This window comes from Dunckerocampus dactyliophorus, chromosome 1 (assembly GCF_027744805.1).
Source record: "Dunckerocampus dactyliophorus isolate RoL2022-P2 chromosome 1, RoL_Ddac_1.1, whole genome shotgun sequence".
Taxonomy (NCBI): Eukaryota; Metazoa; Chordata; class Actinopteri; order Syngnathiformes; family Syngnathidae; genus Dunckerocampus; species Dunckerocampus dactyliophorus.
In genome coordinates, this window is record NC_072819.1 from 22,365,468 (window position 1) to 22,507,063 (window position 141,596).

At 43.1% G+C, this 141,596-nt stretch overlaps 9 protein-coding genes and 1 non-coding gene across 27 annotated transcripts in view; 7 read left to right on the forward strand and 3 right to left on the reverse strand.

Annotated features, from left to right (window-relative positions):
• The first annotated feature begins 11,305 nt into the window (after nt 1–11,305).
• trnaw-cca (transfer RNA tryptophan (anticodon CCA)) lies at nt 11,306–11,377 on the forward strand. The gene has a single exon. It is a non-coding gene; the product is annotated as a tRNA-Trp (tRNA).
• Nucleotides 11,378–12,216: 839 nt separating this feature from the next.
• LOC129185551 (solute carrier family 46 member 3-like) lies at nt 12,217–20,213 on the reverse strand. Its single transcript, XM_054782772.1, has 6 exons — nt 20,122–20,213; nt 19,531–19,749; nt 16,291–17,173; nt 15,407–15,490; nt 15,135–15,291; nt 12,217–13,488 (listed from the first exon to the last, which is right to left on the reverse strand). The coding sequence occupies exons 2-6, from the start codon at nt 19,729–19,731 to the stop codon at nt 13,374–13,376; spliced, it is 1,440 nt and encodes a 479-aa protein (XP_054638747.1). The 5' UTR covers nt 19,732–19,749; nt 20,122–20,213; the 3' UTR covers nt 12,217–13,373.
• A 281-nt stretch (nt 20,214–20,494) lies between these two features.
• On the forward strand, nt 20,495–40,781 carry LOC129183889 (synaptojanin-1-like). Of its 7 annotated transcripts, XM_054780586.1 has the most exons (32): nt 20,517–20,661; nt 21,606–21,762; nt 21,915–22,001; nt 22,249–22,516; nt 23,237–23,462; nt 24,413–24,496; nt 28,172–28,233; nt 28,880–28,976; nt 29,895–30,070; nt 30,138–30,219; nt 30,306–30,458; nt 31,050–31,215; nt 31,458–31,481; nt 31,829–32,020; nt 32,116–32,200; nt 33,130–33,270; nt 33,347–33,539; nt 33,610–33,768; nt 33,834–33,990; nt 34,062–34,188; nt 34,266–34,478; nt 34,556–34,634; nt 34,723–34,888; nt 34,963–35,145; nt 36,581–36,709; nt 36,821–36,859; nt 37,222–37,263; nt 38,403–38,455; nt 38,527–38,716; nt 38,796–39,055; nt 39,230–39,253; nt 39,973–40,118. In XM_054780586.1, the coding sequence occupies exons 2-31, from the start codon at nt 21,639–21,641 to the stop codon at nt 39,248–39,250; spliced, it is 3,978 nt and encodes a 1,325-aa protein (XP_054636561.1). In that variant the 5' UTR covers nt 20,517–20,661; nt 21,606–21,638; the 3' UTR covers nt 39,251–39,253; nt 39,973–40,118. The 7 variants fall into 7 exon arrangements, with proteins under 7 accessions (XP_054636555.1, XP_054636561.1, XP_054636554.1 ...); XM_054780580.1 differs by lacking the exon at nt 39,230–39,253 and having other exon boundaries at nt 20,495–20,537; nt 39,973–40,781; XM_054780579.1 differs by lacking the exon at nt 39,230–39,253 and having other exon boundaries at nt 39,973–40,781.
• A 1,554-nt stretch (nt 40,782–42,335) lies between these two features.
• Nucleotides 42,336–48,780, forward strand: LOC129184027 (cilia- and flagella-associated protein 298-like). Of its 3 annotated transcripts, XM_054780594.1 has the most exons (8): nt 42,384–42,507; nt 43,257–43,402; nt 44,445–44,612; nt 44,679–44,746; nt 44,819–44,977; nt 45,058–45,189; nt 45,255–45,350; nt 45,421–48,773. In XM_054780594.1, exons 2-8 carry the CDS (start codon nt 43,264–43,266, stop codon nt 45,529–45,531), a joined length of 873 nt encoding a protein of 290 aa, XP_054636569.1. In that variant the 5' UTR covers nt 42,384–42,507; nt 43,257–43,263; the 3' UTR covers nt 45,532–48,773. The 3 variants fall into 3 exon arrangements, with proteins under 3 accessions (XP_054636568.1, XP_054636569.1, XP_054636567.1); XM_054780593.1 differs by having other exon boundaries at nt 42,336–42,438; nt 44,445–44,746; nt 45,421–48,780; XM_054780592.1 differs by having other exon boundaries at nt 44,445–44,746; nt 45,421–48,778.
• Nucleotides 45,135–56,761, reverse strand: LOC129183965 (HAUS augmin-like complex subunit 1). 6 transcript variants are annotated; one of them, XM_054780588.1, is made up of 17 exons: nt 56,323–56,761; nt 56,078–56,252; nt 55,797–55,932; nt 55,599–55,733; nt 55,401–55,524; nt 55,149–55,214; nt 55,008–55,079; nt 53,682–53,729; nt 53,560–53,600; nt 52,383–52,468; nt 51,948–52,150; nt 51,737–51,860; nt 50,705–50,857; nt 50,037–50,180; nt 49,763–49,840; nt 46,766–46,861; nt 45,137–46,699 (listed from the first exon to the last, which is right to left on the reverse strand). In XM_054780588.1, the coding sequence occupies exons 1-17, from the start codon at nt 56,341–56,343 to the stop codon at nt 46,365–46,367; spliced, it is 2,037 nt and encodes a 678-aa protein (XP_054636563.1). In that variant the 5' UTR covers nt 56,344–56,761; the 3' UTR covers nt 45,137–46,364. The 6 variants fall into 6 exon arrangements, 5 of the variants coding, with proteins under 5 accessions (XP_054636562.1, XP_054636563.1, XP_054636564.1 ...); XM_054780587.1 differs by having other exon boundaries at nt 45,135–46,861; XR_008571396.1 differs by lacking the exon at nt 45,137–46,699 and having other exon boundaries at nt 46,797–46,861; nt 49,927–50,180.
• A 500-nt stretch (nt 56,762–57,261) lies between these two features.
• LOC129188092 (protein Mis18-alpha-like) lies at nt 57,262–63,593 on the forward strand. The gene is made up of 5 exons (XM_054788129.1): nt 57,262–57,586; nt 57,734–57,800; nt 58,247–58,369; nt 59,907–60,009; nt 63,238–63,593. Exons 1-5 carry the CDS (start codon nt 57,361–57,363, stop codon nt 63,316–63,318), a joined length of 600 nt encoding a protein of 199 aa, XP_054644104.1. The 5' UTR covers nt 57,262–57,360; the 3' UTR covers nt 63,319–63,593.
• Nucleotides 63,594–76,664: 13,071 nt separating this feature from the next.
• LOC129193468 (hormonally up-regulated neu tumor-associated kinase homolog A-like) lies at nt 76,665–86,820 on the reverse strand. Its single transcript, XM_054797806.1, has 9 exons — nt 86,241–86,820; nt 82,592–82,884; nt 81,582–81,637; nt 81,107–81,242; nt 80,864–80,991; nt 80,349–80,475; nt 80,103–80,271; nt 79,839–80,001; nt 76,665–79,457 (listed from the first exon to the last, which is right to left on the reverse strand). Exons 1-9 carry the CDS (start codon nt 86,505–86,507, stop codon nt 78,709–78,711), a joined length of 2,088 nt encoding a protein of 695 aa, XP_054653781.1. The 5' UTR covers nt 86,508–86,820; the 3' UTR covers nt 76,665–78,708.
• A 909-nt stretch (nt 86,821–87,729) lies between these two features.
• On the forward strand, nt 87,730–99,991 carry LOC129191203 (SR-related and CTD-associated factor 4-like). The gene is made up of 19 exons (XM_054794323.1): nt 87,730–87,895; nt 91,433–91,516; nt 91,597–91,641; nt 91,724–91,885; nt 93,017–93,143; nt 93,220–93,356; nt 93,542–93,703; nt 93,776–93,855; nt 93,969–94,032; nt 94,293–94,463; nt 94,801–94,871; nt 94,962–95,152; nt 95,712–95,812; nt 95,893–96,006; nt 96,200–96,356; nt 96,419–96,534; nt 96,600–96,753; nt 96,818–96,967; nt 97,874–99,991. Exons 1-19 carry the CDS (start codon nt 87,866–87,868, stop codon nt 98,920–98,922), a joined length of 3,165 nt encoding a protein of 1,054 aa, XP_054650298.1. The 5' UTR covers nt 87,730–87,865; the 3' UTR covers nt 98,923–99,991.
• A 758-nt stretch (nt 99,992–100,749) lies between these two features.
• LOC129178535 (superoxide dismutase [Cu-Zn]-like) lies at nt 100,750–103,915 on the forward strand. Its single transcript, XM_054770856.1, has 5 exons — nt 100,750–100,905; nt 102,591–102,687; nt 102,764–102,833; nt 103,370–103,487; nt 103,575–103,915. The coding sequence occupies exons 1-5, from the start codon at nt 100,834–100,836 to the stop codon at nt 103,680–103,682; spliced, it is 465 nt and encodes a 154-aa protein (XP_054626831.1). The 5' UTR covers nt 100,750–100,833; the 3' UTR covers nt 103,683–103,915.
• Nucleotides 103,916–104,546: 631 nt separating this feature from the next.
• The window catches only part of LOC129178511 (rho guanine nucleotide exchange factor TIAM1-like), an 80,388-nt gene continuing 43,338 nt past the window's right edge, over nt 104,547–141,596 (forward strand). For 2 of the 5 annotated variants that reach the window (XM_054770811.1, XM_054770837.1), the window contains exon 1: nt 126,437–126,589. The gene's annotated coding sequence lies outside the window, so the exon portion shown is untranslated. Of the gene's footprint in view, nt 105,638–106,331; nt 106,416–108,999; nt 109,135–126,436; nt 126,590–141,596 lie in introns of those variants that run through there. The other 3 variants (XM_054770845.1, XM_054770820.1, XM_054770829.1) reach the window with 3 other exon arrangements.

Sequence of the window (141,596 nt, forward strand, 5' to 3'; positions counted from 1 at the left end):
GAATAAGAAGACGGAGCAGGAGGGATCAGTGTTGCCAACTTAGAGACTTTGTGGCTATGTTTTGCAAGTGATCAGACCCCTCTAGATACTATTTTTGAAAAACGCAACTCATAATAAATGTAGTGAAGAGACTTTTGGCGAGTCTGACATGAAAGCACGTATTTCTCTTCTCCAAGAGCAGCGAGTGCTGCTGTGGGCCCCTCTTCCAAGCACTAACAGGAGGCTCTGTCTTCTTTGGGACAAAAAGAAGTGGCAGAAAAACGTTGATTTATTCTTCTACACATTTGCTTTGGTTGTTTTTTGCTCAGTTTTGCAAATGTGTCATGGCTAATGATGCAAATTTGAGAATGACGTCATCCCCTTCATTGAAGACATGAGTCTTGACGTAACACTCAGTGCCAGTGAGATCAACACCTTGCTCTTCAACACCACCTTTCTGTTTCTTACCCCAATAACACAAAAACGGAGCCAAAGAAAGTTGGAAGTGCCAGCATTTCGATAAAAAAGGTGAGAAACTGAATGTAAGAAATAAGAAAATGACAACATGGTGTCCATGTTGATCTCACTGCCATGTTGTGTCTTTGGGAACACTCACGTCTTCAATGACGGTAAAAGTAACCTTAAATGTTCATTTATACCTTTAATTTGTCATTTATACACCTTTAGAATTGTTTAGAAACTATAAACACATGTTTTGTGTTAACTTTTTTGAGCGTCAACCGCTGATGACATCGTAGGTATGCGACATAGCTGACTTCCGGTTCTGGTTGCCATTTTGTTAGCAAGCTAACAAGGACGTTTTGTGATAAAAAATACATTAAGAGCAAAGTTGGACTCACTCAGCGTATTAATAACACGACAACATGCGTGCCATATTGTACGCTAACTGTATAATGTAAGCAATGAAAACATGCTAACGGGGGTGCTAAGGGAGGTTCCACTGTATTCCAAAAAAGGAAGCATACACATTTGAGTCTATATCTATCCATCCACGCTTCGGAACAGCTTCGGGTTGAGCTTTCTTGGTGCCCTCAGTCTCCTTTTGGATAAAACTGGTGTCCTTGCCAAGAAATGAATACAGGAGACTCCCACTGGCCTCAGTTGTTTATGTTTGTTAAGAGTGTTGCTCCAAATAAAGCAGTTACAGCGCTACTATTTTGAAGTGGAAAACCATGTACCCCACAAGAGGCGAGTAGAGCTGTGCCCTGTCGGCATAATTTAGTGGGTTCGCTTGTCTCTTTTATTCAAAGACTCAGGAAGCCACCGCGCTCTCACAGAGTGGCCATGTTTGGCCTCAGCTGTGTTTCCCATCATTCCCCGTGCACACTCACACAGCCCCGAATGGAAAAGCAAGGTGGCGTGCGTGTAAACCGCCACCAGAAAATCTGCTGGGCCGCTTCAGACGGCCGCCGTCTGTCCCCATCACAGCGACCACAACTCTGTAATCAGCGCGCACGAGACTATTTCTGTGCTATGCAACGACGGATTCGACAGCAAACCAGCGAGCATCTCCATGGAGAGGCGGGAAGTTTTTTGTAAAGAATAATAAACATGGATGCCGCGAGAGTGGTGCTCGACTTTGCTGCATGCTAACACCGTCTAGCGCACGACTTCCCTTAATTACAAGCGCGTGCAGCCATAATTGTTTCTCCTCCATCAAGCGCACACATACTTGATGTGCGGGGGAGCCACTAAATGCCCCTGAAGTTTTCCAAGAGTGGAATTCATTGCAGATTTGAGGTCGCATCTCTCACAAACAGCCGAAAATGATCAATTAGTGGCTAAAGCAGGCAAAAAAATGTGGAAATTCACTGCGAATGACTTCCTATATTTAAAGTCCCGTCTTATTCAGCGACCGTGAGCCACAGCAACCACGCTCCAAAAGTATTGGGTCACAGCTCTTCATCAATGAATGGGCAATTACACTCATTTGTCCTGAACATTTTGGACAATTGTATGTTTCCAACTGTGTGGGAACACTCTGGGATGAGCTAGAACAGAGCCAGGACAGTAACCGTTACACTCTGGGGGGGGGGCATGATCTTCATCACATTTCTTATAGCCTCTAATCACCTCCTTACTCGCTCACCTGCACGCCACCCACACGCCTCATTTCCTGCACCTCGGAGATTTGTGGGGTGACTCCAACAACAAGAAGACACTATGGAACGCTTTGATTGTCGACAGCTTTGTTGTGTGTGTGTTGATGAATATATGGGTAAGCAGGTAAGGTGTGGGAGGAAGACTTGCAGGCCACTTTAGATCCACCTGGCTCTCTGGGCCCTTAAAAGACCTTTTAGGTGCCACAATAGTGTATCGGATAGTGTTATGTTGGGAATGAGTGTGTGTGTGTGTGTAGCTTTAATGCTAATGAGTGTAATGAGCGTCTCCAAAAAGGCCTGTTGTGTCTTGACTTACTTTTGACATATAAAGTAATTCCTCGTGTAGCGCGACTAATTGGTACCGGGCCCGACCGTGATAAGTGAATTTCCACAAAGTAGGATTCCTTATTTATAAATTGAATATTTTCGTAGTTAGAGCGTAGAAACCTGTTTACAGCCTTCTCAATGTTTTTTTTTACCATCATTAGAGGCCTTCAGACATTAAATAACACCCCTACAGTCACCTTTACACTCCTATTACCCAATATAGTAGCTATAATAATACAAAATAAGACATCACACTTGGCATTCACAACGTGCTTCCTGCAGTGGCTCATCAATGTAACGACACTAAGTGACCAGTGTAGAATACTACTATAATGGCGCTGTTTGTGGTTAAGTAGAGACTCATGATGCGCTTCAATCACTTTATTAACAAGCAGAGAACACATATGCAGTGAACATTCACACAGGAGCTGCTGTCGGCCGCAGCTCGCGCCAGTCACTCGCACTCTCCACACTGCTAACCATGCTAACACACAAGCTATGTCCCATTTCGGGGTCTGCATTCTTCAAGTGCTTCAAGTGTTGCTGTATGGACTCCAACAACAAAGACCATGATGACTTCTGTCTGTCTGGGACATCATCTGAGGCCTGTTGGACCAAACTAGGATAATCTTGGTTATCCTTGCTCAATTTATCCATTATCTGGTTGCAGAAAAGTAGGATAGTGGAAAGTGGGATATGTTGTGGCATAGGTTACCATGGAGATATATTCTGTGGTGTTAGATTGTGCCAGACCAGGCTAAGGTCCAGGATCTATTGAATATCATCCCTTATCTCAATCACCAGTCACGGAAACCAACAATTATTCCACTGCCCACTTCACATCGTGTTCACATTCAACTACACCCACTGTCATTATTTGTCATCATTCATTTCAATCGTTGTAGATAAATGATTGTAGATGATTTTGCAATCATTAGATCATTTATCAGATAATTTGCAGTCTCCCACATACTATATACACCAAGTCCCCAACTAACAAACACAATTGGTTCCAGACGACCGTTCTTAAGTCGAATCGTTCTTAAATCGAAACAAAATGAATATTACCAATGATATAGGTACTACATGTACGTGTATACATATATACATATATGTGTATGTATGTAAATATGAGTTTGGATGCAGTAGTAATATTAAATGAGGATAATTCATGAAAAAAACAATAATAATGATATAATAATACGTAATGATAAATGTTATTTACCTGTGAAGAGGAGTGGTCGAGCATACGTCGTTGGTTGTGGTGGAGGAGGAGGAGATATTGAAAAAAAGGACAAACTCTTGTTAGCAGACTCTTCTAAAAGAGGTAGTGTTCTGTGGGTGGTGTAGAATTAAGCAGGCCTATTAACTCTTCATAAACTTTAATCACACGCTCTGTCCGGGTTGTATCATCCAGCTAAAACCGAGCTTTCCTAGCTTTACCGGACGCTTTCTCTGCCCAGTCTGTTGGTCTCATTAGCTCTAAGGTTGCCTCTTGGTCCCATTAGCAGTGTCACAGTGCCCTCTACTGGTCAAGCATGTACAGTAGCAGTATACATACTGATTCCTAAGCACTACAAGGCAAAATTAAATAAAATATAAAGAGTCGGCTTGTGTTCGTATCGGCGAGTGTTCGCTAGTTGGGTGTTCGTAAGTTGGGGACCTAGTGTACCGTATAAAATATACCACCCATCAAAATACACAAATACACATCTACAAGTTAAAAGAGTTATACGGTCTGATGGAGTCATATTTACACAATTTCACTCACATCTGCAGTCAATTTCACCTACAATTTAAACGGATTCATAATTACAATGCGAATACATTTTCGGAGATGTGTTGGTTAATGTGGAGGCGTGCTACATTACCCAGAAGGCTTAGCTAATAAAGAGTTCACAGCTATTACCGTACGCCGCTGTCCCTGATGTGTTGAACAAGCAACAAACATAACATTAATTAACTATTTGGATTTTAAATACGATGATTTCAGCGGAGCAGTGAGTGTGTATTTGTGCACTCCTCACGCAGAAAGTCTTGCAGACCGCCTCTGCAATTGTGCACCCCTAATTTTCACCTTTGGTTTTTATGGTCTACTTGCTAGTGGTGCAGTGTCCAAGCAGATGCAGCAGATGGTGCTGCACTCACAGGAGGACTGGCTATGACCCTGACTGACTCTCCTGTACAGCAGTTAGTTGGTATTTAACTGGTGATGATGCTAATCGCTAAAGGTGATGTTGCAGCGTGATGGAAGAAACATCTTGCGTTCGCTTAGCGTTCGTCAACAAGTGTGTGTTGATTTGGGCTGACGTTTGGTGTCTGCTGTGTGTTTGGAGGCGACTCAGCAGAGGAAGGCCATGAAGAGACTGCGGTGACTTCTTGTCAACATGGATCAACCACTCTCTTCACTCATTTCACTCTTTTGTGCACGTGGCTTTTATTGCTGCCACAGCCCACCCAAGCCCCCCCCCTTGTCCTCATTTAGCCTCTCTTCGTTCACTGTACATTTACGGCTAGCATTAGTGTTTCTTGGAGGTCCAAACTGATGGAAACTTCTGGATGCTAAAGGTCCCAGCTAGCTGGGCTCTTTCAACTATGTGACCGTTAAAAGTGTGCAGTATGAGAAATCAGGTTTATTTATGGGGCTGTGGCCCTAATATCAGGAAAAAGTTTACGCCAGTGTTGCTGCGGCTGCTTGCAGTTTTGACGAGTCAGCATTTTGATGCAATTAACATAAGAAATAATTACAGAAGAGGTTATTAATAGTGACAGCGCTTCACAAGTTCTTATCCCAACACAAACAAATCTTATAGCATGTCTGCTTTCGAGTCAGTCTTCTTTCCATTACATTTTTTTTTTTTTTTTTTTGGAACTCACCGGCACTTCACTCGGTACATCTGGGGTGTCCAGACTTTTTCCACCAAACGCCACATACCGAAAAACAAAAGAATGCGGGGTTCGAGTGTGATATCTTGCCACTTTCAATTTGTCTACTTTTTCGAGTAACTTTACAACTCCGTCATTCGAAATTCCAGGAATTTGAATTTAATTTGAATTGAGGTTGCAAACAGGAAGTTTAATTGCAATTCAAATTCAAATTGAAGGAAGCAAAATTGAAATACCATGAAATTCCAATGCTAATTTTGGTACGTTGCAGAATCATGCTTTACAATATATTCCATATATGACTGTTTTACATATTTGGGAAATATTATTACTATGAACTTCATGTACACGTCATTGCAATACAACTATACAAATGTTAGTTCAATGTAATAAGGGACAATAAAAAAAATATCTTCGTGAAGGCCATTTTTTAAAAATATGTCATCTCTTTGGATTGTGCATGGGCACCTAACGTGCGTGTGTGTGTGTGTGTGTGTGTGCGCGCCCCATGCTGTGCACATACTACGGTTGCATTGTGGAGCCATGCAGGCTGTAATGTGCTTGCAGCTGCTCGGTGGCTCTCAGCAGACGTTTCTTCTTAAAATACAGACGGCAGACCTCATCAAAGCTGGACTGTAGCGTCTTAAAATTACTCCCGAAGGTCACAGAGAAAGGGGGGAAAACACGCACATGAATGAAGGTCCACACTTTATCATGGCTGACATGTTTACTAAGAAATAAGACTCGATGAGTCCACTGCACAATGTCCGCCTGAGCCAAAGTCCATAAGCAGAAAGACAAATGTTACAGCATGGTGACATGAAACAAGACATAAAGACCATGAATGCTCATTATGGCAAACCATAATTATTATGCAGCCATTGAAGAAAAGTCTTAACGTAAATTATGTTTTTCATTGCGGCATTATCAGTCTCTAATATATTTTGTTACATCGGCATGATAGAAAAAGGCAAAAAAAAGAAAGTGTCAAAGAAAATAACAAAAAACAAGCCATATATTATTATATTTTAATATATTAGTTTTAGTTATTAGTATATTTATTATTATGCATAGCCTACAGTATTATATTACATTTATATAAATATAATACAATAATGAATTAAAAATTCTTGCAGATGTATGTTATATGCGACAGGGGTGTCCAAAGTGCAGCCTGAGGACCATTTTTGGCTCATGACTTATTTTTATTGACATATTGTAAAAATAAAATAAATGGATTGTTAATTAGATACTGTATATTATTAATAGCGCTATCAAGAGATTCAAAATATTGTGGCCGGGCAGTGTACTTTTAAACTTGCGCACTCCTCCTCCACCTTGCTCTTGCAACCTGGCTGCATGCAAGGTTTTCCTGAAAATAATTTGCATCCAAATTTTTTTCCTAAAGGCTTTGCGGGCTGTCTGCGGGTTTGAAAATGCTTAAGCTTGAGCTAAGCAAACTCGTTCTTACAAAGAAGGCGTATCACTCTACTCAGAGTGCTTTTGAAATGTAAAAACTGTCACATCTTCCTCCTCCATTTTCACATCTCCTCTTGATACTCACTGCTACTCACCTTGCCCTCCCAACTACAATGGGAGCCTATCAGCAGATGCTAAAAAAGCCCAAACACAAGGACAGCCAATCACTATCCGTTTCAGGGTGTGACTGACCATTGTTTTCCACCCTAAACAACTCAAGCACAAGAAGTCCAACGCATAAAAACAGATTTTATAAAAAGGCAACTTGCATACAGAATCTGTAAAGGTAGAGATTGAAAATTAGATTAATGCGATTAAAAAATTGATGACAATTTATGCACTAATTTGACAGCCCTACTTTTGGTATCTTTAATGTACGAAATGTATTAAAGTGCCCCCCATTCTTCAGTTTAATACAAATATCTATGATATAAATGTTGATAACACTGCAAAGGATGGCATGGTATCACGATAGTAATATGTAAGGCAATTAGCTGCTGATATGAAATAGAATAAAGCAGGTTATTATATAATTGGAAGCACCTGTGCATGTTGACCAACTTTTCTTTTCCAAAACATGACACCATGCCGTCATCCTGCACTTCCTCGCCCCTCCCGCTCCTTTCCTCTTTGAGTTCACGGTGACGCAAAGCAGCCACCGCCGTGTGATTACGTGCTAATCAATGACGTCTAAAGAGAGGCAGCGCGGCTGCGTAGCATCACCCTCATGGCTCGCGCTGCACAACAGCTGCAACATCTGCGCTCGGCAGCAGCAGCACCACGTCCTCCGCCAGATCCCAGAGGTCACCAGGGGTCTTGTCTTGGGGCCACAGTATTTCACCGTAACTGGAGGAAGAACTTCCTTGCAAAAATAGACTGTACACTTCGGATTGATCATTTGGATGATTTAGGTGTTCTAGCGAGGTTGTGCACCCCGCCTCCTGGTGAGAGCTGAACTCCAGGAAGCATCCTGGCACACAGAGCACATTTCCAGGTGCGGGGAAGTCAAAGGCGCCAAATGGCTACTTCTTTCCTGTCTGTTGGCGCAGGAGAAGAAAATGGATGTGTTTTTAGGACGAGTAAAGACACAAAGTGGACCTGAGACGGACTAAAGGTCCGTGTAAACACCACTGGAGGGTGCTATTGTTATGTCAGTAAGGGTAGCATTTCTGGACTTCCAGGACTGTGGCCCATTGCTCGGTAATGACTGACATATCAGTGTTTGGGGGCCCCCCCAATGGCTAGTGGGGCCCTAAGCAGCCTCTGGTTACCGGAATCCTCTTCCACCCCTCTATGATGACATCATTGGTGGATGTTAGACACCTTGTGCTCCTCCACCTTCCTGACTTCGGCTTGAGGATTCCCCACAGGTGCTCACTTGGGTTCAGGTGTGGAGGAGACATACTTGACCATTCCATCACCTTCACCTTCATCGTCAAGCAAGACACTTGACCATCTTGTAGGTGTGTTTGGACTCCTTGTCATGTTGGAAGACTGTCATCGGCTTCACGGTGTCACAGTACATGTTGGAAGTCATCTTTACCCTCAATGAACCGCAGCTTCCCCAATGCCGGCAGCAGTCATGCTACCACCACCATACTTGGCTGTGGGCAAGACACAATTATCTTGCTACTCACTTGTGTGCCAGCTGTTTAGACAATAACGGCTGTGTGTTGACTCATTTTTAGTGGCCTGCAGCACTCATGCAGCCTCACACCTTGATGCTACCACCGCCATGCTTGACAGTAAACAAGACGCAATTATCTTGCTACTGTGTTGCCAGCTATTTATGGAATAATGTGCTGTGTGTCGACTCTCAGTCTGTACTGCTACACCAGATTTACTTGAAATGCAGAAAAGCGAGGGAAGCACTCACGTTTGTCATATACTTTAGTTTGGTTGACCGAAAAGTCAAGTTTTTCATGTATTATTTCATGGTTTCCTTTCATTTACAGTATGTCGGTGAGACATTATCATTAATCATGTCATTGATCGGTTATCAATGCAATGTCATTGGAAGATGACAATTGTGCACAGCGGCGGTTTTAGAGAGATGCCACGTGAATTTAACCAGCACGAGTGCTCCCCCATCTTTGTGCGATGCAGAAAAGGTCATTGATTGGAGAAAATCAATAGGGTGCCTTGGCAGTTCTGCTCCAGTGGGTCGCACTAATCAACCTGCAGTCAACCTGCTGATCACGCTGCTGCTAGAGCATGTAGATTACACTCTCGGTGCTGTGCAAGCACGGTCACTCTTTACATCATCTGAGAATGTTTGAGTCTTATGAGCTGGTGTCCCTAATGAGGTGTACAGTGAGTGTGTCACTGCTCAAAGCAGACGGCAGTGGAGGCCATAAAGCTTCCTGAGAGCCACGCTGGCGAGCATGAAGCCAGCACACTCGTGCAGCACATTCACATCTGCACATTCACATCTTTTTTTTTTTTTTTTTTTTTTTACAACCTGCAGCCTTTGCAGCGTTTTATGAACATGAAAGTATATTTCAGTGTGCGTGGCCCGCACCAGCGCTGAGCTTCTGCTTGTGGAAACTGTCTGCAGAAATGATCAACATCCACATTGAAGTACAATGCTCTGCATGCTATACAATTGCAAACGTTTTTGTAGAAAATACTCTGTAGACGCAGATTACGCGCTCTGCGTAGGCCGCATTTTGCACAAGGGGGCGCATTCTCTGCAATTGCGCAAAAGTATGAGGCATAGCTCACCAAGTCAGCCCAAAAATGGAAAAAATAGACAAGTAATCTGACACAGGGCTCGTTGCCACAATGCTGATTGACAGCAAGCAGCAGAGCAAGAGAATAGAATGGAATGATTCACCTACTCACCTGTCAATCCCTGGTGGTGTAATGGTACAGCTGCTGCCTTGTAAGGCAGAGGGCACAGATTCATTCAGAATTTCTTTATTCTGTTAGTTTGTTATTTTGTACAAATAAATTTGTGCTTAAGGCCAGGAAAAACATGTTTGATGGCCGCCATGTCGGATGACATGATGTGAAGCCAAACATGAAGTATAGTGCAATAGTCAATGTTTGGGTTTGAAAAAGGATATTACGGTTAATTTATTGTTCCTCCCTATCGGCTTCCTTCCTGAAGGGAAACCACTCAGCCACAGTCAAGTGTCCTTGAGCTTTTGTTCTGACATCTTGGACATTTTCTATGTGAAGCCTTCAAGGAGACACTTCCTGGTGCGTCTGGGCACACACGCTCGCATCCCGTCTGTGGATGCTTTATCTCCAGATGTTTGCATCTGGTGGAAGGCTACAAACACCTGGCCCGAGACTTCCAGTGTCCATGGAAGACTTTGTACATTAAAGACTCTAAAGCAACCCAATGTAGGTCAGTATGTGCTAAGGCTATCTTTGTGTTATAGCTGGCAAAGCTAAATATCCAATTATATAAACAATAGACAGGAATCCTAATTCCGTGTTTCTCACTGATGTAACAAAAAAGGAAAACACTGATATTGGCAATAACTGTAAAGCAAAAACATCAACTGATTGTAATGGAATTGAAATGGAAACAATAAAAAGGGTTATCAAGGACATCGTAGGACCTTTGGCATACATTAGTAACTTATCATTTCGGACTGGAAAATGTACTAACACAATGAATGTAGCTAAAGTAGCGAAAGAACAACACTAAAAACCCACAGAAATTTCAGCATGTGGAACAAAATTATGGAACGGCTTGAGTAAGGAACTCAAACAAAGCACCAAGATGAGCAATTTCAAGACACAATGCAAACAGTTGATGTTTGCAAAATACAAGGAAAAAGAGTCTTGAACTTGTTTTGTTATGTTTGTCTCTGTTCATTATTATTTATTTATTATTACACTGATTATTGTATATGATTTCTATTTATTATGCCAAAATCTTAATAATTACATCATCATATTGTAACATGACCCTATCATTCTTCTATGTATTAAAAAATCACATATGGAATACAGGAAGTGAATAAATGTACTGCAGTAGATGTGCAACGGATGGGGGGTACAATTCAATGAGCTTCTTGCTACCCCTTTTGGACATGTGGAACTGTGAATTGAATTATGTGATGTTTTCCATTGTGACTTGTATGCATGTTCAAATAAAATTACACCATTACCATTACACATTATTACTGAATTTATTATTTTTACTATATGCGAAGGGGCAATTAAAAACAAGCTTTGGGTTGAAAATGGCCTCAGGGCGCACTTTGGACACCCGCCTTATATGCTTGATTTATATGCATTGTGGTTGTAGAAGTAGTTGGACAGATACAGAATGTAAAGAAAACGTGGACTCTTCTGGTAAGATTGTGCTGTGTGTCTGCGGGACTTTTTTGTCCGTTTGTTAGGTCAGAGGTCCGATGTTCCACCTGAGAGAGGGCAACTTGGCCAGGCGATGTGCATTGTTGGCAGGCATGGGCTCTGCGCATGTACTGCCACAGAACTGAAACGACCCAGTCAAAGACATCCAAAATGGTGACTTATGAGCCTTAAAAAAGGACCTCGTGGCACAATGGCAGCGCGTCTGACTCCAGATCAGAAGGTTACGTGTTCAAATCACGTCGAGGTCAACGTTGGTTATTTTAGGAAGCAGTCAGTTTCTTCCCCGCCAAAATCCTCCAAGTGGGGCTTTATGAAGCTTGCTTTCTACAATGGGGACAGAGAAGAGTTTTCATAGTTGTCGAAAGTGCTTTGTTAAGATGAACAATTAAGATTCAGGGACAAAAAATAACCTCGCGGTTTTTTGATTGTCACACGTCATAAATGATTGTTCATCAAGACCTTTGTTCATATAGCTAATCGTGTCTGAGGCAGATCCCTGGTAGCATTGAAATGAACAAAATGTCATAAAAGAGAGCTATTTTAGCTTTATAATCTGTTACATAGTATGAGCTGTCTTTCTGAAACATTGCTTAATGCGCGGCAGAGGTTGTGTGTTGAAGAAAGGGCTGAGAGGGACCCCTAGTGGTTGGATGGGCCAATTTGGAATTTGGTTCTCAATTTTTTTTTTGTCATGCCCTCACTGGGGAACAGGAAGGTTTCTCCCCCCACCCGATTTGAAATATTATTGAGAAACTGATAATATCTATTTATGTTTACTATGTTTATTTTATGTTTATATTTACTGTACAGACTGAAACCAGCGAAATGCAACAAAATGGTGAGCAGTCAAGCATGCATGCGTCTTCAAGAGTCAAATTGCATGCTGAATACAACAAATTGATAATTTTGAAAGTCCTCCCTGCCTCTCTTCTTTCTTGTGTTTTCCTTCTTTTCTTGGGAGAATGAACAGAATAAGATTTTCATTGCATGGTATAACTGCTGTTTTACTATGCACATGACAATAAAACTCTCTTGAATCTCTTGAATCTCTCAACCCCCCCTGACAGTTCACAGCGTCCCCCCAGGAGGCCTCCCCACTATTTGAGAGGCACTGTAATGTAAACTAATCCATGTAGATATATACGTTTTATATACAGTATTTAAAGAAAAAAACAACCTGCAGCCTGCTTTGTAATATCGGTGAAAAAAGCATATTAAAGTATTAATATTAACTTTTTCTTCTTATTTGTTGCTCATTTTTTCCAGTTATCCTGTTTTTTGTTTCCCAAATATTTTAACTTTTACATTTTTTTGTTTTATAATGTTCATAAACCATATTTTGACTTTGTTTTAATAATATTTTAACTTTTCCGCAACCTAATTTTTCCAAATTTGCAACTTTTTTTGTTTTGTGTGTCACCTAATATTACAACTTTAAAACAATGTTTTTTTTCTTCTTTAATATTTAAACTTTATGTTGAAACAACTTTACGTATCTTTTTTCTCTTAATATTATGACTTTTTCCCAAACTAATTTTCCCAAAACTGCAACTTTATTCTTTGTTTTGTTTCTCATATAAGAGCATTAAAAAAAGTATTTTTTTCTTTAATATATGAAGTTTATGTATTTTAGTCTTATGACTTTCTTTTTGCAAAATGTATGACTTTTATTTTTTTAACAAATATTTCCCAACCTTGCAAATTCATTCTTTCTTTTGTTTTGTTTCTCTTTTTTAATCTGCAAAGACATCGGTTTGTTTGAAGACAAATGAGTGTATTTTTAAAAGAAACAATGCTTGAGTGTCTCTACAGGAAAGATCACATGTTTTTTTCCCCACACAAACATACAGACAGACAACTGTAACACGCTGCATGGAACTTTACACACATTGGCATTAAAATAGTAAGTTAAAATACTTTGATTACATTTTCATTAAAAAACAAACTCATTTTGTTCTTATGAAATGATTATTCCTATTGCGGGGGCACCCTAATTTCCCTGAGGGAGCACCCACTGCATAAATAACACAAATAACACATTTGTCTCCCTTTTTGCATTTCATGTTGAATGCCACATGACCGTGAAGCCGCAGCTGGGCCACCCGGAAGTATCTGAATGTAGTAATAGATATTAATAATAGCCTGAGGATGCAGAACCTGTCTGCCTACAGTCACTTGTTCTCCAAAGCACAGTGCAGACAGGTGCAGCCTTTGACATTAGCCAGGGAGTGGGGGTGGGGGTCGTCAGGTTAGCAGCGGACTGAGGTCGTTCTGGTCTTCAGATGTCTGCTTGTCTCCTTGGGAAGTCTCTGGTCCCAGGTCCTCATTGGCCACGTCCACTCCGATCACACACACCACCCTGAAAATATACGTTACAAGTTACTCTCATTTCCAACAGGACTCCAAGCTTGCTGACAAGACGGCACTCGACAGGTCCTTGTTTTACCACATTCCGTGTTCCGTCAATGATTAATACTATAGAAAATGATAGAAAGTCATTGGGTTAAGTACCAGTTCCGTTCCGATACTGTGATGTAAGTGGAGTTTTGGTGTACGGTGAGGCTGATCTTACACCTAAATGATGGCTAAATTAACTCCTAAGTTGCTCACACTGTGCATGGAACACATGACGGACATTAAATAAAACATTAAACAGAAGAATTAAATAAAACAGTAATAGTAAATAAAATGCACAGCACTCGCAATCTTTCCACATCAATTTTAAGACCACTACACTGCTTTGTTATTGCTGCCTCTTTCAGAGGATCAGTAACCTGGCAGTTACGTGTAGTGTTAAAGAGTGACACTGTGTGTGTTTGTGTGTGTGTGTGTGTGTGTGTGGCTGCATGCAGAGAGCACATTTGACTTTGCTGATGTTGTTTTTGCTCGATTGGGCCGACTGTAGCCTGTTTTGTTCGTCCAAATAAATGTTAAAATGCCATCTTAAATGCCATCTTAAAATACAGCCCAGTATGAAGAGCCGCACTGTAACTAGTTCTTGGGCGAGTCTCTTAAATTACTGACTTAAATTAAGTTTTTCATTAATTTATGAGCGTGCGTACGCAACCACGAAACAATGGAACTTGGAATACTGTAAAACGAGGACCACCTGTTCTAACGTGGTCATGGTGGAGTAATATGTAGTCGTGTGTAAGAGGAAGGGCGATGTCACTTTTGTTAGTTAGCTCCTTAACTTTAACCTCTGTTATGTTTCCCAAACATGAGGCAGACTCTTCTGATGGCAAAGGCAAGTGAAAAGTGAAGTGAAATTAGACATGTTCAGAAAGTGGAGAAATGCCAAACGACATTGGCTGCATGAAGGATAAAGATGGTCCTTGAACATGTGAAAGCATCTGCTCCTATGAGACGTACACTGATAACTAAGCCGTGTAGTGGGCTCATTATTGAGACTTCCTCCTCCCAATAAGGCTGTCTCTCCGTCTCTTGTAACGCCCCTTGCAAGACAGCCACAGGGATAAAAGTAAGGAGTTGTTTTCTTTTTTTAATTGTATTTAATGTTTTTATGACTCTATTTTATATGGCTTTCATGTCTTTTGTGTATAGTGTGAGTGACTTACGAGATTTATTTTCTGATTTAAACTAAAATCTCGACTTAAACGCTGTGGTTGGAACTAATATCTTGGGACACAGCTCTTAATAAGTCAATCCCAATACTTTTGTCCATACAGTGTATTTCCGTGTCGACGTGTGTGTTATTTGTCTATAAATGATCCGCAGGCTTCCAGGGTGAGATGAACAGAGCACAGACTTTGTAACAATCATGCATGTTAGTCCACTAGAGATGTTTCATCTTGCACACTCAGCAGCACTACAGTGTGCGACACAGCACACACAAGAACAGTTTAGTGGGCATTTCTTTCCACGCTGCGGCTCAGTGGAGCTACAAAAGCTACAAACAAGTTTCCACCAAGCAGAACACTTCCTGAATGATAAAATGGGTACGTATTTTGACTTAGAACGTGGAAAGATATTCTTTGAACTCACCCGAGCAGCAACATGGGGATTAAGCAGAGTCCCGCGGACAGCAAGAAGCTGAAACCAGGATACCACGCCACCGTGGCCGCGTACAAGCTGTTGAAGACAGCCCCCGACACGTTGGCCGTGAGCACCTCCACAAAGGACAGGCAGGCGAACAGGGCGCCTGCACAAGCATGAGAAACACTTAGTCTCGAGTAGTTTCGAGTAGAACAAGAGGACTCTGGTAGAGTCTACAAACGTGGCGGTTCAGGGGATGCTCAAGCAGTGCAGCCGCTCACCCTGCTCCGATTTGGGGATGATCTTTGACATCATGGACCGCAGCACAGCGTACGGCATGATGGACAGGAGCATTGACACCCTCGCTGTGGTGAGAGCAAAATTTATTAAAAAAAATGTTTTTTAAAAAAAACAACCCATACACAGATGCCATGTAAATGCTCAAAAACATTGAATGAGATCCATTACAATGTCACAGTATGTTCATTGTAATTCATTCCACTCAATGAACCGCAGCTCCCCCAGTGCCGGCAGCACTCATGCAACCAACACCATGCCTGACTAGTAAAGACACAATTACCTTGCTACTCACTTTTGTTGCCAGCTTTTTCAGCTATAATAGCTGTGCTTGAATAAGTCCAATGGGACCTCAGATTTTGTCATTAATTCGTTCCAAAAGGTGGGAAAAAAAGTGAAACGTACAAAAACTGAGACCACTTTTTCCCATTAGAGATAATGTAAATCCAATTAATCTGTTCCATACATAAAACAATATTAACAAAAAATACATTTTATAGAAAATAATGATGGTTTCACATGCAGAAAACAATAAAAATAATAAAATGATTATAAATTAATAGATTTATATTATTTATTGTTGATGCAGACTTCCCATACATCCTGGTGCGCGTGAGTGAGAGTGCTTCTCACCTTCTTTGTCAAATTGCTGGAACTTGCAACTGTCTTTGGTCTCATGGAGAATTATTTTTAGCAATCACACGCAATAAAAAAATGCACTTGCAATGACAGTGAGTCAGCAATGTGTCGTGTGCTTTGTGTGCTTTGTATCATGGAATGATACAAGACTAGTTTGTTACGTGCAATACTGAGACAGTTTTTCAATATGCGAGGCACAGAACTTTAATGGCTGTAGGTTTCTCCTCACCTAGAAATACCATTAGCGTTGTTTTGGAGAACGCCATCATGACCATGCCCGTGACCACAGACAGGATGCCCATCAGCAACATCAGCAGCTGAGGCGTGCCGCAGTACGTGAAGGCCACCACGCCCATAAAGCTGGACAGGAAGACGCAGGTGGACAAAGCTGTGCCATAGCCAATCAGGATCTCGGTCCAGCACAGCGGCTCGTTGAGCACATAGAGCACAAAAAGGGAGCTCCCGCCAATGTAGGTGAAGCAGAAGCTGTTGAAGATCAACATCAGGATGATCAGTAACGCCCTGCGTTTGGGGCTGGCCCCCGCAAACATCTGGTAGACCCCGTAGAACATCTGCTGCATGGCCGAGCGCTGCTGGGACCTGTCCGGATTGGCGGCGTCGGGGGGAGGCTGCTTGACTGTCTCCTCCAGGATGAAGATGGCATACAGCAGGATGAGCACTTGACACAAAGCGGAGGTCAGGAAGGGCCAGTTGAAGCCCGCCGCCTTCAGGAAGTAGCCCGTCGACAGGGCGGCCACGCCCGACAACAGGCCAATCATCGAGTCCAGCCCGGCAATACGCAACGTCTTCTGCTGGCCATCCTCGCTCAGGTCAGCGATGTAGGCAAAGCAGCCCCCCAAGAAGGTGCCCAGGCCCCCGCATAGAGCAGAGATAAGCGTACAGCCCACCAGGATGTAGACGTTGAGCTCGAAGTAGGAGACGGACAGGAGGGCCAGGGTGTACGCCAGCGTGCCGACCAGGGGCAGGATGATGGCCAACTTCCGCCCACCCCGGTCGCTGTAGGCCACCACCATGAGTGTGACCACCAGGGAGGGGATGGCGGACAGGACCTCCGAGTAGAGAGAGAAGAGGGAGGCTTGCTGCTGCACCTCCTGGAAACACAAGAGTAACACCACCTCTTAGATCAGGGGTCTCAAACCTGCAGCCCATGGGACCATATTTTGTGGCTCCCTACTTGACATCAAAGTCAACACCCCTGACAGTCCAGGGCGTCCTAAATATTGTGGTGACCTTAAGTCCCTGAAGAGATGGTAAGAGGCACTTCAGCTTTCTTAAAAGAAGAGGCTCTTTAATTGGCCAAACATTAGCCAACACTGAGCTTGTCACAGGGAATGAAGTGCGTGTGTGTGCATACACGAGAGTTATTAGCAACATTTTGCATTCATCGCCATAAATACCAGAAGGATCCATTTTTGACAGTTGATGCACACCCTCGGGAGGCCGAGTTTGACGCCACAGTCATGTTGTTTTTGCCAGAAGTCTGAGCCCACCATCAGGGTGAGTCAGCACAATCAGAGACTCAGACCGGAATAGTCTTCTATTGTCCAACTTCAGTGTACCCGTGTGAACTGTGGCAGGTGGACACGACCAATTAGTTTGGATTTCCAAACAATCCTGCCATGGGAAATAATGTAAATACAGTAGATTTAATCTGTTCCAGAGTCAAACCGCCGCCACCATGAAACCAGGTGATGTTTTAAGTATTTTAACATTCTAGAAAGTAGACCTCTGTTAATATTACAATGTAAAAAAAAAAAAAAAAAGACTGTAATGCAACCGTCTGATTTTTTAACATTCTAATACCTCACACAAGTTCCATCCATCCATCCATTTTCTATGGAAATGGAATTTAACCACTGTTAATATTAAAACAAAGAAACATTGATGAGAAGTGACAACACCTACAGTATGGTGACGCTGGTGCCACAAAAATCCAAATGTGTTCACTGAACTGAAATCTCGCACATGCAAACATCCCGTGTGACTTCATAGCTGCCGTTTTCCCAAATATTTTGCTCAAGTGTCAAATTCCAGATTTTGATCTTTCACCATTTTCCCCTTTTCTGAATTTGCATTTGCAAGTAAGCGACACGACCATTGGATATTTCACAGAAAGGAGACACGTTGGCCTGCAAGAAAAGCATCCGTTGGTACATGATCTGATCAAAGCAGAAGTGAAATTTGGTAGAGAGGAAAATGAACACCTGATGCATTGCATTTATGCCCAAACTTAAAAAAAAAAAAAAACAGCAATTGAAGCAGCTGAATGTGTTTACAGACAACTCCTATACATGTCCTCTTCTAGACGGTTGAGTGTTGCTAAAGAACGTCTTATGAAGGAATGTGAACACATTGACAGATGCTTGACTTATTGACTTATTGGTATTTATGTTGGATGATTAACTGACCTTTTGCTCCTGGGGGGGGGGAGACTCCCATAAAAAAGCCATCTGATAACAATTATTGATCATATAACCTCATAAGAACAACAAGGAGAGTTTCTTAAATGCTTTTCAGATGCTAGAGTTGGCGTCTAATACAATACTCTCACCATATTTGCGCAGGATATAATATATGCAGTATTAATATCTGTTTCATAGCCAGTATGTTATCTACGTATATTATCGTCAGTGAACACATCATTATGACCACACGCGCAAGAGCTGTACAAAAGCAGTGTTTCCCACAAGACTGTTGGGGATAGAAGGCGTCATTGTCTAATTTGCATAATTGCCCATGACGCATAAGTGGTACAGACAAAAGCAAGCAACAAATATGTTTAGAAATACAAATGAACTTTCTTCAAGAAAGAACTCTTGAAAAACTATTTGAGAAGAGCGGTATATGCTTTTATATTAGAGTGTTCAACAAGACCAGAAACAGTTGCTAGATTTGTTGCTAGAGAATCGAGAGGGGTCTGAATACTCACTAAATATAGCGACAAAGTCGGTAAGTTGGCAACACTGATCCCTCCTGCTACGTTTTCTCATTTTCCTGCAGGCCAGGTGCTTATATGTATACAATACAAAGACAGACAGTCTTGTATTGTGTATTGTGACAGTCTTGTGCTAAATCATTCTAAGAGCTGTTTCTAATGTTTTCATGACCACATTTAGCTAAATAAGAGTGTCAAAATATTAGAAACAGCTCTCAAGCGTGGCGCAATGTTGTTGTGAAACACAAAAGCGATAATAAATATGTTGTTACATGAATTAAAAACGTGAAAAATCAAAACAGTGCATGATAGTCTTTGGCACAGCTCGTGTATTGGACCTTGTTAAGACTGCATGTTTACCCAAGGCTGTGTAAATACACAATACCCAACATGTCATATGTGTGCAACTTTCACTTCAATAGTTAGTGAGAAAATTTGACGTTTTACTATCTTCATCATCCTGTGTATTTGTTTCTGCTGCAGCACCAAGACAAGGTTACATTTTTGACTTGCCTCAAAGTAGATGGACTGGTTGTTGTCAGTGCTGCTCTTGTTTGCTGCACAGGTGGATGTGTTGTCCGAGATGGGATAGGTGCCGTTGGTCAAGTCATGCCAGAGGCGCCTGTACACATACTGCTGCATCAGAGGGTAGGTGAGGTACGTGGAGAAGGCGTACAGAGCCACTACCGGCTCCACCAGGTAAAGACCCTTCATCCTCAGTTAGCTGTGATGCTGCAACAGAGGAAGATGTGAGTGTCGAGTTTCCCCCAAAAAACACTGAAGGTCAAAGTGTCAACAGGAATGAGGGACAAGTTGTCCACAAGACATTTGGTTTGACGTTCACATCCTCTTCAATTTCCAGGGCAGGGTTATGTTTGGATTACACCTAATTTTTGTCTTGTGACTGTTCACTAATTTTCACGGGTGCACTGAAGGACATGATCACAAACAAAGCAAGCTGTCATTTCCTCCGTATACTGTATGTGCAGCCATGAGCACGGATGCTGCATGCATAAAGAGGTACACACACAGAGAACAAAACAAAACAACAAAATCATCTTAATTTGGCTCAGTCTGTCTCGGTGCATGTAGTAAAACACCTACCTTCTTATGCAGATGTTGTGGTCATATCTGAATCAGTCTATGAAACCCGTCGCGGCGCTTATCGGTGTGTTGTGAAACAATCAAGTCCCGCCTATCGCTAAACCCAATTGGTCAGCTGCCTCCCAAAACCGCTTCTATTGGACAGTGAAATCTGTCATTTAGAAAAAACACATTGTGGACGACACCATTGTTAAAAACTCCCCTCTTTATTCTGTTGTAATGTATGTATATTTGTCGTTTATCCAGCTATATCGAACGTTTATTACAGTGGTTTGAGTTTGGCGTAGCCGCCGTCCCACTAGCGCTAATTAGCGTAGCTAAAAAAAAAAAGTTAGCTTAGCTTCGCGTTGGACTGTACCATTGTGATACCGCAGCGGGGAGGGTTTCTGTTGTGACAGCGGAGTCTCAGCCCGGCGGTGAGCTTCTTCCTCCTTACCGATGTTTGTTTTACAACGACACTCGTCCCAGTGGAGCTGACTCTACATTTGCCGGAGGCTTTTTTTTATGTTCAACCCGCGACCAGAGGGGTTGTTTGTCTAGGTAAATCGCAGTTGAACAGGTGGATTTTGCGGGCAGTGCAGCCGTCAACATACCGTGAGCTAGCGGCGTTTCAACGATTAGGCTAGCAGGCTAAAGCTAATTGCGCTAACCTAAAGCTATCCATCTGATTGATGACGGTTAGTTGTTGCCGCCCTCGTGTTATTATAAAACAAATAAATCAACCTTACACTAAACAGTCTTGACGGGGTCACATTCGCGTTAGCTGTGCTTGTGGCGGTTGAAGTCGTGACTGACCATGTCAGCCAACCGGCCTCTTGTACCCCAGTGGCTCTTAATCTGCACACAGCAGCAATGCTCTTGATCAATTTAACATCATCTTCAAAGTGGTATTTGATTTTGCAGTCTGTTTTAATTTATGTGCATCTTTACGAATGTAATACAGTTCAGTTGCGGTTTTCATGCTGAACCCTCGGGTCGTGTTATCCGCAGTGGGGTAAATGGTTGATTAACATTACAAAGATAGCATCATTCCCAATAAATAGGAAAGCTAAATAAAAGAGCAGAATCTCCGTTGGGCATCTCTGTGTGGAGTTTGCATGTTCTCCCCGTGCGAGCGAGGGTTTACTCAGGTTTCCTCAGGTTTCCTCCCACATTCCAAAAACATGCAAGTTAGGTTAATTGGCGACTAAATTGTCTATAGGTATGAATGTGAGTGTGAATGGTTGTTTGTCTATATGTGCCCTGCGATTGGCTGGCGACCAGTTCAGGGTGCACCCCGCCTCTCGCTCGAAGTCAGCTGGGATAGGCTCCGGCATACCCTCGCAACCTTAGTGAGGCATAGAAAAAAATGAATTAAAAATCTTATTATACGTGTGACCAGTTATATTGTGATGTTACTTAATCCTGATGTTTGTTTTGTCCATTGTAGTCATATCTCGAATAACAGTTGTGCAGTGTTTCAATTCTGTGATGTCTTTTCTTAGTCCCATTATAGGTCCTTCCTTTTGGGATCAATAATGGCCTTCAGCAAAGGTTACCGCATTTACCACAAGCTGGACCCGCCTCCCTACAGTGTCATCGTGGAGACACGAGGCCGGGAGGAATGCCTCATGTTTGAATCTGGGGCCGTTGCTGTCCTGTGTAAGGAATCCTCTTCGAAATGACAAGTTTCCCAGTGGAGAAGTTATAATGATTGTATGCTATGATGGAGGCCACGGATCGTATTTCAATGAATATTTCACGTACAACATTACATGCAGTCTTCTCATATTTTCTCTCCCTTTGTTTTCTAGCGGCAGCTGAGAAGGAGGCCATTAAAAACACATATTCCAAGATTGTTGATGCCTATGGAATCTTGGGCGTGCTCCGCCTCAACCTGGGTGAGCTGCAGATGTTAGTTTTAGGAATTTTTGCATCCTCTACATTCATCTTGTGTGTGTGTGTGTAACTCTTGGCGCTCACTCTTAAGCTGCATTCTCCTGTCCTCTACATGACCTTGAAGGCTGTCATCACAACAAGGACGAAACAGAGTGATGGGATTAAAGCTCAGTCTGTAGAGATGGCTGCTGAGATTGACCTGTGTGCAGTAATAACTCCTAAAAATGAGATGTCTCTCATGTCCGGCAGGTGACTCCATGCTCCACAGTCTGGTCGTGGTGACCGGCTGCAGCTCCGTGGGCAAGGTGCAGGAGTCAGAGGTGTTCCGGGTGACACAGACAGACTTCATATCGCTGAAGAATGATCCCGGGGACGAGGAGCGCATCGCCGAGGTGCGCAAGGTGCTGAACTCAGGTCACTTCTACTTCGCCTGGTCTTCCACCGGTGTCAGCATGGACCTGAGCCTCAACGCCCGACGGAGGATCCTTGAGGACACCACGGACAACCGCTTCTTCTGGTAAGAGCATGGCGGGATGAACGTGGTGTTTGGTTACTTTGAGATGACGAAACAGACAAATGTGGAGTTGTTAGTTTTGTGGAGTGACCACTATGCAGTTCACCAAGTAACATGGACTGCTTCAGTCAGGGGGCTACATAAAAAAAAGAAAATCCACGGTTGCGAGGGCCATTTCTATTAATGCTCTAGGTATTGATTATTTTAATGGAGTAATCTATCGATTTTGCTCGATTAATCAAGTCATTGTAATTTGTATGCCTTGCTGCTGCCCCCTGCAGAGCAGAGGAAGTACTGCATGACCGAGCACTTCTCTGGTTCGACTGAATGGTTTACATTGTCATAACGGGTACTTGAATAAAAATGAAAAATAATTAGTCCCTAACACTCATTACGAGCACACCTGAATGCGTCACAGCACAGAGCGTATAGCAGAAAGAAGGAAGGAGAAACACCATGAAGCCCTTGCGCTGTGTGAGTTGTATATTGATAAACAGATTATAATGCACGACCAAGTCAGCTGTGGTTGCTTTTTCAGGTGTCTGATTGGTCAAAATGCACATGACAACCGGTGAATGTGTTTTTATGTGGACAGAGGTTTTTGTAAACCTCCACTCATGTGGATGAAGATTTTTTTTTCACATTGGGGTGGACAATATATGACCAAAATATGCATTTTTGTGACCTAAGTGCTTAAGCCAACATGTGTGTGTGGCCTGTCAGGAACCAGTCCCTGCACCTGCACCTGAAGCACTACGGCGTCAACTGCGACGACTGGCTCCTGCGGCTGATGTGCGGCGGCGTGGAGATCAGGACCATCTACGCCGGACACAAACAAGCCAAGGCCTGCATCTTCTCACGCCTCAGCTCGGAGCGGGCTGGCACGCGCTTCAACGTGCGCGGAACCAACGACGACGGGCAGGTGGCCAACTTTGTGGAAACGGAACAGGTGAGTGACAGACGGCCGCATGTGTGATGAAGTGGTTTGATGCAGTTGCCCGTGGGGTTGGGCATCGAGCATCGATGGGAACCGCGACTAACATTCCGATTGTCCCAAAATTGTTCATTTTTTTAAATTTTGGATGAAATTCTGCAAAAAAAATGTAATGGTTGGCGCAATGCAACATTTGCAACGCCATGATATCATGCAAAGGAGGGTGCACCACTAACGTGATTAAACACCTTCGAATTCAAGGTGTAGAGAGTGCCCTGTTTTTGACGCGCTCCACCGCATTTCTTCCATCCAGTCAGGTAAGTAAAACAATAAATTATGTCGATTTTATGCCAACATTGAAGCAGCAAACAAATTATACTTTATACTGCAAATACGGTGGCCAACTCAAATATCCAGCTAACGTAAGGCTTTGTACTTTTTCCTCTTTTTTTCTTTCTTTCTTTTTCTTTTCTTTTTTTTTTTTTAAGTTAGCTGTACTTTTTCATAAACAAACGACCTGAAGTTAACGCTAGCTTTCGCCAGGAAGTTGAACAGACCCCACATCAAGTGTTATTCCATTCACCGTACTTGTTTGCTATTCTGCACGCAGGTTAGTAGGAACTCAGTAACATAATTAAGTTACACTTTGTCTATTCTGCATCATAAGACACTATCCAACACATAAACAACAGGATACATGTAATTGTTTTTTTCATTAGGTTTTTAAAAATCATTTGTGAACGCGTACTCCTGTGTTTTTGCGCGTACACGTTCACTTTTGAATGAATTTGAGGTGATGTTCCTCTTTTATTAATGGCTTCCTCTTTAACCTTTCCTGTTATTTTGCTTCTTTAGTTTGTTTGATGTCACAAGTAAATGTATTGTTGTAGCTTCAACATTGTCAATGAGAGTGTATTTGAATTCAGAGTTTCCATGACTACTTTGTGTCCTTGTGTGTCAAACAGGCTATTTTCCTGGATGACAGCGTGTCGTCCTTCATACAGATTCGCGGATCCATTCCACTGTTTTGGGAGCAGCCGGGAATCCAGGTATTGGAAAGGACGTTCACTTGCACACAGCCACATGTGGAATTGTGTTTGTGACGGTTTCTTCGTCTTCAAGCTAAACGACTGAGCATGTTGCGAAGTGAGGCTGTGAAAATGTTCCAGTTTCCATCTTTCACTTTGTGTTTGTGCCAACAGGCTGTGAAGGCAGTAAAGCGTTTTTTTTTTTTTTTCTTTTTGTCCATTTAACACATTTTGTCCATGCTGTGTTCAGAAAAAGTCTATTAAGGGTGTTTTCTTGCACCTGAATGGGAATCGGCAACCTAATCGACTGGATGAGAACCCTCACCTGGTATAAGCCTTTTTTGTTGGGTTTTGGGACGAGGGAGGGCAGTGGAGGGGGCTGAAGGGGGCTTCTCCTGGTTCACACTCATTGTTTGGCATTAGGGATTCTCTGTGCAGTGCCACACGTTAGGCAGAAACCAAAGTGTCGACTCAGAGATGAGATTTTTTTCAACTTGGTGACGGTGCACAGACTGCTGTTAGATGCTCAGATTTGGGGAGGCTCACTGGTAGATGCAGTGGTTGGTAAAGGGAATTTTTCTGTTTTCCTCAGCTCCAAGACATCTTTGGTCAGGTGAGAGCCTGGTCTGAAAACATCCCCCAAGCACTTTTTAGTCTGCTGATCGTCCCCTTAGACCTGCACTGGTGGTCTTAGACTACATGCAGCTACTGTAACTGGAGAGCAAACACAGGTTTCAAACACACTGCAGAGAGCAGGGGCTTGTTTTCAGACACTTTCAGAATGTTGGCACTTCCTTCTGCTTCTACGGTTCTGCTGTAGCGCTCAGTTCCCTCCATCCAATGTCACGCTCTCCTTTCCAGACTCTTCCCTCTGCACAAGACTCATTGACCAGAGTACTCGTAGCATTCTTATCATATTTAGGGACACACCAATCCACATTTATTCACTTCCAGCTCGATCCCAATGTCTAGATTTGGATATCTGCCGATACAGATTCAATTCTTATACCAGAGCTCTGTTTGCGTTAATATACAACCACGCCAAAAGTATATCAGTAAATGTAGCTGAAGAATATCAGCAAACGTAGCTGTCGCCACACATGCAGTGCCACGCGCACACACACACACAAGCGGTCAGCCTCAAGCATTGGCAGATTCACAGTCGGACAACACAGAACTCCTAGCATCACACATAACATCAGGGTCGAATTTATTGCAAGTTTTGTGTAGTGTTAAGAGTTTGTGATGTCCAACTGTTTGGTGTGGCCCTGAATGGATCAGGCGTGCGTGCGTGCGTGCGTGCGTGCGTGCGTGCGTGCGTGCGTGTGTGTGTGTGCGCGCTCAGCGCGAGTGAGGACGACTGCAGTGCATGTGTGGAGACAGCTACATTCGCTAATATTCTTCTAGCTACTGTTGCTGACAACACTAAAGAACATCTGGGTTCTTGGATGGGAAATCTCAGCAGGTGGCTTCGGGAAATATTTCACTTACGCTGGTATCACAACCCAATAACAATACTGGATCGGCTCAGTCCAATCCCTAATTTTTGTTGTTGCCCCTCTACTAGATAAAGCACTTTGATGATACAGTAAATAAAAATAACGTCCTGGTAGAAGACATGAATGCCCTCTTTCTCCACACTACTTTTAATGTACAGTCATTGAAAAAATGATTCTTCAGTTTATTGATCCATTTTAATGCCTGGTACAACTGAAGGTACATTTGTTTGGACAAATATAATGATAACAAATATAGCTCATAAGAGTTGAATTTAAGAGCTGATATCTAGCAACTTCCATGGTTTTCTTGATAATAACCAAAATCAAGTTCTTACATGGATAGCTATAGCATAGTGCCAAAAAATGTAATTCTTTTGAGCTATTTTTGTTGTCATTGTTATATTTGTCCAAACAAAGGTACCTTTAGTTGTATCAGGCATTAAAATGAACAAGAAACTGAAGAAACAAGGATGGTCTAATCATTTTTTCCATGACTGTAGATGTGGGCAATACTAAAAATTTTTGTAAAAATGAATACAGAGCCACTATCGACAATACCGCCAATGATACTTTACTTGGACATTTTTCAAGATCACTGAATGATTTTGTGATTTTGCCTTTAATTTGTTGATCATGATTATAATCAGAATAAAACACACAACAAAGATTGTAGGCAAACAAAAACATTAATTTGTATCAACACACTTTTTTTGTGAACAACTGAACAATATTTATGTCCCTTTTACCACATACATTATAGCAAAATAAAGTAAATAATGCGAATAAATAAATAAAAGGGGGCGGCATGGCTAGGTGGTAGAGTGGTCGTCTCCCAACCTGAAGGTTGCAAGTTCCATCCTCCCTCCTCCCATGGTCATGTCGAAGTATCCTTGGGCAAAATACTGAACCCCCAGTTGCTCCTGATGCTGTGTCATCAGTACTAAATGTGCTAATACTGTAGTATCAAAGCCTTGAGTGCCTTGGTGGTGGAACAGCTCTATACAAGTGAAAAAAAGCAAAAACTACTATTGGCTGTCGTGCAAAACTTTGATGTTTTTGCCCTCTTGTGTCCTACAACTTATTCCCTGATACAATGTGTGCGTGCGTGTGTGTGTGTGTATATATATGAACACAACATAAAACGCCATTTGTGAAAATAAACATAGAAGAGAACTGAAAAACATGGATCTCATCTCACTTTATTATTGAACCGTTACCATATCAATAATATCAATATTTGGATCGTTCCGCCGACCTCTGTTGACCATGAGTTAAATGTGTCAGTCAAGTCAGACTGCAGGTGGATGAAATGAAAGATGCTTTTTGGTCAGATGTAAGGGATGCTTCTCCGATGGCAGGAAGCGATTAAGTATACGGAGCCGCACGCTGGCACCAACAGGAAGCAGTGGCAACTTTGGGACGCACGCAGGTTTATTACAAAAATACATAGTATGTGTGCTCCTCCTTTTACTGCCTTCGGTAGTGGAGCAGCTTGTTTAGAGAGGAGTGGAATGTGTGAATAGAGAGCTGTTAGATTCTTGTCTTTGTGCCACCGGGGCCTGCTGAGTCCTGTCAAGGCGTGGTGACTGTGCGCTTTACTTTTGTTTTGCAGCTGAGGGTTTTCAGTGAGTCACACCAGGAAATAGAGGAAATGAATTCAAGGAAATGCACGGGTGAATTCATAGTTAAGTTGTTGTATGACAACAAAAGTTACTTTAAGGCCTGTTTCATAAAGACAGCAACACATGAGCAAGCACCTTGGCCACAGACGGCAAAGAAAAAACGTCCCTCTAAGCAGAGGAGTCACTCAGTAGAGCATAGACCTCCACCAAGGCCCAACACTCCTAATTTGGATCAGCACTTTGATAGATACACACCTTGTACATATATGCATTTTGTAATTAACATTCTTGATTATTATTCATGTATCACAGATAAATGAAGTTACAAACAGAACAAAAATTGTAGTTGGTGGAGGTAATTAAAGTGGACGTTAGCTGCTGCTTAAGTGCCCCTGCATCCTTGTGTCCTATGCCCTTTGCCAGTCCCAGAGTCTTGTTGTCGCCGTGTAAACGCTGCCTTCTGTCTTCATTATCAGGTACTCTGCCTACCTGCGACGTGTGTATGTGTTTTTTGTGTGTGCTGACGTGTGTGTGCTGTTATTCAAGGCACGTGCATTGTGTTTGCTGCTTTACAGGTCGGCTCTCACCGCGTCAAACTCTCCCGGGGATTTGAGGCAAACGCGCCAGCCTTTGAGAGGTACTTGAAGTCTTCACACAGGATTGTATGCATGACGACAAAGACGTTTGTCCTCTGTGTTAGATTTATTGTCACGAGCAGGAAGGACACATGAGGGCCGGGAGATGAGTTGTCAAAGCTAATGGCCTATAAGTCTTATTTATCGGCCTTGACCTCTCACAGAAAAAAATGATCACAGTGTTATTTGTTAGTCTGTAGCAGGAACAGACAAAGATAATCTCTGTGCCACACCTTGATGCTAGCGTGCACGCTAAAGACCTTATCAACTTTTTGACTGCTCTATCAGTGTCAGGCTGGAGAACACATTGCAGGGTGAAGAGTAATCGGTACTACTGTCACTCGCCGTGTTGTGTAGAGCTCATTTTCTACCAGTCCTCATTGGAGCCTAGGGGTGTTTTAGTTTGAAAAATACTATAATCCCATCCCAGGCATCACTCCTGCTTGTGCCTCTTTCCCCACACGTCTCTGTCGAAGTTTTGATGCCCCATCCTGCATTAAGGTGACAATGATTGGATTAGGGAATTCACTTTAAAGTCCAATATTTAAGTCAAGATCTCCTTTTTAGTGATGCTGCCGTCTTTCATTCAACAGTATGCCACAGTTTGAAGCGTAGTTTTTCTTCAATATTTTATTTTATTTTTTTCAGACACTTCACCGCCCTGCGGAGGTTGTATGGGAAACAGGTGATCATCAACCTGCTTGGCAGTAAGGAAGGAGAGCACATGCTCAGCAAAGCCTTTCAGGTAAGGAGGATTTGGATCATCTCTCAACATTCATGTGAAATTAGGAATCTGTTAGTGTTTCCCACAGGACTGCAATCTATTTGTGGTGGTGGTTCGGAGGAGAGGCTGTTGACAATGATGTCATTGTCTGATTTGCATAATTGTCCATGATGCATTTGCATGTTTTAGGGGAGCGGAATATTGTTGTAGGAGACAACAACTGAGTAAAAAACATGAAGAGCACAAGATATATAGTATGTCTAGAACTACAAATGAGCTTTTTTCTGTCACCAACAAGCCACTTGTGAGTGATAGGGGAGTCGCCCACATCAGTACCCGCTGCTCATTGAGAAGAACGATAGGTGCTTTCATATCATAGTCTCTGTTAGAAAGCCCACCATTTTACATGTTTGTCTTTATTTCATTGATCATGTTTTACATGTATTAATATTTCAGTATTAAGATTTTGCACTTTGTTCGGCCTTCCTTGAACGCACCACAGTTAAGTTCTATGAGATGCAAAAACGGACACGTTCACATAACTTTCTTCGACACTGCCACAGCTTAATAATTCCACCAAATAGAAGACAAACTGCCATGTTCTTTAATTTAAACACACACATCTGTATCTTCATTTTAATCTCCAAAAGTATTTTTCCTTTTTTTGAAAAAGAGTATCTCGAGGGGTCTGTACATGTTTACTCACCAAGTACAGCAACAGTGTTGCAAAGTTGGCAAGACTGATCCCTCCTGTTACATCATCTTATTCTCTGGCAGACCAGTTGTGTGTGAGGTGTGTTAACAAGCGGCGTTACACATACAGTCCCATCATAATAAGTTTATGAGCAAGGGTGAACAGATGGCGCCAAATCTATGAACATAACTGCGTTAATTGAGACAATTCCCAGTTTGAGCTTGCATCTTCTCTGCCTCTGCTAGAGTCACTTGAAGGCATCGGAGCACGGTGCGTTCGTGAAGATGGTCAACTTCGATTATCATCAAAATGTGAGGGGCGGCAAGGCGGACAAGCTGCACAGCGTGCTCAAACCTCAGCTCAGCAAATTTGTTGACGATTGTGGCTTCTTCTACTACTCAGGGGACATGGGCATCACCAGGTAACACGCACATTTCACTTTTACTTTGTCTGAAAGCCGTCCTTACCGCTTATGTGTGTCTCTTTAGGAGCCAGGGTGGCACCATCAGGACCAACTGCCTGGACTGTTTGGACAGGACCAACAGTGTCCAAGCCTTCTTTGCTCTGGAGGTACAGGACTTCTACAAGCGTCCTCCATCAAGCAAACAATCCAGGAGGTTTCTGTTTGTCTTAACCATCACACTGCCTTCGCTCAGATGTTGCCCAGGCAGCTGGAAGAAATGGGTCTGACTGAGAAGCCGCAGCTGGTGGCCCGCTTTCAGGAGGTGTTCAGAACCATGTGGTCTGTCAACGGAGACTCGGTCAGCAAGATCTACGCTGGCACTGGCGCCCTGGATGGCAAGGCCAAGGTGCACCAGACTGACTCATATATACAACACTTTCTCCTCTAAAATATGAAGGAACATGATACTTTTAGCCTTGAGCTCTTATGGAGGTCAATGCTGTGTGAACAAATGTGTGCTGCGCTCGCTTACCTTTTGTGTGCTGTCTCTTTCTGCCGCCCTCTGGAATGCTCTGCATGCGTGGTAAGTTCCTATTTCAGCTGTCCGTCTTTCCTGATTCCCTCATTTCAGTTTCTTTGGCTTAAACTCTTCTGAATCAAAGTGAGGTCTTCATTTGATTTGAAGAATCAGAGCGAGGCCCACACTTTTCCTGTGTAGAGAAATCTGGTGATGTCTTCTGATTCCCAAAGGCCTTTATTGTTATTTGCAGGTCTTGTTGAGGTTCATTGTCAGATAAAATAAGAGCAATTCAAACTAAAATATCTACACATGTTAGCAAATCATCACAAATCCATCACATACCTTCTACCAACATCATCATGTTCTTCTCTGAAGAGTCGGTTTGGCTTCCTTTGGGTGGCGTTGGAATTACATTTGGTTTTCTTCCCCCCTCACTGGCGTGCAGCAAATAATGAGGGTCATGTCGTCCACCTCCAGGCGGGAAAGCTCAAAGATGGCGCTCGCTCTGTGACGAGGACGATCCAGAACAACTTCTTTGACACCTCCAAACAGGAGGCAATCGACATCCTGAGGCTGGGCTCCACACTGAACAGCGACCTGGCTGACAAAGCTCGGGCCTTGCTCACCACTTCCAGTCTTTACGGTAGTTCATCAACATTACACTAGTGTTTTTAGCCTTTAGAAACTCTGGTCCTTACCCTGGATTGTTTATTGCCTGCATAAGAATGACATTAAATAAAGTCTGATTATCCTGAACTGGCCTCTGCTTTGTGAGCTATTATGCAGAAGCTAACGTGTGGACTACAGGTGTCTTGTTAGTGTTGCGTATTAACTAATGTGCCCTTCTCTTCCTTCTCTCCACGCTGCGCTCACTTGCAATGTTAGTCACTGAGCCCGTCTTGCAATCAGGTACAGTAACTCAACACCTAGTGGACGGACGCTTTCATCCCGTCACCCCATTTGTGTTCATTGTGCTGTTAAGACGCCATTGGTTGCTTCAAGCTTCAACAGTATGTTGACGTATTGGAAGTTAATTCATCCCTTGCACACAGAAGTGAACCACTGCCAGTGTTCATTATTTGAATCTGATTTTGTTTATCCCGCGCCCCCTATGTTTTACTTTAGACCAGTGTTTGTTCCGAGTGGATGTGGTGTGTTAGTGTTTTTTCTTCGCCACTTCATTAGAGATGAGATCCACAACAAGAGCTTTACAAAGTCGATTTAATCAAGGCACTAATCCTGAATCCCCTCTGCAGCCTCCCCCAGGGTACTGCTGGGAATGTGTCAGAACTTCCACAAGTACACGCGGCCCAAACAGATCCGGGTGTGCGTCGGCACCTGGAACGTGAACGGCGGCAAACAGTTCCGCAGCATCGCCTTCCGCAACCAGACTCTCAACGATTGGCTGCTGGACGCGCCAAAGATCGCAGGACACCCAGAATTTCAAGGTGCGCTGATGTGCTTTATGTCTGTGATCTGTGATCCATAGGAGGTGACCATGTGTTGGCTGTTAAGCTATGCGTGGTTTCTCTCCTTCTTCCAGATAGTAAAGCTAACCCAGTTGACATCTTTGCCATCGGCTTTGAAGAAATGGTTGAGCTGAACGCTGGAAATATTGTCAGTGCCAGGTACAGTCTGAGGACCCTGTAAGACATGAAAGGGACTGTATGCAACGGGTTCCCCGGGTGCCTAGAGGGCAGAAACATTCAAATGTACTGCAAGCATTATGTCCCGCACTGTGCCTGTTTGACAACGTTGTCTTCATGCTTGTGGTATGTAAAGTACGCCCCGCGTAACACACGCACGCACATTATTTATTTTTGTTGTCAGCTAATGATAGTAATTTGGCAACGTGCGTGCGTGTGTGTACGTGTTGTGACATACAGTACAGTATACGTGGATGCCAGACAGTGGTGAGTGACGGCCTTGGAGGCCAGTTATTTAATTTGGGCCGAGTGAAACCTTGACAATTTGTGTGGAGTCTCGTAAATGTGGGAAAAAAAAATTTTGGTCTTATTATCTCACTAGGGCCGCACGGTGGCCTAGTGGTTAGCATGTTGGCCAAACAGTCAGGAGATCGGGAAGATCTGGGCTCGAATCTCCATTGGTCATCTCTGTGTGGAGTTTGCATGTTCTCCCCGTGCGTGCGTGGGTTTTTTTCGGGTACTCCGGTTTCCTCCCACATTCCAAAAACATGCATGTTAGGTTAACTGGCGACTCTAAATTGTCCATAGGTATGAATGTGAGTGTGAATGGTTGTTTATGTGCCCTGCAATTGACTGGCGACCAGGCCAGGGTGTACCCCGCCTCTCGCCCGAAGTCAGTTGGGATAGGCTCCAGCATACCTGTGACCCTAGTGAGGATAAGCGGCATAGAAGATGGATAAACCACAATTAGTAAGATATGTTGGCAGGTAGTGGTGATTTTATATTTTCTGGTTGGAAAAAATGTCATTTTGAGCCAGTTGCATGCAGTCTCTTTAAAATCCACCATATGGACACAAGTCAGATGTCACCTAATGTCCTTTTCAACGTGAATGTGGTTGATGCTCTCACAGCACCACCAACCAGAAGCTGTGGGCTGCTGAGCTACAGAAAAACATCTCACGGGATCACAAGTACGTGCTGCTGGCCTCCGAGCAGCTGGTGGGCGTGTGCTTGTTTGTTTTCATCCGTCCGCAGCACGCGCCCTTCATCAGGTACTCTTCGCGCTCTCAAGGAGATGACCCTCCATCAGTCTGTTTTTCTAGAGGTGACATTTTTGCTGTCGTCCAGGGACGTCGCAGTGGATACGGTGAAAACGGGAATGGGTGGGGCCACGGGCAACAAAGGGGGCGTGGCCATCCGGCTGCTTTTCCACACCACCAGCATCTGCTTCGTGTGCTCCCACTTCGCAGCGGGGCAGTCGCAGGTAAAGGAGAGGAATGACGACTACAACGAGATCACGCGCAGACTCAGCTTCCCCATGGTATGATACTCATTTTTCTAAATGATAACTTGAAATCAGAGCGTGACAATGCATGCATCCTCCCCACCAGGGTCGTTTGCTCTACTCGCATGACTACGTCTTCTGGTGCGGAGACTTCAACTATCGCATCAACCTGCCCAACGAGGAAGTGAAAGAGCTGATCAAACAACAGAACTGGGACACTCTAACTGCTGGTGACCAGCTCTTTGACCAGAAGAACGCTGGTTTGGTATGGCAACATGTCACCGCTCTTTAGTTTAACACAGCTAGTGCTCATGGAAAGCTTCTTATCAGGTGTTTCGAGGATTCATTGAGGGCAAATTGGACTTTGCCCCGACATACAAGTACGACCTCTTCTCAGAGGACTACGACACCAGCGAGAAGTGCCGCACGCCAGCCTGGACTGACCGCATCCTCTGGAAGAGGAGAAAGTGGAACTTTGACAAAACAGGTTTCCGCTGACACAACAACCATCTTCCTTTGTCTTAATGTCGTTTTAACATCACTTGCTTACATCTGCAGCAGAGGAAATGAATGTGGTCGGAGCAACGTCAACATCAGCAGAGAGCGAGGATGACCCAGAGCATCCCTGGAGCCCTGGGAACCTGAAGTACTATGGCAGGGCGGAGCTGAAGACCTCAGACCACAGGTAAGCCAAATACACTCAGTGGCCACAACATGAGATGTACAAGATCCAACACACTGTATCCACTTCTGTGTTCCCAGGCCCGTGGTCGCCATAATGGATGTGGATATTCTGGAGGTGGATCCGGAGGCTCGGCACCAGGTCTACAAAGATGTCATCGCCCTGCAGGGTCCTCCAGACGGCACCATCCTGGTGTCCCTGTGCTCCTCCGGCCCCGATGACTACTTTGACGACCCGCTCATTGACGAGCTGCTGGACAAGTTTGCTAATTTTGGAGAAGTGATCCTCATCAGGTGAGCGTGACATTCTGACACGGACATGTACTACTCACATGCTCATGATATTTGAAGCAAATATTCTTTTGCTGCAGGTTTCTTGAGGAGAAGATGTGGGTGACATTCCTGGAGGGTTACTCTGCTCTTGCTGCTCTGTCGCTGAGCGCTTCAACTGTAAGTCTTTAATAATATGAAGCACTTTGCAGCTTTAAGAACATTCTTAATGGAAAAATAATGTCCTTTTCTGGTGACATCACTGCAGGTTCTTGGCAAGGTGATTGACATCCGCCTGAAGAGTCCCGGCTGGATCAAGAGTCTGGAGGAGGAGATGAGCGTGGAGAGGATCTGCGGGAGCATCCCGACGTCAGCCAGCTCCACCCTCCTGGCTGAGGACGCCGACATGGGTGACGATGACTACGACATGGAGGGTGAGGAAGGTCACATGCACGCTGGAAGGCTGCGTTCAAGGTGCATTCTGACCCGCTTGTCTTCTCTTTATCAGGTGATGTGGATGAGGAGGTGGAGGCCATCCTTCCTCAGCACCTCCAGCCATCAATGGGCTCTGGACCTGGATCTTCTCCTCTCCCCTCCCCTCGCAGCAGTCCTTGTGCCTCGCCCACCCACGGGGAGCCCACAGTACCCATCAGGCCTGGACGCGCCGCTCAACCAGTCAGACCATCACACGGTAGGTCCATGTTGTTGGACTGCAGTTTAGCTAGTTATGGTAGTTCATAGGGGTGTCACCATGCATGATACTGGGCTCATGAGAACGAGACAAAACAATATTTGAACCTTACTTTTAAGTTAAAAACAATGATACTTCTTTTTTAGACTTTTTTTTTTTTAATTTAACTCAGTCACAAAACAATACAAGTATATTTTAAATATTTTATAATTTTGCATGACCTAAGCATAATGCTTTTAACTGTTAAACTTCTTTTCACAAATTGAAACAATAACAAAAAACGAACTAACAAACTTATAAAAAAATAAAATAATTATGGCAAATGTAGCTGTTACTACTAATCATTTATGTTGACGTGTAAATCAGATTGCAGTGTAGATTAGTTTTATGTTTACGCTGAAAGAACTACAGTTCCCATACTGCGTACAGTGTAGAACCAGGAAATAGTACATTAGTACAGTAGACACTAGTATCACACGTGTTGATCCGTGGTGGCTGCTCTTCTTTGAAACAGGGGAAACTCAAATTTAAAGGGAAAGTTTTCTTTGTCGTCAATGAGCAATGGCCACTGGCTGCAGAGGCATCAGCTGCTTATGTTGCCTGTTGCTGTGTCGAGGGCCACTCCATCCACTTAGCCTGCTGTGGCATTTGGGTCGATTTTTACTTTTATACACAGCAATATTTTGTCAACGAACATTTTTTCATCAAGCTCACCCCAACACTATGCTCTAAACCACTGCTTGCACAGGTGCGTGCACTCAGTGCCAGTGGCAATTGGTCATTGACTACAAGGGAAGTTGAACTTCCCCTTTAAATTTGAGCTTCCTTTGTTTCAAAGACCAGCACCCGCCTCTGGTTTTGTTAGAAGTCGTATGCAGCAATCGTGCTTTGATCTAATAAATCTTAAGTAAGTTTGATCCAGTGAAGAATTACTACAGTTTTTGCTGAACATTAACACCGTGGTAGCTGTTGAACTGATGAAAAAAAGCAGCCACATGTCGCAAGCAAACGAGTGATACGGAGAACACAGCACCTTGGATTACAAGGTTTGTAGTGTGCGTAAATCACTTAATGTGCAGTTCCAATCCTGACTGCCACTTCCATACTATGTATGTCATCATTATCATTCACAGTTCACAGTCTGACAGACTTCTGGCTGCCCTGTTCTGTCCTGAGACAGCTTTTCTCGTAAACCAGAAATATCTTCATGTATTAATCTGGCAAGATCTTGTGACACCTACCACCACTAGTTAGTATCATCCACAAACCAGGCTGCTAACAAAAGCCAGACAGATAAACAGATACGGCACTGCATGGTTTTAGAGATCAACACCGTTTTCGTGGCAACACAGGATACATTTGATGTAGATTCAAGATAAATATGTGAAAATTCATTTTAACATACAGTATTAACCCGTTTTCCTTGTTTTCACAGGACCTCCCGTGGACTTCCAGCCTGGTGCTCCGACACCACAAAACCTGGAGCCCAAACGCCCACCACCTCCTCGGCCCAATGCCCCCCCAGCAAGACCTGCGCCTCCCCAACGCCCACCACCACCTTCAGGTAGAGTAATATTGTCACACTGTTTTGTTAAGTTCAGCCACCTGAATGAAGCAGAGCGCTGTTAACACTTTCACTTTTACTTCACGGTGTCTCATCCCTCCCCTTCTGAAGGAGGCATGAGCCCTGTACCTGTTAGAAAGGACTCTGGAGGTAACATGGCTGCTGTGTTCCTAATGCGCTTTAAGATCTTCCTTCCATCACACTTACATGATTAGATGCTTGTTGTAAACCATAACTACTGCAAGATGTTTCACAAAAGCTGTGGTCGTTATTACAACGATAGAAATAACAATGCACTATTTAAAATCATTTGTACTAGACAGGAAGGCTTATAGTTTGAAATAGATGCTTCTAGTGCATCCTCCATAAGCAGCCCATACATGCATGCGACCCGATCCCTTGTAGTCTTAACGGCCTATGCCGGATGGCGCTTCCTGGACAGTTTTGCTGACTGAATCGGTGTTTCACTCTGTGTATAACAATTGTATTTTGGGTCCTGTTGTGCTGCAAAGGATCAAAAAGCCCGGCGCTCCCTCGGCCCAGTGCCGCTGCAGGTGAGTGCCGTAAAGCATTACGTGCATCACTGGCAGGGGTAGTCCTGTTCACTGGATGTCTGCGTCTAAGTGGCGTGGGAACATGTTCTTTCACACATAAGCGTGGTGCTGAGAGACAATAGTGAAATAAACTGTTTAGTCAGCAGTCTGGCCTGCCTCCTGGCCTCCAGACCTCCTGCAGCGAGTCGATGAGTCATTCTTAATGACCAAGTCGGCCGTGGAGAGGATAATGGAGCATTTACACAACAACAGAATACTGCAGAGGCTTCGTTATGCTCCAGCGGCTGGCTTCTCCCCTGGCAAACCCTCTGGTGGAGCTTGACACGAACCTCCAAATTCTGAAGTCATGTCAACGCCGACGCAGACTGCAGAGTTGTGATTGGTCAGCCAAAAGAAAAGAAAGAATGGGGCAATTTGAGGACGTATCAGCGACGTAATATGCAATACGCAAATATGAGCAGTAGGGGTGTCACGAGACACTCCGTTCACGAGACGAGACGAGACGCGAGCTTGGGCCTACGAGACAAGACAAGATTTTCATGTTACTTTTTAAGAAAAGTACAATGAAAAAATGTAATGAATATATGACAATATATTGCAATCTACTAATATGAATCCTCTTCCTGCCTGTTTGGAGGCGGGAGACGAGGAAAACGGACACATATGCACATGGCAATATAATGAGGCCGGTAAAATTATCAAGTTCATTTTCATTTATTGTGTGATTAATTACTTAATGTTATCGTCCCAGGCCTAGTGGCCATGAGACATTTTTTTTCCGAATGAGAAATCTTGTCATGTTTTAATCTCACGAGATCTTGACATATGATTTATATATGTTTGTCATGTGATATAAACATGAACGGTTTGAGGGAATCGTGCTATAAAAGTGACTGATGATCCTCTTGGATTAGTTCCAGCTGTAACAACAATCTGGATGTCGCTTAAGTCCCCTTTGTTCACTACTACTACGACACAGGAAGCTAAATAGCTAGTCAATGAGAGCTGTGGTTGCTCATGCTCAGGAAAACATTGCACCACAGAGCATATCAGGCACAAGTACTATGCTGAAGTACTACACTGTAGCATAATGAAGCCAACGTTTGCCTAAGTTGTTTTGTCCTTCTGAACCCTTTCAGGTCGAGGCCAGGTCGTCTCAGGACCTCCTGGACTAGCAGGCGCTGCGAGGCCGGTGAGTTTTTACCCGAACTCCTCAGTGATGGTGACGCTGGTGATACTGATGATGATGTTTACTCGCTCTAGAATCTTCCTCCTCGAGCCGGCGTGATCAGCATGCCCCCACAATCTCGTCCTCCTCCTCCGTCCCACCCAGGCGCTCCCCGCCCCATCCCAGAGGTGCACCCAGGAGCCCCAAGACCCATCACTGACACCCACCCAGGAGCCCCGCGACCAGGGCCGGGTGGCCCCGCCATCACACCTGATCTTCCTTCAGGTGAGGCCGTGTGTTTATTGGCCACAATATGTCCTTTCTACTTATCTTAAGATTGAACTCACTACTTTGGTTGCATCAGGACCTGCTCCTACAGCGCCCCCTGCTGTGAGACCATCTGCACCGGCACCAACACAACCACAGCCTGCTGCCCTGGTTCCGTCTCACCTGCCTCCCCCGATGCAGCCCACGCCAGCTGTGGCTCCTCCCCCTACTGCTGGCGCCACCGCCGCCACCCCCTCTGGCCCTGCTCAGACTCTGGCCTCCCCAAAACCGCCACCACGTTCCCGCTCCCATCACGCTCTGCCACCCGACGCCACCAAGGCCGACTCAGCCGCCCAGGTTGGTGTCGCCTTTGATTCGTCTCTTTGTGGATTCTTGTGATTCTCTTGTTGCATTTGGGAGGTAGAAAGTTGACAAAAAAAGATGGAAGGAGCTTCTCTCGCTTTTCTTCTCAAGCTTAATGTCTTCTTGCTTCTTTGTCTCCCTTGACTCCTTTTGTCTTTCTCTCACAAGCCGGAGAAGCCGTCAGGCTGACAGGTACTTCACATCTATCCTCCATAGCACGTTGCACCTCCTCTGTTGTCCACCTTTGACATTTCCTTCTTAGTTTGCCCAACTTTTTTTGTACGTCTCTGGCCAAAGTCACTAGTTAATGTGCAAACATTGCCTAGTTTTGGTTTCGGTTTTGATCATGTCGACGACCGCTTATGTTGACGCCAGTCTAAGGGGCGTTGACACAAACATTTTCCACTGTATTTGCCTTTCTGTTGTTATTGAACAGAAGAAAGAGTCCATTTATTGTGATGTTTCCTTTCATATGTATGTATGTATGTATGTTTTAGGATTGTGCACATTATGTCACAAGCTTATTCTATGTATGATTTCATTCATCTCTACTAGTTTCTTTCTAGTTTCCCCCCAAACAGTACTGTTAGGTGCCCCCTTTTTGTCACCCTGCCAAATGCAGTGGTAGGGTACCTAAAGGGGGCAGAGCTAGACACAGTGAGTATGTTGATTGGGACACAGAGAACGGTCCCTTCCAGAATGGGAAGAAGACAAAGAAAGAAAGACGTCCTCCATTGTTTGTTGCATTATGGCGTTACGCTGTGTGTCCATGCTGTGATGTCACTGGGACATTACGTAGCAGATCCCAGCATTTACCCTTCCTTAGCGGTCTCACCATTGCATCCTAACAAAGTTAGTGTGCTGCCGCTCGAGATGGCGACTGATGTTTTCTCTGTGTGCTTCATTATCAGACAAACGGACTCAATGGTGCCCAGTGGAAGCCCAACCCCTTTGACGCTTTTACATCCGACTTCCTCCCCTCGTCATCTTCTCCCTGGCAGACCACCCAATCCCTGACCCGAGGCTCCTCGCTGAGGACTCCCCCCTCAGTTCCCACCTCCTTGACCCTGCCCCATTCCTCCTCGTCCTCACTGGCCGCCACCCTGCTCCCGCCTCCTCCCTCTATGCCTCGCAGTCGCTCCCAGGAGGCGCTACGGGCCTCACCGAACCCGTTTACAGCTGACCCGCTCCCAGCCCGACCTAGCAGCACCAACCCGTTCACCGGCTCGCTGACGCAGCAGCAGCAACAGCTTCAAGCTCACCAATCGCTGGACTTCATCACCCAGACGCCGCACCACCAGTGGTCGGCTCTTTCTGAGCCTCTCATTCCCACCCCCGCAGCGGCCCCCAAGCCTCTCTCTAGAACCATGTCCCTGTTTGGACCCTCACAAGCCCCTGCCCTGCCTCCGGCCCCTCCGTCGTCCCTCCCACCCATGCTCCCGCCCCGCCGGCAGCCACCTCTCCAGAGGGGCAAACCAGCGCAGCAGTGGGTAACCTTCAACGATGACTTCGACTTCCCTCTCCCCGCTAAAACCCCGCAAGCTTTGGTGAGCCAAACTCTGCCCCACAGCTCCACCCCTCTCACCGAGCTGGACTGGTTAACCCCGACCCCGGCCTCGACATTCCCGACGCTCCCTCCTCCCATCCCATCACGGAAGCTCCCAGACGGGTCCAGTCAGAGCTGCCTCTTCCCCAGCGAGCTGACAGAAAGATGACCTGAAAAGCCAACATCCAGATATGTATAGATTTATTATAGACGTACAGAAACAGTTTATGTGTGTGTGTGAGAGTATTTAAGACTGATTCCCGTCTGAACCCCAGGGATGGAATTACAGTATGTGTCAGTATCACAAGAGCCCAAACGTGCGCTCTCATCTTCCAGTTTACTCCCTTAACGTTTTAAATGTTTATTTTTTAAATGAAACTATATCTACGTGCACATTATCTACAAGCGCCTGTGCAATATCAAACACGTGTACTGTTTTGTTTGTCGCGCTCCTTCCATCTTGTCTCGGCATCCATCACTGCGTTGTAGACGCCGCTCTTCTCATGAATGTATTCCACGTTGCACTGAGTCTAGTCACTGTCGCGCACTGCACCGCTCAGCTGCTCTGCAACCAGTCTATACATAGTGTTTATGTAGGAACCCTACATGGATGTTTATGTGTTCGCACAGTGTTATTGATATGAACTGAGGCTGCACATCCAACACACCAGAGGGATTTGTTTTGTTTACCCCGGTCAAAAGCAACAACACGTTTGGGTGTGTGTGTGTGTGTCAGTGCTGACTTGATGGTGTGTGTGTGTGTGTATGTGTGCGCGTGTGCATGTCATCCAGCACATAAAAGGGCACATTTTTCATGTCCTATTTAGAGCAATCGCTCTAACTGAATATGTGGTGAAAACTGTGGTGAGATGTGACGTGTTGTGTTCAAGGTGCATTTTGTCTGTCGTAGTTCAGTGTCGTGTGAGTGTTGGTGCACAGTCGGCAGTGAACCCCCCTGCAAGGTGTCTACTTCTCTTTTCCAGACAGTCTAGTCACTTTGTTCGCTCTTAGCCTACAGAAAGTGACTTTTTTTTTCTCCCCGCACTGCTTCTGTAAACATTCGACGTCTGATTGATGGACGTGTTGACTGTCAGCAGGGCTGTAAATGCAACAGTGTTAGTGAGCCGTTCATGAGGTGTGAGTGCACAACAGTCACCACAAATATGACCAGTATTGACAAACCATGGCAGACATCCAATAACTAACTTTATCACCCTCTGTGTGTGGTTTCAAAATAATCTCCATTCACTGCTCTTAAAGCATCAATTGTTTGTGACGTAGAAAATATATCCAAATATATCTGTATCATAGTTCGCAATAGGCGACAAGCCAGCGCTTTCTGTCACATTCAAGATTTTATAGCAAGCAAAATGCTCCCTTGTGAGGTCCGTGTCCCCTTTTTATTGATTATAATCCATAGTGAATAATAATGATGAATTGTGTTGGTGAACATAATCTATGTGTATTAAAGAGCAAACATGAAGCTGCTGTTCATGTTGATATCCAGAAATATTCCATATTTAAAGTGTACAACCGGTTGCACATTTATGTATAAAGCAGTTTGTTGTATGTATGCAAAAATAAAAAAAAATGAACTCATCTGTTTCTGTCTCTCAGATAAACATGCAGCTTTAAAAAAAATACACTTAAATTATGACAAATGTTTCTTTTCTATAAACTTAATACAGCTCTATTTTGATTTCCTATTTAGCAGTCCCACTTTTGGCCGCTAGATGGCAGCAATATCATGTCGACTGTTTTGTCCTGCCGTTTTAAGATGAGGAGAAGAAGATAGGCTGCACTTGCCCACAGAAGCGATTACTGTACACGTGTGAGTTGCTAAGTCACCACTTGTAAACAAATGTGAAAGACTGAGGGTCTGGCATTTGGACAGCATAAGGTACGTCTTATGTTTTTGTTTGTAGAGTGAGCATTTCCGGAATGTGTCACAGTGAGCTAGCAAGCCGGCTAAAATGACTGCTGATGCTGTCAACGATTATAAAGCACCAAAATGTTGCTCCATTCAAGTGAATCGCCTTACAAGTGAAAAATAAACCATCCAAGTAGTCAATTCCCAACTTAAATGCACACTTAGGGGTTTTTAACTAATATAAAAATCCCATTGATAGAGATGAAAGTAAACTAGCTCGTTAGGTGGCATTTCCCGTAACGCTTGATGAAGCAACGCAGCTCAATTTCCACGACCTCACCTGTGCATCAAACCGACAGTTTTTACGTCAGAAAAATATCTCTCCAGCAACGATGACAGATACTGGAAATAGCAGGTGTCGGATCTAATACTCGTTTCATCTGTTAGGGCGCGCTATGCTATCAAGCATTACGATAGTAGTATCTCATGCAGGGTACATTTTGTATACACGATTTAAATGTGGTGTTATGTTAAAATAATTAATTGAGCCATCGCCGCGAGAACATAAATTTATGTTACTTTTGTTTTTTAAGGTGGTAGACGGTTAGCCGACGTGAGCTAGCATGCTTGCCTCTCCGTACATTCTAGAATGCAGAAGCCGGGCTGTTGCTATGGTTACATTGTTTTGTGTAGCCGTGATAGTAGTAGGACCACCACACACGCACAGATCGTGCACGTTTATTTAGCAACTTTTCTTTATTTTTGGTGTTTGTGTTTAGGAACAATATGGTGATTCTGCATGTGAAACGCGGAGATGAGAGTCAGTTCCTCTTGGCCACCAGCGTGGACGCCTCTGTGGACATTCTGCTGCAGGAAATCACGGCCATTTATAACGGAAGACTCAAAGTGGGCCGCGTATGTTCAGGTAAGGCATCCCTTTTCTCATTTGAGCATTTCCCTCATGCAGTTGTTTTTGCGCGTTTGTGATTGTAGCATGTTTAATTTGTAGCGTGACACATTTTTATTTTGGCACATACATAATGTACAGCAAGATTTGTCTCTGCATTTAAAAGGATAGTTCAGATTTTTTGACATGAAGTTGTATGACATCACCATCAGCATTGTAGTCCAATAACAACGACTTACCCCCCACTTGGTCTCCTAAGTCCAGTTCTGGTCAGATTTCTGTGATGAAGAACATAGTTCCACTTAGATGCTGGGGACAATTAAGTAAAGAGTTTGGCTTCTCAAAAAATATGCGATCAAAAGATTGAAACATTTGCATCACAAAAATGCCTTCTCAAAAAATTCAAACCTCACAAAACGCTCTGCGTTATGTCTGTCTCCCGCTGTATCCCTGCGCACTGTCGCCTGTGAATGTGACAAAGACACTCGCAGAAAGTCCAGCCATCAGTCCGTGACCTCAAGCTGAAATTAACTTGGGTTCAGCAGCAGGACAATGATCCAAAACACACCAGCAAGTCCACCTCTGAACGGCTGAAGAAAAACTAAATGAAGACTCTGGAGTGGCCTAATCCAAGTCCTGACCTGAATCCTATTGAGATGCTGTGGTATGACCTTAAAAAGGCGCTTCATGCTGGAAAACCCTCCAATGTGGCTGAATTACAACAATTCTGCAAAGATGAGTGGACCAAAATTCCTCCACAGCGCTGTAAGAGAGTCATTGCAAGCTATCACAAACGCTTGATTGCAGTTGTTGCTGCTAAGGGTGGCCCGACCACTTATTAGCTTTAGGGGGCAATCACTTTTTCACACAGGGACATGTAGGTTTGGATTTACTGCCTTCTGTGTTCAGTTGTGTTGTCATTGACTAATATTTAAATTAGTTTGGTGATCTGAAACATGTAAGTGTGACAAACATGAAAAAAAAAGAAATCAGGAAGGAGTCAAACACTTTCTCACACCACTGTTGGTGCCTTTGATGATATGGTGTCCCCTTTCTTTAGAGATGGCCGAACTGGCCGAGCATGGCATCACACTGCCTCCAAACATGCAAGGCCTGACGGATGAGCAGATCGTGGAGCTGAAGCTGAAAGACGAGTGGGAGGAGAAGTGCGTGCCCAGCGGAGGTGCCGTCTTTAAGAAGGACGACGTCGGCAGGCGGAACGGACAAGGTTGGACACATTTGATCTGTAAAGCTGTCATGTTAATGTCATATCTGTTTTTGTGCTTTGTGTCAGCTCCAAATGACAAAATGAAAGAAGTCTTACTTAAAACGGTGGATGAGGTAAAAGCGCTTGTCTCCAAAGTGAGTATAGCTTCATTGTAAAAGTGGACGTGTCTAGTTCAAATGTTCATTTTACTCTTTTTCTCCTCGAAGAAACAAGCAGAAGCTAATGTTTGCGTAACCATGGCGATGGTGAAAGAAGGCCTGGACCAGCTCAGGGGGGCCACCATGATCGTGTACCCCATGGGCTTGCCCCCTCACGACCCCATACGCATGGAGTTTGAAGACTGCGAGGATCTCTCAGGGACGCAGGTCAGTTCCACCTTCCTCACTCCGCCCCGCTTGGATCCAGAATCAGCTGAACTTCCTTTGCCCCCTCTTGCCAACCCCAGGCGTCACTCCAGGTGCTGGCGGAGGATGAGTGCCAGCTGTGGTGGGCCGCCAAAGAGATGCAAAGAGGCAAGAAGCTGCAGGACTACATCGGCAAGAATGACAAGACCAAGCTTGTGGTCAAAATCCAAAAGGTGAGACTAGGTTATTCTCATAAATAAAGATGAGTTTAAGCTTGACATGCTGCAATTCCCTGCAGAAAGGACAGGGGGCGCCAGCTAGAGAGCCTCTGGTGAGCGATGAGCAGCATAAGCAGATGATGCTGCATTACTACAGGAGGCAGGAGGAGCTCAAGGTGAGGAAAAACACCCGCAAACTGTCGCAGATCACTCGTATTTTTAACGCCGTTCTATCCCTTTTGATAGAAATTAGAAGAGGCCGACGACGACACCTACCTGGACTCAGAGTGGTCCGACAGACAGGCCCTCAAAAGACAGTTTCAAGGCCTCACCAACATTAAATGGGGGCCCAGATAATATCTTTTTTCCCCTCACGTAATCCCTGAAGAATGAAGTAAGAGATGATCTTATTTCCTCCTTTTTAAAGAACATTTCCTGCTGCACTCAGAAAGATTTCAACCATTGGAAAATACAAACACTTTTGAACTGAAGTGTGATGTCACACTCTGGCCTCATTTAATAAACCGGGTTTTATTGCAAACATCTGGTCCCTGCATTGAAAATAAAAACCAAAAAACATTGTCAAAAAAAAAAGCTGCCACTGAGTGCAGCAGCAAGGATGCTACACCTTTCCTCTCTTTGTCTCACATCTCCGAGTGTGGGCACAGGAAGTTCCCACTCGGAAACCTGATGCGCTCACTGGAGAGAGCGACACAATGAAAGCCTCTCGGCTGGTCGACATTTACGGTAAATTCCTATTCTTGGCCAATGGAGGTTTTATCAGTGTTAACGGAACCAGAGAATTTTGGTGCAGATCAAGATAAAGGTACGGCTCTGCAACATGGTGAAGCATTTTTTCCAACATTCTTCTTAATTTCTGAGTGAATAATGCATTCCTCTTTGCAATAAATCTCCCTGTTTAAGGGACAGTAATCATTTTTTGCAGCTGTAATTACAATAGCTGCCACGAGAGGGCGAACAGCAAAATACTCATGTTCAGTTTTTGCAGCCTTAAACGACTGTTCCACCTTATCTTGTAGCTTCATCTGGCAATATATGTAAATAAATAAAACAGGTGTGTATACAAAATGCATAAAAACGGTTACATTCAAAGAGTGAAGAGAGTAAGCCTTCCATAGGCGGCTAAAATCTTTGATGGTGACGCTTCTTGAGCATGCAAGATGGCGGCTTCATAAACAGGAGCCTCCGTTTAAGTAAGCGTTCATCCAAATTTCCTGCACGATCATCTCTCTGCGTTCAATCCTCTCCGCCCTCTCCGCCGCCTCACTCACATACGTCACGTCCTCCCAGTCGTAGTAGACGGCCTTCCTCTCCACTAAAGAGCTTCCCTCTGTATTATCATCATCATCATCTTCCTCCTCTTCTCCATCTTCATCCTCCTGGAGCCTGCGGCCCATGTGGCGGCGCCCCCCGCAGGTCACTCGGACTGACACGGCGAGCAGCGTGACCACGAGGCCCACGCAGACGCTGGAAGTGAAGAGCAGCGCCGCCATGTCGCGATGCTCTGGATTGGCGAGTAAATAAAAAGATGCCGGTCTGTTGACGCAATGGCAATATTCTTTGAACAGACCTTTAATGAAGGTGAAGGTGACGAGGGAGGTGCTCATCATCGCTCCTGGGTTGTCCTTGCCTCTGGAATGCGGTATGTCCACATCGACAGGAAAACCTGTGAAAAAAGGAAGCGTGAGTACGGTAATCCCTCGTTTATCGCGGTTAATCGGTTCCAAGTTGCCAAGTTGGATTCCTCTTTTATAAATGGAATATTTTTGCAGTTAGAGCATAGAAAACCTGTTTATGACCTTCTAAACATGGTTTTTAACATTATTGGAGCTCTCGAGACATGAAATAACACCCCAACAGTCACCTTTACGCTCCTATTACCCAATATATTACACATAATAAGACTCGTGCTTGTGTGTTACTATAAATGTGTTCCTTAGAGCAGGGGTTCTCAAATGGTCTCAACCTGGGACCCACATCTGCCAATAGTCATTAAGTCGCGACCCAAATTTCAATTTTTATGTTTTACACTTTTATTGAAGTCATTTCAATTTTTATTTTTAGTGTTTTTTGCACTTTTATTGAAGTCATTATGTATTCCTTCATTTCTTCAATTATACTTATAGGATTATGAAATATTGCTCCGTTTTACTTGAAAATAAGTGAGACATGAGTTTATGTTACGCAAATATTACATATTCGACATTTTTGACTTGCTGTCTGCGACCCACTTTTGGGTCCCGACCCATCAGTTGAGAACCGCTGCTCAAGAGGACCTGAAAGAGAGGCGGACAGGAAGTGATGTCGGGGGTTTACAGATGAGTTTAACGGCTGCAAAAGTAGCTTGTGTTTTTATTAGAGATTTTTATGAGGCATTCTTGTGCCTATTGCAAGGTAATTCAAACCTAAATAAAAGCCTGTTGTTCCTTGTGTGTCTCACCAAACATTACAGTAACATTACTGACACCTATTGACCAGTGTAGAATACTACATATCATCGCCATCTTTGAATGCGTCTTTTTCATGCCTTATATTTACTTCATTTAGTCATTTTTATGGTTGAAAATGCTTAATTTTGGCAATGAAATATGTAACACTTGCTTAAATATGCATATATTTCTTTACTAATAGGCCACATGTGTTTTTGTAAAACCGTGATCGAGTGAAAACGTGAAATTCATGGTGAGGGACGACTGTATGCTGTATTAACACTCCACGCCACCAGAGGGCAGGAAATGTGTGGAACTGCAATGACACATGACTCAATATTAACTCTTTCAATACCAAAGGCGTATTTATACGTTTTTATAATCCCGAACGCCCGATCCCAACAACGTATTTATACATCTTTTACGTTTTTTGAAGCGAGAGGCAAAAAGCGTTGATGATGCAACTCTCCATTAATGCGTGAACATTTCAGAGCACTTTTAAGCCATAAAAACGTCCCCAAGGTGTCAGAAGTGCAGTCGATAAGAGCCCAGCAGGGATCATTTCACACATGACAGGAAGGAGGAAGCGAGAGAGCGTGGAGCGTGCAGAAGGTTACGCATTGTAGGGAAATTTTAACGCATGCACACACACGAGTGCACACACATATTTCAGTAGTACAGTCCCAAATGTGAAAATTGTAAATAGTTGATGGTGTTATATTTGTAAATAAAAATGGCTATTTTGGGGTAAAACAACCCCTTTTTGTTTTGTTTAAGTTGGTATTGTTTAGATATTTCAGTTGTCACAAAAGCAAAAAATATTTGCGTCAAAGTGAAAGTTATGCTGGAAATGTATCTTTTCACAAAAACCTGGTTTTCTCCCTTTAGTAGTCGGGAACTGATATTTTCCTGAAACTTACCTATGTTCTACCGCTGATTACGAAAAAACGGAAAAAGAGAAACAAACCTTGGTAACACTTTACTATAAAGGTACACAAAATTACAGTAGTTAATGAGGAACGAACCTACCTCACCCTAACAACTACGCATTTGTTACTCATTAGTTCTTCATTAGTTCCTCAGTAACCAGTCAAAATTTATGTGCCTTAGTCATTAGTTCTTCATTAGTTCCTCAGTAACTAGTCTAAATTTATGTGCCTTAGTCATTAGTTCCTCATTAGTTCCTCAATAACTAGGTCTAAATTTATGTGTCTTAGTCATTAGTTCCTCAGTAACTAGTCTAAATTTTTTAATGTGCCTTAGTCATTAGTTCCTCAGTAACTAGTCTAAATGTATGTGCCTTAGTCATTAGTTCCTCATAAGTTCCTCAGTAACTAATGTAAATTTATGTGTCTTAGTCATTAGTTCTTCATTAGTTCCTCAGTAAGTAGTCTAAATGTATGTGCCTTTAGTCATTAGTTCTTCATTTGTTCCTCAGTAACTAGTCTAAATGTATGTGCCTTAGTCATTAGTTCTTCATTAGTTCCTGAGTAACGAGTAAATGTATGCGCCTTAGTCGTTAGTTCCTCATTAGTTCCTCAGTAACTAGTCTAAATTTATGTGCCTTAGTCGTTAATTCCTCATTAGTTCTTCATTAGTTCCTCAGTAACTAGTCTAAATGTATGTGCCTTAGTCGTTAGTTCATCAGAAACTACTGTGTATTTTTGTGTATTGTAAAGTGTGACCCAAACCTTTTTTTTCTGATGAAAGACAGGAGTCTAATCTTTCTTTTGGTAGGTTCCATGTGTATATAGCCACAGAACACAATATTCGGTGTGCCTTGAAAGAGCAGTCAAAATCATCTAAAATGGCCGGTACTGAAGTTGTTGTCTTTTGAAAAATGTCTGGTATTGAATGAATTGAACTACAACTACAAACAATAAAAAAGTTCAAGACGCTTATTTTTGATGGGCAATTTAATAATTACTTTTAACTACTAATTTTACTAATGTTTCGGTTATTTACACGTATGTACAAGCGCAATAATAAACATTGCTCTGTCAATGTCATCTAAAGTAAGCAATGGCTTCCTTGTAAAAGCAGAATTATTGCATGGGTGCTGTTAGATTATCTTCTGAATTAAATGAATGGGGGGGTATGAAACCACAACACATGATCAATAAAAGCAGACAGCTAACCTTTTTCTGTGCTTGCTGTTGGTGACGAAGTGGTGATGAGAATATTGGGGTCCACCTCCCTCAGTAAAGTCCAGGGCACTGGTAAGAAGTCAGTCACATTAAAAAACCGTGAAACCCATCAGCCTACCTAGACAGAATGTGTGGATGACAATGTTGGCCTCAACTCCCGAAATCTCTCTTTTGTTCATTGGTAGTCCACAAAGTCTACTCTAGTCCACCGTCTGATTCATTGATCGATTGAGTTGACAGCCTTGTATCAATACTTGGGTCCTACCGCAAGAAAAGAGCACACTGAGGTACTTCCTGGTTCCTGGGGAGCAGGGGTCCTTAAAGGTCTTGTTGCTAACAGTGACAGCACACCTTTGTTTGCTGTAGCAGCGCTTGTTCAGCACCTGTACGGCGTCATAGCTCAGGCAGTCTGTAGGGGGCAGTAAAGAGACACAATGTTACACACTACATTAGTACTTTGTGGCATCACTACAATAATTGAGTCATGAAAACATAGCTTTGTTGTCTGCTGTAAGTCATTCCAGGTGTAAGGTGTAATTGCACTACCGTTCTCTACCTTAAGGGGCAATGGTGAATACCAGTCAAAAGTTTGGAGACACTTTTGCATCCTTTGGAATGAAAACGTGTCGACAAACTTTTGACTGGTGCGGTATGAGCGAGTGTTGCACAAAGAACACTATAACGTTCCATACTGACAATGCTAAGGGAGTTAGCATTGTCTCCTTTTGTCACAATTGCTTCAAACAGATGACATGGTGATCATTGAAGATCATAGTGCTCTTATTGTAAGCATCCAATCAGATTGTTTTGGATGTCCCTATACTACTCACAGCCACTAGGGTTGTATGATATGCTGTGATGTACCAGTGTTGTAGTCTATTTATTTGCCAGCTAAGTGGGTATAACAAGTGGATGACGTTAGGAGTGACTCACCAAATGGGGGGTCTGGGCTCAGGATTGAGGGGCAGGTGTCAGCCTGGTGTAGACCTCTCCCATAGACAGCTGCATAAATGTTCAGCACCCGGGGGGGCTTACAGCGTAGCACCATGGCCTCGCCCTCACACGCCACTCGCCTTTTGTGCTCAGCTAAAGCAGAGATAAAGCATGTTCAGATATATAGACTGAATTCCAAGATAAGGCGCTAGTCAAGGCCTCTAATATAAGCTATTATTGTATATACAGTATATATTTTTATATTATATCATAGCCACGGTGTTTATTTACCTAAACAACAGAAGGTGGGATGCTCATTTAAAGCAAGTGATAATTGGAGATAGGCTGTTACTTCCTAAATCTGAAAAAAAGTTTAAGTTTTCAAGTTTTAGGTTTTTTTTTGTTTGTTTTTTAAAAACTGTAAATGATATGGAGTGCGTGAGAAAGTGGAATGTGAAACACCCTATTTTGTAGGTTTTTTTCAACAGTAAATAATAATTTGGAGCGCATGACAAAATGTGAAAAAACAAATTTTTATCTATTTTTCTTCTGTAACTAATGATCGGGAGTGCACGAGAAAGTGGAACGTGAAAAGCTTCTATTATTTTTATGTATTTATTGTTTTACTGTAAAAAATGATCTGGACTGCATGAGAAAGTGGAAAGGAGCGCAAAGCTCTCTTTGACGTCATGGTCATTTATGAACAAGTATATACAGCAGCACCAGAACCAATGTTGTATTAGTGGTCAGGAGCAAACTGCTGAGTCAGCATTAATAGCGCTGAGGAGTTAATTGTGGACAAAAAAAAGTACAAGTGTAACACGCATGACCAACAGCTGAGGAGCAACATTTTAAAGCGCATGCACCACTCATGATACTTAAAATGCAGCTACTGCAGACTTGAGTTAATAACAAAATACTACATTGGGAGGTTGCCTACAGCCACAACCTGTGTTTTTGGACCTGGTGACTGGAGGAGACTTGGCGGTTAGGCGTTGGTTGGAGCATTTACCGTGGTTAGACCGGACTTACTTGGTTTACACATGTAGTCCACATGGAGGTACTTTCTGGTACCGGGACAGGGGTCCGGTCCAAAGAGCAGGTGGTTGACATACAGCTGACAGTCTCTGTGGTTCTGACACTCTGACAGCAACTTCTGCATGCAGCAAACATTGAAAACAACAAATGCGGCGTCTCAAGAAGATAATCAAAGTGTAGGTCTAGCCTAGGTCACAGGAGGCACCTGCAGGACCGTCAAAGACGAGCAGCTGCGGTCCCGGGCCACCACGACAGGGGGATGTTCTGCTGGGCACCCCCGGGCCAGCAGGCCGCTCCCGTAGAAGGCGTTGTGGATGGAGATGGTGGAGTGACGAGGACAGTGAAGTCTGAGAGGATGACCATCGCAGGCATAGACAGAATGACTACTCAGGATCCTGGACAGGTAGTCTGGAATGGATCGGTAGACACGGAAACTAACACCAGCCTTCTCATCGGTCCTTCAAGTGTAAAAATACTGCCTTTGCACTTTTTTAAGAACTGTACTGCATCACGCTGGGGGGGACACACACCAGCATGAACACATTAACATATTTTATAAGCCATCACACCTGTTTAGTCACCTATTAGTGATGATGATGATGATGTTAGCATTGTGAAATCATCCTCATCATCCTCTTACTTGAGAAGTCAGCCAGTCCATTCCCTCGTCTCGTCCACAGCAGTAAAGTCAGGTAAAACAGATCCGGTCCGTGGCCCATGGCTCGCCTGTGAGATCATATTAATGAATCAACTGGACCTGTCTGGACCCTGCACATGATACCGCGAGGAGAACCGGAACACTGCCAGTAAAGTGCGTGGCGAGTGCTATGGGCGCGGAGGAAAAACTAGTGCGCAACAAGTTGCGCTGCGGTGGTTCTCCCGGTACCACACTGATAGACGGGGGTGGGGTGTCATGTGGAGACAACAGCTGAGTTTTGGGTGGGGGCGTGGTCCAGCGGCCAAGTGGCGAATGACGCACTTGATTTGGTTTGTTTACTTCCGGTTTTTAACTTTTATTTCCCTCCACTTTAAGTCACACGTCCCGATTAAAATTTCACTTGAACCCGGTTTTTGGCTCTTGCTCAAGCGCACTTCAGCAGAGAACAGCAAAGGAAAGGAAGCCTAAGACGTCTTCATGCGCACGGTGGCTCTAAACTACTGCCCCCTACCGGCTCATCCCCTCCTTACAAATAACAGTAACGAGTTAAGGATACTTAAAAGCTCATAGTTCTATTTGTGTTAATATAATGATAGTTACACACAATACTTCAAAATTACGACATTACCAACCAAAATGTCTTTCAATAGCATGAGAATGCTATTGAATGTTTGACTGGCACTGCATCCAGACAAGTATAATAAACATGTGGCATTATTCGTACCTGTTATGCTAGCAAAGTAATATTTTCATGTGATTTTAATTGTTTTTGTAAGACAAGCTCACAAATATTTTCAATTGTAGTAACCAGGTGGTGATCCATAAAAATGTTTGGTTTCTTATATCCGTGCATGTTTTTTTAGGTCTATTGTGGTGTTTTACTGTGACATGTTTCCACTGTTGCCTGCAACCTACTTCAATGTGTATGTGTGTGTGTGTGTGTATGTGTGTGTATATATAAAAAACTAAACATATTAAATAAGAAGACAAAATGAACCTATTGGAAGTATGAAAAGGTGATCCGTAAATCCTGTGTGGACTTGGGTCTCATATGAAGGTGTTTGATTTAGTAGAATGAGGTTTTAATGAAGGAAAACCCGCATATGATTTGATACATTTAGTTCAACAAACATTCATAATCCACTTAGTGTCACTTCACTTGAAAGTCATGTTCATCTCCAGTTTGGAGTCGAGTGCCGCCTGAAAAAAAAAAAAAAAAAAAAACATTAAAAAGCTGACATCCAAAGCCCAGTAGTGTAAATGCGAACAATCAATACTCACCAGTTCTCTTTTTGCTTCTTCTATTTTAACTTGAGCAAGAGATGGGTTCTGTGGAAGATGAGTTCATCGTCAGAAAGACACATGAAGCCAGTCTTTCCCATAGATTCAATTATTTGTGGCGGCCCACCAACTGTACATATGGATCGCCACAAATACATTTGACGGAAACTGCTTGACCTTGTGCATAAACACATTATAATGTGACTGAATGTAGCTTGCCATTCCAGCTCCATGCAGTAGATGGCATCATAACTCTGCTTCTTAACACGCCTCATACACACTTGGTCTGTCACAGAATAAGAAGACATACAGGGTTTCCCCAAGGATTTTCTGAAGCTATTCATATACTGTAGCTATTCATATTCTTTGGTGAACTACTCAACATCAGCTGGTGAGCTACTGCTAGCATACGAGCTACATGTTGGAGACCCCTGTGATATCATCACTATCTTAAAGCTGGACACTTTACATGTTTATGTTGAACAACTTAAACACACATCTAGTGTTTTAAAGCCATAAGTATTGTAATGATAACAAGATTGTTAAGTGACACTTAAAAAAATTAAGTTAGCATGAATGTGATAGCCGCCTGAGAAGCAGCGCAAAACGTGTAAACAAAGTCGAATGAGATTGAAACGTGAGCAATCACACACACTGGCATAGGTAAACTTAGCCTGTGACAAGCTGTCGTCAATTGAGTACACATTCTACGAACTACAAAGTGAACAACACGAGACCGGTCGCGTACTTTTATCTGGTCACACGTGCAAATGCCAACAGGGTAGACCGGCGATTCCGGTGCAAGTTTATCAAAATAAAGCGCAGTGTAACATTTTTATAATATTTTAAACTGTATTCAAACTCACTGTGGTCAACGCATGAGTAAATAAGCTATACATGTACAGTATCTATATAGCATATATAACCATTCATACAATATATTACTTAAGATTGTCTTCAAGTTTAAAAAATAAAAATCCAAATTTTTATAGGTGTAGCTGCTTTTATTTTGTCGTGGCGGTGCACCACAATCAATTACATGTAGCGGAAAGCCTGAGATAGCAGGAGGGATCAGTGTTGCCAACTTACCTGCTACATTTAGCGAGCATTCCAACCACTCTAGATTCTATTTTTCAATAAAAGCAACTAGTGACAAATCTAGCGACTTTTTCTGGTCTTATTGGACACTTTTGGGGGGTAACATGAAAGCATATAACGCCCCTCTAGACAAGCAGCCTAAAAAGCACTCACAGGGCTCTTCAATGAAGACTTAACAAAAACATTGAACCCACAGCTGTCTAGTGTTAATATTATGAAACAACAAACCGGGCTGAGGTCCATGTAAGGCTCCAGCTTCTTTTTCAAGGGCATCATTTCTTGTTTCAGTGTGGTCACTTCCTGTTGAAAAGAAGCAATACGAGAGAATGTCAGGCTTGTGTCTTATATTTCAAGGTGACTTGAGCTCACCTCTGAGAGTTCGACCAAAGCTTCGTGAGTCAGCGACTTGTCCATGTTCCTGGAGGCAAGCTGAGCCTGGATCAACATGGAGGGAGCACAGTTTAAACACAAGATCTGATACAAATCAACAAGAGCAGACCTCCTCCAAGGCCAGACTATGCTAGCTGGAATCAGCACTAATCAATACACCTTCTCTATATGTCTGAATTTTTATTGGATCTCGTTAGATTGTGTACCTAACGGCCTGCATGTGTTTAATACCTCTTGCCTCTCCCGTCTGGTGCGGAGCTCTTTAGCCTTTGCCTTCACAAAGTCCATGCTGAGTAGTCTCTCCTCAGCTTTGGCGCTTTCCACCGCTTGACTCTCAGCAATTTTGTTGAGATCCCTTTGGATGGAAGTGAAAACATTCAAAGGGCGCACTCAGACGTCGGCATCGACAATAGTGTTCAGTGTTCTCACTCCTGCAATTTGCTGCGCAGCACCAGAGTGGCGCTTAGCCTCTGTCGCATGGCCACAACCTTCCGGTCCACTTTCCTCTTAGACTTCTCCGCATCCAGAAGCTCATCAGTGAGTCGATTCAGTGCGGGCATGAAGCTGCACAACACAGAAGCACGATCAAGCATGCAAATGAAGTAGAATAAACAACAGCAAGTTTACCTGCACAGCGACGTGTCTCTGACCCCCAGCACCATGGCGCTGTCCACTAGAGCAGACAAGTAGACCTCACAGGACTTGGGCAAGCTCGCGTAGGACAGGCCGACGCCTTGTAGAAGAACATCCTGGAGATGAGCACCTGCATGGACGAACCGTGGCTCACTTCAGTGCATGCCAGAAGCTTCATTTTCACATAATTCAAAATGAACATAAAGACATACAATACACATTTGTATTGTTGTGGCAGTAAAGAGTAGTGAAGTGGATTTTTGAGTGTGTCTCACCCTCAGCCTGGTACTCTGCTGCTTTCTGGTTGAGGTCTTCTATCAGCAGCTTTGTGTCACTGCAGCGGGTCTCGCTTGCCTGGGCCAGCTGGTACAGAATGTCCACTGTTCTTGAGTTGACCTCATACTGGGGCACTGCCTGGTCCCCGAACGCAGCGCATAGCCAGCTGTTGACCTGAGAACATGCAAGACAACAACACAAATAACTTTAATTATAAAGTCACTCACTAGACACGGATAAGTACCTTATTGATGTTTTCACACATGGCCGAAAAAGAACACGATAGGCTTGTCAAAGACGTGTAATCAGACAAGCTTCACAAGTCAACACTGGAAAAAGCAGCTCCTTCATTCCATTTTCGCGCCGCCGCCGTTTTCCTTCCAACTTCCGGGTTGTTACCCAATGAGAAGACAGTGGTATACTTCCGCCGTTATACTTAAGCTTTTAGTTGCGTAAACGTAGTCTAACGAAACTAAAATTGCTCGCCAATCGCTTAAATAAGAAAAAAATTATGTTTGGTCAATAAACGACAGATAAATACGTAAAGTTGTCTGTTTACGTCTTAAAAGAGTTAACAATTATTCAATTCCAGATGATTCGCCTCTGCTAGAAACGATAAGAGGAAACTCAGTTCCCGAGAAGATTTCAGAAAATGAAAATCAAAAAACAAAAGTAGGCCTAATCTATTGTTTATAAATGGCGTGTGAACGACATTGAAAATGACATAAACTAAAAAAAATGTTTTTCAGTAGTTTAGCATTTGGCGACCATTAAGTACAAAAGCGGAAATGTACAAGATGGAACTATCTTGGTTAGTCCTCTCGTTGAGCATGAGACAGAAAAATGTGACGCTCTAGCTGTAATGTTCCTGAGACAGCATGTTCTTATAAATTGCCAGTTGTCAATAGAGAAAGAAACAATATAAAGAAGACAACATGGGAGAGACAGTCTGAATAAAAGATCTAAATTAAATCATCAGAACATAAAGTCATAAAATATCCATTAGTCTTTAAAAGCCACCGAACGTAGTAAAACGGTATTTAAAAAAAAGTGTTTCATTCTAATTTCTTTCTTCCCCAAATTTCCAAATGTATTCTGTGTTCATACAGTCTGTAAGCCATGGCGATCATTCACATCCGAAGGGTGGCGGTATTTCACTAGTATAGTTTGTATCCGCAGTTTAACGACAAGGGTAAAAGTAGAAGAAGTGCTCTAGCTGCTGTGTGGCTGTGTGCCCTGCTCTGCAGTGTCCAATCCGCGGCGCGAACATTCGAATGTAAAAATGGCGACCAGTGGGAAGTTGTCTTTTAAGGTCCTCAAAAGTGCAAACAGCACATTTGAAACGCAAGCGACGGACTCCACCATCGTCGAAGAAAAGTTATTCGGCCAAAGGGAAGAAGACGACGATGAGCCGGTGGTGTTCATCTGCGGGAAATGCAGGCTCCCGGTCGGGGATTCCATGTCTTGGGATGGAAGTGAAGACGGACAAAATCAGATACGGTTGAAACGTGAGTTGTTTTATTATCTACGGAACTGGAAGTGAAGCACGTTAAACGGTAACTGTTCTACTATTGTTGAATTCAAGCTCAGACGACACAACAATGATCCACTCGGAAAAAAAGACCCACTGTCCTGACATGATGTTTTGATCTCAGGAGTCACTGACAATGTTTTGGTTGGAAAGGACGCTCGTCTGCATGAAGCCAGCAAAGGTTCTCTTTGGTAAGAAACGTCCATCCGTCCATTTTATATACGGCCTGTCCTCATTGAGGTCGCGGGTGGGCTGGTGTCTATCCCGGCTGACTTTGGTATACACCCTGGATACATCACCGGACACATAGACCAACAGGCATTCACACAACTTAGAGTCTACATTTTATCAAACATGCATGTTTTGGGGATCTGGGAGAAAGCTGGAGTACCTGGAGAAAACCCACGCAAGCACGGGGGAGAACGTGCAAAACTCCATACAGAGATGATCTCCTGACTGTGAGGGTGACATGCAAACCACTGCCTTAAGAAACTTGAAAGCACTATTACTGAGATCCTTCACTCAATACAAGTAGAATTTGCATTCACTACAACGGCAAACTGATGTGTAGAAATGTAACAATAGATGTGTTATAGGGGATAACATCTGACAATCTACAGTATTGCTCTCCCTGCAGTCTCATTGTGGATTTGATGTGCCGAGGCTGCCACTCCGTGCTGGGAATGGTCTACTCCTCCACCCCCAAGAGCCTGGACCACAAGAGATACACGTTCTGTTTCAATGTGGCCGACATTGACAGGTGGGCTCAAACTGTGGATGCTAGTCACAAGTGGACGGGTGCGCTTATTTGTGATTTGTTTGATGTGTGCTGTTCTCAGTTCGTCAATTTGTTTTGTTTATTCATAGCATGGGAGCATCGTTTCTAATTCTAAAAGGCTGGCTCGTTTTTGTACATTTGTAGAAATAAAATTAAAGCCCAAAAAACACAGCAAGAGGGAGAAATGGAGCAAAAAGAAAAAAATGGATAAATAAGTTGAAATTGTATGTGGCAGCTTGCCACGAATACTGTATATTCAGTGCTACCTGTCCGACCTTGCTCATAATTATTGCTCATTAACACATTATAAACGCACCCGGTGTGCCAGAGAATAAGAATACGGAGCAGGAGGGAACAGTGTTGCTAACGTATCAACTTGACACTATATTTAGTGAGTAAAAAAAGCGACCCGTGACAAATCTAGTGAAGGGACTTTTGGAGACTGAAATTAAAGGGCATATCTCTCTTCTCAATGAGCAGTGAGTGCTGCGGTGGGCCCTTCCCCCCATCTAAAAGCACTCAGATAGCCCCGTCTCGTAAAGAAGCAACAGGAGAAAGTTAATTTGTAGTGCTAAACATTTTTCTTTTGCTATTACTGTTTTTTTACTCACTTTTTCCTAATGCGTCATGGCCAATGATGCAAATTGGATGATTATAAAAGTGCATCTCTATAAAATAAGTATATATAAATGTAAAAATGAGAATGTTTCAAATGGGAATTTATTTCAGTAGTTGAATTCAAAAAGTGAAGCTCTTATATTCTATAGATTCATTAGACATCAAGTGAAATATTTCAAGAATGGTTTTGTTAATAATTTTGATGATTATAGTTTACAGCTAATAAACCCCATAATTCAGTATGTCTTAAAATGTGAAAAAAATGTCATAAAGTTGAATTTTGTAAACTAGTGGCTCAGGCTCAAATCAGCAAATGAACTGCAAAAACCAACCTGAGCCTTTAATGAGGCTTTCAGTCTAAATTGAACTCCTGAAATCTATTCTAATTTATTGAGATGCACGTGTGTGTGTGCGTGCGTGTGTGTGTGTGTGTGTGTGTGTGTGTGGACATACAGTATACCGTGGTGTGAAAAAAGGTTTGCCCCCTTCCTGATTTCTTATTTTTTTGCATGTTTGTGTCGTACGTAAATGTTTCAGATCATCAAACAAATGTAAATATTAGTCAATGACAACACAACTGAATACAAAATGCAGTTTTCAAATGAAACTTTTCATTAAGGGAGAAAAAACCCCCCAAACGTTTGTTTGATGATCTGAAACATTTAAGTGTGACAAACATGCAAGAAAATAAGAAATCAGGAAGGGAGCGACCGCTTTTTCACACCACCGTATTAATGTCTTTTTGCCGTTCCACAAAATGTTTTATACTGGAAAATATCAACGAGGCCCTTCTAGAATTGACAGAAAACAAACCCATCAAAATACCTGCGTTTGCACTTGTAATTTTCCCTTTTGCTTTCTTTTTTGTGCCCCTTTCTTCCATCGCACTGATTGACTGTAGCTATGTGCTGGGCTCTGCAAGTCAGATGTTGGCAGCAGAGGGCCCCAAGGAGCAGCCGGTGACGCTGGAGTACAGAGGCCATGTTGAACAGCAGCTGTTGGAGGTAAATGATGACAATTTTCTCTCCTCGTCCTCTCTTTGTCTGCTCGGGCAGGCAGACACGGTGTTAACAGCAACACGTCATGTTGAAAGCAATATTTATATGCCAACAAAAGAGTAGTCTCATGGCTAATCAATGACGTCATCGATATCAATGACCTGGTGAGCAAGTCTCAGACATGAGCTCACCCACCGCAATCTATTTACTGTGCATGTTAAAAATCTGTTTCTTTCACAGTCTAAATGTTGTGCTTTTAGTTTTAAAAGCTTCAAGTTGAATGTTATTCCTTAAAAAGTCCAGAGGGTGTTTATCTACATGGTAATAGTGTGATACTTCTGAATCACCCTTTGTTTGGAAGGGGAAAATAGACACCAGTTTTCAGGTTGGCCAGTAGGTGGCGGTATGAGCGAGACCTCTTATTTACAGCACAGGGACAAAAGAAGAGCATGCGGAGGAATCTTTGTTACTGAAGAAAAACATGTTTGAGGTGTGCGTGTGTGTGCACTGGCGTCTTTCCATCTTTTGAGTGCGTCTCAAACAGCTTGGGCAGCTTTAAAACACAGCTTATGCACTATATGACACACATTTCAACTCTTAACTACATTACTAAAGTATCACTGTCATATTTAGCCATATAAATACTGTAATAAACATTTCACTGTCAACCAAAAGTTAGTTTTTTTTTTCCTTCATAAAGGCAGACCTTTTTTTATTGCATCTAATTCTTGCTGTACCTAATGAAGTGGCTACTGAGTGTATAAGGTTACATGGTCTTTTGTGTGAGTTTTTTTATGACATCAGAAAAATGAATGAAGGCTGTAGTTGATGTGCTACTATGTTCTGTCAATCAACCAAAAGGCACCGCCCACTAATTTGTGCTGCGGCTTAGTCCATGTGCTCTTTGGCTAATATGTAGGTTAATATTTGCATATCCCAATTTGCTAATTGTGTAGCCTGAGGGGTCCTCCTCCTTGTGGTTCCACATGACACATTAACACTGCTAATGATGCTAAATGCTTTTACTGCCATGAGATAATGAGATGATGGAGACCTTTTGTGAATTGTGAAGACCTTTTGATACACTGGATACATTTATGTCCCTCAAGGTCCAACAGGAGACACTTAAGTACCTGGCAGTGGTATTGCACGCCAAGATACATTTTTCTTCCTTTTTTCGAGGCTCAACAGGCATAGGTTTGTTCCCAAACTGTAAAAGTCAAAGAACAAACGTAGAAAACCAGAACCAATTGAATAGACGCTGGATCAACAGCACCTCTGCTGGTTGCAGCCAAGTAGTCCATTAAATTTTGACTCAAAGTGTGCATGACACCAAAAAATATTTGGGGAAAAAAGCAATACAAAATAGTATTTGTAGTAATCGTACAAAGTATTCACTTATTAAAACTTTCTGTCATCTGTGGGTAAACAATAAAATGCGAGTGAAATAAAGTTGTGAACAGGCAGAGCCTCACCTGTCATGATGAAAAATAATCAAACAAATAAATGGAATGATAACTGCACTCCCTTCTGCTTCTCCAGTTTCTCATAGCATAGTTTTTAATGGCGAAAAAAGAAAAAAAAAGGTTAAATATGACATACGAGCACACAAATAAGACAGGAAATAGGCCTTTAAATGATATTTTGCATGGCAAACATAACAAAATTAACAGGTGTTTTGTTGTTGTGAACACTTTAAAGGGCCCATATTCTTATGTGCGGAGCGATACTGAAATATTGATACTTCCAATACCAATACTAACTCTTAATCCTCTAAAATTGTTTCTCAAATCAAAATATCGATACTTTTGCTACTTCAGTCATTTCACGTTTGTCTGTTGTAGCGATGAGTTAATCATTTATTTTAATGGTTTTATTATTTTAAGGGTTTTTTTGATGATTTTGTCCTCTAAGCGGCACAGCAAATGGACGGATGGATTTTGTCCTCTGTTTTTTCTGTTGTTGTATATTAGCTCGGCTATATTGTATTGCTACCTCAATATACTTCAGGGTTTAAAATAAAGAAATTACTCATTACTACATGATTTTATTTAAAAATAAAAAATAATATTAATTTATCAAATTAATTAAACGTCTTGTCTTATTTATGCTATGCTATGCTATGTTATGAAATACACTACTTTTTTTAATTTACCAGATACATTAGGTGAATTTGCACAAAGTATCGGTATCAGATCTTTACTGCTGATACCAGCCTGAGTTTTACTCAGTATCGGATCGGAAATTCAGTGGTATCGCACATTACTACACTTTGTCAACAATTTTATCACATACAACAGCGTAACATTAAGCAGTGGAATAGGAGGACACAAACATTAGCAACACGAGCACAGCCATGTGATGCTAAAGTGCTAACATTACACTTTAACATCAAGCTCGGTTAGCCTATTTACTGAAGAAAAACAACATGACCAAACTTAGATCTCGGACGTCTGTAGCTGACTGACAGATAGTTGGCAAGGATTTGTTTTACGGTGTGGTGCGAAGCCTGCTTTTTTTTTTTAGAAAGTGGTGGGCTCACCTTGCTCAGGGCGGGTCAGTGGCAGTATCATGTCCATGCGGAAGGAGGCTTTCACACCTCTTCTCTCAGAAGGGGAGCCTGTTGCCTATCCCGACTTGTCATTACTGATAGACTTGTGAAAGTCCAACTGCAACGTGAGAAAAGTCAGCTCATCCTGACACATTTTGGTTTATGTTCCAGATTTTTTTTTTTTTTTTTTTTTTTACCATATTTTATTGACATTTTTGGTTGTGATTTTAGATGGTCTAGTCAACTATATGGTTGGCATCATTTTAATATGTACTTGTGTTTTTCTAATATTTAAGAATACTAAGTAGTTGCTATTGTAGTTTTAGGTTTAGGTTAATGTATTATTAAGTATGTGTGTGTGTGGAGTTAGTATATGTACGTGTGTGCGTGCGTGCGAGTGTATAGAGACATGTCTGACTGCCTCACTTTAATGTATTCTGTCTGTCTGACTTTTGGCGACGTTTGTTTGGGTTTTACACTCGCTGACCTGTCAAACGTTCCCTCTTCCCCCTCCACACCCTCCCCGGCCCCCTCCTTCCCCTTGCTCCCAATTATCTTCATGCCCCCCCTTCTCGTCCTCTTCCCATCACCTCCTTGCGTCCTTCCTCGTTACTTCCTGCTGCTCCTTTAATTTCCCACCTGTCCACTTTCTCCTCTGCCTCATCCCCCCGCCCCAATATCAGATGAAGATGCTGGTGGTGTCCATGGCTCAGAGGTTGGAGGAGATCGAGGGCGGCCTTCAGGACGGATGTAATGACGCGTGACACAAATTGTCAACCTCGTTCCTCTGTCTTTTACCTCTGTTCAAACAAAGGCATCCTGGCCCCACCCTGACCCGCTCCTTGCCATCAATCACGTTGTCAGAAGGGCGGGCAGGAGGGGGTGGCCTTGTGACGCCGCCACCTGAGCGGACGCTCTCCGGCAGCAGAATGCCTGTGTCAGCACATCAGCGCCTCAATCGATGCAGTTGCCTTTGTCCTCCTTCACATTTATGTTTGCCACATTTCATTGTTGTTTAAGGCGTTGAAATAAAGTTAATAAACCATCTGGATCATCTTTAAGCGTTTTCTTGGCGGCTCATCCCGCTGTCTGCTCTTTAATTAGGAGCATCCGGGGGTGGGATTTGGGATTCGCCGCTGCCGTCAAAGGTTTTAAGGGTCTTTGCGGGTGATTATACGTGTTAAGTGAGTTTGTTTACTGACTGACCTCTAATGTGCCTAGCAACACTTTCTACCAGGCGGCAGGGAAAAAAATGCCCCTCGCCGCATCCCGACCTACCAACTCCCCCCCCATAGGTTTCATCAGCCTCTTCTTGCTTCATCAACAACAACCACGTCCAACCAGCACGCCGTATCCGAGGAGCCGTCGTGATGGCAACAGGGAGCACGTGCTACAACGAATGCCTGTTGCCATCGCGTTTCACACACACACAGGGGGAGGAGCTAACAGCTAATCTGTGTGTGTGGTGTTTTTCTCTGCACTAACCCCCCTCCTTCACTGAAAACAACAAGCAAAGCACATGTTTTTGTTGTTGCCGGTGTTTTGTTGTTTAGTGCAGCAGTTTAGCTAGCACACAGTGTCACCTTTTGAATATCGTGAAACACTAATGAACGCCTAGACCACTGACGGCACCGTCTCCAGCTCCAAAAAAGCACATGCATGTTCCCAGTGTCATTTTTATCACCTGATATGGGATTTAATTTGACGTGAATCATACATGACATTGTACCCGTAAAGAGTGCGAGAGGTGAAAGTATCCGCCCATGATAACCTCATGGGCTTGATAAATTTAGACACATTGCAACGCTCGCTGCCTTTATTGCACCAGTTGTCGCCTCCTCCAATCAGAGGCGGCGTTAAACGCGCGCACGCACTCACGCACGTTCCCCACTCATCAGTCCATCGTGCACAAAGCATGAATATTGCAGAAGCATCGTCTCAGTCAAAGCCACCGCCCATCCTCGCCTCTCTTCGTCATCTTCTCCCGCCCATGAGGAAGCAATGTTGCCATGGAGGCAATGAAGCCTCCGAGGCGGCCGCCGGCCAATGGGGGCGCTCGCTGCCTGGCGCAGCCGGCCAATGGCGGCTGGAGCTGTTGCCACAGACACTGGCGCGTGATTGGCCGAGAGCAGCTCTTTGATGACATTTCTGTTCTTGTTTTTCTTTTTTGGGGGGGTCAGAAGAGGAGAAAAAATACATGAAGTCAATGAGTTTCACCTGTTTAACAACTTGGAAAATATCTTAAACTGTGGTTTTTTTGTAGTTCATTTTTAGATTATATATTGTATGGATATACAGTATATATATTTTATTTAAGATATTATTACATGGGTACGTTTGGGATTTTGTCAATAAATAGATGGCACAAAACATCAGTTTATTTACGTAATTATAATCATTTACTGATGAAAAATATATATAAGTGGCCTTTCCCCGTCTTCCCATACATCAGTAGGACAAAGAGCCACACCCCGCTAGTTGTGGCTTGCTGCTTTTTGACCCATGTTGATTTTCTTATGTATTTCATATTTCATCATTATTAGATATATACAGTAAATACTGCCTTAACAAATATAACCATGCTCATTTATTTAGTATTTATTTAACAATATATTGTGCTTGTAGTTGTGTAGTGGTGTACGACTGCTAAGTAAACAACAATGCAAGCTACAATAATAAACATATTGTTCATTAAATTCATATTTTTGCTCATTTGTGTCAATCAAAATGCTGTCCTATCAATCTTAAGGTGTCCCCTGTGGGATGGTCTGACGCCAGTGTTTACCACAGGTCTGCAATCTATTCATGGTGGGGGTGGTTTGCATGTAATGATGTTCTTGTTGAATTTGCCTATTTAACCGTGACACACTTGCAAAAAAAAATTACAAATTAACTTCATTCTGTCACTCCTTTTTGTGGGTTTTTCCAATGTCAGAAACAAGACAGAGCCGCCTGTGAGTGCGTTTAGATGGCGGAGGAGCCCACAGCAGCACTCGACGCTCATGGGGAAGAGTGACATGTGCTTTCATGTCAGACTCTCCCAAAGTCTTCACTAGATTTGCTTTAAAAAGAAAAAAAGAGTATCTAGAGGGGTCTGATTACTGGCTAAACATAGCGACAAAGTTGTTAAGTTGGCAACATTGATACCTCCTGCTACGTTGTCTTATTCTCTGGCACACCAAGTGTGTTATGTGTGTATGAGTGATGGTGAACAGGTAGCGTCAAATCTAAATAACAACTGACTATATGGGAAACACTGGACTTAATGTGAGTGAGTTGATCCTAAGTTGTTGTTGTCAAATTGATCCTGATTGTGTTGTACTGCCTGAAAGAAGTGTAAATTCTCTGATAAGCCAGATGTGTCCACTAATCGTCTTTGTGTGTGTGTGTGCGTGTGTGTGTGTGTTTAATGGAATACAATAGCCTGCCAGTTGTGGAAAATAAGCCAAATCCTCTCAGAGCGCTCAAAGTCTTCATTTGAAACATCTGCTTGTTTATTTCAGCCCAGTAAACAAACACTTGTACTGTATATTCTTGGCCTGGTTCAGGGCTCCACAATGTGACTAAATGGTTACATTTTGCGATTAAAATATGAGACACCGCAAGTAAATTTTTCATCTACTCACGCATGTACGACCAGATAAAAGTACGCCCGTTGACAACTGACACACTTTGTCTCTAAAATGTGGAGTCATTTGACAGTCTAAACCTGTCAATGCCAGCGTGTGTGATCGCTCACGTTTCAATCGCAGTCGATCGACTTTTTTACAATCTTTGTTTACACATTTTGCCTGGCTCACACTTTCCTCTGGCTCCCTGGCGGCAGCTAGTTACCTAGCGATAGTTATCCGCCTTGCCTCTGGCACACGGACTCCAAATGTGACTTCTTTTTTTTTTCCCACGGTGACATTTTTGTCTTTAAAACAAACAAATAACGCGGATCGTTCGGAGCTCGTTTTTGTCCCACGGGGAAGCTACTAGCTGTCACGTTAATGGGGTATATGTTAACTTGCTTTTTTAAGTGTCACATAACAACCTTGCTCTCGGCTTTTGCTCTGTCCGCTCTGATTTTGAGTAGCACACCAAAGAATATTTGCTTCAACTCTCAGTATTTTTATAACTCTTCAACTCAGACATTATGCCTGTATTTAATGACAAATAACCACAAAATAGTATCAAGACAATGAGCACACTGTAGAGATGAGATGGCATGGAATGTGCTTTGTAAATGAAGTAAAATGTAAATGTTGGCAGTCACACAAATAGCTTTTGACAAAGTAGCTTTAAAAGTGCTGGAAGTTGGATACACCTGCGCTATCATAATCCTGGACACTCAATTTATACTATCCTGTTTAAGCAGGACAGATTTCTATGAGAATGATATTTAAATAGTTATTTTATTCTGTTCATTGTGTTATTTTGAACACAAAAAATATATTATCGAGCAATTAATTTCCCATGTATTAGTTTTACTCTAAAACAGACATGAAATTGCACAATTAAAGGCAAAAAAACCCCCAAAACAGGTGGGTTGGTTGGCCCTGCCAACATGGTGTCCCTTATTTATTTTTGTACTATTTGGCAACCATGCCAGTTACTTTGCTGATTTGATTTTATTATTATTAAATATTTTTTGTTGCTGACAAAACATCTGCTCCACACTTCAGTGTAACGCGTAAATGAGCTAGTTTGCCAACCTGCATTAACTCCTAAAGAGGAAGAAAGGAGGCAAACATCAAAGAAGAAGAAGGCGGGCCGATGTGTGTGAAAAGAGGGCGGTTTTGGAGTTATTAGTATTTATCAGTAATACAGTGGGAAAAAGAGGAAATGTGAATGTTTACTTTGCAAGTCGATTTTGGTAAATTTTCTGCTTGTGCTCCTAAAATTTTAAGTTAGAGGCCACTTTGCTCCCAGTGTAAAAAAGTTAGTCTGGAGCCCTGTGGTTGTTTATTGAACACACAAAAATCAATCCAAAGTAGTTGAAATACTATAGACACATAGATGCTAATGGTTTATGTGGAACATGCATGCAAGGTTACACGTTTACACAATTTAACATGTTTTAAAAGGAGCAGTATGAAGCAAAGCGTAATTAACCCCAACCCTTCTATGTGTCTCAACCAGGGCTGTCAAAAATAGAGCGTTAACGGCGGTAACTAATTTATTTAATTGATTATGTTGAATTTTTTTTGCGTAATTAACGCATAAGCATCATGGCAAGCCATGGCTCTCTGTTGTGACGACAGACGGCGGCAAAGTGTAGCTCCCCACAGAGTCACACAGTCGCTCTTTTTAACTTTATTCTGACCTGAACACATCAACAGCAGTGCAATTCCAACACCATATATGCGTCTCCAACTCCAAACAAACAGGTCACTAGTCCATTCGTCATCGCAATGACACTTCCTCATTGTCACTAGACAGACCGCAAGATGCATTCACGGACACTGCGAACATCACAACAACGTCTTTATTATGCGTGTATGTGTGGTCTAAATAAACAGAAATGCAAAGGAAAACAAGTGGATATTCTTATCACTCACTTTGTAACTCTTAATGCGGAAGTACAGTTTGGCTGCATTTAAGTGTGCTTGGAAATCCCAGAAAATTCACTCAAAACATGTGAATTCAACTTAAACGACGTGGTGTCTTTGAACGCAACTCCTCATTGCTCATAATAACACAGTTAAAGTCTGATTCAAATATTCTGCTATGAAAGAAACCAGTGTTAGGGAAATACACTCAAAAATATAAACGCAACACTTTTGTTTTTGCTCCCATTTTTTATGAGATGAACTCAAAGATCTAAAATTTTTTCCACATACACAACATCACCATTTCTCTCAAATATTGTTCACAAATGTGTCTAAATCTGTGATAGTGAGCGCTTCTCCTTTGCTGAGAGAATCCATCCCACCTCACAGGTGTGCCATATCAAGATGCTGATTAGACACCATGATTAGTGCACAGGTGTGCCTTAGACTGCCCACAATAAAAAGCCACTCTGAAATGTGCAGTTTTGTCACACAGCACAATGCCACAGATGTCGCGAGATTTGAAGGAGCGTGCAATTGGCATGCTGACAGTAGGAATGTCAACCAGAGCTGCTGCTCGTGTATTGAATGTTCATTTCTCTACTATAAGCCGTCTCCAAAAGGCGTTTCAGAGAATTTGGCAGTACATCCAACCAGCCTCACAACCGCAGAACACGTGTCACCACACCAGGCCAGGACCTCCACATCCAGCATGTTCACCTCCAAGATCGTCTGAGACCAGCCACCCGGACAGCTGCTGAAACAATCGGTTTGCATAACCAAAGAATTTCTGCAAGCTCGTCGTCCTCATCGGGGTCTTGACCTGACTCCAGTTCATCGTCGTAACTGACTTGGGTGGGCAAATGCTCACATTCGATGTTGTCTGGCACGTTGGAGAGGTGTTCTCTTCACGGATGAATCCCGGTTTACACTGTTCAGGGCAGACAGCGTGTGTGGCCCCCCAGATGGCAGACAGCCCCCCCCCCTTTTATTGTGGGCAGTTTAAGTCACACCCGTGCACTAATCATGGTGTCTAATCAGCATCTTGATATGGCACACCTGTGAGGTGGGATGGATTCTCTCAGCAAAGGAGAAGCGCTCACTATCACAGATTTAGACACATTTGTGAACAATATTTGAGAGAAATGGTGATGTTGTGTACATGGAAAAAGTTTTACATCTTTGACTTCATCTCATAACAAATGGGAGCAAAAACAAAAGTGTTGCGTTTATATTTTTGTTGATTGTAGACTTTCAGACATGTGTGCCATCTCTTAACGTGATTTAAATGTTAAGCACTGTTAACACATACAAATATATGTGATCCTGCTCTGTCATTTATCTTTCTTCCAAAAAAAATACAGTAAAAATTGGCATATTTCAGACATAGTGTGACATGGTGATTAATCACGATTCATTAATTTGAAAACTATTAATCTGATTTTTAAAATTTCATCATTTGACAGCCTTAGTCTCAACATGTACTGATAATTTCTTCACTTCCTGTGTTCAACATGTACAAGTTTACCATTTTTTAGTAGTAAAAGGAAAAACATAAAGATGTGTAATAGTAAAATGAATAGAGTTTGTAGATCATGTTTACAATAATATGAATCAATAAAAGAGTAAAAGTTGACAGAAACATTGTTTGGTAATTAGTACAGGATGTAAGATGAAACATATCTTCAGTAACAAATGAAGAGTAAATAGTACAGGAGTAAAGCTAACTTATACATTGTATGATGAATAAATACAGTATATTATCGCTAAATCTGGCATAAACAGGTAAACCGTGCCCTCCAGAAGTATTGGAACAGCGAGGTCAATTTCTTTATCTTTGCTGTAGACTGAAAACATTAGGATTTGACATCAAAAAATGAACATGAGACCTGAGAGCAACATTTAGTTGTGTCCTATTACATTGCTTATTCAGTCAATAAATAGCACTGAATGTCTACGCTCAGTTTCAGACTGGGTAGCATAGGTTTTGCCTGTGTCGGATGCATTTAGAGGTGAAAACAACATAAAAACCAGAGAGCTGTCTATGGGTGAAAGCCAAGCAATTGCGAATCTGGGAGAAGATGGAAAATGAATCACAAGCATTGGTCATGAGACTAAAACAGCTGTTCGTGACATCAGCAACAACCTGCTGAGGGCAGGAGTGAGGTTATCGCTATCTACTCTACATAGAAGACTTCATGAACAAAGGTGCAATGACTACACCAGAAGATGCAAACCACTCATTAGCAAGAAGAATAGGTAGGCCAGGCTGGATTTTGACAAAAACATCTGATTGATTTTCCATCTTTGGTCAGATTCACAATTGCTTGTTTCTCACCCAAAGACAGCTTTCTGGTTTTTATGTTGTTTTCACCTCGAAATTCAGTCTACAAAGGCAAAACCGATGCTACCCAATCTGAAACAGAGCACAAACATTCAGTGCAATTTATTGATTGAATAAATAATGTAATAGGACACACCTGGCCAACAAAACACACCCGTCAATCACGTGTTCCAATACTTTGCTCACATGAACTATGGGTGGGTTCAAACAAAAGATGCTACCTTCTAAGTTGTCCAGATGTAAATAGGTGCAATTAAAAGCTGAAATGTTGCTCTCTGCTTTCACGTTCATCTTTTGATGTCAAACCCCAAAAGTTTTCAGCCCACAGCAAAAAAATAAATAAATTGACCCCATTGTTCCAATACTTCTTGTATAATAGAGAGAAATTCATAGTTCCTTGGTGAAATATATCCAATGAAAGGCATGCATGCAAAAATGCTGAAAAGTGTAATAATAAAAAATCTATACATCCTAATTAAAAAAAATGACGAAGTGTACAAATGATAAAACACACATAAAAGTTCCGTCCAACTTCAAAGGTGCAGCATATAAATGTCTGCATTTGCGTACATAAAAAAGCTACTTTGTGTTATGTCAGTGTTTTTTCATTTAGACCGCCACAAATAGATTTGGTGCTACTGGTTTGCCCTCGCTCATAAACACATCATAATGGGACTGTCTGCGTAACTCCGCTTGCTGACACACCTCACACCCACCTGGTCTGCCAGGGAATAAGAAGCCAGAACAGGAGGGATCAGTGTTGCCAGCTTATATTAAGCGAGTGTTCAGACCCATCTAGATACTCTTTCAAAAAAGCGACTGACTAGTGAAAAATCTAGTGGAGAGACTTTTGGTGACTAAAAGGGAGAGGCTGTCAAAAGGGCGAGATGCGCACCGCAATTAGAGTGATTTAGAGTGATAAAGGTGTAGATCTTTGTGTTCAAGTTTAACAGGACGGCAGTTTGTCTTGTTTGTGGTGGACTTAGGTTATCGGTTTCACATTTGCATCACATACCACATAACTGTGGTGCGTTCTAGGACTGCCGAACAAAGTGAGGAAAAAAAAACACATTATCAAATGAAACATGTAAAAATGATGGGCTTTCAAACCGAGACTCTGACATGAAAGCACACGTCGCTCTTCTCAACGAGCAGCGGGTGCTGCTATGGGCCTCCGCCCCCATCTCAAAGCACTCTCTGACTGCTCTGTCTTGTTCGAAAGTTCATTTGTGGTTCTAAACATACTGTATTTGTTGTGCATTTTTGTACTTTTTGTGTCCTGCGGTAATTGTCTGTGCTTCAGCGTAGTTATGCAAATTAGATGAAGATAGCAGCCAACCACATCCACAATTAGATTGATAGCTTCTTGTATGTTAACCAGATTCAACATATTGTAACCTTTAATATTTTCTGTATTAAAGGTATTAAAAGGTAGATTTTATTCTAATATTTGTATATTTTTAATGTCCTAATACCTAGTCCTTCATAATGGTCTGATACGGGTTATGCCATGTTTAATTCTATTTCTGGAAAAGCCAGTAAAAAACAAGATGCAGGCAGAAAATGGCCCTCTAGTCTCACTTTGGACACCCCTGTTTTACACATTGCGCCTCCCCCCGCGCCATGTCCATCCACATTCCCTCATGACTGAGGTGCACTGTGGAGGTTTTGTTGTGAGCAGGTCCAGTTGCTGGCAGACATGAGGTGAAGACAGGATTAAAGAGCAAACAGCTTGTCAGGAATAAAGTCCTGACTGACTCTTTCACCTCATGCTTCAGGTTAGGAGCAGGAGGTAACCACGCCGCTTTTTGTTGGCTTAAATTAAAGAAATTAAAGTGGGATTCAGAGGCAGAAGAAGACGGTAGCTTGGGAAATCAACCATTTAATGTTTTGGTCGGCTAAATGTTTCCCCCTTGTAGACGTGCTCCATGACATTATATTAAATATCAACTTTATGAAATATCAACACACTGAATGCTTCTGTGGCGTTATTGGCTTTATCTCACACACCTTTTTACCTGCGCATTCACTTTACAATCATCTCCCTGGCAACATTTTGCCTCCTGAGAAAATGATTTTGTTGTGTGAGTAAGGAGGAAGTCATTACAGTACATTTGCACGCTCAATTATCAGCGCTTAAATTCACTCTTGATGATTTTCTTTCATATTTACACTCACAGTTTTAAGATGGATGGAAAAGCTAAATTGTTCTAGTCCAGCTGTTTTCAAAGTGACTTTCCAGGAGGCGCAACGGCTTGAGAAAAGTCATTTAAAAATATATTGGTGTCCAATGAGAGTCCCGGGGGCCATTTTTGGTCAACACCTCCTTTTTTTTGGCCCCTGGCATATCTTAAAAATTAAATGAATTGATTATTAATATGGTGTCACGGTTTGTGTTATAAATTTGTTCTTAAAGGTCAGACAAAAAGCGAAATGTATGAAAAAAATGAAGCCATTTGTCCCCTAGGAAATAACGTAGATCCAACTCATCTGTTTCAGACGCCCAAAAATATTTACACCAAATAAAGAGAATAATTCACTGGGGTTAGACATTTTGTTTATGAAGTACATGCACCATATCTTTCTCCAGGAAAAGTTTTGATTCTTTGTTGTAAAAGACTGATCACCTCCTGGTGAGCATAGATATATAATAATAATATGGTATTATACAGTATAGTAATACTATAAGATAATATATCATATTAATGCAATATTTCCTTTTATAGGTCATCTTTTTTTTTGTTTGTAAAGTTGTGGAATTGCCGTTTGTGACATATTATTTTCTCACTCATTGGTACTGTGTATAAAACGTTTGAAGAATTTATTGAAATGCTGGCTTTTGAATTGTATTAAAGAGCAACATTTCTTTTGCGCTGACTTTCTCTGAACGCACACCATTTTGGCCTGTTCCATTTGTATTTACTTTGCTGATCAAACGTCTCAGCGAGTGTTGGGAAAATTGAGTGAGATGGAGACAAAGCGACTATATGACTGACAAGGGGTCTCACTCCGTTCAAGCCGTTCTATGGAACGCCTGTTCTATGAAGGGTGTACAGTAGGTGGTTGCAGAGAGTGAACCCGCTTCCTGTCCTGTTTGGAGTCGACATACGAGGAAAACAGACGCATTCACATGGTAATATGCAAGGTGGGCCAATAAGATGTTACCACTTTTTAATCATACGCAAGTTTTTGAAATGAGAACTTATTCAAAAATTGTATTTACAGATTTGTAACAGAAATATTAAAATTAACATTTTATACCAAAGGTTTCCCACTTTTCTACACAGTTCAATAATTGATGACATGTTCAATCCACGCTCCTCTTTGTGGGTTACAGCTGCAACACGCACATTGAAGTTTGTGATGACATTGCCGCACATCTCAAGAGGGATTCTCCGAATTTCCTGACGGATGTTGGTCTTCAGGGCCTCAGTGGTCTGTGGGTTGTTGCAGTACACTCTCTCCATCAGGTATCCCCACAGGAAGTAGTCTGCGGGAGAAAGATCAGCAGAGTGGGCAGGCCATGGGTTATCTGTGCGCCGTGAGATCAGCCCATCTCCAGGAAAGTACCCGTTGAGGAAATCCAGTAAAACATTTGAGCAATGTGGAGGTGCATCATCCTGCTGGTAAATGATGGTATTTATGTTGACTCTTACAATTTAAACATTTTAAGCATTAAAAAAGTGGTAACATTTTCTTGGCCCACCCTATACATAGGCCGGGAAAATGATCCAGTTTCATTTCAAATGTATTTATTCATTATCTGAATGGGAAATCTCATCACATTTTCATCTCGCAAAATTTGGTGACACCCCTACATGTGTGTGTATTTTTATTGTAAGAATAATGATGTCACACTTACATTAAAGACATTCCAGGGCTTGTAGTTTGTTTCTGCTTCTGCTGTTTCTGTAATGTTTCTGCAACATTATATTATTGGAGTCGTGCTGACAAACAAAAGTTGGCAGGCGCTCTGATACAACTCAGTGCACTCACTGAGTGCACACAGACGGTAGGCAGTCCATGCGCAGAGACATTCACGGAAGCCTCATCATAGGTTTCTGCCTTGTATTTGATCGGGAAATGTGAAATTTCTAGGATTTTTACTGAAAAAAAATTCTACAAATGATTGGAATTTTACACAAAATACATTTATAATATTATTTTATATATATTTAAATATTATTAGTCGGCTGGGATAGGCTCCAGCATGCCCCTGCAACCCTAAAGAGGAGAAGCGGTATAGAAAATGGATGGATGGATGGATTATTAGGCCGCACGGTGGTCTAGTGGTTAGCATGTTGGCCACACAGTAACAGCCCTGGGTTCGATTCTCCGTTGGGCATTTCTGTGTGGAATTTGCATGTTCTCCCCGTGTGTGCGTGGGTTTTCTCCGGGTACTCCGGTTTCCTCCCACATTCCAAAAACATGCATGTTAGGTTAATTGGAGACTCTAAATTGTCCATAGGTATGAATGTGAGTGTGAATGGTTGTTTGTCTATATGTGCCCTGCGATTGGCTGGCACAGGGAGTACCCCGCCTGTCGCCCGAAGTCAGCTGGGATAGGCTCCAGCATACCCCCGCAACCCTAATGAGGAGAAGCAACATAGAAAATGGATGTATATATATTATTATTATTTTATTTTATTATTTGTTTTTCTTTATTTTTCATCATGACAGGTGAGGCTGTGGCTCATGTGCCGCAACTGACCGCATGTCACTGCTGATCGTGCGGTCCATTTTGCCGTACTTCAGAAATGTGTGAATGCATTTGTACATACCTGCCAACATTTGCTTTTTAAAATAAGGGAAATGTTCCAGGAAAATTAGGGAAATTTCGATGTTCCACGAGAATTTCCGCCACCAATAAGTTAAAGGCCTGACTGCCTAGTGCAGTGCATTATTTTACTAATGTGTTTGTTTTATTTTGAAGACCCGACTTTACCGGCTACAGGATGATGTTGCCGGAGCGGCAGCATCCAAGAAGATTTTTTTGGTTGATTTTTTTGGCAAAGGTCTTTGCATCATAAAATAAGGGAAATGTACTCACTTGTACACTGAAAATGCTAAGTGTACTTGGGCAAGTGGGTAAATTGAAACACAGCCAGAGTCTGGGGTGAGAAAACTCCCCAAAATAAGCTCCGGAAAATCAGTTTTCATTATTCTCTCTGAGGGGGGGCTGACTTTGAAAAGCACCGTTTTTGTCTCTTTGTCACGTCTATACAATACTATACAACTTCAACTGTCTACCGATCTTATTTGCAGGGACTTTGAGGGATTATTGTCCCATCTCCCACCAAGAACACTGTAGATTTTGCAAGGCCAAGATGTGGTTGGCGGCTTGTTTGTCTTCCCACGGAGGTTTGGACTAATAGTCGGCCTGATAAACAAAAGGCTATAATGCATCGGGAGCCTCTTCTGCTTTATCCGCTTAGAGCCGCGCCGACTGTTTGTGTCATCCAGTGCATGTGTTTGTCTCAGGACTAGCATGAACCCCCCCCAAACCCTGCCCTAAACACTACACCCACCCCCATTTGTCTCGTCAGGCCAGTGTGACCCAAAGAGGTTTATGGCGGCGACAGGGGAGCCACAGCTGACTAGATTAATGTCTACAGTTTGTGTGGGTGGGGTTTGTGGGGGGGTGTCCCTAACATTGTCCAGAGGGTCCTTCAGCTGTTGCAAGGGTACGCTGTTTTTGTTTTTTGTATTTTGCTTTCTCACCCTCCACCACAGGTGTCCCGTAAGTGTGAAAGTTAGCTTTAGCCAATTTAGCACTTTAGCAACAAAGTTTGGTAACTCATTATGGACCCACCCCTTTTCAGTAGATCAAGATCTCGTGTAACAAGATCTCGCGAGATTAAAACGTGTTCAGAAAAAAAATGTCTCTTGACGCGTTTGTTCCATAGGACAACTGCATGAACGGAGTGATCCATTTTGTCAGTCATCCAGTCTCTTTGTCTTGGTGGGTGGAGGCGGGGCCGCTAGCATACACACAGAGTGCAGAAGAGTGTAACGTAGTAGAAATTTCGATTGCAATATATTGTCTTATATTTTTTTCATTGTACTTTTGTTAAAAGTAACGTTAAAATCTAATCTCATCTCGTTCTCGGAGACCCAATCTTGGGTATCATCTCGTGACACCCCTCCTACTTTTCAGCTATAAAATGTTTCATTTCTTTTCAGTCAGATGTCAAGGTGTGGAAATAAGAGACAAAGGCATTAATGAGTTCAATATAAATATTTAAAATAACTTTTTACAGCATAGAAATCTCTTGACAAACAAACAAAACCATCCATTACAAAATCTTACAAAAGAACTCCCCTCCAGTAGCAATCTCTGTATGAACCCGCACCAAAAAAAAGGTACAAAGACGTAATAATTCATGTAATTTCTTCATGAAATCATTTCAAATGCTGACAGTAACAACATTGCATGCAACTTTTAAACTGGAATTTTTGTAACAGTGCGACGCCCGGCGTGGCTAAAGAAGCCCAAAACACTTGAACAAAACATAAGATGGCTTCGTAGAGACGAATGACGGGAACATAGAAGTCTTACTGCTATTTACATTTTCTTTTTACATCTCTCAGCGAAATCTTGGCAAACACTCGTTAGTTGGAGTAACACTTAAGACTATTGCACAAACTACAGCATTAAGACAAAAGGAAGTGGATTGCGGTTCTGTTTTCTTTTTTTTTCCAACATTGTCTCACCATTTTCTCGAGGTCGGTCCAGTTTTGTAAGGCTCAATTATTTTTGTTATACAGTCTACACTTGGTTTTTGTCGAACATTTTCGCAAACATTTTGCCTCTGTTTTTGTACAGTATTGCACATATCAAACTAGTCTGTTTGGCCTGTACTCTATCGCTCCGCGAAATGGAGTGCCCAAACAAAGCACCCTATGCGTCGCATGCATTTTTTATCGAGTACAGCTGCTAATTAACCTGCCATGGGGCCAAAGGAAGTTGCTTTTTACTGTGATAACGAAGGTGAGAAACAATATTGAATTCGATCTCATCAGGAAGTCCACATCCACAATACGTTCCGTTTCATTCCACATTTGTAATTATTTCACAGTTTTCTGCATGTACAACCAGTATTATTCTCTTTTTTGCTCATATTTTTGTGTCTGTAATGGAATAATTGGATTTACATTATTTCATATGGGAAAAATTGCTCTGGTTTTTGTGTGTTTGGTTTTCCTCTCACCTTTCGGAACGAATTAATGATGAAAAACGAGGATACACTGTATTTTTCATGTTTTTGTTTTTCTTTAAAAGTGACTAGAAACATGCGAGACAGATTTCCACAAGAACATTGGTATGTTTTTTATATTTTTGTGTTTTGGCCTTTCATTCACATGCATTTGCATTTTTCAGCATTTGTTCGTAGAACTCAATGCTAACCTCATACTTGACTTGTTTTGTGGATTTTATAATCAACCTTGATACACAAAAGAGTCTTCTTTTCCACATTGACGATTGCCATTGTGTCTTTTCCCGAAATGGCTTTCTTCTGGCTTTTGATTGGCAAACATGCCCTTAAGAGTTAGGGATTAGGGTTGGCATGCACTTGACAGTTTGCGAATGTGTTTACAGAAATGTTTTTTTGAAATGTTCATCCTGAAAAAGTACTGGTGTACTAATGGACATTCCCAGTGTGGAGCAGAAGCGGAAGCACTCTGGTATAAAAAAGTCCGTAATTACTGTATCAAGTTTGCTACGACAACGAAAAGACTTGGCACCTACTTCATCTTCAAAACGCTCGGGCGTCGTTACAGTCGAGCGTGAGGTAAAAGGTGATAAACACTCTGATTCCGAGACATTTTGGTTTTCCCAGGCTAGTGCAGCGAGCTCGGCCTTCCAGTCAGCGCTGAGGAATACGACGGTGCCGGCTGAGCTGGAGGTCCGTTCAAAGAGTTTTTAAAAATTATTTCACAGACGACACAAAACGCATAGACGAGTATTCAGGGTTCGGGGAAGAGCTGGGTCGTTTAGCTGGTGTGAATCAGTCTGCGGCTCAGTAAGTAACCACTTAATTATTACATAACTCAGTGTATAATACAGTGTGTGTGTGCGTGTGTACATGGTGTCCTCTGTCCACTCTATCTAGGACATTTGAGTCATTGCTTCGGGATGCGTTCCAAATCTCACTATCCTGACGTCACCTCGAGAACCATTTTCAAATCAAAGTGGCTCACTGGCAATAAAAAGAGACAGTTCACAGTTTTTAAAGACCTTACGTCCAAATGAGATGTTAAAAGGGCGTGGCTTGTTAGCAGAGGGTCTTGAGTGCACCTGAAGCGCAAAGGAGCGTCTGCATGGGGTAAGGAGGCGGGGACACCACCTCCTCCACGACCTGTTCTGGTCGGAAGGTGAATGGCTGCAGCTGGACCTTCTTCTTCAGCATCTGTCCAATCCCCATGGAGGGGAACTTGCTGCGGTGCGTGGGGCTGTCGGGGTCGCTGCTGCTGCTGTTGGACGGGGGACTGAACGCAGACGAGGGGTTGAGGGCGCTGAAGGCGGACTTGGGCGGGCTGAAGGCCGAACTGCCCGCCGGGCTTCCGATGGTGCTGGGAGGGCTGCCGCTGGTGTCGGAGGAGCCGCACCAGTCGGTGGAAATACTCTTCTTTGGCTGCGGGTTGACGATGAGTACGGGAGGACTGGGGATTGTGGCCTTCTTCAAGTAGGAGGAGTCCGGCTGGAAGGCGGAGACATGGCGAGGTGGCGACAGAGTCCCGTTGGTCAGCTTGTACCACGGCGACACCGGCGTGTCCTCTATTTGCTCGGCTTTGGAAAGGGAGCCGAAGGAGTGCATGCCGATGGGCGACGGCGCTGGCGGAGCGGGGATGTTGTGCTCCGGACTGGTGTTGACCGGCGGGAGCGTGGCTAGGCGCCTCCGCTGCTGCGGCGTGTTGGAGAAGAGGGGCTGGATCTCCAGGTATTCCATAGAGGAGGAGGCCACGGTGCCGGGCGGAGCCAGGGGTGAGTTACGATGGCCACCAGTTATAGCACGTAACAGACCTGAGGAGGGGGATAATTATATACTATAAAGTTGCTTCTCAAAGAAACTGGCAACTGGACATACGTGGTTTTCATCAGTTAGTAATGAAGGTCACAAGCTACACATCTATACTGTGTCAGTCGCTAACACTGAACTAAGGAGTTGTGTTTTGTGTGTTACAGCTGACAGGTGTCCGAGGTGCTTCCTCTCAGGTTGATGCACGGAAGGGGAAGGTGGTTGGATGGATGTACAGACAAACAATGGAGGGATGGACGGACGACTGGGTAATTAATAAGAACATGCATGCTCAGTCAACCTACCCTGTATGAGAGAGGGGACACGTCAATGAGGCACAACACAGACCACAACACCAAGACATGTACTGGAAGGTGAGCCTTTACCTGTGCGGTGCTTCTTCTCCTTGGTGGGTCCCTTGCTCACCGCCAGGTAGACGGGCGTCTGTTTCGGCGGGATGGTGAGCTTGTCCACGTGCTTCCTCCACTGCGTCTGGAAATATTCGTTTTTCTGCTTGTCTCCTTTCTTCTTCTCCTGGAACTGCATCTCCTAAACGGAAGCAGGACCATCAGACAAACCGGTTCCTAATGAGCGAATTATACTCGTGAAAGGAAGCGATCAAGGTGCGCCTATTATATCATGTCACTTACCCTGTACTCTTTGGACAGCCTCTTCATTTTTTTGTTGAGGAGGAAGTAGACAGCCAGAGTGTGGCAGGCGCGGTTGGTGAGCACGGCGCTCAGCACCTCACTGTGCTTGTACGCCATCTTCTCCGTCATGTGCAGCAACACTGTGTGGTTGATTTCCTCAATGTGGATCCTTAAAAAGCAAAAATGTGTACGTTAGAAAGGTGGCGCTACCCGAAAGTGCTCAACCCATCCAAATCTTTTGTCTACCTGTTGAGGTACGGTGCCCCTGTGTTCTTGTTGGCGAGCTGCAGCCAGGAGTCCGCCATCACCTGGTGGATGTTGGGCCGCTTGTTGGGGTCCGGCTCTAAGAGCTTCTTCAGAAGGCAGATGGCGGCTAGAAAACACAAAAGAGAACGTTTTGCTGCCGTCCGGGATGTCTTATTGCACTTGTCCTTCGATATTACATAAGACATCCACCATGACGTGCCTGAGTCATCAGCTTTATTAAATGATGCTCACGCAAGTAGGCTAAGCCCCGTATTATTACATTAGGTGGCAGTGAGGTATACCTACTGCAAAACTTTCCACATTGCATCATACCCAGTGAGGTGGCTTTGCTGTTATGCACCTGCGTCTTCCATTAGTCACTCGACATTATCTTTTAAATGTAGTAAGCGCCTACCCAGGAGGAATCTGAACAACATTCCTCAGAACCACAGCAGGAACAGCAAACAAGGCTGCACAACTGCTAGCATTCTTTGACGGTAGCAAGTTTGACCTACCTGTGGAGAGCGATGGAGGTAGAGGGTTCATCTCTTTGTCCACCATCTTCTGATGCAGGGCCCGCAGACTGAAGGGCTCCACGGTGAAGGGAAGCGTCCCCGTCAACATGGCATACATGTTCACCCCACTGGAAGAACAACACATACACACACGCCTTATTATTCAGCACTGTAATGGATTCTTCGACTTTAGAGGTTGCATTGTATTGGTTTAATGAGCTAAGAACTTGAGAGAGGACTCACATGGACCAAACGTCCACTTTGGGTCCATATTTCTTCCTGGAGAGCAGTTCAGGAGCGGCGTAGGCGGGACTTCCACACTGGGTACTGAATGGATCAGAGTATCCCAGGATGCCGGCGCAGTTGCTCAGTCCAAAGTCTGAGGGAAAGGAAAGAAAGGAAATGTTATTTCTGGGTTTATTACCGTGGTTTGTGGGCACGCCATTAGATAAATTGCCTCATCCCACACTCTAGCCAGAGCAGATTAGCACTTTGGTGGGATCTTGCGAGGGGTTTAAAAGCACATTAAATTGCTCTTAACCCCCCCGGCACCACATGGGGCGGCTGCTAGACGCCAACAGCTGAGAACATCTTGGCATCCGACCAATACGCCTTCAGTAATTGTTCTTTGCTGTCACAATCTTCTGCCTTATGAATGAATGCATGAGTGTGCAAGTGAGGGGCAGCAGCAAGGACAGGCACAGGGGAACATGGTTACCTATGAGCTTTATGTTGTCCTGCTCATCCAACAGGAGGTTTTCTATCTTCAGATCTCTGCAGCACAAAAGGGAAAAGATGTATTTACTTGAAATAGTAGATCGCAGCCTACACATACCCAATACACCCCATCCCCATGCTGCCCAAATGAAGGCCCTCCCAGTGTGCATCACACTGACTTGTCTTCAACTTCTACAGTACTGTGTTCACTCATGAGCCTTCATCTATATCAGGGGTCGGGAACCTTTTTGGCTAAGAGCCATAAAAGCCACATATTTTAAAATGTATTTCCATGCGAGCCATGTAATATTTTTAAATATTGACTACAACTAAATGCGTGTATTTTTAAGCAAGACCAACAATTTTAGAATTCTTTTTAATAGTGTTGTTAAACCAATAATACATAAAATACTTCTTACCATGAATGCGGCTTCTGGTGCTGCATGGCTTTGCACCGTACTCCTTATCTTTCTTTTGTTTTGCCATCTTCTTCGTCAAAAGGCTCTGCAGAATTAGCTAGCTGACTATTTGACCAAAGGAGGGAAGTTTACTTCTTGACCTCTCAAGGCGAAAGCATGAATCAGTAATAATCAAGTTTTGGTGTCTGTCCGGAAAAGGACAGCTGGCTCTGGCCACCTGCATTGTGGTAGAATATTGATGAATGGATTAAAATGCATGAGAATGTTTTATATTTGGAATGTTATTTTTAACACTGTGATTTCTGTAATGTTTTACTTTAAAATGTCTTTAAAATAAATACATTTTATCGCGATAAGAAATGTCTGAGAGCCAGATACAGTCACCAAAGAGCCACATCTGACTCCCGAGCCAAAGGTTCCCTACCCCTGATCTATATGGACCACAAATGTATCTGGACACACGTCTTACTCGGTCAGTGGGTAAGGGTTAAAGCCCTTTGTTCACTTTGAATCTTAATTCTTCATCTTAACAAGACATTTTGGACAACTACCCAACTCTGTGGGCGGCAGTGCTGCTGCTGATGTCATGTACCTGTGGACCACGCCCGCCCTGTGCAGGTGCTCCACGGCCAGCACCAGCTGCCGGATGTACTTCTGTGTCTCGCGCTCGTCCAGCCGTTTCTTGTCGTAGATGCGGTTCATGAGGTTGCCGCCGGGGCACAGCTCCATCACCAGGTAGTAGCTGTTCTCCGTCTCCAGGATGTCCAGAAGCTGTGTGATGTTGGGGTGGCGGATCATCTGCTGGATGTGGCCCTCGCGCCGCAGGTTCTTGGTGACGTACGAGTCCTTCTTGGCCTTGCGCTTGTCGATCACCTTCACCGCCACCTGGTAGCGAGAAGGACAGAGGATGAAGGAGTGAATGGCTGAAGCAAAGTATTGGACTAAGGTGAAATCCTGGATGAATAAAGCGATGCTCTTTGGAATCATCCAATCAGATTGCTCTGATGTCATCCCCATGCTTCTCATAGCCACTAAAGGGCATACTTGAAAGGGTACAGTATCTAGGTATTTGTTTTTGGAAATTCAAGTCATTTCCTCACATTCTCTCACAAGTTCTTTGGGAATACCAGTTGCTAGTCATGAATAAGCATGAGGTCACTGCTGAATCCTGGGAAAAGATTCTACATTGCCAGGCTAACAGGTGACGAACACTACAATTTGACACCAAACCCCTTCTTACAGCTGCTCCCAATGTGTGGCACAACGCGGGAGCGACACAGGCTTGGCCCCCTGAGGGTGCCTGGACGGGGGGCAGGGGAGGTGATCAGTGTGTGCATTCAGCACGCGCGTGTTGTTGAACTGTCATAAAGCGGGAGAAAAGCAAACGTTATCCAATCTGTGGAGGAGGCGCCAGGGGAGCCAAATGGAAGCCATTTGCCTCCAGCTGACAACTGGCACTGAGGAGAGGGCCTGGGGGGTTCAGACCCAGAGGAGAACAGGTTCCCAAGCTGGAGAGCTCCACTAAACACTTCTGTGGTCTGACTTGTCAACAAACCTGAAGCGCCTCCTTGGAAAAGACAACACAAAAAACGTCTTTGCGGAACTCATTACATTCTACGACTGTTCTCTCCTTGCGTGCTGTCTAGACACGGGTTCAAGAACGCCGTTGCCGGCCATCCGTCCGACAACAAATCATCTCAAGGAGACACAAAATTAATCACCGTGTTGTTAATGAAGTCGGGGAGCGGATGTTCTGTCCTTCGACTTGTCTTTTTGTCCTTTCCTCACCTCCAAATACCCTTTTTTTACTGCATGATTGTGTATGCTACCACATTTAGCATTAGTACTACTGGTAATAATAGCCCCACTGATCGTAAACTAAGACGGTAATATGACTATATATGCCACTATCACTATGCATTGTTGTACCCCCATCCATCTATCCTTTTCCGTTGAGGCAGCTGTCTGCCCCACACTGCTTCTTTGTTGTGTTCAAGATTTTCTTTGAGAATGCATTTACAGTATAGCAGAAAAATGAAAGGATGGTGGTCGGGGAGGGCAATTTCATACATTTTTTACATTAACAATTCTAAAAGCAAACCAGTGTATGTCAATATATGCTAAGCTATCTGAACAAAACACCCTCATCTTAGCTTTGTGTTACACAGTAACTGACAAAACAAATTAGTGTCATATCTAAATTAGACTTCTCATTAATAATTCATTTTATTTTTACTATATGCCCAGGACCAATAAAAAAAATGAGCTGCGGGATGAAAATGGCCCCCGGACCGCACTTTGGACACCCCTGCTGTAAAGGGAGCGTGCTCTTTTATGAGACATGCCTATAAATAATGTTTGTTAAACATAAACTTAATTTAATTGATTGCATCACAGCACTAAATGCACCTTGTTTACATCAGAGCGGGCATGGTGGGAGATGGGTCACTGTATTTACAGTAGGCTATATGAGCCGAAAGGGTGGGGGGAGGGGCATAAGTGGAGGGAGGGGGTGATCGCTCAGCCGGGGGGCGTTCAGTTGTTTATCAGGCTCCCCTCAGACAGAAAAAAGGGGGGCGGTGGCAAGACATGGGAGGAAAGTGGGTTACAGACATCAAAAACATGTGACCCCCACCCCCTGCCCACACCCACGCCCCAAGACCCCATGACCACCTCTCACCTCAGCTCATTTTTGCCCCCCGCCCCCGCACACACACACACACACACACACACACACACACACACGGCACCACCACAGACTTTCTAGGGATGTGAAAAAGAAATTTTCTTCTTGGATAAACTCTCTGACCCTAACTCCACCCCCCCACCCTCCACCCGTAAGGCAGTGAGTGCATGTGTGATTGCATGTGTTTGCATCATCCTCAACAAAGAGGGGAGGGGGGGGGGGCACATAAGGTGAGCATACACTGTGAATGAACCACTGTATGCTGTATAGGCAATAAAACATAGTACATGTACATTGTCATATATACTGTATGCTGTATAGTCAATATAACAGTACAAGTAGAGACAATGTCATACGTCTAATAGGCAGTATAATATATAATGATGTAGCCAACAGGTAGTCATGTGGCCGCCATTGTGCTCATGTGTTCACAGGAGAACAAAGGCACCTCAAGAGTGTCCAACGGTGGCCTTCAGCAGAGCCCTGCGCTGGCAGAATCCTGATGAAGTCCATTTATCAGAGCCCGTCATTGCATATGCAAGCAGCAGCGCCGCTCCCCAATAGGCCCGTCAACAATGTCACCCCTCCCACCCTCGCTGGCTGTGCCCACTTCGGCGGTGAGATCACCACAAGCAAGCAGCGTGCAGCGGACAAAGACGAGGTGGTGTATCGCAAGGCTGCTCATGCACACATGCACGCACACACAAAGGATGTCAATATTGTCACTCCGGAGGCTCACCAGCATGAGGTCATTAGCAAAGATGGCAAACAAAGATGCTGACTTTCTCTCAGGGAACACTTGGCAAACGTATTTACACTCTTTACACTGTAGATCATATTCTGTATGTTAGTCAAACATGACATAAGACAACCTCATCATCACACCCAATAAAACAATCCTGCCTTCAAGGTTTATTCTATTCTAAACATAACATGCATGGGGGTATAGATAACCATAATGTATCTCACTGGGCACCCTCCAAAATGTTTATAATGTTCTCTAAAAGTTCCATTTGGATTCATTAAGGGTTCTTTCGTCTTCAGGCTGTGCACACAAGAGAGTACACCACAAAAAAACACCTTTGCAAAGATAATTGATTAGCAGCTGCAGTATGTAACAGCGTGTTTGTAGTTTGCATCATACTGAAATTTGTTTCTGACATCTTGTTTGGCTAAATAATGCAAGCTATGTGTGATGCAGTGCACTTTCTTTTTACACCTGGATAATAAACACTGTCTTTGTTGCTTCATCTGACATACACCTCAGTAATAAACACTCTCTTTGTTGCTTCACCTGACAAAGACTCCAACAAAAAGGGTGCTAACTTTGTCTACAGAGGGAGATGATCATTTAAAATATGATTTAAAGCTATAAAATGGTAACACAAAAGAGGTAAACAAGTGACAGCTGAAGCTCTCCTCTTCCATTAACTTTAAAAGCCATCACGCCCTTGGCTGCTTGCCACAAATGATTCAACTAACCAAAGCCATTAACAGTTTAAGGAAGTTAATCAAAAACAGCAGTGACAGGCGATGCACGTGAGTTGTTGCTGACCTTTTCCCCGGTGAGAGCGTGGAGACCCTCCCTGACTTTGGCGAAGGAGCCCTCTCCCAGCTTCCTGCCAATCAGGTAGTTGCCTACCCGCTTGGTGTGGTAAAAGTTTTTCAGGATGTCGGCGGCTGGGCTGCACAGCGAGGCCGGGAGGATGCCCTCGGCCCCGCTGCTGCCCTCATGGGTGCTGCTGCCGCTGCTGCTGCTGCTCCCCTCCAGCCAGCGACTGCTGGTCCCCTCCAACGGCACGTCGCAGTCGGCTACCGGCATGGCTGCGTCCTCGCCGGCGTCTCTTGTGCGCACCTTCGCGGGCTGGGTGTCCCCTACTGAAGACGGTCCAGGTACCGAGTGAGTGAGTATCGCTGCTAATTGAACAAATGAAGGCAGTCTGGGGTCGGGGTGGGGTAGGTGGGGGCGTGCGCCACCTGTTCCTCCAAAGGCATCCACTCAGCACTTTTGCAAGATTAGAATAAAGTGACACCCCACTTAGAAACTATGACGTCATGTGTCTAATTGGGAGGGATTCAAAATTTTAAAAAGTGAACTTTATCAGAGAGCGTCTCCTTTGTGCGTTTCGTCTTCAAGTGTGTTTATCAATTTGAAGGAGCTACTTTCCCGGTTCAGAGGTGGGCGTTTCATGGAGGGAAGGGGGTAATGTTGTAGCCAATCAGCGTCGGTGGGCGGTGCTTGGGTGCTGAAAATGAGGAAGAAAAACACCCTCATAAAAAGCACATGAACAAAGAACACGCCTGACCTGTGAAACGCTTGTCTTTTTTAATACGAATTTGATGTCATGTGTATCAAATACCCAATATTGACCACAAATGGGAGGCTGATCAAATTCAACCAGCTATAGAATGCTTTTATAGTAAAATGCATAATTCAAAGTAAATATTTTGCAACTACTTTGCATGGGCGTGAAAGCATGAGCACAATGACGCAGATTGCCTGATATGGAACAGGAGGGACAGCAGTTTATTTTCACTTAAAAGGGCACAATGCACTTATGAAAGACAATAGCTTCTTAATTTACAAGAACACTAAAACGTGATACAAATATATTTAATTTAGACACAGTACTGCAGTAAAGAACAGAGTGCAGTAAAAAAAGAGTAACAAAAACTAAGCACTCCGTATGTCAGCTTGGAACAATGAAGCAAAAACAAGAAAAAAATGACAAAATGTACCCATCGATGCAGCCATTATGTCGCATTTTGAGAGCTATTCATCTGTTTTATTTTGTCACTTCAAATATTGAAATATATTTGCATATTTATCCTCTCCTTTTATCGGTTCCTAGAAGGAGTGCACCTGTACACACAGCCAATTGCACTGTCAAGGTTGACAGAAAAACAAAGACAACCATCAAAAGTGCGATTACACCGCCACCAATTGGCTGTGGGATGTTCTGCAATTAGATACACATTTGTTTTGCACGGCAGCCACATTGCCGCCATCTAGTGTCCAAACGCCAGAACAACAATATAGAATCCCGGCATGCATTGCGAGCCCGCCGACCCTGTAAGCTAGCCTTCTGGATGCTAAGCTAGCTGCAGCGGACATGTTGAAGCAACCCTTGCTTGGGTAACCATTGCCGGCAGCAGGTGCTAAGTGGACGTCGGACCACCATGGATGCCGTCAACGCCTTCAATCAGGAGGTAAACCGCCTTCTCCCGGCGTCGCTCTGAAGGCATTATAGCCGCCAGGGCTCTGGCTAGTTGTGGTGGAGATGGAGCAGCCGTGTTGCATCGCGGTTAGCCGACTTGAGAGGGCCTTAGTGGTTGCTAGTAATCGTCGAGATTTCTGGGTGTGTTTTTAAACAAATTTGTTGTGTTTACTTTTTAAGATTTATGTTACAACTACTATTCAAAGGAAAGCCATTCTAGCTAGCTTGCTAACACACAGGGCCCATTGTGTACCGTTGAACTCGTCAACGCGTTAAAGCTAGCTTGAAGGAACCATGGTAAACAGTAATCTATAATGTTCATAATCTTCATTGTGGTGTAATGATTTTAGTTGATACATAGATGTGAGATGATACTGTACTCATCCAGACTGAATGTTGTTGCTGTTGTGGCTACATCTTGACCAAAACCCTTGTTGTTGGTGATGGTGCTCCTCGTTTCTCATGAACTGTCAGCCTGATTATTGGGCCCTAATGACGGCTTCCTCCCCATAATCCGCTGGTCTTTACAATATACAGTAATTCTTTTCTCTAGCTACGTAATGTTACAGGATAGAATGGATTTTAAAAGGACATGTGAAAATGACGTTTCTTGTGGCATACTCAATGTTTCGCGTGTGTTTTGTCACTGTTAAATTCACATTTGTCACTGTTAAAAACAGTGCATCGGTCATCGTTATTTTATCATCATTATTTTATCATCATTATTTTATTGTCATTATTTTATTGTCATTTCTCGTCTAGAGCCCTCTAGCCATGAAGTAACACCCCTTATAGCCACCTTTACACTCCTGTTACCCATTATGGTAGACATAATAAAAGAAAACAAGCCGTTTAAGACAAATAATTCTCGTGCTTGTGTGTGTTGCAATAAATGTGTTTCGGACATGTGGAGGACTGGAAGTGACGTCGGGGGTTCAGAGTTGAGTTTTAGCTTGGCATGGGTTACGGTCGGAACAGTAGCCCGATTTGTTATTAGGTGATGTTATGTTATTATTGTGCATGTTCAAACCTACAGTAAAAGCCCGTTGTTGCTGAGCCTTGTGTGTCTCACCAAACATTACAGTAACATTCACCCAGCTATGCCTTGGGTCTTGCACGCCTGGTACCCTGGCTAACTTTGTGGTTTGTTCCATGAACTTGCAGCATTTCTGTCAGACGGTTGCTTGGAGGAGAAGGGGTTGTGTGTGTTTTTGGCATTTGCAGCATTTTTCTTTTGCATTTGTTTTTGATCCTGCAGTGTTTACGCGATTGCAGGTTTTTTTAATTTGCAGCATTTTCCTGTGCGTGTGTTTTATGTTGTTGTTTTTGGTATGGAATCATTTCTGGGTTTGGGGCGTTTGGACGTTGCTGTGCATTTGCCCCTGAGACTTATTTTAGGCAGTACAAGTAGTATTTACTTATTATATTTTACTAAGTAAGGAAACCAAAGTCGGGGTTTCCCCTAGGATTTTTTTGAAGCTGTGGTGGTGGGCAGCATGGTAGGGAGGACTGTCGCCGCTATGTCATGCTGTGCTGTGTCCAATTTTAAAGTTCTTATTACAAATAACAATTTTCATGACTTATTTATTTAACTTGTCTATGAACTTTTTCAACAACCAGCAGAACATGAACTGGGAACATTGCAAAACTGTTTAAATTGAGAGTCCAGGGTTATGATAGCACAGGTGTATCCAACTTGTAGTACTATTAAAGCTACTTTGACAAAAAGAAAGGAGAGGTGAGCTTTTTGTGTTTTATGTGACTGCCAGCAGTCGGGCAGCAGTTGGGCCGCACGGTGGTCTAGTGGTTAGCACGTTGGCCAACACAGTAACAGCTTGGAGATCGGGAAGACCTGGGTTTGATTCTCCCCTGGGCATTTCTGTGTGGACTTTGCATGTTCTCCCCGTGTGCGCGTGGGTTTTCTCCGGGTACTCCGGCTTCCTCCCACATTCCAAAAACATGCAGGTGAGGTTAATTGGCGACTCTAAATTGTCCATAGGTATGAATGTGAGTGTAAATGGTTGTTTGTCTATATGTGCCCTGCGATTGGCTGGCGACCAGTCCAGGGTGTACCCTGCCTGTCGCCCGAAGTCAGCTAGGATAGGCTCCAGCATGCCCCCACGACCCTAATGAGGATGAAGCGGTATAGAAAATGGATGGATGGATGGAATGGATGGATCTCCACTCAGTGTGCTCATTTGTCATTAAATACAGGTGTAATGTTTGAATAGAGCACTTATAAAAAAAAATACTAAGAGGTGAAGCAAATATTCTTTGGTGAACTACTCAACATCGGCTGGTGAGCTACCGCTAGCATACGAGCTACCTGTTGGACACCTCTGTGATAGCATCACTTTCTTAAAGCTGGACACTCTACATCAGGGGTCACCAACGTGGTGCCCGCCGGCACCAGGTAGTCCCCCACGACCACATGAGGTGCCCGCAAGCCTGCTTTTCTTTCAGGTTTTCAGTTAATAATGAAAGAACAGTAGAAAGAAATGCATTCTGAAATACAAAATATGAGTTGTGGACACCAGCATTTTGTTAATGTTCTGGTGAAACAAGCATGTTTGCTTTGTTTGGGTTTAAAATAAGCTCTGAAAATAAATGTTACAAAAATGAGTAGCTCTTGGCCATTTTCATTCTGTAAAAGTAGCTCTCACAAGGAAAAACGTTGGTGACCCCTGCTTTACATGTTTATGCTGGACAACTTGGACACACAACTAGTGTGTTTAAGACAAGCCATAAGTATTATAATGGTAACAAGAGAGCAAGGTTGTTAAGTGACACTTAAAAAAAAAAAAAAAAAAAAAAAAAGTTAGCTTTTATCCCATAAACGTGACTAAAACGAGCTAGCTAGTTGCTGCCAGACAGGCATTGAGAGCCAGGGAAAAATGTGTAAACAAAGATGCCAGAATGTTGAATGAGATTGAAACGTGAGCGATCGCACACGCTGGCATAGATAAGCTTAGCCTGTGACAAGCTGTGGTCAATTGTCCACACATTTTACACACTATTTTTCATTCTCACGATAAGAAACAAAGTGAATGTCTATTTGGTCACACATGTACAAGTGCCAACAAGGCAGACAAGCGATTCCGGTGCATGTTTATCAAAATAAATTGCAGTGAAACATTTTTATGATATTTTAAATTGTATTCAAACTAAATGTGGTCAATATGTGTGCAAATAATAAGCTAGATATGTATCTATATAGCATATATATCAATTCATACAATATACTACGTGACATTGTTTTTATAATAATTTTTAAGGTGTGGCGGCTTGTATTTTGTTGTCGCGCTGCGCCACGATCAATTACATGTAGCAGAAACCCTGAAAGTATGGTATTAACTTGTGTCTTATGTTATCTTATTGAATGCAGTTATTTTCATACAGTCAGGTGACAGTCCATACGAGTAAGAGTCATGAATGGATATGAGATGTTGGCTGTGTTTTCTGTCTGGTGTAATTATATATATATAAAAAAAAGTATCATAGCAGTTGATGTATCATCTTATGTTTGTAGTTATTCTCCTTGATGGACTCCAAGCCTCCAATATCTCGGGCCAAGATGATCTCCATCACCAAGTCGGCCATCAAGGCTATGAAAGTAAGTCACGTCTTTGTATGGAGAAAGCACAAGCCTTTATTTTTGTCAGAGTCAAATAATAACTTGCCCTGTCTGTCCAGCTTTACAAGCATGTGGTCCAGATTGTGGAGAAGTTCATCAAAAAGGTGAGACCAAAAAACTACTACTAAAATATACCTGGTTCCATTCGAGCAAACTCCTAATGAACGCTTGTGTTTTTGTCTCCAGTGTAAGCCGGAGTACAAAGTGGCAGGCTTGTATGTGGTAGATTCTATTGTCCGCCAGTCCCGGCACCAGTTCGGGGCGGACAAAGATGTGTTTGGACCTAGGTTCACCAAGAACATCACCGGAACCTTTGAGAACCTCTGCCTTTGCCCGCTAGAAGACAGGGTAAGAAGAAAACAGAACCTCCAATCCCGAACATAGTCTTAACTGCACAACGTTTGACCGAGGAAATTGGCTTAGTGTTTTGAAGGCGAGTTAGTGCGTTTTAACAATCTTTGGTTGACATACAAGTGTAAAAATGAGTGAATTGCTTGGTAGTAAAGCTTAGCAATACAGTCGTCCCTCGTTTATAACGATTAATTGGTTCCAGACCCAACTGCGATAAATGAATTTCGCAATATAGGATTCAATGTTAATAATTTATATATTTTTGTCATTGAGCATAGAAAAGCTGTTTATGACTTTCTCTATACGATTTTTTAACATTAGAGCCCTGTAGACATGAAATAACACCCGTATAGTCACGTTTACACTCCTATTATTCATCATTTACAACACATTGCACAACTCCTATGCTGCAGGGACTCGACTAGCTAGTGAGTTAACCAGTTAGCCTCAAATGTATTTCTTGTAAACCTAAGAAGCCAAAAGCTTACCACTTTCACACAGAATGGGAGGAGAACTCTTATCATGTCGGACATGCCATGGCTGACTTCATGAGTTCATGCAGTGTTAAGGTCATGTGATATAATGTCTGTGATGTAATGTGCTCTTACTGCTGCCTAGTGACCAGAATAATACATATCACTTGTATTTCAATGTTTTGACTAATGATAGATCATAGTCTACCACGAAACAGAGATCATTTATTTATTTATTAATTTCTGATAAAACGCGATATTGCAAGGGACGACTAATACAATGCGGACGCAGTTTTAATGTTGATGATGCCTGGGAGGTAAATCTCTTCACGTTAGAGCTGACTTATCAGTGTACATTTGTTTATTTTATTATTATTGACTACCATTAAAGCCACACATTATATTGTACTGAGCTGCCAGGAAAGAGATGTGTGGACCTGTTTCTCATGAAGCAGCAGCTTTCATTCTCATGAAGCAGCAGCTTTCATTTCCTGTTCTATGGATATCGTCACAATTTTTCCTCTCTGGTAGCCTTCTGAAATACACCAAAAAAATGAATGACATTTGGAGAGCTATTTTAGATGATTTCTGATTTGAAGCCTCAAGTAGGGGACTGTTGTACTTTAGCTGACCTGGTTTGGCTTATTCCTTGTAGAGTAAGCTGGTGCGAGTGTTGAACCTTTGGCAGAAGAACGGCGTCTTCAAGAGCGAGGTCATTCAGCCCCTCCTGGACATGGCTGCCAGTGGTGGTGCAGCGCCCTACACGGGCTTCGACGAGCCAAGTGATTGATTGCGTTCCCTCTAAGCCGTCCTCGTCTTTCCAAATAGGACCAAACTGATAACTGTTTGTCCCTCCAGGTTCCCCTCCATCTCCAGCCAAAGAACCAGTCACCACAGTGACAGCCAACTCCAACATGGCGCCTGCGGGTCAGCTGGAAAAACAGGACCCCTTCGCCGCAGTGGCGCAGCTCTTCCAGGCCACGCAGGGTCAGCAGGTGAGTATATTTATATCGTACTCAGGGATTCATCAGGGCATAGATTTTTGTGCAGCCACCACAGGTTTATTTGGATCACATTTGTAACGTAACTTTGTGGGATTATTGTGAAAAACCCCTTTTTGTACATGTGCATGCAGCCAAGTGATTCCTCAATCACCTATGCTTTTCCCTCCATCGCTTAGCTTCAGCAGATGCTACAGAACTTTCAGCAGCAGCCCGTCAAAGCAGATACGGCCCCTCGGCCTCCTGCCCCACAGACAGACACCCAACACGTCACCCCCGTCTTTAGCCAAGCTCTCCAGCATCCTCCCACGCCCTCCCAGCAGAAGACGGCGTTTGATAGGGTGAGTGTTGGATGCTCACAGCTTGAATATAGCCCGCACAAAAAAGTCACGCTTAAACTGCCTTTGCCTTAGACGCTGCTGGATCGTTTTGACTATGACGACGAACCAGAAGCTGGCGATGACGCCAAAGATGACTCCTCACAGCCCTCCTTGTAAGGCCGTGATAGGCTTAAATATATGTACTCTGAAGCGCGTGTGTGTTGGCGAATAGTTTGACAAAGTGAAAGCTGCCAAGCTGATGATGTCATTGTTCCCACAACTACAGTATGCAGCAGCCTGCGGCCCTCCAAGCATCCATGTTGAGCATGTCTCAGGACCTCTCGCAGCAGGTTTGTTCACATTGGTGGTTCCATAATCAATGATCGGGCTACAGGAAGTACTACTAATCCTTTTAACAATTAAACATGAACTACCTTGTTTAAACAAAAACATTGTTGTGCACTTTTTACTTTCTGTTGTGATTTGTAAGGCATCAAACTAGTTGAGACTGCATATATTGTGCCTTCTCCTGTTTCTTGTTACATATTGCATTTGAGTATGTCTTTAACACTTCAACACCATCATCATCTACATGTTTTGTCCTCCTCAGGTTCCTCTCCCTCCTAACGGCCAGCTCCCAGCCTATGGCTTACTGCCGGGACAAGGCTTCCCGGTTATGATGCCTCCAATGGGGCACATTCTACCAGGCCAGCCCCACCCTGGTTCCACAGGACAGCCGGGCTTCCAGGGAGGTTTCCCGCCGCCTAGCTCAGCTCATCAGGTAAACACACACAAGAAAATCATCGGCCGTTGTAAAGCAGCGTTTACCCTATGACCGCTCCCTACCTGACACTACATGGTGGCGTTTACAATTTCTCATCTACTCTCTGTATCATGGGCAGAGGAGCGATCACATTCATTAAATGAGACATCTTAACTTTGACTTAGTGGACCAATTTGAAGGCTTTCTATTGCTTTCTCCGATTAGTTTGTATGAGTGAGTTTGTGAAATGTTACAGTGGAGGAGCAATTGCAATACAGTCGGCTGCACTGTGCAACCGAGGGGAAACACTGCAAAGAGGCTTTGTCACATCTACAACCTCTTGGTGCCATTTTAGGACTCGTCAGTTGATGCGGGATCGTCTGTGAGGGATGGCAGACAAGGTCAAAGGTCACGATCAGGCTCCAGGTAAGCTGTTTCATTTCATTTATTAGCCGTTTGGTTCATGGGAGTTTTGACGAGTGCAGTAAATGTTGCAACATCTCTTTGTAAATGCAGGTCTCCGAAGCGGAGGAGGTCACGGTCCAACTCGCGCACACGCCGATCCAGACACAGACGTTCCCGCTCGCGCTCCAGGGACCGCCGCCACCAATCCCCGCGATCTCGCTCACAGGACCGCAAGGAGAGGGAGCGGGAACGGGAGCGTTGCCAAAAGGGTCTTCCACCGTCCAAAAATGAGACACTGAGCAGTGAGTCGTCATATGCTTGTGTCACTTTTACTTGAGGTGTGATTGTACGGTGCTGACATCAAAGGTAGTAATCAGATCAAAAAGCAAAGTAGCTATCGGTGACTCATTTCGCTACAAAAAAATGCAGACTCTGTCACCTGCAACAACTACTCAAGGCTGATATTGTGAAAGTAACGTCTTCTAAGTAACACAAGGACCCACAGAGAGACAGAGTCTCACACTCTTTTTAAACTTTATTGCCGACCTTAACACACCAACAGCAGTGCTCAATTCCAACATGGTAAACTTGTGCATTGTGCATTGCTGCGGGTTGTGCTGTGACAATTATGACAAATTGTTGTGGATTTTATTTCATATTCTTAAACTTGTGACTTAGTTATTTTATTTATATTATAGAAGCATTTGAATTACTATTCTGTTCAACTTGCGTGTCACAAAGTTGGCATTGTTTTTGGACAAAATGTAAAGTACCTGTTGAGGCACTATTTTAGCACCGGTGTCAGATATGTAAATGATACTCAACCTTAGAGGTCAACTTGAAGAAGTGTGTGTTGTTCAGTCTGCAGCACAACTCTTTGGGTGGGCCAGCTGGACAAGAGGACTCAGCAGCAGGATGTGGCGTGTCTGCTGGAGGAGTTTGGACAGATTGAGTCCATCAATGTAAGGAATGATAGCAAAAGTGCAGAGTGTGAAGATGCAGAGTTTGGAAATCTTTGTGTGTGCTTTCTGTCCCTGTTTAGATGATTCCTCCACGCGGTTGCGCCTACATTGTCATGATACACCGACAGGATGCATTCAGGGCCCTGCAGAAGCTCAGTCGAGGGTCCTACAAAGTCAACCAGAAAGCCATCAAGGTGAATGAATGAAAGTGTAACATCCTATCATGGCCACTAGGTAGAGCCACTACACTGGTGATTTTGTCCTCTTGCATATGGTACTACGAAAAATGTCAGGAGGGGTACATTGTTGTCATCTAGAGTGACATGCATGAACACACTGCATCTTGACGTGGAATCAGTGAATGATTGGATAGTTTTCTATCATTAGATTGCATGGGCACTCAACAAGGGTATCAAAGCCGACTTCAAACAGTACTGGGACGTGGAGCTAGGAGTCACCTACATCCCCTGGTCCAAAGTGAGGGAGGACCAGCTGGAGGACCTGAAAGAAGGAGGGATCCTGGATATAGACACGTTGTCACCAGGTAACGCACAGTAGATTGCTCTTCTTTCGTTATGTTTGCTTACAGATCGTCACTTCTTCCAGAGTGGAGCACAGTGAAGAAGGCCCTTATGAACCCAGAGGAGCTCACCCACAATGGTGGGGCAGAGTCCTCGCAGCCCGAGGAGGTGCACATGTTATCCGCAGCTCCTCCTTCACAGGTGATAGACTTGCAACTGTTTTCTGCAGGTGCAACACGTTCTGTAATTATGTACATTTTTCTCAGGTTCCTCCAATGCAGCAGCAAATGATTGGCATGGGATCTGTGCAGCCTCCTGGCTTTCCTGCCCCAATAGGAATACCACCGCCTTCCTTCCCCCCAGGCATGCCCCCGCCTCCGTTCATCCGACCTGGCTTCAACCCCATGCAGATGCCTCCAGGTAGCGCCCGTCTGGCTCGCTCATGTTGGTGTTTATGATGCATTCAAACATCTACCTCTCCCAGGTTTCCTCCCACCTGGGGCCATGCCTCTTGGACCGCCACCCACTTCCAAAGGCGAAGACATGCCTCTTGGCCCTGCAGGTCTGGTCAACAGGAAACTCGAGGTGGTCCCGGATGCTTCCAACTTCTTCAATAACCAGATGGGGGCCATGGGTTAGTTACTTTCTCCATCTTCTTTTTGATGTTTTTGTCACATGAGTAGGGTTGAGCATTGATGGGAACTGGGACTTAGATTCCGATTCTCCTGGAATCGTTCAATTTTTAAAAATTTCAATCCTTAAGTTTGGTGATCAAGCGTGCCGAGCGGAATAACGGCCGCATAACACCCACGAAGAAGAAGCGACAAAAAGTGTTTGTGTGCATCCATTTCATGCAAGGACAGTGTGCGATGGGGCTGGAAAGTTCGGCTGAAATTCTGCTAAAAAAAAACAAAACAGCGGTCGGCACCGTGAAACATTTGCAACGCCATCATATGCAAAGAAGGGTGCACCGCTCACAGGATTAAAAGGATAGTTTGGATTAAGTCACTGCTGATGAGGATGTCATACAACTTCATGTCAGAAAATCCAAGCTATCCCTTTAAGTGTTTCCCCATTAACTTCTTTGATATTCTGCATGCAGATTAGTAGGAAGTCAGTCACATGGTTGAAGTTACACTTGGGTCTATTCTGCATCATAAGACACTCCCCAACCTATAAACAGGATATGTCATTCCAACAATAAAAATGACTTTTGAACGTGTACTCCTACGTGAAGGGACTTCTTAACATTTATGTTCAATTGTTTGATATTTATATACTGGTTAAAAATAGCCCTGTGAGAAATTCATAGTAAAGTAATTCATAAAAAGGTCATATAATTAAAAAAAAATCATGGAGACATACAGAAATTTTATCCAAGAACTTTGGTTAGCGCCCTCATTAAAACTTTTATGACCCTACCTTTTGAAAAGACTCAGAATCGAGAAGTGTTAGGAACCGGAATAGGTCAAATCCAAACAATGCCCAACCCTGCACACGAGGCGATGATAAGTGAGATCATATTTTTTTTTGGCTGCAGGTAACCAGGTCGGTGTCCCTCCAGGGAACATCCAGCCCCCTACTGGTGGTCTGCTGGGGACACGGCCTGGTTTAATCCCACTGCAGCGCCCCCCAGGTCCTCCTTTGCTGCATGGTCAGCGTTTCCCTCCACCCCATGCGCAGCAGTCTCCTCTTCCCGCCATGCCCCCCGTCCCGCCACAGATGATGCCCAGAGGGCCTCGCACTTCGATGATGCGCCATGACGCCCCTCCACCCAAAGGAGGCTTTGGAATGCCCCCTTCCCACAACATAAGACCTCCATTCCCTCCACACAGGCAAGGACTGCCTCCTCAAGGCCCCCCTCCACCTTTTATCAGACCAGGGGCCCCCCGTGGTATTGACGGGCCTGAAGAAACAGGTGGGCGCCCTTTCCGGGGTGATCGACCGGGATTCAGGGACCAGGAGCCCGAAAGGGAGAGAAACTGGGATCGGGAGAGGGATCGTGAGAGAGATCGGGAGAGGGATCGAGGATTCAGTGGCGCAAGACGTCCATTTGGCGATGGGGGAAGGGGCGGTGAAAGAATGGACGTGAGGGACAGACTCAGCAGCTGGCAGGAAGACGGTACACAACGGGGAGGCGGATGGGAAAAGGACAGTGACAGACGGGACTGGAGGGACCGGCGAAGCAGCCTGGATCGAGACCGGGAGCGAGGGAGAGGGGGTGATGGGGACAGGGAGAACGGGAGAGGGGAAGGCGGAGAGAGAGGAAGGGCAGAAGGAGGGAGTCGGGAGAGTGGAAGAGCGGCTGAAGGCAAAGTAGGGGAGCGGCCCAAACGCCGCGAGAGGACCACGCGGTGGGACCGGGACGACCGACTGGCCGAGCTGGAGAACATAGACAAGTTTCGGAAGCATAACGCCACACAGCAGTTGGTTGCCATGGAAACAGTGAAAGAGCCTGTTTTGGAAACCCCCCAAAAGACTCCTGAATCCGCACCTTCAGCTCCACCCTCACAATCAGCTCCTGCTGAGTCCCTGTCCTCCGAGGCTCAGAGTGAGCCTGTAGAAGCCAAACAGGAGGCGGCGTCTTAAGACTTATAGGTAGAGAAATACTTCCTGTGTGTATACGTCACACTGTCACTTGACTTCATGGCCTGTTTAACAAGCCATCACATGGAACTCACACCCCAAGAACTGGTTGCATCTTCTCCTTCCTGTGTGTTGTACGAATGCTCGCATGTTGATTTGACTTCTGTCTGTTTGGAGGTTCCTTCAGAGTAGACTTGATCTTTTTAATATGTTTTAGATTTAAAAAAGTAAAATGTTTTTTGTTTTGTTTTGTTTTTTTTACTTCAAGGCCTCGTGTGTGTTTGCACATCCATCCCCAGCAACAGCAATGTGTTTATTTTTAAAAATACCATTTCGGATTCACCAGTATGCATTTAACGTGGGCTATCTTGTCATTCACCTGCTTCTTGTTTTTATTAGTACAAATTGGGGAAAAATATTCGCTGGAAGTTTTGAAAATAGCTTGCCTGTGGACCTTTTTCATTTAAATGTTGACTCTCAGCCATTAAGTGGAACTGGTTTGGACATTTACAAATACTCTAATTCAGTCAAGACTACAATACATCCCCTGTGAAAACATTAAAAGAATTTGGGAGCACATTTATCGAGCAAGCTTTTCTTGTGTTATAATTTGTATTGTAATTATTCTTTAAAAAATGGTAAATATCCCAATTTAACTCAAAGATCAATCTCTGCAAACAAGCATACAAATTATTTAATTAATGGATTTGGTGCTGCTGTGTTTTCCTCACTGAACAAGCTATGTTTCACTGCTGAAATACTGTATGTGATTTTAGTTAACCCCGGAAGACCGACTTCTACTTGAATCATTTTAATCACAAAGGAAGAGAGTGACGAAATGAAGAGCACTGCTTGGAGCCGCCACTGTAAATAAGCTTTTCACTGTCCGTACCAGGGTGTGATGCTAATTGTTTCTAACCTTTTTGCTTTGACAGCAAACGTGAAGTACAGCCCTTTGCTTTGAGATTTTAACTTTGAACGTTGACAGTACAAAAGACATGGATGTAAAATGTTCCGCATTTCAGCCACAAAATGTGTTTTTAATAAACTATTTTTGTACCAAAATGTGTCAATTTGCGTTTGCCTCATACAAAATAATGCACGTGCTGCCTAATTTCAACAAAAAATGTATTAATTGTTCATTTACTTCAGGTGAAAGAGGTATTTATCCTCCTGATGCCCAGCAACACATTTTTGTCCTCTGTAAGGGACGAGTGTGTCACAGCCTTATTTCTAATGCAAAAACACTACAAACATAAAAATTGTACTGTGGAGAGGACTTCCTGGCCTTTCCAAAAAAACGGGCAATCTGTCTTCCCAAAATTAAGAACGTAATTTTATTTTATTTTACGCAGTTTTGGTAACAATCATAACATGCTGAAAACATGTTTCCAATGGCCTATGTGGTGGACATGAGGACTATTTCATATCAAATGATGAAGGTGGTAATTGCCGCAAATGCAGTAAAATGTAATGTAAATGATGAAAAATGCTTCAACATGTGACTGAAAAAGTTGCACCAAATACTCAAACCAAGTTTGAAGTTTGAGTAATGATTTCAATGTTATATGTATGTATGTGTATATTTATATATATATATATATATGTATATATATATATTTGCAAGTAGAGCTATATATTGCTGTACATTGTAGAGAATGTAGTTGGTGATGTTTTTAAAAAATTGCAATACAAGGTAAACAATCTTAATTATTTAAGAGTCGGTCACCTGCTTCCGGGTCGCACCAGCACACACCGACCAATCCAGAATCTAGGATTTTGCCGATGATCATCTCTGATTGGCTGGCCTTAAAAACCGCCCCCTGTACATCAGTGGGTTTGGTTGTCTCCACTAGTTGTTAAGGAGCGCGACAGCAGCAGAAAGAAGCCGTTGTTAGTGAAACTACTCCAAAGATGGTGGTTAAAGCTGTTTGTGTGCTTAAAGGAGCCGGAGAGACCGCCGGTACTGTGTTCTTCGAGCAGGAGGTAAGTCATGTTATACTTAAATTCACTAAACAAGCATTTGGGCGAGTTCCATTTGTAAGTCTACAGCGTGTCATTGCTAGCATGCTTGCTGGCTAAACTAGCAGCTGTCCATTTAAAAAAATATATGTTGTATTTGTAGCGTTTTCCCCCGCGATGATGCTTGCTTGGTTAGATAGTTACAATACCGTTTTACTCACTTCTCTGAGTAGTTGTGTTAATTCATTCAGTGCAAATTGACGTTGTCGTGCACAAAAAAAACATTTTTCAGCTGTCAAATAGTCTAAACTTGTTTGCTGCTGACGTTTATTCGCGTTGTGTAGTGTGTCCAACACTTTGCCCGGCATTGAAGTTGTAACCTTTGCACGTCGATTTAATGATTGACATCTTTATCGCGCCTGTTGCATAAGTCCTACATTTCTGGCGCACTTTCAGTTCCAAAAAACCCGTAATCGGTTCCTCACCTAGTCGTTCCGTTTTATTGTCTGAATATAGTTGGGAGTAAAAATGCGTTTGTTGATGGGCGTTGTTGCATTTACATAAAAGTTGAATCAAATTGCTGAGTCATGGGCTGACCCCATTCATCAAGCGTGACTCAGCCTTTGTGATAAGCTGAATAAACGGACCTAAACATTTTGTTGGCTACGAGAAGATAAATGCCTTAAAAAAAAAAAAACGGAACAAAAAAAACAACAACTAGGTTTCTTTTTTAATGAGCCTTACTAGGAAATATTCACGTGTGCCAGGAGGTGTCATCTGGTTTTGACATACCTGCTAATTGTGTGAAGGCAGCTGTTATTAAAACGCTCAACACCTTCCACATTCTCAATCCATTCAAAACATCCCAACATCAAAATGTTCAGGTCATTCGGGACGATAAGAGCTATTGACACATCCCAAATAATGCCGACAAAATGAATGGACAATTTTACAAGCTCCACACTTCTCACATGTCTTAACCAAATGCAAACCATTTCAACATGAAAACATTCAACTCATTCAGGACATCCCGGCTGACAATTTCCCACATCCTGAAAATTCCCACTTTTGCTGGAATTCTGCCTTTTCTGTAACAGAAATTCCTTTTCGTCTTGGGAATTCTTACTACTTCCACACGCCTCAAACCATTCAAACGTCCAAACCTGAAGGTCATTCATAAGAACATCCAGGCGATAGGTATTCCGCATCTACAGAATGCCAACTTTTCCTGAAATTACATGCATGCACACAAACACACACACACACACACACACACACTGTATTCTTGCCCGGAGTCTGTGAGAGAGGCTAAATGCCAAATTTGGAAGAAAGTGCTGAATCTGTGGTGGTCTAAATTAAATTTTTGATGAGCCGCCACAAGTTAATGTATGGGGGAACACTGTATTGAAACAATTCTGACACAAAAAAACCTTCAACTCATTCAAAACATTGTCTTTCTATTTTCCACATTCCAAAAATTCCAGTTTTTCTGGAATTCCACATTTCCCCGCCCAAAAATTCCTATCGGAACGAACATTTTTCCGCATTTGGCAGCCCATTTAAACCATTCCAGCATTAAGACATCTAGGCTAACAATATTCCACCTTACAAAAATTCCCACTTTTTCTGTACAGCATTTCTGTTCAGCTGTAGCCATGCACATTGCCTTCACTTGTTGTTGTTGTTATTGTTGTTGTGATCCTGATTAGAATGATTCATCTCCGGTGAAGCTGACTGGAGAAATCAAAGGCCTGACGCCCGGGGAGCATGGATTCCACGTCCACGCCTTTGGAGACAACACTAATGGTTAGTACTGGTTGGACGTTGTTAAATATCTTACAAATGTGAAATATGTGTCATATTATTGGTTGTTCTTGATCAGGGTGTATCAGTGCTGGCCCTCACTTCAACCCTCACAACAAGAATCACGCCGGCCCAAAAGATGCAGACCGGTAAGTCCTGCTGATGTAACATGCGCTTACGTTGTCTTATATTGGCTGGGATTTTACCCGAGATTTGCAAGAGGCTAAATGTAAACAGTCCTCATGATAGTATGATATGATGGTATTTACTGCAGGTAAATCTGATTCAACTGTCTGCCTCAGAGAAGGGCATTTCAAATAAATGTGATTGTCAGGAAATCTTGTACTTTGTGTATAGATTTTTTTTTTTTAATAGCAGGAAAGGTAGAAATTATACTCTGCAACATTGAAACCGTAACTATCTTGAGGCTCACAGCTGCATCATTACAAAGTATCGATGCACTAACTTCTCCAGTCCAGAGAACCTCACTCCATTCACTCTACACCACCCTGTCATATAGCTATTTATTTATTAGCATGGGTATCTTTGTTGTTTATTTGTAGTTCAAAATTGTCAGCTGTAAAGTAGTTGACCTGAAATAACCTCTGTTGGTTGCTGTGAAGCAGTGCAGTCAATTTACATCAGCCGTTGAGTGATTGTTTTTGTTTTTTAAAACCTGATACAGGCATGTTGGGGACCTCGGCAATGTGACCGCAGGCGCTGACAACGTGGCCAAAATTGACATCACAGATAAGGTGATCTCCCTGTCGGGCCCGTACTCCATCATCGGCAGAACCATGGTGGTAAGTGCTTCTTCCGCCTCCTTTTGTGAGCCGGATAACATGACAGGAATTCATCATCTTTGCCTTTTTAATCATTGTGTGTTTTAGATCCATGAGAAGGCAGACGACCTTGGCAAAGGAGGCAACGATGAAAGTCTAAAAACTGGAAACGCCGGCGGACGTCTGGCATGTGGAGTGATTGGCATCACTCAGTAAAGCCCAAAAAACATGGAAGCAACTTTCTTCCCAACGCACTTAAAGACCAACTGAGCTACTTGGGGTGTGTGTGTGTGTGTGTGTGTGTGTGTGTGTGTAGGTTTGGTTTGCCTCATTAGAAGCTTTAATGAGCCAGCATTTTCACTCTTCTTGCGTTACAGCAATTCTTTCTTTTGCCTAGACCCTTAACAAGTTGTAAACTGACTCATAGCAAAGTTAAATAAAGTTTGCTAGAATTAATCTTCATGCGGGATGTCTATTTGTTTCTGTCAGGTCACATGACACATCACGTGTTTTTGGCTTGTTTAATTTTATAAGATGACCTTTTAAAAAATTAACGGGTGATGTAATGAATAATTGTGTACTATGGTCAACTCAAGCTAACAATTTAGAGAATTCTAACGTAGAAATTACAGCCATTTTTGGGGCACATTTGACATTTTGTGATCAAAGTAATTAGACATTTGTGTTGTGTGACCTTTGTCCCTGGAAATCAAGTACCGGAAGTACTTGTCAGCTAAGTGGACCAGCATTTAATGCTAACATTAGCAATGACACATGTCACCGTGCAATACTACCCAGAGCACAATCGGTTCAACTGGGCTCAATGAATGTGCAGAACGCGTCTACATCCAGTCAGCCTATTTTTCGGTAGTCACATGTTAGGCATGTGTAATCTACAACATCTGTCCCTCTGTTTTAAGGCAGCAACCAATATAGCCCCCCCCCCAAAAAAATGTTAAGATAGATTCCCAAAAATTAAGATTCATTTTTTTATCCATGTTGCAAGTGAACAATTTATAAGCAGTCTTTTCTTTGTTCCATAAATTATTTTACATTTGTTTTTTGTTTTTTTGCCACTGAAAAAGAAAAACAACTACCACAGCACATGACGTCGCAGAGGCACTGTCGTAAAAATTTGCTGAAGGAAGTGACAGTCCCCGCGCCTGCGCGGCGCCGATTGCGTTCCGGGTACGTATTGCGCAGTGAAACGCCATCCGTCGATCTATTTTACGGTAGCAATATACGTCACCCACCCACACACAAAAGCCTTAACCCTGGAGAACCCAAGAACCCTTTTCTTCTTTGGAAAATTATGAATTATACATTAAATGACTGCTATAGGTTCACTGAACACCAAAATATGTTTTTTCAATTTTAACCCTTTATTCCCTAATTTAGAATTAGGACGAAATTAGACCCTTTGGGATTTAGGGGTATCATTTCGAAAAATCAGAATAACAAAAACTGTCAATAAACTATTGACAAGAAATTGTCAGCAAAAATCAGGAAATTTACTTTCTCTGCAAGCGATTCGCATAACTTCACTACAATGTCTCCACCAACTCCCAACTGACTCTTTTTTGGCCCTTTTTGTCCATTGACACCACCTTTTCCTTGATATATGTCAAAGTCGTGCAGGAGGCCAGTGACACAACAGCGCGCCCACACTTTGAATCCCCAGGGATGTGGCTTTCCTTTGATATATTACCTTATGCCACCAAATTTACCTTGGTAAATTTGTCCCCTCCGGGGCTCCGTACCTTTGCACGGCACCATCATTTCATCAATGGATTGTTTTTGTCGAAGAGCGTTTACGTTTGTTTTACTTAACCGGATATGACGTTTACGTCTGCGCCACGTGCCTTGCGTAACCTTTACGTAGCTCCGTCTTGGTGGAGGTCATAAGGCGATCGAAACATCCGCATGCTAACGAACTCTTTTAATAATAATCAGTAATGAAACATCCCCTCAATATATTACATATATGAAGTATGGCTATTGGGCATTTATGTTCATACAGTTGAAAAATAATAACTACCACGCCACGTGACGTCGCAGAAGTGCTGTCGTAAAAAAAAATGCTATGTAGATGTCGTCCATGCGTAGAACCGATTGCGTTTCCGGGACGGATCGCGCAGTGACAGTGACAACAGCAACAATACCGCCCCCAGGTCAGTCAGAAACAACTTTAGTCATTTAAAATGAATTTACATGCATCCCTTATTCACTTGAAACAATTATTTTCTTGGTTGTGTGTGTTAATACGTTTAAATTAATAAACGTGTTTCAACTGCCTTGTGCTAAGTAAAGCCAGTTGATGGTCGCGCTGACATTTCATTCAAAGTAGATATTTTATGTATAGAAATTAAATGATCCTTTAACATTTTAATAATGACAATGTTTCACTTACTTCTCCACATTCGCCACCATCCTGACGTGCTCTACATGGCATCTTCCACCAGGTGGTGATGTCGAGCCTCCAATCCGGCATACTGCGACTATTGCTGCGTCATCGTCACAACAGCTCGATTTAATTTTTTCATTTTCATCCAAAAGTAAGCTGTTTGCTTATGGAGAGGCAGTAAGTCCACAAGCTCAAATATTGATGACAATTATTCCCTATAAATTATTAACTGTGGTTGCGCGCACACATGAAAACATTTGATGAACATCTCTCACACGCAGCTGAGCTACTAAAATATAAATAAGATTTTATGATTGGAAGGTTTCGATGCTGAAATTGGATCTGTGTTTCTTTCTGGCCTGTTATTAAAGTGAGCAGCTGTGCCCTGCCGTTGGTCGACACACTTCCTGTCATGGCTGTCTGTGTATCCTCTGACTGTCTCTCCCCCCGCTTTTTGACAGGAATTGTCTGGAATTCCATGTCGACATGTCTCTGATCTCCCTCGGTGAGAATTTTGGGCCTTATGCTGGACAGAACATACACAGGTGGGTCATAACTTGTATTAAAACGTTAAAATGAGACAAAATATGAAAGGCAACAAAAATATATTGAAATAAAAAATATGCATGGAAAGAGAACTGTAACAAAGCAAAATGTTTAATGTTACAATAAAAAATTTTTTTTTTTAGGAAAAAAGTTATGTCATGAAAATGAAGTTGTACTATTATGAGAATAAAATCCTATTTTTTCAGATGAAAAAAGGTTGTACGATTACAAAATGAATTTGTCGTTATTAATGATTTAATTTCAAAATCCCCAAACAGACCTGAACGCAACAGTGTAAGACAGTAATACCATTTGTAAAAAAAAAAAAAAAAAGAATAAAATAGACACTTCATCGTAATAAAAATAGCAAAAGATATAAAACTCCGTATATCAGCTTTATCCTCACAAAATTATGAACTTTCTCACAATATTTTGTCTTTATTCTCATGATTCTTTGGCTTTATTTTTGTAGTATTTTTTTTTTGTTTTTATTGTGGATTTGTTGCTCCAATAAAACAACATGACTTGTAATATCTTACACACAGGGGAAGAAGTAGCTTTATTAATGTGGAAAGATGCTTCCAGCTGAATGGACTGACTGACAGACAGTAAAAGCTGGTATAAATAGCCTGGGGAGCAGAGGTGATAAATAATAGAGGAAACCCGTGTTGCAAAGACAGGCCTCGTGTGTCCAGTGGATGATAAACGTGTGTAATGGAATTTTACAGTATTCCATTATTGGCTTTTAGGAATAATTCCTCTGACCCCATTTTCCACCTTGGATTGAGCAGGTGTACCTCATGAAGTCGCCAGGGAATGTTTTACTGTAAGTCTCATAGTAGACGTGCAGAAGTCCTTCAGCTGAAAGGTTTCATAAGTTCACATTTGCCGTGTGCACCTCATATTCTAGAGAGAGGGGTAAAAGTGGCGCTGCTGCCAGATATTCATCACCCACTTGCACACAGACACACACAGAGGTGGTAATGGTGTTGCATAAGGCTGGGAAAGGGCTTCTGGAATGTGTGCGTCCGCAGAGCATTAGCGAGCTGCTTTTATTGTGAAAGTTGCTGTGAAACGACTGACGAGAACCAGAGTGGTCACATTTTGAAGGGTGTCAAACTCGTCATTCTCCCTGCAGGGCAAAGTACGCCGTTTAACTGCTCCAGGTGTCATCTAGCGATTAATCATTAGGAATTTTGTCAGCCACGAGGAATTGGGTAGCTGGAGCATTCATTGATTGATGAAACGGTAGAAATACAGTATATCAGACCAGCATATAGTAGCTGCATAAACGGGCTGCCGGAATCAAAAGTACACAAAATGTTAGCATGGGCATGTTGACAAACTAACAGAACATAAACTTGGATATACTTTATAGTCAGTGTACAGCTTGTGTAGCAATTACCACTGACAATGAGTCAACACAGCCATTATTGTCTAAATATCTGGCAACACAAGGGAGTAGCAAGATAATTGTGTATTGTCTACTGTCAAGCGTGGTGGTGGTAGCGTGCATGAGTGCTGCCGGCAATGGGGAACTCTGGTTCATTGGGAGAAAGATTCCAACATGAAGCAGAGGATGATTCTCTCCCCTGGGAAACCGTTTTTCAACATAACGAGCCCAAACACACCTGCAAGATGACAAGCAACAACCTGCGCAGCTCTGCTTAATTCCATGCCCAAGAGGATTAAGGCAGTGTTACTGTATATATCAGAGATGCTCGCACTAAATATTCAGACCAAGGACACAATGTGGACTTGTTCAGTGTGAGGTGGAGGTCTGGAGACATACAGTATACTTGGCCCCTCCATCCACAGCAAGGCACTTGATCATCTTGGAGGTGTGTTTGGGCTACTTATCATGTTAGAAAACTGCCATGCAGGCCAGTTTATGCTTCACAATGTCATCGTGCATGTTTAAATATATCTTTACCCTCCACGGACCTCAGCTCCCCCAGTGGCGGTAGCATTCGTGCAGCCCTGGACTGTAAACGCTGCCGCCGCCATGCTGGACTGTAGACAAGAACCAGTTATCGTGCCTCCCGCTAGTGTTGCCAGGTATTTAGACAATAATGGCTGTGTGTAAATGTATACTCTATACAAGCTGTACACTGACTACTTTAAAGTATATCCAAGTTTACTGTTTATAGTATTTTTTCTTGCCAAGATAGAATTAAATGCTGAGGGCTGCACTCACTTTAGTCATATAGTGCAGCTAACTAACTTGAGCTCTTCACTGTCTGGCTGTCTTAAAGGGTTAGAGTTACGATCAATCAATAATTGATGATTGTTCCTTCCAATGTCCATCCCTATTAGAAACACTTGACCGTTTCTGATGTGATTTTGGAAAAACTACAAGGGCTACTTATGAGACTTAGGAGAGGTCAGGGGTGAGATGCCATCCTGTGAGACGTGTACTGCTTGCCAGACAGACTAATTACAAGGCCCCTGTGACATGACCTCTGACCTCTAAGATGTGCCTCAAGTGAAAGTGGAGCCCCCTCCTCTTAAATCTGACAGCCGATTTGTCTTTGCTCTCTTTTGTACCTCAGAAACTCTCTTTTGCCTCTAAATCCATCACAGGCGGCGTCGTCTGAACTTTGACTCACCAGCCGTTGTTGTTCTCCTTTCTGGCTTCAGCATGCTCCACCCTGACGTGCTGACCACGGGAGCAGACGCTGGCCTCACGCGACATTCCAGAGATGTTTCGGGAATCAAGTGAGTAAAATGTGTCGAGCACACGCAACTTTTAACGGAATGGTCATTAGGACGTTTGTTAAAAAGCTAATGTCTGCGTAGGCAGCAATGTAGCCACATCACTTGTTGTGAGGCAGAAGTTGCAATCTTTTGCAATCTGATAAAAAAAAAATGACATGCTCTTTTAACTCTGATTCGTCACATAGTCAGAAAAGGGCAGGGAGAGCGGCAAGTTAGACAAACAAACACACATTATGTGGCAGATTACTCAAGCATTATGAGAGTTGCAGGGCCCTCCAGAAGTATTGGAACAGTGAGGTCAATTTCTTATTTTGCTGTAGACTGAAAACATTTGGGACATATGAGAGCAGAGAGCAACATTTCAGCTTTTATTTCCAGGTCTTTATATCTGAACCCAACCATTTTTCACGTGAGCAAAAGTATTGGAACATGTGACTGACGGGTATGTTTTGTTGCCTGTGTAGACTGCATTTAGAGGTGAAAACAACATGAAAAGCAGAGTGCTGGCTACGGGTGGAAAAACAAGCAAATGTGAACAGGGTTGGGCATCTCGAGCATTGATGGGAACAGGGACTATTGTTGCGATTCTCCTGGGATCGTTCAAATGTTTTTATTTAAATTCCCTGTTTCAATGACCACTTTGCCGACCGGAAAAAATAGCCTCGAACACCAACGAAGAAGAAGCCGGCGAGCACCAACGAAGAAGAAGCGGATGAAAAGTTTGGGTTAACATCGTGAAAAAGAGCGGCTGAGTCAGTGCAACATTTACAACAATTACATCATGGTTAATGGTCACACATTCTTCATGTAGAAATAAGAGCACCTCGTCTTTGATGCACAACGTCGGGCTTCCTCTAAGCCAGGGGTCTCAAACTCAATTTCACTGGGGGCCAGTGGAGGTAGAGTCTGGGTGAGGCTGGGCCGCATCAAGTATTGGGAGTAGGGCTGGGAATCTCAGGGTACCTCACGATACGATACAATTCACAATACATCCATGTGATAACACCACTGTTAGTTCAGTGTTGGTGTTTACTTGCCCCTGTAAGTATGTAAGTAACACTGAGCTTGCCCAGATGTTGCGGGCTGCAGTTACACTACTCTTTGATGTCCAGTCGCGGGCCGCAAGATATGATTTGGTGGGGCGCAAATGGCCACTAGTTTGAGACCCCTGCTCTAAGCAATCTGGATCAGGGAAGTCAAACAATAAATGACGTCTGTCTCATGCCAATGTAACCCATGATTTGAGGATGCTAGCTGATGTGGAAGTTCGGTGTAATTAAAGGACGGGGGCTATGGCAAGGCACAGTCCGTATTAGTTAGCAACAGCAAGACAGTCAGCCTTCTCAACTCACACAACACACTTCCGGCCTTCAAAATAAGAGCGCTCCCGTTTACTTGTGTTAACAAAATAAGGGTGTCATAAAAAATAGCTTACACCAACATCGAGTCAGCAAACAAAGTATACTGGTTTTCAAAAGTATACCTTTTTTGTGAGGAATTTGCGTAATGTCCCTCACCTCTGGGTGCAAAGTGCAGGTTTGGATTGCACTATTTAAATTGAATAATGAATCATGGCAAGCTATACCACCCTCTGTTCATCCTGAATTATGTTGCATTTTTGACTCATTTTTGTACTCATTGATCATTTATTCTTAAGTATGTCAGCATTAATAATCATTCATACCAGATTGACTTACAAAAAACAACGTGAATCTAGTTCCAGGTATTTATCCAGGTACCCTATCCAGGTATTTATTTCACAGTCGCACTGGTTGAATTTTTGGCTAAAAAGTTACTGAATCCATTTAAATATAACTGAATCGTTTCGTATTCATATCATTCTAAATGAACCAATATCGTCCTTGAATTGTATCGGCAGCCACGAATCGTGATATGAATCGAATCGTTTTTCAAACGAATCCTTGCACCCCTAGTTAGGCCTGTGTTTTGTTGGGAAGTGTCTACGTCCACAGTGTCCAACACAGCCAGAAATATGTCCTCTCAGTGAATGATCATCTCATGAGGTTCAGACGACTCCTTATGATCCATTTAATCTGTAAATAACAATACATAAAGAATAAATATTAGTGTTGAGCTCACGTCGACAACACAAGCTAACTGACTATACTGTTATGGCATGCAACAAACAAAATAGTGAATATTTGATATCATGTTCCTTCATTCCACTTGTTTACTGTTTCCTCCATTTTGCCACACATCCTTCATTAATGAGCTCGTACTTTGGTGCAGCAGTGAGTTGAGCTGGTCATAAGGCTTGTTGGTACAGTAATACAGTGGTTGGACCCACTGTGAGTGTTTTTCATCTTCTTGTAATATTGCTTAAGTTTCTCCAGCTTTTCACCAATTTGTTTGGACGTGTATCCTACGTTTAGATCCAGAAGCGTGTCGGCTATTTTTACACAGACTCGGTTGTTTTTAATCACCGTCTTAAGTCTCGCTAAATATATTTCTCTGTCAATACGTTAGAAAAGAGTCCGTCCACTTCTCGTAGATTTGCATATCGACATGAAGCTTGTGGAAATGAACATTGAAAAGTTTGGTTTAAAGATGGCCCCGGAGTAGAAACACAACAGGTGTGTTCAACCAAACAGCGTTCATCAGCACAGCTTGCCTCTCCATAGTTCCGGGAACTTCCATAAAAGTACCCAGTGGCTATGAGGAGCTTTTTTTTTACCCAGGAAAGTTTTGGTGAAAAGTTCCTTGTAAAGTTCCTACGGCGAAAAAATGCCTCACTGCAGAGATGCGCATCCGTTGCGCATTTACCGGGAATGCGCCTCCTTACGCAAAGTGGGGCTTTGTGGGGCCCTACACACAGCACGTGTTCTGCGTGTCGGCAAAGGTGGCTCTGTTGTACTTAATACTTCTCACCTAAAAGAAAAAAATACCAAGCCTTTTTCAGCACAGCACCATCTTCTGGTTGCGTTTCACAAACGCAAAATTGTTATTTTCTCCATCATTCTGATCCGCTTCTGTAGCCAGCGTCTTTGTTCCCGTGGGTCATCTCTCTGGCTTTTCCCTGCAGAGTTCCGTTATGTAAATGGATTCCCGCCTCCTCCTTCTCCTTACTCGCATGTTTCCAAAGCAAATATTTAGCCAGCAGTTGTTACACAAAGGAGGAAGCAGCGAGGAAAATGAAGACAGGAAGTCGTGATCACGTTAGTGTTTGCACATTATTTTATCAGCCATTTCTCTCATGAGTGCAGGTTTCCATTTTTGAAGCTCCTGACGTGCGCGTGTGACATGTGATACTGCAGTGTCAAGTGTTCTGTTTGGTTGTCATCCTTCTTTCCAGTGTGGAACCCCCTTGGATACCGTACACATCACCGTAGTTTGAGAAAATGCAGCGGTGAATGTGGAGCCACGTGTGGGAACAAATATAGAGCAGAAATGGACATAGAAAAGGGTATTTTGAATGGTGAGTTTAGCTTCAAAGCCCTGGCAGATGGCTCTCTCCACAAGACTAAAATTATTTGTATCTATTGTCACTGTGAGTTGAGTTGTCACGGAGTACGTCAACTACCAGAGAGATGTAACAAGGTACTGGAGCATTGCCGGTATTTTTTATTGTCATTTATACAGTGGTACCTTGGCATATGAGTGTCCCAACTAACCAGTGTTTTTTTAGATGCGAGTCGTCTCTTGGATGATTTTTTTTGCTTTGAACTGAGAGCTAAAATTTGGGTTACCAGCTATTTGGGGGCTTGTGTCAGTTTACCATAACTAAAGATGAGAATGGATCTAAATAGCATTAGCAGCATGTCAGCTAGTAGGCCTGTCACGATAAACAAATTTTGCTGGTCAATAATTGTGCTGTAAATTATCGACGATAATCGATATATATATTTTTTTAGACCATAATATCATTAAGTTTATCATTCAATGATCACTGTGTCATGTCACATTTGAGCCACTAGATGGTATTCAAGTGTAGTGTATCTGGGAGAGTCACAGAAGACGCCTACTACAGCACTTACGAATCACGGGGTGTCACCGCTTCACATACCCTGGGTATCGCGAGCTCGCGCCACCCCTATATACATTCACTTTGACGATCAAACGCCCCAGCAAGTGCAACCGCCGGGACGAATGCCCCACAGCACATCCACATTGGAACTGTGGCATTTGGCTTAGAATCACTTTTGTGCTTGCCATTCATATTAGTGTTTGCTTGCTAACTGCTAGCTAGCACTCAGTGTATTCAATCACTACGTAGCTAGCCTCTGCCTCCACTTACAGTGACAAAGACACTGAATAGCTGACAGGAGTCAAAATTATCGACCTCGTTTTTTTAATCGTTGATTAATCATTTTATCCATTATCGTGACAGGCCTGCTAGCTAGTCTCCGGGAAAGATTTTCAACATATCAGCAAAACATACTTGCATTTATCATATTTATTATATACTGTGTAAAACTAAGACAGGAACAACATCAAATTAAAAGCACTAAATGAATACAGACCCATCATCCACCAGTACGAGCCTGGACTTTGTTTTTCAGAGAGGTGCATCAACACATTAGCACTCAGTAAGGTCATCAAATCTTACCTTTATGCATTCCCACATAGTTTCAGCATTTGGGATCTAATATGAGGTGAAAGAAAAGGGGAAAAAATACAGTATAGTAGTCTATCTGTGCAGCGTGGGAGAACGTTCAAGGGGAACGTGGGAGAACGGTCCTTGAACGATGCGTTCAAGGACTGTTGAACAAAGTGGGACAGTTGCCGCTTATAGTAATTGTGCAAAAACTGGGGTATTTCTAACTCTATATTATTTTTTTAATGAAATAATGGCCTTTTTTATATCCCTTTACATAAAATTTGATGTAGTTATTTACAAATTTGTCTTCTTATTATTTTAGTTTTTTTTTCTTATTTTTATCATTGCCTGGCCCGGTGGTTGTGGACTTACAGCATGCTTGGGGATATGATGAATTAAAAAATGATTTATACATTTTAAAATACTGTAAGAATACCACTTTAATAGAATTGGCTTTGTTATTTTATCATGGAAGATTAATGTCTACATCAACAAATGTAACCGTTGAATCGCGTCGCATCATTCTGTTTTTAAAATATATAGTTTTTTAATCATATCTCGACCCGTGTGTTGATCTGCGATTAATTGCGATTAATTATGAGTTTGCTATGGACAAAATGTGATTAATCAGGATTAAATACAGTGGTGTGAAAAAATGTTTGCCCCCTGATTTCTTATTTTTTCATGTTTGTCACACTTAATGTTTCAGCTCATCAAACAAATTTAAATATTAGTCAACTGACAACACAAGCGACAATACAACTGAACACAAAATGCAGTTTTTAAATGAAACTTTTTATTATTAAGGGAGAAACAAAATCAGAAAAACTACATGGCTCTGTGTGAAAAAGTGATTGCCCCGCTGTTAAAACATAACTTGCAGTTTATCACACCCGAGTTCAAGTGGAAAAGGTTATAAAGCCATTTCTAAAGCTTTCTAAAGCTAAAAATTAGCCCAGGAGCGCAGCGACAACTCATCCAAGAGGTCACAAAAGACCCCATGGCAACATCCAAAGAACTGCATTCCTCACTTTCCTCAGTTAAGGTCAGTGTTCATGACTCCATCATAAGAAAGACACTGGGCAAAAATGACCTGCATGGCAGAGTTCCAAGACGAAAACCACTGCTGAACAAAAAGAACATTAAGGCTCATCTCAATTTTGCCAGAAAACACGTTGATGATCCCCAAGACCTTTGGGAAAATACTCTGTGGTTTGACGAGACAAAAGTCAAACGTTTTGGAAGGTGTGTGTCCCATTACATCTAAAAGTAACACTGTATTTTAGAAAAAGAACATCATACCAACAGTAAACTATGGTGGTGATAGTGTGATGGTCGGGGGCTGTTTTGCTGCTTCAGGACCTGAAGACTTGCTGTGATAAATGGAACCATGAATCCTGCTGTCTACCAAAAAATGTGAAAAAAAATGAGAATGTCCGGCCATCTGTTTGTGACCTCAAGCTGAAACCAACTTGGGTTGAAGAATGATCCAAAATGGTTGACAATGATCCAAAACACACCAGCAAGTCCACCTCTGAATGGGTGAAGAAAAACAAAATGAAGACTTTGGAGTGGCCTAGTCCAAGTCCTGACCTGAATCCTATTGAGATGCTGTGGCATGACCTTAAAAAGGCGCTTCATGCTGGAAAACCCTCCAATGTGGCTGAATTACAACAATTCTGCAAAGATGAGTGCGCCAAAATTCCCCCACAGCGCTGTAAGAGACTCATTGCAAGTTATCACAAACGCTTGATTGCAGTTGTTGCTGCTAAGGGTGGCCCAACCACTTATTAGCTTTAGGGGGCAATCACTTTATCACACAGGGACATGTAGGTTTTTCTCCCTTAATAATAAAACGTTTCATTTACAAAATGCATTTTGTGTTCAGTTGTGTTGTCATGGACTAATATTTACATTTGTTTGATGATCTGAAACATTTAAGTGTGACAAACATGCAAAGAAATAAGAAATCAGGAAGGCGATAAACACTTTTTCACACCACTGTATTTGAATTGATTGACAGCTAAAATTTAAATACGTTCACACAAGGCCTCACTAATCTAAACATACGACTCCCCTTCATTTCGTCTGTTATCTTTGTTGATGTGCCTTTTCAACAAATGACTATTATGCTCTTATAGTCAGCGCCACCTGTCGCATTGGCATGAATTGGTATTTTTATGCCAGCAGATTGTTTGAAACCAATTTTTATTTAATTAAAATTAAAAAAACAAGTATGCATGAAATCAAATGTATTATTATTATTATTTTTTTTGTTCTAATAACATGTTTTTATAATTTGTAGTTTGTATTTTTTTTAAAAACACAAAAACAAAGCCTGATGATCAAGAGATGATAAGTTTACGATGTGAGTGAATGCCCACATGGGTGTGTGTTCGAGTGCCTAAGCAGTAATCGTCCTGTTGGTCTTCATCATCATACATCTCCCGGGAGTACTCCACCACCTCAGAGGTTTAACCCACCCCCCGCCTTCCTTTTCCCACACTTCACCTCGCCGCCCGTCACCGCCGTCAACTTGCAGCATTTTCAAATATTTAAGTACACCAATAATTTCATCACAGTCCAGTACTCACATTTGCATAGCGGCCACAGTCAGCACTTCCTGCCTGGACGCAACAAGAGACACGAAGCGTGTCCTATTTGTCTCTAACGTGACGCGAATATGAGATGGCTTCACGTTCATACTGCCAGCGATGCGATGAGACACAACTGGGCGATGAAAAAGGTCCAGTTTGTGTTTCTGCCGTCTGACCCGGAAAGAACCGGAATAGTCGTATTGCCTGGACGAGCATGAGGAGAATTGTATTCATTTTACAGCTACATTTTGATGGACGTGCATTCAGCTGCTGACATTGTGGATCTACGTCTAATATGACGCCTCTATTCCTGCCCTGTTCTATAATAAATTAATAATAGAAGTTTGTGCATTTCCTGGGAAAAAAAACCCTGCATAATGGCAACAAAGTCGTTAGTCATTTTAAGGTCTATTTTTACACTGATTGTGGATTCATTGATAAAAACACATAACAAGCTTCTGTTCCTTAGCAACAACAAAGTTATGGGAAAAAAGTTGGCATTTAAAGATACCTTTTTGTTGTTTTTATGTTCATTTGTTATTTTGTTTATTTTTATGCCGCTAACATCTTTACTTGGAACATAGCCAAACACATTAATGCAGTAAACTGTTTTTAATTTCTCCTGGGAAGTCTTAAAAAGTCCCATAACACGTGCCTTGTACCCTTACACATTAGACCACAGGTGTCCAAAGTGCCGCCCAAGGGCCAGATTTTGCCTACAGCACATTTTTTTTATTGTCCCTCAGTGTATTGTAAGAACAAAATGAATTCATTATTAATGATCTATATTATTCGATATTACACTGATTTCCTTGTCACCTCTAACAAAAAGCTTAGATGTTTTGTTCAGATAGCCTATCAAAGTTGACCTACATTGGATTGTTTTTAGCATCTTTAATGCACAAAGTGCATTCAAGAAAAAAAGTTTCAATTCATCTTCAATATAGCAGCTCCATAGGCTCCAGCTTACCTGTGACTCTAATGTGGACAAGCGGTATTGAAAATTGATGGATGGATGGATGGATGTAGCAGCTCCTGCTAGTAGCGCTTGGTTGTGTGTGCGTTGCGTATGTTGCCGCCATTCAGGGTCTACGGTTTATATGTCAAGCATTGTGTGTGTAAGTGTGTTAGCTAGGCTGCATGTGTAATGCACAGCTTGTGACGAGGTCAGGAGGTTGCAGCGTGTGTGTGTAGGTGTGTGTGTGTGAGTGAGTGCATTAGAGCACCCATACAGCTGTATCTGTGTCATCTAAGTGGTCTAAGCCCAGACAGTGTCCTCCATTCCTGCTTTCCTCCCATACTCACATCCAGTACAGTAAACGCTGCGCTGTCACTTCTTGTTATCATCCTTATAAAGCAAATGTGCCAGAAAGTGGAGCGATTAGGAAAAAGACAGGAAAACACTAATTGAGCGTGAAAACAAACGAGATTTACACTCATCCCGCCCCCTTTCATGTCCCCGTATCTTTACTGTATGTGTACAGTAAAGTCATCATTGGCGCTCAGTTAAATATGCATTTTTTGGACTAATAATCAACTAAACAGTGATCATTTATTAATTCATTCATTTTTCAAAACCCGCGTGAGTAGAGTGAGGGAGTGATTGGAACCGCGATGGCGCAAGGGATGACTGTAATATGAATTACAGTCAAACGAGATATTTTTTGTGTCATGTGTTGCAGGATGCAAACTTTACATCACACTCACAAATGGCAGATACATGCCACACGGCAGACATGTTGGATTTGCCAGCGCACACGTGTGCTGTGTGAAGGAAAAAGGCAGGGGCACACGACACTGCACACAAGGTTCTCTGCCGGCTGCAATAGTACGAGCCTCAGGTGATCATTTTTTGTGATTGGCATCGATCGGCATGTGCCGATCACATGCTTTTCCACAGAAATCGGCCGATCGATCGGCGCATCCCTAATTTCCGTGTGTATAGTACAGCGGCCCTTGTTTTACAACGTTCCATGATACTCCCATAAATTATTACTGTACAAAAAACGTCTCTACACCAAGGACGGACGTCTGTTTTCTGTTATGCCTCTCAAGCATGAGGTGGACAATTGTGATGAAGAGAAAAGGAATGTGATGTGAAATTAGAGAGAAAGTGGAGACATGCCAATCAACATCGGTTGCATGACCAGTCCAAGCTGCTGAAATGCTGCTCCCGTCATTAAGTATAAAAAGTGTGTTCTTAAAAATGTGTAAGGACTTGCTCCTATGAAATAGGCCGTGATAATGAAGCAGTGTAGTTGTCTCATCATTGAGACTTCTTCGTCCCAGTAAGACTGTCCCTCCCGCTCTTGCAACATCTCTTCCAGTGTGCAAGACAAGTATGGAGTTCTTTTTTTTATATATATTTCATTTTCATTCAATTCTTGTGTTTAATTTAATAACTTAATCTTCCAGTTTACACCAAATCTCGATTTACATCACAATCATAAGAACAGAACTTGTACGTAGACCGAGGACCACCTGTATACTAAAGTTCTAGTAAACACTACAACTTTTTTCTTGTAAAAGTACGACTTAATCTCATCAGATTATAATCTACATGGCCCTGTGTGAAAAAGTGATTGCCTCCCTGTTAAAACGTAACTTGTGGTTTATCACACCCGAGTTCAAGTGGAAGGTTATACAGCCATTTCTAAAGCTTTCTAAAGCTAAAAATTAGCCCAGGAGCGCAGCGACAACTCATCCAAGAGGTCACAAAAGACCCCACAACACCCGAGTTCAAATGGAAAAGGTTATAAAGAAATTTCTAAAGCTTTCTAAAGCTAAAAATTAGCCCAGGAGCGCAGTGACAACTCATCCAAGAGGTCACAAAAGACCCCACAACCACATCCAAAGAACTGCATTGCTCACTTGCCTTAGTTAAGGTCAGTGTTCAAGACTCCACCATAAGAAAGAAAGACACTGGGCAAAAATGGCCTGCATGGCAGAGTTCCAAGATGAAAACCACTGCTCAACAAAAAGAACATTAAGGCTCATCTCAATTTTGCCAGAAAACATCTTGATGATCCCCAAGTTCTTTGGGAAATACCTTGTGGTTTGATGAGACAAAAGTCGAACTTTTTGGAAGGTGTGTGTCCCATTACATCGGGGTGTAAAAGTAACGCTGCATTTTAGAAAAAGAACGTCACACCAACAGTAAAATATGGTGGTGGTAGTGTGATGGTCGGGGGCTGTTTTGCTGCTTCAGGACCTGGAAGACTTGCTGAACCATGAATTCTGCTGTCTACCAAAAAATCCTGAAGGAGAATGTCCGGCCATCTGTTGGTTACCTCAAGCTGAAACCAACTTGGGTTGAAGAATGATCCAAAATGACATTTGTCTGTAATAATCCTTCTTTTTAAAAATATTATAACTTTACTATAAGAGTATAAATATTATGTTTCTTTCCACTGTGGCTGTAAAGGTCCTTTGTTGTGTGCATGTGTGTATTTGACCTCTCCACATGCACTTTGCTTACATGTGATTATGTGTGTGCAGCATTATAGTGCTGTAAAAAGTACACACTTCGTGCTGGTGTTACATTACGACCAGCTTGCCTGCTGAGGGCAAGTTTATGCGCAAGCTTTCACTTTTATTTTGGTGTCTGTGAGTCAGTTGTTATCTCCTTTGTCTTTGTTCATCAATGCTTCTCATGTATTGAAATCAAGGGTTACGCAAATGTGTTTTTCACGTCTCTGTTTGTCCTGTGCTTGTCTGATTGCAGCGTTCCTAGTTAGTAAAAAGGCCTTTAAATGAGGTAAGCAGGTCCTCATGAATATTCACAAGTCGCTGGAGGCTGCAGACGCGTTGTACGACCTTGAGCTTAAAAGAACGCGCCGGTGTGTTTGAATAATGTTTGCAAAAAAAGACCAGCTGCTGCATTTCATTATGTAATTTTAATTGTCCATTTGAGGGGGAAAAAAACAATAAAAACGGAGTGATTTATAAGTTCATGCTATTCATTTACAATCTATGCAAGCAAGTTTGTTTCTGTCCATAGCTTGACTCAATTTCTATAGCATATTTCATTAGCTACAGAGAGTAGTGCGTCCCTGGGACCAACAGGGTGGTGAATTGAGAGGGTCCCTGGAAAATTCAATGGGTCCCCAATAAAAAAAAAAAGTTTATATTTCTGATATTGTTTTTCTTAAATTGTAGTGTTAAACTCCTTTGATGGTGCTACAGTATAATGTTTTTTATAATTAACGGGTATGTTCATTTATGTTCAAAATGTATCTAAACAGATAAACTTCCAAATGTGAAAAGTTGACAGATACAATGCAATATACAGGCAGTGTTGAGGTACTATCAATAGGCTGGTCTGTCGTAGTGGAAGCAGAAAATCCAGATGCAATAGTCTGCTAGCCAGCAACAGCTTTTATCTTTTACTTGGGCGGCATTTTTGCATTCTCCTTTCCCTGCTTACTCGAGAAAAACACGTAATATTTACAGTATCTTGCCTTATTTTGATGATTTAAATCATTACCGAAACTTCTTTCCTCGGCGCATTGATTTGACATTCGTAGGAGCTAACGCTACTTCCGTCAACAACAGCAGCATACAACCCTTACAATGTACGCTTCCATTGAGACGGCGGTGTCTTTCAGCACAAGACTTGTGCTCCAGTCCTCAGGTAAAAAATGCCGACGGCAAACAAGCATTTTGTTGAGTCTTCATAGCGAAATTGAGAGCCAGTAGTATCCACTCTTTTGCCTGTCCCGGTGCAGTGGCTTGAGGCGTTGTGAGTGACGCTGAGACTAGCGAGGCGTTTTGTTATTCCGCCGGATAAATGGAGTTAGTTTTTCTGTTAGCTGCTACAATAACAATATCGCTGTAACTTGGTTCATATACAAGGTCAGTTATGTTAATGGAAGACTTGGCGTTTATTTGAGTTTTGGTTTTTTTTAGGGCTTTATCGTCAAAATAGGTAGCCATGATGTACAATGTTACCTGGCTCATGCTAACATTGTGGATGGTGGGCAAAATTCCAAAAAAAGTACAGTTTTCCTTTAAGAGCTGATATCTAGCCATTTCCATGGTTTTCTTGATAATAACCCAAATCACTTACGTTCTTATATCAATAGCTATGGCATTGTACTGCCAAGTAAAGTAAAGTAAACTCTTATGAGCTATTTTTGTTGTCATCGTGATGTCTGTCTGTCCTAATAAATGTACCTTTACTTGTAGCAGGCATTCCAATGAACAAGAAATTTACAAAACAAGAGTGGTTTAATCATTTATTATTCACCATTTATTGTCAAAAATGTAGAAAATATCAATAGCAGAAGCTGTTGTAAAAAAAAAAAAAAAAAAAAATGCAAGCGACTCATACGCAGAACGGATTGTATTTCCGGTACGGATCAATTAGTGACATCCGCCTCCAGAGTGTGTTTTTTATTCATTACAGCACGACCCGTCAACGTTAAATCACCATCGACAGGAATAAGAACAGCCTTGAGAAGTGGAGACATGGATTTACAGTATTTACTATGACGTTCGTATCTTTAATTGTTCAAATTGAAATTTTCGGTAACTGGCTAGTTTTTTACAGGGGATCTCATCTGCACTCAGCAGATAAAAGAGGCTTGAAGCAGCGCTTATCAGGTCTGCTGACAACAAGGATTCTTTTGGTTGTTACTATTATGATTTTAAACACAAATTGTTGTTCACAATTTATAATTTTACATGAGGAAAAAATGAGATGCGTCCCATAGTGAGTTTATTGCGGGTTTTTTTCAGATTTCGTTGCATCAGGGACGCAGGATACGGACCGACCAACATCACTGAGATGGTGACAAGGCTATACAGTATGAGTGTTTTCCCATTCAACCACCTCTCACCCGCTAAGACACGGTCGCCATATCTGCTCAGCGTCACTCACCTCTACAACGCCTTATTGAATCACGGCTCATATGTGGTAGAACGTGCTCGTAAATCCACATCGCCATGTATTTTATGTTAGCGTGGGTACAGCATGAAGAGCTAACAGATTGATGTAACACCGACCCCCTGTGCTGGCAGAACTAGTAAATGTTTCATCTTCATTCACAGGCTCATTGGCTCGCATCACTCAGAACACATGGCTCCCGGGGGGTCGTTGTGCTGGTAGACAGTGACTGTGAATGACTCAGCGGCTTTGACTAGCCTCCATGTTTGTCTTCATGTAAAGTCTCTGACCCTGCTTTCAACTGGGAAAACATGCTATAATTTTAGCAGCTTTGTAGCCTTATCATTCTAAACAAACCAGTCTCAAAGTGCACATTTTTGTAAATGGCAGTGATGCCAACTGTCCCGATTTTGCCAAGAGTTTTTAGGAAATCAGAACATCTGGACATTACCAATAAAAACAGGGCACGCTGCACCATCATGCTACCGTAAATTGTGAAGTAGATTGGCAATAAACTACAACAACAACTTTTTTCAAGCAGATAGTAATAACTTCCTGCGTCTCAAGATCGATAGCGATAGTGGTACCCGCTAACTTTTTAGATTTATTATTTGTTAAATTTAGATTTAACTGTGGTTTTTGCACACCTGGAGGTAAAATCGACTTCAACAAAGTGGATTTGACAAACTGTACCTGGAGATTTGTCCTTACCAAATATCGTGACAAAAATAGCAGCGACTCGGAAGTACTTCTAAACTTCCTCGGTGCTGTGCCACCACAGGAAACGTGTGCATGACAAATGTTTGATTCAGCCGCAATGTTGTTTTTGGACTTTAATGAAAAATACACACGGGCGACGTCACTCCTACTCCATGCTTTACACGTTAGCACATGCTGTTATTGTGATCACGATCAGGTGCAGGCCAGTATTATCCAATACTGTTTTTTTTGCTGATATCGGCCCGATATCCAATATCAATATCAGATCGGGACACCCCTACCAATAATGTTTGATGTTTTGAGGCTTAATGTTTTTTTCCCTCATCGTGGAATGTTTGCAGAGCATTTGGCGAAATGTGTTTCGCTGCAACGGGGAGATGTCCCACACGATTGACGCCATGTTTGTTTACAAGTGAGCTCAAGGGAATTTACAACAGGCCGTTTGCAGCACGTCACAGAAAAGGAACGCTTGATTTGCTCACGCTAACTCACTTCCAGCACTCTACGGGTAATCTTGCCTCCATGGAGCCATTTTTAAAAAAATTGGTCATCAGAGTTATTTTTTTATGTTATCAGATTTATCGGTATGATGCCATCATATTTATTGTGCACCCCTAGAAAAATTCTTTCATGCAGAGTCCGTATGTAGTGCAATCTGTCATAATTTGGCGTTCCTGTGTTATTGTGCGGGACCGTGCAGCATGCCGCTACTCCTGTCAGCTGGTAACACCTGACACCTGCCCACATCCAGGCAGCTGCATCACCAAGAATGAGTGCATGAGTGTATTTCTCTGTCACCAAGCTGCATTAGAATGCATAGTGGTGTTCCACGCTAATGGAAAATATAAGTTGGCCAGACAGGGATTAGCTGACATGACCCCCAGCGGTAAGAATTGCGACCACTAGCCCCTGTGCGGTAAGAGACCGGAAGCCCGGCAGAGCCTGTGTGTGTTAGTTACATACATGCGCGTTTGATACATTATTCATTAAATGTACTCGCTTGGTTGCTGATTAGGATTTTATCTGGCAAAGCTGGGTTGGCGAAGGAATGGGGCGACCTCATTGTGCATCTTTTTTTGTTGATACAGTATGTTTCACTGTGACGTGTTTGGCAGGAGGCATGAAATGGGAATCCACATCTCATTCTGAACACTGAGATAAAGTCTGATTGCTACCGGAAGGCGGAGTGAGTGGCACTGGCAGGCCGGCTCAGGTGTGTCGGGAAGCAAAAATACGGCATCATGCCGGTGTCCGTGCTTGCATAACATCCCCCACCTGTGCCTTGAGTTGCAGCACGCCAACACTGCCATTAATCCACTAAGTGCTTCCACTCCTCTATAATTGCATTACAAGCCAATAACGCCGTGTTTGGGTAGCACTGTGGGAACGGGTCATCTAAGCCCCGCTTCATCCTGCTGGATGGCTTATTTCCTGTCCTAGTCGGACCCCCGCCGGGGCAAAGATGCAAGGCGTATGCGCGACATCCTTTCTCACAAAAACATCCTTAGAATAATATTGCGAGATGATGCTTGTGTTGGAGCAAAGTGTGGCTTCGTGGCCGCCCTGGCCCTGCCTTCCCACGCCAAGCCCGCGTCGGCTCCTTTTTGTCCTTTGTGGGCGGATGTGTTGCCTTCCCTTCCCTTTGTGCGGCCATGTTTGCTCCCTCTTAATGGTCCATAGCGCGCTATGCGGCATCTTTGTGTCAGAGAGAATAAAGATCAGCATGATGTTACGTAATCACTGTTTGTCTCAGACACACAACTAACATCTTGACCTGAAAAGTCTCTTTACAAAACTACAGCATCACTCAGTAGAGCGCAGACCTCCTCCAAAGTTGAACAAAAGTGAGAAATAAATTGTCTTAGTGTTCACTTATCTGTCTGTATGCCACTTCCTGGTCCATGGTTGACCATTTTTGACCTTTTTTCTTTTTTTACCTTGTTTTTTGCGTGACTTGACGACGCTTTGAAATGTCACGTAACCAGAGCCACGTTTCCACCAAGCGTTCCAGCCTGGTTCAGCATGCCATGAAAGAGTTTACATAAATAGCACAGTGACGTCATATCAAGGCCACACAGTGTAAGTCAGGGGTGTCCAAACTTTCTACCGAGGGCCGCATACTGAAAAATGAAAAGATGCAGCGGGCCACTTTGATATTTTTATAAATTCTGTTGTTGTCAAGGCGTCAGTCAATACAACACAGTCAACAGTAGGGGACATGGTTTTTGTCTTCCATGACCATTTACTGTCCACCAATCAATACACTGTGTTATGCTCTGCCCTGTCAGGTACCCAACAGCTGCAATCGGGTTGGTACCAAAAAGCGGTATAGAGTGGATTCCCGCACATTTGCCATTCACGACCTCACCAATTTGTGGATTTTTGGTCAGAAAAATTGTTTTTTGATTTAAATTTGTTCCACGTACAAAACATATCTCATTCACCTTAAGTCGGTAATATTTTATAAATACGTGATAATACAGGTAAAATACAGCATTCAGTTAAAAAAGCCCACAATTTATACATGTTGATGCTTTTATACTTTCATCCATCCGTTTTCTATGTTGCTTATCCTCACTAGGGTCGCGGGGGTATGCTGGAGCCTATCCCAGCTGACTTTGGGCGAGAGGCGGAGAACACCCTGGACTGGTCACCAGCCAATCGCAGGGCACATATAGACAAACAACCATTCACACTCACATTCATACCTATGGACAATTTAGAGTCTCCAATTAACCGATACTTCACTGAGAACTTTTTTCTTCAAGGGTTCAGATTTTACACTTTGTTCAGCGGCCCTTGAACGCACCGTAGTTGCTGTGACTCAGATTCCGTGTGTTCTATTGATCATCTATCTTTCATTAGTGGTGAGTGCCTGATAATGTGTTGAGGTGTGTGAGGCTTATTTGAGACTTAAACCTGGATTGTGTTGCGAGTGAACAATGACAGTTGAAGAGAGAAGGGGATGGTTCTGGAGCTGAATGTAATGTAATAATTACAACACTCACTTTTATCGCAAATGTTGATCGAAATCGGAGGAGAACATTAACGCCAGGCTAGCAAGACGTTTTGGAGGGGTGGGAAGAGCGAGCCATGAGTCAAAAATAGAAATTTTGGTGGGCGTATCAATTACTCACAGGTTTTTGTCATTCACTGGTGATCCAGGAATGTAACTACGTAACCTTACTGTAGATCAGTTAATTATCACAATTGACACTGTACTACTTGTTCAAAAGGGGGCTGTACGGTGTTCATTCATGCACAACTGTGCACGTGTTGGCACATGCCTCTGCTTGCTACACTATGTGTGTGTGTGTGTGTGTGTGCGTGCGTGTGTGTGTGAGTGCCTTTGTTGTGTTGCACTTGAGGCCAATGAGGAGCAATTAAAGGGAGCACCGGGACATGTGAAGGCTTGGAGGCCACATGCTGACTGTCCACTGGCTTTCTGTAGTGGGAGAGATGGAGGGAGGGTGAGTGAGAATGAAAGGAGGAGTGTGTAAGAGGGCGGGCTCTAGCAGTCACACACACACATGCACACACCCTCTCCACACAGCGCTCAGTCTGGTTTGGGTGTGCAGGGAGACAGCATGTGTGAGCATGTGTGTGGGATGTGTCGCTAATGCACGGATTCTCCTGTATCACTCCTGCAGAGGACCTGTGCCGCCTGAAACACCAGGAGCTCACACTAGCAAGGTACTGACGCACGCTTCCTTTTTTTTTAAAGAGCTTTTTAAGGGATTTAGCCGAGTGGCGTGATGCACTCACTTTGGATCCCTGTCAGTGTGTGTGTGTGATCTGTGAAGGCATGAGCGGGCACTCGTTTATTTATTTACACGCATGAGAAAAGTCTCTCTGCTCAGTCTGCCGTGCTGACAGAGTTTATCAATCATTCATGTACAAAGTGGGACACACACACACACACACACATCATAACTGATGTTCTCGTCATTGTGGTGTCCTCTCCAAGACCAAACATAGTCATACACTGCGCGTGTTTTTGTTTTAGCACATTAAGTAGAAAGTGAGAGGAGTAGAGAGAGTCAATAAAGACACGAGGCTGCTTTGTGAGGCTTGCACTGTGCAAACATCCACTGAGGGACGGCAAACACAAGACAAGGAGAAAGCGGTCCGTGGACACCTGCAGACAGTCACTGGAAGGTTAAGACAGTTTGCAGACATTTAGTAGTGCACGCTTTCTCCCTCCTCATGTGTGTGGTATTTGAGAGGAGGCGTGTGCATGTGACCAGGTGACCAGGGGCCAAAGGGCACCCATCTGTTCTAGAAAAGAGCAACAAAAAGTCCAAAAGGTGTCAAGCAGCCTGCAGTATCTTCAGCGCGTGTCCACATTTGAAACATGGCTGTTGCGCGTCAGTAAGTCATAGTACTCGCACAGCATACTCTGTGCTTTCTGCGCATTTCCACTGAGACGTGCTTATCTTTCGGTCGCACACTAACTTTACTATCAGCCACAAACACAAAATGTCTGTTCCTAGTTGCTTTGCGAACGCTACAAAGTTGACAATCAGTGGCGCCTTTTTGAAAGAGGTGAGCCGTGAACGGATTTATAGCGGCAGATAAAACTGGTGTTTGTGTGCGTGTGTGCGTGTCCTCGCTCATACTTTGTTTTCCAAATTGACAAAGACTGAACTGCAGCCCGTGGCTGTGAAACAGAGGGAAAACCATTATCTCATGCACTGTGATTATCTACGGGTTCGTGTGCGTGTAACACAACCATGTGCTTTGTGTGCGTACAGTAAGCTAATATAGAGAGAGTGTGTGTGTGTGTGTGTGCATAAAGGGGGATGGGACACAGTGCGGCAAGCCCTGTGGGTGTGTATCTGTGTGTGTGCGCGTATGTGTATTGTGTGTGTGTGTGACCCACTTTGATCCTCTGCCCTGGTGCCAAGTCACCTATATTTGTGCATTTAATAAATACAGAAGGTGAACTTTTTAATGTTGACTTTAGAGGATGATGCATTCAGGTACTTAATATGTTACTATACTCATCTTTAATCTTCCTATGATCACCTTTAGGAAGCTTCTCTGTTTGAATTCTATACAGTAACTGTGAGTGATTTGTTCTCGTAAAATGATTCATTAGCAGTCGTGGGCTAATGATGTTGATGTAGAGAGCCCCTCACGACATATTGTCACATGATATAGCCGAGGCGGTGGACCTATAAACCTTGAAAAGTGTCATATTGATGGAGGAAACAATGGAGGAGGAAAATTGGCCCCGGCTCTCTTCCACCTTCTCAGTTTAATTTCTGCTGTTATGCAAATACCAGGCTTCCTTAATGCCGCCCCGTGTACTTCTCCCTACATGCAATCAGCAGTGCTTGTGCTGTGTGTCATCGATATGTTTGACAATCAGTACTGCCATGTTCCAGCTTCCCAAAGCATTAACAGCTCTTATTCTAACTTGTCCTCCATGTCCCAATATTTTAGTCCGTGCAGGTTGTGAGGCCACATGGATTTTGGCGTGCGTTCGTTTGCGATGTCGCCGGTCTGGTTGTGCAGGTTGTCGTTCTCCTGCATACATGACTTGATGACATAAGGACGGAGATTCTGCATTCTCTCATTCAGGCCTGGGACTTCCCTGAACGACGCGTGCCCCTGTTCATTTCCTACCCTTTTGTCTGTTTTGTATATCTGCTGATGAGTTTGGAGTTGTTCCCATCCTTCCTTCCTTTGCTTCCTCCCTGGGTCTCCATTTTTTTTTTTGCTGTCCTTCTCCTCTTCATCTCTTCATTCCTCCCCCCTCAGCGTGACAGCCCCGCCATGCCCGCACATTATCTTTAATCAGCGTTGCGTTCCAGCCCACACGTGGATTGGAACTGCCAGCTGATACACTTGTTTCTGTGTGTGTGTGTGTGTGTGTGTGTGTGTGTCTGCGTGTGTGCATTCCTCCACTTGTCACTCAGACCCTTTCATCTTTGGAGGTTAATTTGCATCGGTTATGAATATTGTGAATATGGTATAGTGTGTTTACATGCACCAAGAGAGGAACCTGTTAACTATGTCTCCTCTTTCTGCCTCTTGCCGTGGTAAAGACTGTACAGTGGCACACTCTTGCCTGCTGACCTGGAAGTGATGAGAGGAGATGGGCACTGGGGCCGTCTCCAAAGGCCGTGCACGTTGGCGTGCATGAGCAAATGAATGATAAAAACTCAAAAACCGCAGTGTTGGGTTTCTCTACTTGGGCTATTGTTTGATACGGCCTTGTAGTTTGGCTTTTAGGCACGCAAGTATTTGTATGTGTGTGTGTGTGTGTAGGGTCATGCTGCCTTTAAACGCACCCCAACCAACCACCCATCCACCTCCCCTCAGGCCCACACTCAGTGTCAGTGTCACATTGAGCTTGTGCAGGTCACTAATGCACTGAGATGCGAGGCTCTATTCATTGTAGTAATGAGTGCTACTTGTGCGTGTGTTTTTCTGTGTGTGTGTGTGCTTAGCTCCCAGGAAATGGACCCACTGACCTGGATCCAGCTCCGTCCACTCTTGTTGACATGTCGCTTATTTTAGTCCCAGGACGTCCTTTAAAAGCCGACCCACGTTCTTAAAAGCGGACTCATACACAGACAGTCAGCGTAGCACTCAACAAAGACTTTCAAGTTGCTGACTGGAAGTTCCATTCAAACTGCGGTATTTGCCCTGATATATGGTGATAATCCTTAAAAGCTGGAGGAAATTCCATTGAGAATTGTGTCCTCACAAAGAACACAGACGCAAGGATCTAGTAGTAATGTTAACAAAGTAACACAAGTGCACACTAGTGATGGGAGTATCGATACCGTGGTACCCATACATGCATACTCACATGACTGTAGTTACTAATTAATCAATGAAAAAAGTACATATGTCACTTCAACATCTTTTAGGGCAGGGGTCTCAAACTCGTGGCCCGTGGGCCATTTGCGGCCCGCCGAGTCACATTTTGCGGCCCACGACTTGTCTTCAAAGATGACTGTAATACAGCCTGCGACAAGCCAATGTTACTCGTAGGATGCACACATAAGCCTACACTGAACTAAGAGTGAGTGAGTCACTTAAAAAATGTGGTAAAAAAATTCCACCCATTTTCTATACCGTTTGTCTTCATTAGGGTCACAGGTAAGCTGGAGCCTATCCCAGCTGACTGCAGAAAAATATAAACTGTGAAATTATTTATTTATTTATTTGATTCCCCCCTTTACTCTGTGAAGATATTATTCTTATCGTAAGCCATGTATCGCGTGTCGTATCGTGAGGTACCCCGAGATTCCCAGCCCTCCTCCCAATACTTGATGCGGCCCAGCCTCACTCAGACTTTACCTCCAGCGGCCCCCAGGTAAATTGTGTTTGAGACCCCTGTTTTAGGGTAACTTACTACATGCAGGGTTTTGTGCTGCAACGATCCCTGGGAGCATACATTTAAACAGATTCATTCATGTCATGTGACCACTGGCCAGAAGAGCAGAGATGCTGCCGTCGACTAGCACAACAACAACATGATAGCTCAAGCACAAATCGCAAATCAATCACAAATCACTATTACCATGGGTGTTACAAGATCTCGTGTCACAAAATCTTGCGAGATTAAACCATGACAAGATTTCGCATTTAGATAAAAACTGTCTCATGGGCACTAGGCCTGGCACGATAATAAATAAATTAATGAATCACACAATAAATGAAAATGAATTTCTGTGTGGAGTTTGCATGTTCTCCCCGTGCGTGCGTGGGTTTTCTCCGGGTACTCCGGTTTCCTCCCACATTCCAAAAACATGCATGTTAGGTTAATTGGAGACTCTAAATTGTCCATAAGTATGAATGTGAGTGTGAATGGTTGTTTGTCTATATGTGCCCTGCGATTGGCTGGTGGCCAGTCCGGGGTGTACCTCGCCTCTCACCCAAAGGCAGCTGGTATAGGCTCCAGCATACCCGCGACCCTAGTGAGGATAAGCGGCATAGGAAATGGATGGATGGATGAATGAAAATTAACTGGATAATTTTGCCGGGGTCAATATATTGCCTTGTGGATGCTTGTCTGTTTTCCTCATCTTCCGCCTCCAAAGGCAGGAAGAGAGTTCACTCTGTGCGTTGATTTCAGCACCTTAGAACGTTTGTTTCATAGAACAACAGCATGAACAGTGTGAGCCCTGAGTCAGACATACCGTCTCTTTGTCCCAGTGGGTGGAGGCGGGGCCAGTAGCATACACACAGTGCAGTAGAATGTAGCCTCGTGAGGAGTAATGCAAGGTAACGTAGTAGAAATTAAATTAGTAGATTGCAATATATTGTCATAGACTGTATTTTTTATATTTTTTCATTGTGCTTTTCGTAAAAGTAACGTTAAAATCTTGCCTCGTCTCGTTCTTGTAGGCCCAATCTTTATCGTCTCATGACACCCCAACATATTACCTTTTTTTTTACATTGTGCAACCTACTTTTTTATACTTGTTTTAATCAACTTCACTTTTGATTATAAATACCAGATATTTGATTGAGTTCAGAATTTTAACTTTTATGATCAGGACTGAAGTTGATGAAAAGATGAAAAATATTATTATTATGATTTTGAACAGGACATCTTTGTCCCTTAATGGTAGCAATTAAACGTTTCGGGTTACTCTGTGTAAAAATAAAGTATTGTAATTTGCTAACATGTTTGACTAAAATTGCACATCGTTGTGGGAAAAAAATATGTAATTGGTGTCGTATCGAATAAAAAAATCTGGCACCGTCCTTCACTAGCGCACATTGTCTTGTGAGTGGAGGTGGTATCATTTTGACATCTGTAAGGCATGAACCCAACACCGTCTTGACTAAAGCGGTTACAGTAAGACTGCTGCTGTTGTGCTGAAACCTGCAGAGCAACGATCTGGGCGTAGGTCTTCTCCCTTTCACTGCACCTGACCGACACACCCTCTAGACGCCTGTAAACGCACAAACAAACAAAAGCAGCACGAGAGACGAGAGTAGAGGAAGAAGGTGGCGGGTGTTTCACATTCCCTATCTCGATTCCAACAGCAGACAAAAAAAAAGGTTGGCACCATGGACATGGATGTCTTGACAATGTTTAGTCAGGTCAATAAAGTTTGCTACAATGTCTCCATCTTGTCTTCCCAGCGGGCCGACTGCTGATTTGTGCTCAGGTCGGATGGTGTTTGTCTGCAACATTCTCAGGCCACTCCTTCGCCACCATACATTGTCTGTCTACGTCTCGGCTTCAAGTGGGCACTTTGTTTGCGAGCGCCGTGTTGACTCAGGTGTGAGGATGTGCTCACATAACTTCCCCCTTCCAGCTGCTGCCGTTCCCCACATCAGTCTCTTACTGCCACTAACGCCACCTGCTTTCCCAATTTCATGGCTGACTCCATGCAGTGTTAAGGTGATGTAACCTAAGGCCTAGGTTCCCAAAGTGGGGTACGCATACCCCCAGGTGTGCACCAGTTGTCATATGGGGTCCATGAATAAAAACGAAGGAGAACAGTCCAGAAAGCAGAAAGGAGACGGCATGAAGCTGTCCATAGCGCTGTGTCCATCATATGAACAAATACATAAGTTTGATGATTATTTTGTGTATTAAGATTGTTTAATCTTCATTTATACTAGTGTTCCAATCCCCACACGACGCAGCAGGGAAAACCTGCCACTGTGAGCGGGGATACCTCCGAAAATGAGGCTTTATCATTTGTTGTATGTATTTCTGTACTTTGAATACGGCTTTATCATGATCGTTAACATTTCCCCTTGGTATTAAATGAATATGCAGACTTAAACCATAGCCATCGTGAGTGGCCAAAAAAAGTGAAGCTCAAAGTCAAGCCACTCATACGGAAGGATGCCAACATCAGTTTGGAATAAAAGATATGTAGGATGATTACTTATCTATTTATCAGTGCTCATGTGAAACTTTATCAAAATGTGACCATGCAAAAATATACGTTTGACCCCGAATTACTTTAAATGAATTCACCAATTGATTGTGTTCATTATTTCGAATGAAGTAAGATAAAAAGGTTTATGTTTTTTAGGTGTGCAGGAGTAGGAGATACATGGATTCAGGTCAAATGTCTGAAGAGGTACCGACTGTAAAACGTTTAGGAAACATAACTGACACCCGGTGACCAGTATAGTACATATGACAGTATTTTATGACTAAAAATAGGCCATAGTCAACCACAAAACAGCGATCATTTGGTAATGAATTAATTTTCCAACAGCAATGTAGCAAAGGACGACTGTATTTTGCTGTTGTACAGATGGTCGTGCCACATAGAAATGTGCAGCTTTCCAAATTCCATCATTACCAGCATTGTTTTATTGGATTTTTATTGGTGAATTTAAACTTGTTGTAGTAGGAGAACATGTTATTTTACTTAACTACTGCTGGTAATTTTTTAAAAATTACTTTGGTTTAAAATGTTTAAAGTAGATATGACACTATTTCTATTTCTGTGCTTTAACTGAAGTGCATATTGCAGTATATGTCTTATTTTGCATACACAGTGTTTATTTGTGAAACGCATCCAAGGACAGCGCCGTAATAGAAGCATCATATGTTCATTCATTCCATGAGATGTCACCTGACATTAGTTTGAGGGAAGAGCTGCTGCATACGCTAGCAGTGAAAGTTTTTGACTGGACAAAAAAAACACTGTTTTGTGCCCAAAGTGGTACGTCATTTTGCGTGCCACTGAGTAAACTCGTCACAAACAGTTGCTAAGTATGTGTAAAGTGTGCTTGGCTGCGTTTCTGGCACGCGTAATCTTTGTGCGCCATACGTGAACTTGTCGTGAACACACTGCAGCCTATTTGCAAACAGTGCAGGCGGCGCGTATGAAAGCGTGTCACATACCTTAGAATTGTAGTCAAATGATCCAGCGTGGCTTTTTCATAGCAACATGCTTGCAGTCCATAGCCCCCAAACACTTGTGGTAATTCCCTCTGGAAGTAAAACTGATCATAATACCCAAAGTGATGTCTCCTAGTCAGCCATTCCCTCACGCACACGCTCCGTGCTTTCCTTTTTCTAGTTTGGGTTACGCCTTCTTCTTTCTGCGTTCTCTCCTGGTCTTCGGAAAATAGTAATAGTACTGCAGCTGCAAAGTAATATAGACACATTTTCTGCAATGAGAGTTTCTTCTCTGGAGTCCAACCTCTTGTAGGTCCCTTGCAGGATGGAGGAATTAATGACGTGACGGGTGATGCCTGCTATAGCATGGCGTCACGTGGGACAAAGCAAGACCAAATAATGCTACGAATGCTTCACGGCTGTGGGAAGTGGTGGTGACTGCGTACCCACGGGGGAAATATTGTGCGTCGTGCGTACTATTGTCACACACTTGATGTGAACAGGTCGTGCAGGAGCGTGGCATTTCGTGCCATTGGGCACCATTTTCAGTGTCGAATTGCGTGCCAAATGCATAACTAGTCTTCACGTTTTTCAGGCTTACCATCTAAATGACACGCTTTGCCAAAGGACAATGCGAAGGCAACATTTGTGCAAGTGTCTTGGTGGCATAAGAAAGCCATATCGAGCATTTCTAATAGCAAATCTTCATAGGAGCTGTAACTTTTGCAAATATGGTGTATGATCAGGCAGTTCTTGGCTCTGTCAAATTAGTTGCATCACTGCAGGGTTGAGTTTCCCAACATGTCATCAACGGGAGTTTTGGCTTGAAACGTTGCTTACTGACACATCTCGTCATCGCTCGCAGTCGTTTGTGTGCAAGGTTTACAAATCCAACTTCCACACAAAGCAAGCGCCTTAACACACCAGACAGACTATCACAGGAAGTCGATGACTACAACCTTTTTGTTATTGTTGTCGTCTGCTTCCCTTCAGCCGCTTTTCCTCTCTCCTCGTCTTTTAGACTTTGCTGACCATGTCGAAGCACGGCGTGTGTTGGACACGGAAAATGTTTTAGCGAGTCTCAGCACTTTGCGTCATTCACTGAGTGTTAACAGTGTTGGCTCATATTTCCGCGCACTGTTTAAACCTTCCTCACTCATCTTCCTGGGATTAAAGGAAAACTGCACTTTTTGGGGGGAATTTTGCCCATCATCCACAATCCTCATGTGAGACATGAACATGTATGTCTTTCTATTTCTGTGCATTCGAAAGATGCAAAAGAATGCATGTAATGGGAAACACTTATTACGCCTATAAAGCCTTGTGAAAAAAACTCTAAAAAGCACCAACAACGCTCCATTTACTTATAATGTCACATGCATATTAACCAAGGTACAGCGACATTATTATTATTATTAACATTGTTACGCAGATCAAACTGCGTAACTGGCGTATTGACACCTTGCCACACCACCCTGGCAAGGTAGTACTAGCCGGCTAGCGACTAGCTTCACCACACACTCGCCCACAATGCGTCAGCGCCACGCTCTCAATGCCTCAGGCCACTTACCAAAAGGTAACGCTACATAATGGAGCTGACGCCACTGCTGCTGTGTTTTTGTTTTTGAGCTTGGAAAAGTTAATGCTAGGTGTAGGCGTTTGTTTCTATGTTGCTATGTCAAATCAATGCGCCTAGGAAGGAAATACGGCAAAATACTGGAAGTATTACATGTTATCCTGAATGTACCGGTTACTACATGATCACAGCATGGATATAAAATCATAAAACTTGGTTGGAGGTTTTTGGGGGAACAAATCAGACGTACTCCTCTTTGGACTGACATTACATTCATCATCATCATCATCCCCATCCCCTCAGGACCCATCAGCACCACCACCGCCCTGTTACCTCCCGGGTCTCCTTCAGCACACATCATTCATCAGTCTACCTGTGCTCCCCCACTCCATCCTCCAACAGCCTCTCATCATCCAATCAACACCATCAGCCCCCACCCCCCACCCCACACGCCCCGCCCCAGCATCTATCTCTCCCACCGCAATCAGTCTACCATTTGGCTAAAATCCTCTTATCCCTCGCTCTCAGCCTCTCAGCCCCCCTGTTATTTGGTCCAGCTTTCAGAGGATGCCGAGCGGAACAGGAAGTATTACCTACCAATTTGCTGACATTCACACCTGTCTGGGTGGCGGTGGCGGTGGCGGCAGCGGGGGTTAATTTGGCAGGGTTTGGGAAGGCAGTCTCACACGGGAAAATATGCTTTCAGAAGAGGAATGCATTTCAGATTTCCTTGCATTGTTTCATGATGTCAAACGTGCAGCTTTTCTGCAACTGCATGTCAGGAAATACTAGTCGTCTGCCATCTCCAGCACCTTTTTTCACATCTTTATTACCAATTAGGGCCGCACGGTGGTCTAGTGGTTAGCATGGTGGCCAACACAGTAACAGTCTGGAGATCGGGAAGACCTGGGTTCGATTCTCCCTTGTGGGAGTTTGCATGTTCTCCCCGTGTGTGTGTGGGTTTTCTCCGGGTACTCCGGTTTCCTCCCACATTCCAAAAACATGCATGTTAGGTTAACTGGCAACTCTAAATTGTCCATTGGTATGAATGTGAGTGTGAATGGTTGTTTGTCTATATGTGCCCTGCGATTGGCTGGCGACCAGTCCAGGGTGTACCCCGCCTGTCGCCCGAAGTCAGCTGGGAGGGGCTCCAGCATACCCTAATGAGGAGAAGCGGTATAGAAAATGGATGGATGGATGGATTATTACCAATTATCATACCACAGCAGCGGCGCCCCTGGCCGTATTGGGACCGTAAGCAGAATTTTATTTGGAGGCCCCCCTTTTTTTTACAAAATGTATCGGGAACAGGGGCGCCACCAGTAATTCTGGGCCCCATGACAATTGTGGGCCCTCTCCCTTAATGGGATAGTTCTGATTTTTGGACATGAAGTTTATGAAGTATGACATCCCCATCAGCAGTGTAGTGCATCGACAGTGACTTACCCCCCCACTTCGTCCCGTGAGCTGAGTTCTGGTCAGATTTCAGTGATGAGGAAAGTAGTTCCGGTTAGTGGGGCCACTTAAGTAAGGAGTTTGGCTTCTCAAAACAATATGCGTTCAAAAGAGGAATACATTTGCCACCTTGCGCAAAATGGGGGCCCCACTCACAGTGTGTGTTCTGCGTGTAGAGAGGGGTGGCCCTCCATCTTAATGTCATGAATCAAGACTTCTATTACGCATTCATTTGATTGATCAAAGACCAACTTAAGCAAATGCTAATGTGCAATTTCCACCGCCAACATTCCATCGCTAACCAAAGGATATTAGGCATTATTTCCTCTCGATACATGGTGTTGATTTCATTCAACAGCATCTTAAAGGAGATGGAAACTTCTATTATCAATGAAGGTTAATATCTTTCAGGTTCCCTGTGTTCAGTTTCGCTGATCCATGAGGTGGTGAAGCATCGTAAGCTACATGCCTTCATTCACTCACTCACTCGCTGGAGGACTTGTGCCGCAGGGATTTTCTTTAAATTATGGTAATCCCTGACTGCACTGTAGCACAGACAGCAGTCGGCCTTGCTAAGGAGCGTGCGGCGTAAGCTCCATGCTCGATGGAGGAGCGCATTTAATGAGGTTAGTGCCACTTGAGGAGCAAAGTGGAGAGAATTGGCTGTTAGCGAATCCCGGCGCGGCGCTTATCTGCTCGCTGTATCCTCAGATGCCACACAGACATGACCCGGAATCACAAACCTTTTATGCGTCATTTTGTAGGACGATGCGTCGCACTACGCCTCGTTTTTTTTACTTTTTCACTCTGCTGTCCTGTGTGGAGGGAAAACTAGAATGGCTGTCTGATGAACAAAGACCCCCACCGGTGATGAATAATAGATCTGGTAATGTTAATAAAAGGAAAAATGTGTTGTTCACATTTGCGCCAACATTTCGTAGGTTTTTAGGTCAATGTTCCAACCTTCCACACGTGGGCTAAGTAGCATTTACAATACTAGCTAACTAGAAAGCATAGACCTCCATCAAATAATTTGGATCATAAATAGCCATCGCTTGCACATGTCTGAATTCTTTCATTAAGAATCATGCATATCGAAGGGAAACAATTAAAGAAAACGGTGAAAAATGCCATAGATCCCAACGTAAACATCAGCGTAAAGATGATTTGCACCTTTTATCTGGATGCGTACTTCCCTGGCCCCCACCCTGCCCCTCCTCTAAGTTACATGTCATCTTGTAATAATGCAATTTTTGCATTAGCCTCTGAACTAAAAACTCCAAAAAACTCTGACACTCAGATCTGAGAGCTTGTTGTGAAGTTGGTACCACATGTTGCTGCTAGTATGTCCATGTTCGTGCGAGTTGACCACTGGCTGGAGCAACTTCTTGGCCCAGACACAGTTGGCATGAGATGCCGCACTTTGGCTGCTAGTTCCCCAACGCGGGTTTTGTATGTCTTTAACACCACATGGCACAACAGCGGTGGTGGTGGCATGTATCAAAATGGCGTGCCACCGTGACAAAACGATGCCATCGGGATTTAGGATATGCTGCCATGGCACACTTATTTTCAGTGAGATTGGCTTGGCTCGTTGACAGGAATTGGCAGTCATCATGCATCTCAACCTCTATGACAGTAATCCCGAATCCAGCCTCTTCTTGTTTTATGCTTTCCCCTGCAAGAGATGACAAAATGAGGAGAGCACATGAAAAACAATCCAGCGTCCTCGCACTTTGTTGTGCCACTCATTGATGCGCTAGTCTCCTCTACAGACAGGAATTAAGGTTTGTCTCTCAGCAATTTAAATACGTGAATGTTTGATATAAGCAGCAGGCATCAGAGTAGATGTGGAGGCAAGGGAAGGCTTCTAACGCCTTGTCAGATCCCGAAAGGATGAATAAGAAGTTAATCTCCCTCTTTCAGGGAACCCAACCAGTGATGTCTCAGACAGCCTGGTCTCTGAGGGACTGTGGGAGTGGAGCTGGATGTTCCTATTTGACGTAGATATCTGTGCTATGGTCGTTAATAACTATCCACACGCCGTTCCTGATCATCATTACTTGTCTGGAACACGGAGTATTCATCATTCATGCATGTCTCATCTTGTGTTTGTGTGTAACGCTGCAGGTACAGTTAGGAAGTTCCCAGATTCCATTGTTTGTAAGTGTGCTCCATCTAGGAATTTCTGCTAAGAGTGTCAACCTCAGCCACTAGCTGTAAGAGGGGAGGGTAACTATTTGAAGAATGTCAAAGGTGCACAGGAAAAGACCCGAGGGCAGGGTAAGGCCAGGACCAACCTCACTGCTTTTTACGTAGGCTTCACGGGGGCAAATGGGGTGCACATGGAGGTCAGGGAAATCAGTCAAGCTGCCAGCATCTCGTCTTACAACAACTCGGCCACTTGTGCACAGTCTTCAACCTTTTATGCTGCTGCTTGAAAGGTTGAAGACCGGCAGTGCTACTTACCAGATCCATGACAATTGGTGCACCAAGGTTCAGATCCAGCTTCTAGTGCCACTACTTCCCTGGTGCAGGATCAGCTTCTGGGCACAATGATTATGAGCTTGCACGACTATTTACCAGCTTCGGTATCAGCAGCTAGCACTTTTATTTACCAGGAATGGCTACAAGGCTAAGGCATGGCCTCCATTCCTACTTACCAGGTTAAGGAGCAACCATTAGTGCTTCTATTTACCATGTTAGGGACCTACTGTTAGTACTACTGCTAACAGGGGCAGGATCAGCCGCTACATACCACCACAACTACTTACTTACTTACCAGGTTAAGGTCTCCAGCCTCCAGCACTATTACTCACCAGGATCTGAACCAGCTACAAACACTCCTGCTTTCTTTGCTCAGACCAGGCAGTTAGTGCCGAGTTCCGGACTTAACCTAGTTACTCTTACTCCCTATTAACTACTACCAGGTTCAGGACATGTTGCTGGTTCCACTCAGCACAGACAGCTTGTATGTCTGCTCACCAGGTTCAGGATTGTCTGCTGTTTACCAAGTGACAGAGTGGCTCCAGGTGCTACTACCAAACCAGGTGTTCAACCGGCCATTAGTGCTTCTATTTACCAAATTACCGACATACTGCTGGAACTAACAGGTGCAGGACCAGCTACTACTTTTACTGCCCAAAATGTGCTCCTACTTAGCAGGTTCAGGACTGGTTACTGGAACTACTACCTTAAACAACCGTTTAGTGAAACAAGCAAGATCTAAATGATAATTATTCACAGATGGTACAAGTTGTTTTTCCAGGAGGCGACACTTAGTCATGTGCACTGTGCTGCTGCTGATTTACGGCCGTGGGTGGAGTGCAAAGTATAGTTATACAAGAATGATTCACTTTGGGAAACGCTTCTTCTTTTTGAAAGAGAACGTTGTTGTTGTCAGTGAACACCATCAAGCACTTACATGAAAGATGTTAGACATAATCTCTGCACTTCTCCAGGATGCAGACTTCATGTTGACTCTGTTGGCAAACTGAACCGTGTGTGTGTGTGTGTGGGCGGGCCGTTCAGACAGGTGCATGGGGGGGTTGAGGAGGGTTTAGGAGAGGTGTCTGCACTGACAGGACTTTGGTGTTATTCCAAGCTTGCGTGTTAGGCGAATCATTTCTTGTGGGGGTGTTTGCGTGCGCGTGCGTGTGTGTTTTATCTGCCATCAGCTTTCAGATGCAGTGAGAGTTCTAAACAATGCAGCCTCTGATGGTGCAAATAAAAGGTTAACGTCTTAAGAAAGGAAGTCTTAAGAAAGGACTTATATAACCACGTTTGTTTTTACCATCTCAGCATCATTTTGCCATTGTACATTTTTGTCACAAAGGGCCACACACACAAAAATGGAAGAATGCGGGGGCCACTTTGGTCACTTTGATATTCTTCACCTTTTCCTGTTTGTTAAATACGCCTAAACCTACCCAATGTAGATTAGGGCTGAAACAGTACATCACTTGATTGATAAAGCACACTTTGGACACCCCTGCCATAGGAAATAATGGAAATAGAAATGACCTGTTCCAGGATTAAAATGTGGTCATCATAAAACCTTATGTATGTTTTAAGGGGTATGTTTTATGTCATCAAGCACTAGGGGCTTTACCGTGTACCGTTCGGTCAGCAAATGTGCATGTGTGCGCGTGCCTGTTCATGCTGGCAAAAAGCCCTCGCTGCAAAGTATTGTCCCATTTCCCACACTGTACATATTTCAAGTGAAGGACAGAACAGGCAGGGCATTCATCAACAGAGTATAGGACAGAGTATACAGTATATTGGACCGTGTAGGCAAGACAGCCGCACTGCCCCGCACGTTTGTGTAGGCGATCGGACCCGGCGGATCTCCTCAACTACATGCCTGCCAGGCGCCCCCGCCTCCTGGCCCCAACGTCAAGGTGCGGTGCACTTCTTTCTTTCTAATGAGATTTACTACACTAATTTGCTTTGTCACCTATAACACAGAACTTATATATCTTATTGTACAATATACCGACCTACACTGGAGTGGTCTTAGCATCTTTAATGTACACGACAGTGGCCCCCACAGCCTTCATTTTGTCTGTATGCTATATGATTTATTTTTTTTTGACAATTTATTTATTGGGCAAATAATGGATTGTAATTTCATTTTCATGCTTTTCATTTAACAATAATAATAAATAATAGAGAATTTTGGGAGACAAAATTTGTTCTCGTTACGCACATAAATATAGCGAAACAGTAGCCCAAATACCAAGGTACGGATTGTACCGTGGGTTACCTGTATTGTTTTTTGCATTTAAAATGGATTTAGGCTTATTTCAAGATCTGGCAACTAGTTT

Bases quoted from the DNA above. Each gene is read 5' to 3' on its own strand.
- LOC129183889 (XM_054780580.1), top strand. From the start codon at position 21,639: ATGGCCTTCAGCAAAGGTTACCGCATTTACCACAAGCTGGACCCGCCT. The intron at 24,497-28,171 runs GTATTGGAAAGG...GCTGCTTTACAG, and splicing joins GGGAGCAGCCGGGAATCCAG to GTCGGCTCTCACCGCGTCAA. The intron at 30,459-31,049 runs GTGCACCAGACT...GTCCACCTCCAG, and splicing joins CCCTGGATGGCAAGGCCAAG to GCGGGAAAGCTCAAAGATGG.
- LOC129188092 (XM_054788129.1), top strand. From the start codon at position 57,361: ATGGCGACCAGTGGGAAGTTGTCTTTTAAGGTCCTCAAAAGTGCAAAC. The intron at 57,801-58,246 runs GTAAGAAACGTC...CTCTCCCTGCAG, and splicing joins GCCAGCAAAGGTTCTCTTTG to TCTCATTGTGGATTTGATGT. The intron at 60,010-63,237 runs GTAAATGATGAC...CCCCAATATCAG, and splicing joins TTGAACAGCAGCTGTTGGAG to ATGAAGATGCTGGTGGTGTC.
- LOC129178535 (XM_054770856.1), top strand. From the start codon at position 100,834: ATGGTGGTTAAAGCTGTTTGTGTGCTTAAAGGAGCCGGAGAGACCGCC. The intron at 100,906-102,590 runs GTAAGTCATGTT...GATCCTGATTAG, and splicing joins CTGTGTTCTTCGAGCAGGAG to AATGATTCATCTCCGGTGAA. The intron at 102,688-102,763 runs GTTAGTACTGGT...GTTCTTGATCAG, and splicing joins CTTTGGAGACAACACTAATG to GGTGTATCAGTGCTGGCCCT.
- LOC129184027 (XM_054780593.1), top strand. From the start codon at position 43,264: ATGGTGATTCTGCATGTGAAACGCGGAGATGAGAGTCAGTTCCTCTTG. The intron at 43,403-44,444 runs GTAAGGCATCCC...CCCTTTCTTTAG, and splicing joins AGTGGGCCGCGTATGTTCAG to AGATGGCCGAACTGGCCGAG. The intron at 44,747-44,818 runs GTGAGTATAGCT...TTCTCCTCGAAG, and splicing joins TAAAAGCGCTTGTCTCCAAA to AAACAAGCAGAAGCTAATGT.
- LOC129193468 (XM_054797806.1), bottom strand. From the start codon at position 86,507: ATGCCGGTAGCCGACTGCGACGTGCCGTTGGAGGGGACCAGCAGTCGC. The intron at 80,476-80,863 runs GTAGGTCAAACT...TGTGTTTTCTAG, and splicing joins ACCTCCATCGCTCTCCACAG to CCGCCATCTGCCTTCTGAAG. The intron at 79,458-79,838 runs GTAAAGGCTCAC...CCCCCTCCTCAG, and splicing joins GGAGAAGAAGCACCGCACAG to GTCTGTTACGTGCTATAACT.
- LOC129185551 (XM_054782772.1), bottom strand. From the start codon at position 19,731: ATGAAGGGTCTTTACCTGGTGGAGCCGGTAGTGGCTCTGTACGCCTTC. The intron at 15,292-15,406 runs GTGAGCGGCTGC...ATGCTTGTGCAG, and splicing joins CATCCCCAAATCGGAGCAGG to GCGCCCTGTTCGCCTGCCTG. The intron at 13,489-15,134 runs GTGAGTTCAAAG...GTATATTTTCAG, and splicing joins ATCCCCATGTTGCTGCTCGG to GGTGGTGTGTGTGATCGGAG.
- LOC129191203 (XM_054794323.1), top strand. From the start codon at position 87,866: ATGGATGCCGTCAACGCCTTCAATCAGGAG. The intron at 91,642-91,723 runs GTGAGACCAAAA...TTTTGTCTCCAG, and splicing joins TGGAGAAGTTCATCAAAAAG to TGTAAGCCGGAGTACAAAGT. The intron at 94,464-94,800 runs GTAAACACACAC...GTGCCATTTTAG, and splicing joins CGCCTAGCTCAGCTCATCAG to GACTCGTCAGTTGATGCGGG.
- LOC129183965 (XM_054780587.1), bottom strand. From the start codon at position 56,343: ATGTGTGAAAACATCAATAAG. The intron at 53,601-53,681 runs GTGAGTATTGAT...TTTTTTTTTCAG, and splicing joins AAGAAGCAAAAAGAGAACTG to GCGGCACTCGACTCCAAACT. The intron at 51,861-51,947 runs GTGCCTCCTGTG...TGCTGCATGCAG, and splicing joins CGTCTTTGACGGTCCTGCAG to AAGTTGCTGTCAGAGTGTCA.